This window comes from Sceloporus occidentalis, unplaced genomic scaffold (genome assembly GCF_023333645.1).
Source record: "Sceloporus occidentalis isolate IW3139 unplaced genomic scaffold, rSceOcc1.0.p SCAF_63, whole genome shotgun sequence".
NCBI classification, from domain to species: domain Eukaryota; kingdom Metazoa; phylum Chordata; class Lepidosauria; order Squamata; family Phrynosomatidae; genus Sceloporus; species Sceloporus occidentalis.
In genome coordinates this window covers 5,376,734-5,498,629 of record NW_028317043.1, presented here as the reverse complement: position 1 = coordinate 5,498,629, position 121,896 = coordinate 5,376,734, and the positions used below count along the sequence as shown (strand labels likewise).

Genomic DNA, 121,896 nt, shown 5'->3' with positions numbered 1-121,896 from the left:
ATTAAACTGGGTCTAGGGAGTAATCGATTTTACTGTATGTAATTATAAATGTGTGGAGAATAAAATGTAATATCCACCTCCTTCCCTTATAGCAAACATATCAGCAGTTTAGTGGCAGAAAGCAATATGTGCCTGGCTTCTCACAAACTGATTGACGTACTGTGATTATATCCCAGTGCCTTTTGTGTACCACAAAGCTTAAATATGAAATATAATATAGTAATATCAAATACATAGCTTTGGCAAACTCCAAACCATATCGTTTTTTTCTATAAGATACAGAGCGGCATTGAGGTTTTACAGACAATGGGATCAATTAACTTTTGGAAAAAATACAGTATGTCACACATACGTCAAATGGACATACTGGGGATTAAAATAAATGCTTTTACACTTTTGGAGCTTGCGCACAGTGGCTTGACACTAAAGGACCTAATTAACCAAAAAAGTAATTGGGGGCACCATTGGATGCCAGCACACTAGCCAGTTAAGCCCTGGCTCTTAATACTTCAAATGGCCACTGCGTATGCATAGTGCTTTATAATCTACAGTGTTTTAAAGGAAAGGTATATAATGAGTACCATAGTCATACAGACATTATAAAGCAATAGGAAAGAGGCTCTGTAAGCGTATAGTCTCTGAATCAAGTTAATCAAGTAAATAAGCCAGTCACTACTGTTTGAAAAGAAAGAAAAACATAATCACACCGACTCTTATGTAGAATCACCCAAGTTTGTACAACTGAGTCACTGTTATCATATCCGGGACTTGACATGGTGAACACCTACTCCCTGCCTATCATCACTAAAGACTTTCTGGGGCTTGTCCCACCTCACATGCAGCTAGCCCTGTCCCATGCATGGCTAGGCCCACCTAGACACCCCCCCCCCAGAAAAGGGTAAGCTCCAGGTAGCCTAGTCTGGGAAGTTTGAGTGGTTCTATAGGATATTTTTAGTAGCATCTGCCCCAGGCTCCACAAGGTGAGTGGCTCACTTGACCTGCCAAGACGCATTGTCCCTGGACCTCCTTCTTCTTCCTGAAGCAGATGTGATATCAACATGGGGTCTTTTCCCAGACACTGAGAATATGTCTATGACAAGTTGCCTACTGTGTAAATGTTTGAGAGATAGATTGCTGGACTCAAAACTAAAAGAGTTTGGGGGATTCTTTCCTACTTAATAGAACAGTGATTGTAGACCCTACAGCTATCTTTTTGTGCAACTTTCAACTATTCTGTTCTGGCCTATGTCTAGACTAGACATTTTCGCATCATCTGTTCTCCAGCTACCTTTCCATAACTTTGATAAATACTCATCTCTCGAAAATAAAAAATGCCTATTATCATCTCACATAATATGACAAGTTACCATTTTTTTGTACTATCTCACCGGCCAATTCTAGCCTTTAGCTATAGATTGTATCCAACAAAAATATCATTAGTGATGGATGGAATACAGGAAAAGCGTTCAATTCAGACAGCTTGGTTTTGCCCCGAGCAACTTTCAAGTTCTCTGATCTGTGACCTAGTTATATAAGGAGGTAAAAGGTAATTTAGAATTGTTCAGTGTGATCACCACTTGTGGAATGTCTGCCTTTCCATTAAACCTCTTGCTCTTGTTATGATTTCTGGAATGGAGCAATTTCTGTGGGTAGCCAACACATTTCAGTCTGACCTCTAGCATTCAGAAAAATGTCTTTTGTGTTTTAGAAAAAACAGAAGCAGAAGCACAAAAACACTTTTAAATAATGAATATATATATATATGTATATGCACATTTGTATGGATGTATATGTAATATGTATATTTATAATTCATTATTTATATACAAAACAAAAGGTCGTATGGTTTGAGTCATATAAAACAAGACGGTAATGTTAAATTAGTAAAGCAGTCATGGACTGTTTTAAATGAAGCTGGAGAAAATGCCATGAGTCGGGTAACCTTGCCTCCTGCCATCTTACTTCTTGCTCTAAGGATAGAGGAAAGAACTGAACACTGAAAATGAATACGGTATATACAGGGGAAGTATAGTGCCTATACCTGCTGCTTATTAAAAACAGACATATGGGTCATCATTTTCCCCCCCTAAAAGTCTATTGAGTTCTTTTGATGAAAGATGATGTGTCCTGCAGCTTTAGAAGTAGAAGTAGGAAGAAAAAAAGCAAGTAAACTTAGGACAAGTAAGTGTTATCATGCAGGCTTTTCTTAACACAAGTCAGCAGGCACAGCTCTAAATCATACCTAATCTATATTCATACCTGAGAACGTCCTAAGGTAGGTTCCACAGGGATGCGCCAATAGAGCAGGGCCAGCCCCAGACATGACTTGTTGGGAGGAAACTAGGTTGAGAGGATCAGAAAGTGGAATGAATCACAGTGGTGACACAGAGTGCAGAAAGTGACTTGGAGACCCTGGATAAGCAGTACTTCACCCTTAGAATTGGGTTTAACCCCTTAAGGACAATGGGCGGTCCCTAAACCCATTGAAAAGAATGCATTTGAGCTTGTCATTAAGCGGTTAAGTTCCTAGATCTGGTTATACTGTTTGTAAACATACAAACTTACTATTCTTAAATATGAACTTAGCAAAGCAAAGGATGGGTTCCCTTTAATTCTAACGATTAATCTGTACAAAATACACATACAAGTGGTTTCTTGCTTCTCTTAAGAAATACGGTTAGGCGAGATACAGCTGTGTCATAGGTGATCAGTTATTTCGATGTGTACTGTAATTATAATTATGCTCAGCTGCAGTCTCCTTATGGTATTAAAAATGTCATCAGCAATGAGGCTAATTTGTGTCCGACCAAGGCTTTTACATTAACTGATTACTTACAGATGCCAAGTTGCCAAGTGAAATTTTTGCCACCTGTTTTCAATTTCAACATTGGCATTTTTACACCTCTAAAGCTTGCTGGCATGAAATACACTCAGCCATCTGGTAGTGGGATATGTGTGTCCAAGCCAAACGTTGTCAGCGAATGAACAACAACGTACACCTGAGTTTCTTACATTCAATATGCGAACATTGCATCAATAAATGCATGTTTATTAATATATTTATAATGGGTTTATTTAAACTAGTGTTGTGAAGCCAGACGAAGCACGGCATTACTTGTGCAGCTGGCTTACAAGCAGATACTAGACGTCGCATGGGTAAGAAAAGACAAACAGGTTTATTCACTAAAGGTGCACAGCACAAAAATAAAAACTTGGGGAGAGAAAATAAAGCAACAATTGAGCACATACCCAGTGAATACCATTCAAAAAACAATAAAAAAATCTAAGGCATAACTATTGGTGATGGCCATATATTGCTTAGCCCATCACTATGTCAAAATGCCCCAATTTTGGCAAGTCCTATCTGATTTTCCATGGCTAAATTGGTTACCAAAGAGCGGAATCAATGCATTTTAACCCAATTGAGGCTCTCAAGCTATTTAAAGGCTTCTTTGGACACCATTAATGAGGCACCCATGTGGCAGGATGGGTTACTCAACCCTAAGGTTTGGTCAGAACCTGCAAAAATGCATACACAGAATTCTGGGTTGCTGCTAGAATAATAATTCACTTAAAAAATAAAATGATAGGAAAAATATTTAAACAGGGGTCCCCAACTATTGATTATGGGGATGACAGTCGCTCCCCTCTTTGGGTCAAACGCAGAGGGTTCCCAGGTATAGCAATAGCACGCTTTCTGATGCTTGCATTGTTTTATGCATAAGATTTTACCACTAGAGAATGTTTACACCAGGAACCCTCCTCTATAAAGCTATGGCCACAAATATCTAAGGGTAAGGTTAGAGAAGCTGTTATATTACAAAATGAGTTCTAATTTATTGTATTTTTTCTGTTTACTAAAATATCGGTACAAAATTACCTATAAGAATTTTTAAGTTGGTAGCGGTCCTGACTATTGGGCATTTGCCTGGGACAAAGAAAACTAAAGTCACCAAGACACTTATTGCAAAATGTAAGAGAAGTAACCAATCTGTCCTTTTCTTCCATCAAGAATTTAATTTATTCATAACCAACCATCAGCAATCATAAATGACTTGACAAGATACATTTACCTTTATTTGTGTCTCTCTGTTCTACAAGCAGATAGAACCAGACATTTTGTAAGCTATTCTTTAAGTCACCAAATTGATTGATCTGTGTACTATGTACTGAAGTTTTATTTTTATTTTCTCTGCTTAATTGTAAATCCTGTTGCTTGGTACTACACATTTAAGCAGTTTTTATTCATTTAAGTATGGGAGAATGGGCTTTTTATTTGCAAGATTAGTACATTATCAAAGAATAATTGTGTCTTCCGAGTTTATGGCCGTTTATATACTTAGTCATTAACTTGTATGTTTCAGCAACATTTAATTATCAATTGGGTTAATCCAACTGTGATAATGAAGGTATTTAGAGCAAGATATTACATTTGAATGTTCTCCTTTTGATTTAGTGAATGAGGAGTTGCTATGTGTCATTAATAGTAAACTCAGACATATATAAATGATCCCCGTCTTCACGGGGTTGTAGCGTATACTTCTTGTTAATGGTGAGACATGCTTTTCTTCCAAATGAAAAAATAAACTAACGTTCACTGCTTTCTAGCTGATGCCAAGTAAGCAAAATGCGGTCAGTGTCCTGCAGCTCTGGAGCTGCAGTTTCTCTTACAGCTGATGGTTGTTCTTAACGATTATGATTATTAACATTCTTGTAATGTACTTTAATATTAATATTTTTTTGGCAGGTGTCCTTTTTTTAAGCAAGTTATATTCTTGATGTTTTTATCATAATTTACTTTTTCTACATGGCTTTACGAACACGATAATAAAGAGGCCTTATTGAAACTAATATAGTATTGTGTCAACAGAGCAAGAACAGTGCGCAACAATAAGCGTGAATACACTTATTGGATATGTATTCCTTTTGTGTTAAAATAGAATAACATATAACCTTTTATTTACCATCATGTGTAGGATAAACTGCCAGTGTAGCTGTCTTAGATCTGGTTCCTAGGGAAATGTATATTATATTAGTTTTATAGAGGTAGAAATGTTGCTTAACTATAAATATGTATTTTTTCCAAGTCTATTGTTGTGTGCAATTACCTGTGTTAAGTCAATTGGTTTAGATTATTGTAGAATATTTTCGGGAATCACTGCATATATATCATTTGTTAGTAATATTGCTACAAATAGTTTATCCTTTTCAATAAAATGAAATTCAAGCAAAGAATGACACTTGCTATTCCTGTTTTGACATATAGCAAGCTTATGCTCATTTCAGGCAATAAACCAGAGTTTATGTTATTGCTGTGATGGATAAACTGGATTTACAGCTGATTTACCGGTAAACAGAGTGATGGAAGAGTAGAAGGAACAATAGTGAGATTAGATTGCTTGTCATTGATAGTTAAAGTATGTCTGCCACTTTTTCCAAAGCCGGCATTTTTCTATTTTTTACTCTAAATAAATTTAGTCTTTCTGTATTAATATAAACTATTTATATGCATTGCAGCCTACTTTATGTTAATACCTTAGGAACTTCCCGTTTAATTAATTTGTATAATTATTTACTCCCATCAAGTTATTGCTCACCTATTATTAACTCCTTCATGAAAAGGATGTTCTATAAATGGTAGTCATCTGTGACCAAGGAGGTGTCATTCTTCCTCACGTTTGTTTGCATAAGCAGGTAGATCTCTGTGCCAATGCATGGGAAATTGGTCAATAGCAGCCCATTCTTCTGTCATTCAATAAGGGCCAGTATTGCTAGCAGAGGCATGAGGTCATATCCTGATGCTCCTCTTACAATAGCACAAGCCAAAGATACTATGAAGGTGGACAGGCCCGAACTTGTCATTGGGCCCATGGGACAAATGCCCAGTAGGCCACTGGCCAACAGCACCAACAGTGCCAATAGTGTGTGGCTTGGCTGAACGCTACATGAGCCAAAAAATGTAGCATGTGGCCACTCATATCCAGCCTTCGGCTGCACTTTCGTCATCAGGCGGCCGCTGGACTTAAAGTTCCAGGGCTTCCCAGTCATCGTCAGTCTGGCCCTGGAGATCCCCTCCATTACCTGTGTATTAACCATTAATGACATGCAGGGGAGGGCTGGCAGCCTAAGGCCTGGGGGGCAAGTGTAGTCAAGTGGCCCATCAAAGCGGCTGCGAGCGGCATTGAAAGCGGCCGTCGAGCGGCAGTCACTCCACCGGCGCCTAATGAAATTAAAGCGGCCGGCGAGCACGCACCGCGCCGCCCAATAGCCGCGCCTCGGCTCTTTATCCCGCCCCTTTTAAGACGTGGGACGAAGAGCTGAGGAATGGCCATTGAGGCTGACTGCCGCACGACGCGAGGGCGTACCTAGAGTATTTGGCACCTGTGGCAGATCCTGCATGTGGCACCCCCCCCCACACACACACTTTAAAACTGCATAGTTTCTGTGGTTAGGCAAACATTGACAGGGGTACAGCAAAATTGTTATCATTATATACTGAGGCACACATTGACGGTGGTACAGCATAACTGCTAACATTATATACTTAGGGATTACGCTGTACCACCGTCAATGTGTGCCTCTACTTTGAGCCAGACACTGACAATACTGCACTACAACCTCTATCACTATATACTAAGCCAAACATTGATGTGGTGTAGGCCTAACACTTCAGTGACTGGCTTAGTACATAGTAGGGATGCACCGAAATGAAAATTCTGGACCGCAACAGAAAATTCTGCATTCATTTGGCCAAAAACTTTTAAAATACTTTATTAAAAGTAACACACCAAAACTAGACAAAAAAAATAAATCAATAACAATATTAATATATATATATATATATATACACATATATATATATATATACATATAATTAACAGCAATCACAATCCTATCATACCCAGGTTCTAGCATGTACTGGCTGACTTAGCATGATAGGCGTGTGATTGCTGTTTGCAATCATATATATTAATACTGTTATTGAATTTTTCTGTCCAATTTTGGTATGTAATTTACTTTTAATAAAAGTGTTGTAAACACACCACAGTTGGACAAAAAAAAATTTGATAACAGCAGTCACACTCCTATCATGCCTAGACAGCCTCCCTATGCCATGCTATCCCCCCACACTTCCATGCAATCTCAAACCCTCATTCACAAACATTCATCATAAACTATAGCATAACACCCATCACTCTCACACACTTACTAATATTTTCATACCTTTCCTCTGGCACTGTCGCTTTTCCTCCTCCTCTTCATTCTTCCTCTTCTTCTTCCTCTTCTGTGTCCCGTCCTTCCGGTGCAGAGAGCGCGGAAGACGGTGGGCGTGGCTTCAGTGTTGTGCGCAGGGATTTGACATCAAGTCCCGGCGCACAGCCACAGTTGCCGCGCGCATCGTTTTTGGAGGCGGACAGTCCCGGTGGCAGCCGCTTAGTTTTTAACTTTGCGGCTGCCATGAATGTTTGTCTGCCGGCCACCTGGCCAGCCCGCCGGCCCGGATTCAGGGCGGCCTGGGGGGCAATTGCCCCCCTGCCCCCCGGCCCAGCATGCCCCTGATGACATGATACTCTAGACAGCTACCTAGCCTATCTCACAAAAACATCAAAACTGGTTATCTTTGCCATATGCCCTACCGCTGCTGCCTGGACACCTGCATTTCTGGCACAAACTACTCTATAACATCAGGCTATCCTGTCTCTATCACCAGGTTGAAAGCTGCTTGACCACCTGGTTCTCTGATTTTTTTGTTGGTCTCTTTTTAGACAAGCACTCAAAAATTGTACGTCTAGATAACATGCGAGTTACATTTTGAACACTCTTATGCTTGCACAGTTTCTATCTTTAATAAATTCAAGGTAATTTGCAAGGTCACCCCCCCCATAAACCCATCTTACATATAAATGTGGCCTTCATAAAACTGGTATAAAACGTCAGGTTTTTGTAGATGCGGTTAATAAAGTTCATTAGTTTTTTTTTTATATAGTTTCTTCTAGACTTCAGAAACTCATTAACCATTTTCATTTTTTTTGGGGAAAGAGATTAAATTAAAAAGACAGAGATGCAAGAACATTTCCCGGTTTTTGTATCATTTTTCATATGTCTAATTACCAGACTTTGTTAAAATGACTTGAACAATGTATTGCTTCTGCAATTATTACATACCAGAAGTGATGTGATTATTATTTTAGATTAACATTTATGTTATGCATTATTCATAACAACAGACCTTTCACAAGGATTTTGATTTTATTTTCTTTTAGGCTTTGCTTAACCTGTTGGTGGCAAGAATACATGATTTCTTTTGGCGTGATACACCAAAATAGAATTAATGTTTAGTTTACAGCAAACTAGGTCACAAGTTGGAAACAGTTATTGATGTAGGTGAATGTTAATGCAAACTTACTGATCAAAGGCAAATGGATTGGATTGCGTTCATGATCCACAAACTTGTTATACTTGTTATATTTGTCCATGGACCCCTCAATAGATATTGTATATTGTGGGAGGGAGACAAAAGGTCCAATAAAGTCAATAAAATCACTGATGGTAAATTAGAAACCAGTTGTATGTACTGTATCTTTCCACCTCTTACACATTTAACATGTACATTGTATACTCTTGAACTGTATTAAAAAGCAATGCATAATTTAAACAATAATTGGATAATGCCTGTATTTCAGGGAAATAATATGCCTGCTGTCCGTGTTCTGGCAGGTAGCACTATTAGTACTACTACTCATAGGTTTGGACTCTTCTAGTGATTTCTCCTTAAAAGTAGGACTCATGGATCCTCAGAAACAGGCTAGCTTCCCGTCGGAGCCAAGTGGCTGTTCAGAATATTTACACTGACACATAGAGTTGCCATATATACAGATTTAAAATAAATAATAGACTTGTGCGTTTGTTGGAGTGTTGGAGACAGTGACAGCTTAGCAGAGGCTGAGATTAATGTTCATTGCTCACCCGCCATACTGCAAGTTAATTAATAAAAATTAAATTTTATTTTAGTGCAAAAAAGTTACTGAAGGGCGGATTGGAGAAGCTGTGGTGACTACTGTAGTGTATTACAAGAATTATAGCAGACATTTTTCCCTCTTCCTGAGTAGAGTTTAGTTGATTAAGACAGTTCCTCTTTTTTGCTACCAGCCAAACCTGTTAATTTTTATTATATTGTTATAATTATTATATATTGTCATATAATCTATTATTCTTCATTAATAAATAAATATTGGTGACAAAACCAGGCATTATAATATGTATAATATAAAAAATTCGGGAAATTCAGTCCTGCTCCACGGGGCTACATATTCCCTGTGGCAAAAACAAAAGTGCACAAGTCTATAAATTAATGCCATTAAAAAGTGGCATTACTGTTTAAAATATGCCTCACATTAAGAGAGCTGAACTACAAGACACTGTTTTTCCCCACAGTCCCCGTTACATACATTGATTATGAGTTCATTTGACTAATAGTCCTGTTTTTAACATATACGTGAATGCCTTTCCTTTACTATATTCAATTATATAGTATTATTAACAATATATAATATAGTATTATTTCAACACATGCAGATCTTATCAGAATGGAATTTGACAGAAGTCCAAACAGTATATTCCTCTGATTTTCAGGTACATGAAAAATTTAATGGAAAAAACCATAAAATCAGCTTGAAAATGCTTCATTAACTGTACAGCTGAAGTATAAATAATAGAATGGTATTCATTGGAAATGATCTTAAAATCTGAGTTGAATTCAGCTGTGAAATAACATCAGTCATCAGTATAAACCGTTTGTGATAGATATTGGGCATGCATATGCCTTGTTACTCGACTATAACTCTGACCCCTCAGCGAAGAAAAATATCCAAAAAAACATTTGAAGGTGTGAGGAGACTTCACCTAATGCATTATATAACAATGAGAAGGTACATCGCGTCTGTCTATGAAATAGTAAGGAGCTTTGAAACCGTATGTGACACCTAAACATGAAATATGTAAATGACAGCAAATAAACTATTTCATCAAATATTCTGGAGAGAAAGTGAAATATATTGTAGGCCTTACGAGAATACAGAAGTAATATTTGTATTGACAATAGCATCTGTCTATGGATTTTTCTCTAATTGTTTATCTAATTCCACAGTAATTAACTGTTGAGTTTGACTAAGTTCATTTGTGCTGCGTTGTAGAATTAGTTCTTATTGAATGCAGTGGGCAAAAGCTAAGTTAGAATTGTCTCAACCTTTAGGAATGAGAGCTTCTTGTCGTGCATTTTTTGTATTCCTCCCAGCCACATTTACTTTTATTCTCATACAAAGTCGGGGGGATGTATAAAACGCATGCTGCTGTCAGATTCAGATGCATTAAGGTGCCTGCTTTTTTACACGTGGGTCTGATTTGCAGAACCGCCAAAGGAGGCTTGGCAGTGTCTTCTGTTAAAAAAAACAACTTTCAGTTTTCCAACGGATTTTGCTAATTAGGCTGCGCCAGAAAACCAACAGTTTTAGCAGATTTGCATGCTTGTTGCTAACTTGCTAAATCTGTTGGATTATTGTTACAAAGTGTCGACTTTGACAGAAATTTGGGCTTACTACACCATTATAAATCACCCATTTGTCTCCATCTGCAGCTCTTTCATAATATTTCGGGGTAGGTGTATATTGCTATAATCCCCCCCAAAATGTCTTTCCATTCATCTTGGTAATGTTTCTTTACACAAATGGCATAACTGAGAACTGAATAAGTTTGACCCGCAGTCTCCAGCTGAAGTCCATTTTCTCTTGGTCTTGGGGTCATTTTCTTCTTTCTCCGAGCCATGCCCACTCCCCACCCACTTTCTTCTGCTTCCTGCCCTGACTATAGCTAGCCCCACCCCTATGTATGACTAGCCATACCCCTAAATTAAGCCACTCCCCCAGAAGAGGAACAGCTGCAAATGTGCTACCATGGGAATTCCCCGGGTATGGTGAGTGGATATTAAGTCATTGCAGAACTACTAATTATTCCTTAATACAATTTGGATGTTATTTTCCATTTATTTAAGAATGCATTTGCCCATCCATCTCTTATTATGACCATTAGTTGTTGATTTAAAAAATGTGTCATTTATAGTTGATTAAATACCTAATGTTGTTATAATACTTAACAAACGCCTGAATGAGGTTTAAAATATTTATACGGTTTCTCTTGACTTGGGCACTATATATTAACATACCGCAAAACATAAATAAATAAAAACACAGGAGACTAGAGGTCATTGGAAAAGTGAAGGCCACAGCGCTTTATTGCTGTGACAAGTGCAAGAAAATACATTCAAAATAAGAGATAGGTTATGCATCAATAACATGTAAATAACCAATAACATTTTGTAGGGATATCCCGCCAAATTCCAAACGGAGACCGTTGGGTCGGAACACCCTACCCCTCAAATTCCCCCAGGGACTGAACCCGTGGAGAAATTAAATAAAACATGAATGTTGGTATAACAACCATTTGTAAAATTCAGCATACCTATCTCAGGAATTCTGCCATACAAAGAACAGACAGATAAACAGGCAAAAATTATTTTAGGCAGGGAGGGCGGGAAAATCTCAGGTTTATCTCTCAGGATAAAAGTTTTCCTGAGAAGTGGCGGGAAAAAACGGTCCCTAAATAGCCACACAAAACCCCACCCATAAGAATGTGGGACCCCATAGGATGTCCCCTAGATGACCCCAGACTGGCCAGCAAGCTCATAGTTAATATAGGCCCAGTCATGCAGCCCTTCCTCTTAGTATCCAGGGCTTGTCTATTTCCTAATCTCTGTAAGACATCAGTGCTGTTATCACATACACAATCGTACACTTACTTAGTATATTTATTCTCATTCCACTCACAGTATTGCCTTTTTTTTAATTGTTCCTTTAGTAAATTCAAGCTTGACAAGTTTATAGTTTTCTCTGTCTGTCTCATACCAAACTGTTTGTTCTAGCAGATAAACCATGTTTTGTACGCATTCATGATTATATATATTGGTTATCTCGTAGCAGCACATCTTGCTTTCCCCTCACACATAACAAGCATCAACACATTTGCACTGTGAACATGAATATGTCCATAGTGTATGTTCCTTTTTATATATCAAACTGCTTTGTTTTGTTTGGAGATCTCTTTGTTACTTAACTAACCTTGGGGCAACTCATGCCAAATGGGCAACTCATGGAGATGATATGAGGCGACTCATCCCATTGGATATGAGCGTCTTGAGTATTTATATTGAGGAGAAGAAGACAAGAGCAGATTCTCTTTTCCCTTGAATGTGCACAAGGGATAGAAGACTGGACACAAACCCACAACTGTGGTAGGGAGCGGACAAGCAACAATGGAAGAACCCAAATATTTGTGATGTGGGTCCCTCGGTGAACAGCAGTTTTCATCTAGAAGAGTCATTTTAGCAAACATAAAATATATGTGCATGCATGAATAAAATATAAAGTCTGTATATGCATGACCGTTCAATCAAAACAGAATTGTAACATAATGATGCTACTTTACTGCATATCAATAGAATTTAGATATTGTGATTATCATATTTTTTAGCCTATTTCAGAAAAAAGTAAACTGTTTAAAGATATATTTATTACATACATAAAGTTCTAAATATTTAAAATTCTAATACGATTTACTAGTGAATAGTACATATTGCCTAGTCTTTTTCTATATGTCATGGATGGAAACTGAAAATAAAAAATGTGACAAGATGCTGATGCTTTTAAAAAATGCATGCAAGATGCTGATCAAATGGAGTGTTCAATTAATTTATGTTGTAGAGCATCATAAAATAAACTACCTGTGTTTTGATGAATGAAAGCACAGAGTATTTAAAGGTTCACTGAGCACTGAGTTCAACTTAAATGAGTTGTCTGAAATGGAACAACTCTTGTATTTACATTGATAAGTGACAAGTGATACAACATTTCAAGTTGACTTGGCACCCAACTTCCAACAAGGTTAATCTAGGTCTAGTTGGTAGATGACATGGAAGTTGACGAATGGCTCTAACTTTACCTGTACCTCTTAGGTAGTAAAACAGACAAACTTGTTGACAAATTCAACCACTGTCTGGAATGACCAAATTGTATAACAACTTGACAGATGTGACTGCTGCTTTGCATAACCAACTTGACAACCATCTCAGTTGCTCCATAACCAGCTCAACACAACTTGATATAAATTGATAGGAGACTGGCATCATGACAGCATTAGACTGAACCGTAAGATACGATATCATGAATAGACAAATTGCTGTTCAAGTTGGCTTAGTCAAGAGCTTTCAAATGCTTTTCAGTTATATGAGACATCTTAACTCTATAGCTTGACGGTTGGAATCTTGGTAAATAGACCTGTCTTTATCTCTATGTATAGCTATAAGTCATTATTTCTTCTTTTGTACCTGAGAGTCTCTTTTACTCTGTGTGCAGCTTTCAACAGGCTCTCCATCTTACACTGAAAAAAGAAAGTGTGAAAAAAGAAAGTATATATATATCCTTTTAAAACTATAATACTTAAATGTTGTAGCGTTTCAACATTACAATGTTTTTATGTCTATGAATATGAATGATAAGTTTATTTTTCTGTTTTATGCCATAGATGTCTACTATTCAGCAAACAAAATAATGCCCAGATTGGATGAAGACGTGTCTGTGGACTTGAATATGTTTAGCCACAGGTGGAAGCGGCATTCTGTGGACACAAATAGAGCAAATATTGACCATGATTTCCCTGAAGTTGCTGGTCTGTTGGAAATGTTCCTCGACAATGGAAGTGACAATGGCACAGATGTTGAGGTAGTATTGCTTGTTACATTAAAACTTATCTTGTGTGTATGTTGATATATTAATGATTATTGCCACTAAAGTTGGATTGTATAAATTACTGTAGATTATTATTATTATTAGAAGTAGGAATAGGCAAACACAGCACTGATTTTAGCACCAGTAAGTTCTGCTTATGGTGACAGTGTCTAATGGCTTCAGTTACTCAGCTGCTTTACTAGGGGCAAATTGCCGTACTGGATGATCAAGCTCCCTGCTGTGTTGTAGCTTTCCCTGGCTGGTGGAATGCCAGGATAACATCATACAGTCTGCCGATGCCGTGAGAAGTCAGATGGACCGTGTAAAATATACACAAGAAAAGACCAGGACAATGTACTGGTTACTAACTGCAATATAATCTTCTGCACCTCCAAGAAACCCCCTTGGGTTAAATAAAAAACCAGGAGAGGCAAGAAGTAAATTGAGCATATTCATGAGATTGACACATTTAAATTACCTGATGCTTTTTTATATAAAAAAATATACATATTGCAAACATCTTCCTGGTAAAGAACCTTCTGTGCTAAAAGTTATCAAGACTATGTGAGATATCAGGAGGGTAGTTTACAGCAAAGCAAAATAATTGTATTTGTAATATGTCCTGTGTTTGGTTTATTCTCCGTGTTTGTAATAATAGAAGTAATTAAAGCGTGTCTCATAGAATATTAATTGTTTAGTAAAGTACTAAGAATTTGTTGTGCATTATTTTAGGGAACATCATGAAAATATCAGAAAAAAGATCCATGCTGCATATTTTAAGATGGCTCTGTGGAACCAGCACGTTCTTGTTCCTTTTCATGCGTTTGATAGAACTAGCTCGGAAGGGCATGCATTTCAATAAGGTGTTGCTGTGTAGCACTTTTTGCCAGTTGTTTTTGCGGAGAATACTCCTTGGTGTACAGTTAAATAATGTTCAAGATATTTATCATGTACTAGGAACAGTTACATGTTGTACATGTGTCTTTCGATAATGAAAAAAATGTAATGTGTGACAATATAGCTATAATATAATAGCTGATAAAGTATAGTTGGGTAAAGCAGCATGGGCTGTAATCCAAGACTTGGTTTAAATTAGCTCATCCAGACGGCTGGCTCAAACCTCGTGCCTGTATAGACATATGTGTCTTCCCTATGCAGTAGATGAGTTCCAGTAGTAGAAGTGGGTTGATGTAGTGGGGCATCAGCCTAGACGGGGCTAAAACTTGGCTCTGCTAGTGCTTTGCTTAATACCAAGACTCAACACAATGGTAACTGTAAAACATTTCTCTAAACATGTAACTACATTTGGTTCCTCCTAGTGGGTCATAAGGAATCTGCATTGTACGAGTTCACTTTTTTCTTTCAGTTTGCCTCTGATATCACAGACCAGTACATAGCCGGTCGTTATATTCAAGAAAACTGATAGCAAAATAATTTACCAGTAGGTGCCATTACTTATGGTAGATAAATATGATGCCTTCTTTCAATGAGTTATATCACATGCAACCAGTAACCATAATTTGTAATTTGGAAATGTGATTACGGCAGGACAAGCACCCAACCTCCTCACAGGTTGTGATTTAGTGCCTTCACCACCAGAGGGAGATGTGCCGCAGCCTCTCAGGATTGTGTTACCTGTCAGTGACTACCTTCCTGAGGAGCACACCTGCAGCACATGACTGCAGACCATCTACACCTGCTACTTGATGGATGGGCTATTTAAACCTGCTTTACGCTAAGAATTATCCGCATTGATCCGCAATTAATTGTGTATTACTGATATTTCCTAGCTTTGCATCCTTGATCCTCCAGGAGCAGGCAGTGGAATAAAACTCAACTTTGTATCCCCAAAAGTATTTTTTTTGCTAGTATGCATGTATACAAAATGCAGTTTTGTACAACTTTGTCAAGTTTTCACATATACCATTTCATGAAAAAGCAGCTACTGAGAAGCTAAAATCAGAATGGCTTTAATCATAAGCTGAACACAAAACTGTCTTTGCTTTAAAGCAAGATTACAATAAAACTAAAGACCTTTGGTGTAATCAAAAAAAGATTTTGACGGCTAAAAATGGCTTTTTACATGAGCCAGTTATTCTTTTTTTTTTACAATGTCCCTTTAAGAATATATTTTAACATCATTGCTATTCAAAAATCAGATACTCTGCTCTTGTTAGCTTGACATGACATTGTAAAAGTAAGGTAATTAAAAGATGCAAACAAACATTCTTTTGATTCAGCGTCACTAATTAAGGTTAGAATGATGGTAATGCTTCGTCTTAAGATTTGCAATTACATAAACTTTTAAGATCCCCGAGTTTCCAGCCAACATGATAATTACTTCTTTATCACGTTCCGCATTGCTCCATCAAAGAGTGCAAACATTTAAATGAAAAGAATAAATTGATTTTGCTAAGATTACAATATCAGCAAAGTGAATGCTCTCGGTACATTTGCCCTGGAAAATTCACCTTCCCAAAAAGGCAGGTTTGTCACTTCAATGCTAGTGCTTCCCGAGAGAAGCTATTGCAGTCCAGATGCCATTAATGTTTTCTGTTTCATGTGGCTTGACATATTTAAGCGTTCTAAAACAAAATTATGACAATTCTGCTGATAAATGTTTTCAGAGGTAATTGAAAATGCTATGTAGAGTTTTATGTTTAACTTAAATGTCTTTTATACCAGGTATAACTTCAGTAAGTGCCATTTTCCATTCTGCAGAGATATGGTTCCCATTACATTTATGACACTTTGCAATTATGATGCCATTTAAAAAAAAGACAACTGGAAAATGTGAAGCAGCAGGACTAGAGGTAGACAATCAGACCGTGCAGCCATTAAAACATGGCGATTTGGTCTGTAATTTCCACCATCGTGTAGGAGACAAGAACTGTGAATACCGGTTTGATTAGAATCATGATTTAAAAAGCCATTAGACAATATATCTCATTAGTAAGATGCGCTCACTTTGTGCCATGGTCGTTGCTGCCTCAAACCTTTTGTGTATATTAGAAAGAACAACAAAATGAAACTGTGTAGTGTTCACAAAAAAAATTAAGCTGCACAAGAAGAAATATGATTCTCAAAGGGTATAATGACAAAATAAAAGGATAAAAGGAGAAAGGAATGATGGGTAATTTAGAATATAAAAAAAAAAAGTAATGCCCACAGTAAACATGTTGGGGCCATGCATAGCTATGATGTCCTCCCAAAATGTCGTATTGTAAAAGTTTTTTAAGTGAAATAGGACAGCAGGCAGTGGAATGTGTTGGCCGATGCAGCCTAGGTTTAGGGTATCAGGTCTGGGAGGGCATTAGCCTGCAGTAGGGCTATGAGAGCACAGCAGGCCATCTGCAGTTGGTCCCCTTTGACTTGTATTTCTCTGTCACTTGCTGCCTTGTGGCACTGTATTTTATGACATCTTGAATATGATGTCATACTCCTGCACAAGGGACAATGTAGCTTTCTTGATTAGCTTTTTAAGGTAACGCCATTTTCTCTTGGGACATACTAACCACTCTTCTATGAAATGCATTTTTGGGAGGACGAGGGTTGTCTGAGCATGGACTTCACTGGAGCCAGCTTTGAAGCCAATTTAACAGTGCTCAGTTTTTGTTTTCTTTTGGCAACCCTATCTGGGATCAGCATAGGAAGTCTGATGTTGAGGGTGCTTATTTTCTTTTCCTGAGAGAGTATTCTGTGGAGTGTTGCCCTGGGTAAATGTATAACTTAATTGTAACATGAGTCTTTGACTCTCACATAATTAAAGATGTAAACAAAAAAAACATTGAACAATGCCTATCTAAGACAATTCCCTCCTTACAGCTACCTGCCACCAACTCCACGTGTCCCAATAATAAACGTTTTTCCCACAAATAAAAAAAATGGCTGTGTGACTTTGGGACGATGCTATCTTGGCATGTTGGATGTAATGTGTCTTCATGCTGTCTGAGTTACAATAATCCTGAAGGACAAATAACTTCTCTGCAGCCATGGCATGGATAAAGATGCTGGTCATGCTGTTGATGGGGTCAGCAGATTTAGTTCCACATTGTAACATTCTTCCCAATATCTGTAGCAACTCACAATTCCAGTCCTCATGTTGAGCAGCTTCCATGGGATTTTAATCATGATCAGACTATTGTGGGTGGGCACCGATGCTCTTGTTTTCCAAATGAAATCTTCACATAAATATACTTCCATCTATGTACTATCTGAAGTGGTGTAAGGTACAATATTGCCCTGGCTTGTAAAGGGTTAAGGAAACCGATGTGTGCTTTGCTTTTTTCCACCAATTCTAGATACCATCAGACCCTGCTTGTTATCTCTCAGGCATGAAGAGCAGTAGCATTGGCAATTCAGCTGAGAAACCAGACAAGCGGGATAAAGAAAATGGCTTTTTATAGAATACATTTGAGGAGAAAATATAATGCTGCGGTATTGAAGATGAAAAAGTTCTAGGTATTATCTGAATAATGGCGGTCTTAATGAAAAATGTGAGAAATAAATTCAGTTTCCACTTTGCAAGTAAAATTTTTATTATTCAGTTTTTCATGGAGAAGTTATAGATGTCTAGCAGCTGATTATAGTACAAGCATCATTTAAAAAATATATTTTGATCAATTGTTGAATACACATATTATTACTTATTTTATAATACACAGATAAACAGTATAAGCCTTTTTGTCATTATGTGTGATGTTGTGACATATTGGCTATTTATTTAATACAATACAGTATTTAGAATACACAATTGTTTTCTGAATAAGTTCTTGGCTGCATTTTCTCACAAATTTTGTAAATTATACGGGTTGTAAAACATTGTGATACAAGGAGATCCCAGAGAGACCTGGAAGGTATACTTTTGCTTAGGCCAAACAAGTATGTTTTATGCATTGGATGTGGGATTGTAAAGGTAATAACAGATTATATATATATTGTGATATATGTCACAATCACCTGATGCATTTCGCGGACCGGCTTCTTCAGAGGTGAAGAGATTAGACTGTACAAGCACTAGCCTGGCTAGGAGTGGTAAAAAAAAGGGTTAGCGAGACGATGGTTGTTTATTTCAAGTATTGAATTCTCTGAGGAAAGCGGCTCTTTAAAAATTCTGTGGGATGTTTCACTCCAACTGCTTTTTCTGTTTAGGAGGATCGCTGACCCGAAGGAAGAATTGCTTTCTAATATAATGCAGTGTCTGGTTGTATCACTTGTTCGTGTTCTACACAGAAGGAACTTGACACAAACTCTTTGCAGCTAACTAACAAAAGTGCTATGTATTGTTTTAATTATATTCTATATTAAACCTGCATTTTATATTAATCCAGTACTTTAATCAGTGCTATCACCAGTTTGCTTTTACGGTATCTTGGTATGGATAAAATCTGAATGGGAAGTTGATGGAGTTTTGGTAGGGAGTGGGTATGGTCAACACTACTACTGCCACCTGGAGATTGAATGTTGGCCCAGAGAGCTCTCAATTCCAGACCCTATGGGAGAATGTTTAAAACTTTGGATGATCAATGTTTAGGACAGTGGTTTAATGGCTCCACAAACTCACTGTACTTACATTCTCAATCATACAAACATGCGTGCAGTATCTGCGATCACACACTCCCTTACTCATACATACACATACTTGTCTTTGTTATTTACATATTCTGCACTAGGTGTGAAGCCTTTGAGGAGCTCTCCTTCAGTGGGAATTCTGTCCTTTATCTTCTTTGGTTCTGTAGCCAGAAAGAGCTCTCTAGGCTAGACGCATGCACACACGTTTCACATAGGCTGCATATCGCAACATATGTGACAAGATCCTAGTGGATAATTTCACGACTCTGCATAGTTTGGCCAGGTTTGTACCTGCACATGACCAGCTGGTGGATTCAGAAACACTAAGGTGAAAGATTACATTGATGGTTCCATAGAAAATGAGGCCATGGGTGTTCACTTGGTATTGCCTCACTTATATTATATATATATATATATATATATATATATATATATAAAAAGATGATCATTGTTGACCTTATTTGCATTCACCTACCCAGAATTCCTTGTGGTTGTGGCAGCACCATGGGATTTCTGGGGGAAAAAACAGACTTGGCTTGTCTGGTAGATGTGGATTTAAGAGTGATAAATAAGGCTTCTACTACCCCTTATAAAGAATCATAGGTATTAAATAAATATGAACAAATAATTGTACTTAAATTATGGCCTATGGATCATTATTTTTCTAGAGACATCCAATATATATGTTTGAAACGCCACCATGGACTGCACTCATGATTATATAAAAACACTTGTTTGTAGAGTAGTTCTGTATACTTATAACCACTGCTGAAGAAAATTAAAAAAAAAGAAAAAATGTGTGCAGTATGAGTAAGTTGATAAAGTAATGCTATTTTTATTTTTAATTATGTTTGATCAAACAAATGAACTATATGATTTTGCTTTTTGCTAAGTACAATTATGTGTTCATATTTATTTAATACTTATGATTCTTTTAAAGGTTTTATAGGAATAATAAGTCTGACCGTTTATATTATGTAATTGTTTTCTGTGTATTTTCTGCTTTTTAGGGTTATTCAGGACAGTTTTGATGATGACTTTCATCATTGTTATATATTGCTTATGTTGCTCCACATATATTGCCATTGTAAAGTTTCAGTATTTCTTCTTATAGTTGTCATTAAACCAGAAAGGAGCCGTAAGTTATTACGCCAACCTAGATGTCTTTAAACCATTCTTTGCTAGAGGGGCAATGCTGTTGTCTATCATCTTTTTGTCTGTAGCAACAGTATCAAGATACGGGATGTATTTTTTATTTTCTATTTAGGAATTTAAAATCTCCACAGTAAAAACAATGATTTTGAAGAGCCAGAGATACTGCTTTAGTTAAATAATGCTGCTTTTAAACAAATAATCACTCAGATGACATTAAAATAAAGCATAAAAAGGTAAAATAATTCACCTACATTATTACATTTAGTTTTTATATGATATTCCGTTTACAAGTAAATAATATACCCTATCTAAGGTGGTTATTCGTTAAAGAGAGAGTTTGCAGGAGAGTTAAAGTCATTATCTATGGCAACCCTGGCAAGTTTCTCCGCCGAGAAGAGTTTAGCTGACCCTGCATAATGCATAGTTCAATAATTGAGTTGACTTTTATTTATTTAACCATGCATTATACAGGATTCTAAGGCCACTGAGGTTGACCATCATGCATAGAGAAGTCACATTTTCCAAGCGCTGCTTGTTTAAACAACATAATATAAAGTACTTTTCCCATTTTAGCATCTTTCCAAAATACTGGGTTGAATGTTTATTTTGCTTAACACTGCAACACTAAACTTTTCGGTTTCATCTGCTGCATTGTGAGACTTTATGTGATATTTAGATTCCAACGTCCCGCTCATAATCCACACTGTGTTGATTACTATACAGTCGAGCCTAGGTTTTAGAGGCAGAATTTCTGCAGTTCTTAATTGGTACTTCAAGTTAACTATCTTCCAAAAAAGGTTCCCACTGCAATAACAAAATATCACACGCTATTGCCAGCCTATATCCAGTATAAGGCATCATATTATGTGTGAAAGCTATTTGTAGAACTCATTAAGCAATACACATTCATATAGTTATGCATCCAGAGCATTTTCCTTTCTCTTTATTTGCTGCTCACCATATATCACATGACTGTGACATAAATCAAGGCTGCTTATCCGTCAAGCCTTGCCAACTACACCTAAATCAGTTTGTTGAAAAATTTACCATGGGTGTCATGGCTGGCTTTCTTGCTCCCTCCATGTGTACAAGCAGGCGTTTCATTGGTCTCCACAGTGCTCCAGCATAGAGGTGACATCATCCTATGATGTCAGATGCCACTTTCCTCAATTTGTACTACATTACATGCAATTTCATGATTGCAGCGTACCAAGTTGCAGGTGGCAAACGAAGATGCAGGAGAGTGCCAAAGGATCATGGGTAGGTGAGTATGCCTAGTAAAGCTCTAGGTAAGTTAAATCAAATGTTTTAAATTAATTACATTAAAAGTATGTTTTATTTAAAAAAAAACTTTGGACAGGCTGGTTGGATTTCCCCTTTAAGTACAAATATTCTTAAAATTACATAGTAACATAGTGATTTAGAGTGAAATACGTGACTCCATAAAAATAAAGAGAAGACATTTTCTGGCATTCCAGAAATGTATGGATATTCTACAGAATTCGTTTTATAATAAGTAAACAATGCTTCATTCTAAATATCATAGTAGTGGCTACATTACTATAAGACAGACTGGCAGTTGTGCTAATAGCAAGAAAAGAGAAAACACCAAACTTCAGTCATTTTATGTGGATTTTGTTTTGACTCAAACAAAACCATTTTATAAAATGTTTTCACTTTATTAAAATCTCTCAGGAGAGATTTGTGTTTTATTGTAGAGAAATAGTGGCCGAAATCAATAAAAACATCAAGTTTAATAGAATGATTTTATCAAATCTGTGACAACAGATCATTTTTTTTTTGTTTCCTCAGCAGATGTGGGATTGAAAAAAATTCAGCACGTTAAGAGGCATAACATGAATGTTAAGAAAATGATATTGCAGTCAAATCATATACATCATATAAAAGCATTAAAGGGATACTCGAGCCATCATATGCACTTCAATGCATATAATAGCTGAATTTTCATTGTGCTCCCTATGTGAATACACAGGGTATCTGCAAAACCCCCCATAAGCATTTGCCCCTATGCACGCACTCCTGCTATTTTCTGCACAGAAGATATATTCAATGGGACACTCTGGATATTCATCTCTTGCCATGGGATATAAAGACTGCCTCTCAGCTCCAGTGATGGCTCGGATAAGGTTGCGAGGAGTGTCTTTAAGCAGGTGATCAGTGGTGAGAATCACTTGACCAGGGTGGAGGCAGAGATCTGTAGCTCTGTAGCTCCAGCTTCTCCCTAAGATAAGTGCTTATTTTTTAAAATCATAAAGTATATTCATAAATTCATATGGTACTCATGCTCATACTTTATAGCACATTCTTGTTGGGGATGATGTTAGGGACATTACACAAAATAGATCTGAAAAGACTAGTGGTCTCCAGGGGACTCCTTATTACTGATCACAGATATACTGATTCTATTAGAATGTCTTTTACAGTCTTGATGAAAAAGTATCTGTTCAGAATAACATCCATTGTTAAAAGACAAGGCCTTCACCAGGAGACTTAAAAAAAATCATAGTCCCCAATGATATTATGTAGAAGGGAAATAATCTCTTGTGTTGACTTTGGTTCCGTGGATCTTGGTCTGTAGGTAATTATAATTAAATACAGTAAAACAGGGATCTCTCATATAAACAGTTTGTTTGCGTTAATGTAAAATCTCTAACTATATTTTTCTTTTTTTTTTTAATTACCTTTTGTACCTGGCAATAAGAGATGGTGGTAGACAAACAGAACAGCCTCCCATTAGAAGTGGTAGAAGCTAATAGAATGAGGGGATTTAAACAATGAGGGGATTTAGGCATAAAACTATCCTGAATCTAAGACAAGACCAAGACTGATTACAGTCTTTACATCAAGAAAAATGGGCAGACTAGACGGGCCGAATGGTTCATATCTACCGTCAAATTCTATGTTTCTAATTTGTTCCATAAAAAGATTGAAGTCAACACCCTCATGGAATTCTGAAACATACAAACTGTCTATATTGTTATAACAAGGTTATTTGTGTGCTATTGAAGATTGATTCACAAAACGGCGAGGGATTTATTTTGTCTTTTATATAACCCCAGAGAACTTCATATTTTCTTACATTATCTTGTGCTCATTGTACTGTGAAAATACGTTTAGAGGTACAGTAAGTCTGAGATGTGAAGAACTGATAGTCTTATCAAAAGGCTAATGCAAATATTTAAATACACCTTTAAATATCAAAAAAGCATGATATTTTTTGTGTGTTTAGCAGACAATGGAATAGACAAAGTTCACACAAGTGAAGGTGAGAACTGAAATAATATAAAATAATAAAAGTTTGCACAAATTCCGATTACATATTTGCAAAAGTCCTAAAATATACTATGCCATGTTAATTTATTACCTCCCCTTGTTAAGTTATGTCACTTCTAAGGCATTGTACACATTTTGGTATTTGTTTGTTTTTCTTTTTTGGTGTTTGTATATTATTACTGTTGTTGTTTCTTTTTTATTTCATTGTATTACTGATCACTTTTATTAACAAAAGCATCATATAACATTTGAGAGTATATTCTCTCTCTTCCTTGTCATTTTTGTCTCTACCTGTTTTATATTATTTGAGTGCTAAAATTGCATTGGCATAACTCTTTTTGAAGCTGGAATTTCTTTTAATGTATCAAAAGATTTGATGTGAAAAAATGTACAAATTTACCAGAAAAAGATATATCTAGAAACTAATACCCAGGGTTCACATAGCTTGAGCTTATTGGTACATAAGTATTGCTGGGTTCTTTCAAGAATGTTCATAGTAATAAACGTAATACAATTACTATTTTTCATCTGGATTTTTATTGGATTTGATGTTGAACCATATTGTGTTTGTATCTAATTTTAGCTGGTAACGGGCCATTTCATTCCATTTCTAGGAACTTTTTAAAATGAGTAAGCTGTACTTCATTGGGCTAATGCACTATTTATGGTGCTGTTACATTTATATTTTAATATGGCCAACAGCACTTTATTCTCTACCGGATAAGTGCTAGCAGGGTACCATCCAGCCTCCTGCACTTTAGGGATTCGCACAAACATAACTATAGGCTTTGTGAATTCACAATTATATCCTTTATACCTCTTTGGAGGTATAAACATTCTTGATGAGACTGTAGATGGAAGATAAGATCTTTATGCTTTAGATAAAATAAATCTGTATCAGGTTACTGTTTATTACCTGTCACTTTATATCTGTAGAAAATGAATGAATGATTGACCAAACCATACTATACAAAGCCTTATTTGCTTCAACAATTAATGCCCAATTAAGTTGCAGTACTTTTCTGTGATTATGCATCTTTTTGTATAGTACATATATGTTTATTGTGCATGTACATTTTAATGAATATTCTTCATTTGATATGCCAGTAAAAATGTCCGCTGATGTCATGGGACATGCTGCTGTTTAAGGGGGAAATTGGCAGGGAGTGGGGTGTATCATAATGGCTCTCGCGTGACCCGTTTCCCGGTGGTGACCTGGAGACCAGGAAAATTGGAGCTTCTCCTGGTGAAACCTGGAGAGTTCCCAGGTATGCACACAAAGTTACTTATGTACTGCTGTATGGGCTTCTTTGTTGTGCACATGCCTGTTTATTAATACAAAACATAGCATAGCACAGGATGGGATTCCAAATACTATATTGTTCTACCCTCAAACAGCTGTTTATATAATATCGATGAAATATATCTGACCCATCACTCAATGCCAAACAAAATAATATCTAGGTAACCAGGAATGGTCAAAGTTATTCATTTGTTGCACTAGCATTGACAGTGAGAAGAAAATCTTCCAGGCAGTACATTTTAGGAATACATTTTAAATGTTATGTTGTGTTCCAACAGACGTGTAGGTTGTCACATGCTGTTCAACAATATTTCATTTTGTGTGGATACATCAAAGTGGTGTCAGCAACGGTTTTTTGTTGCAAAAACAGCTGCGTCCGTGGAAAGGTCAGAACTGATACTGAAGTCTTATTAATGTAATATGAGTTGTGAAGACTTACAACCGTCTACCAGCTGTGTTAATATTCATAATGTTAATTGCTAAAAAGAAGATCTGATACGAGTGTAGCAGGGAGGTAAAAACAAACTCTCCAAAGACTATGCTTATGCTAAATTTTATTATAATTTGAATTCTAAAATAATCTGCCTTTGTTTGCCAGCTGCAAGTAATATCCTTAATTATACTATTCAGAACCATGGACAACAACCTATACAAACAGTTTCAACATCATAGATACTATTTTTAGTTGGACTGGACAGGATGATGATGAGGTTTGATGACCTAAGAACAGCCTTTGGCTGGGTAAGCGCTGCTGCACATTATGTTTTTATGCTCCCGAAGCTGTTTATGGTTTTACATATCAGGTAAATTAGGTAAATACAACCTTAGATGAACAACACATGACATATTACACCGTGTCATGATTTATTCAACAAAATTAAGCCAAAGTGGAGAAGCCAAGTATGAAAAACTAAGTACAACTTATGATTCAATAGCTTGTAGAACCAGCTTTAGGAACAAAAACTTGAAGTAATTGTTTTCTGTATGATGTAATCAGTCTCTATAACATCGTGGAGCAATTTCGGCCCACTCTTCTTTACAAGGTTTCATCAGTATTCAGTAAATTTGCAATTTGTACAAATCCGAATGCACAAGTCTAACGCCTATACTTTGTTGAAATCACATCAGCATTTAACAGGTCCCAGATTTGAATTTAAAACTGTGGTTTCTTCTTTAGAGAAATTAAAATGTGTATAAGGGTATTATATAAGGTATAAAAAATATAGAATTAAATAATTCTGTTTAAACCAGGTACCGTAAAATATCAAAATGTTGATTTTTTTTCCTTTGTGACCTGTTAGCACATTTTGCCAAAAAACTGAAGATTTATAATTAAGGCTGATAAGAAATATAGGCTTCTTTGTGCAAAGTTGGATTGGTTCAATGTTAGTTTAAAAAAAAACAAAAAACTTGGGCTATCAAATGCTGAAATGCAACAAAGCACCATTGCCTTTGACCTATCTTCAACTGAAATATTCTTCTTTCTGCAGTTAGTATGTTAATTGTAAGATTTTACAGGAAAATATTTCCATAATGGCATAGATTGTTTTTGGGATGATATATTCTTTGAAAATATGAATAGTTACATAAAATAGGTGTAGTCCAGTAAATTACTCCAGACCTGACTTTTATGCAAGGCCAGATTTCCCCATGAGGCAAAATGTATCCGAAATTCACATTCTCATTCACTCTCATTCCCTACCAGTTGGTCGACCACTTCCACTTCTGCTTCCACTTCCGCAGCTTCTTTTACTTCATCATCTTTTATCTTCTAACTTCTATCTTACTTCCCTATCTCCACAAACATAACCTGGCATGAACCTCCTCCAAAATGACTGAGCTTCCAGAGACATCCTCTTTCCTGATCCTCCAACTGGGCCAGGGGACATCACCAAAAGCACCAACCATTTTGGCTGAAGTTCATTTTAGGGCAAAACAGCTGTGCTGTCGGTGACCTCCTCACACAACTGGAGGATCGGCCAAAATGACAGTGCTTCTGGTGAAGTCCTCTCCCCGGATCCTCCAATCAGGGCAGATTATGTCACCGAAACCACCACGATTTTGGCAGAAGTTCACCTTAGGGCGCCTCCATTTTGGTGCACCAGGTTATGTCTAATGCATCAATCAGGTGAGAGGATGTCGCCGAAAGCACAGCCATTTTGCCCTAAGATGAACTTTTGCCAAAATTGCAGCTCATTTGGTGACGTCCTCCCCCCCAATTGAAGGATCGGGCGAGTTGACATCACCAGTAGTGCCATGGTTTTCGTTTGGAGTAACTTTGTTTCTTACACTAGTTGTGATTAAGTTCCTGGCAGTCTTGAGCAAAGTTATTGATGTGCATCTATCTTAGCAGGATGAATCAATTTGCACTTGCCTTTGCAACTGGTCTTCATTGCAATTTTAATGTTAAAGTAACACAATCTCTTGGCCTAACCACTTACTATAATATAAACGATGCATATTTCGCTTCCGCTTCCAATGTCCTAATTGACATAAGCACTAGAAATTGGATTTCTAGCATATTGTGTGGGCTAGGAAATGCCAGGGTGCACTTCAGAATATTGAACGCCTTCTGGGCAAATCTCCAGCTCTTTGTAAATCTTGATCTTATGCGTAACTTTGCATTGTGCAAAAAAACTCTTTATTTTGAAGGAACCATAATTATATTTTAGTGGCCTAGAATTATTTAACTAAACAAAAGTCACATCCCGACCAAAACCAGATACAACATTATAAAATGTTTCATAGATCATGTAATAACCTACTAGAATTTTTATTTCCTTATGGCTTTAAGCTTGGCTTTATTTTCACTACACATAATTATATGTTAAAATTATAAAACAGAGTTTATTGTACTAGCATTTGAGTCATTAGTGGCTTCCTCATTTTATATATGCTATAAACAAATTAAAATAAACAATTGTAATAACTATTTACTTTAAAACAAATAAAATAAAATAACTAAACATTACTAGGTGTAATGAGAATTATGTATAAAAAGTGACGACTTAAAGAGGAGTTACTGATGAAATGTTTGCGCTGAGTGGACAATACCAACGCCAGCTATGGGCATAAGATTTTTCAAACTTTTCTCTGAATCACTGTTTATTTATAACCCTAAATGAGTCACACGCATAACCTTCTATAGGATGCAGTGTCACATTTCAGGAAAAATAATGAAAGCTATAGCATTTATTTCATATTCCTTAGGCTTTAGTATCTCAGTTTGAGGATGTAAATTAATGAGTCTTTGGCCAAAATGTGCTTGACCATTACTTTAGTGTAAATCCTTGCTCAATTAAGGCATTTTTCTCTGTTATCTTAAATGAAGTCTGCAATGACCTCAGTGAGTAGCCTTCATGGTCATTACTTGAGAACTAATGCTGGATTTGAGTTTCGATCAAACTTTACTTGGGATTTGTTCAGAATACTAATATATGTTTTTGCTATTCAAAATATGGTATTTCAAATCAATTCCTTGATAAGATGGCATAATCTGAACTTTTTAAACATTAAATTTACAGTAAGTAAGTATTACATAGTTACATAGGCTGATAAAAGACATGCGTCCATCAAGTTCAGCCTTTCCCATGTCTGTTTATTTCTTGCTGTTGATCCAAAAGAAGGCAAAAAAACCCAGTTGTGGCTCTTTCCAATTTTGCAAAAACTAGGGGAGAAAAATTCCTTCTTGACCCCAGAATGTTTACTTTTATATCATAATTACTGTCCAAGAATGATCACCCTATCTTTTTTCTGTCATTATTCGATCAATAGCTTGGGTAGTATTATCTTCTTATCTCTGTATGAGAATTAGATAATAAACTCAAACAACAACTTTTTTAACTTTCAAAGAAATGAATTAAAATAAATAATTGTGATATGCTTTATTTCAAGAAATAATGGAACTGTACAATCTATTTTGATTTCAAAATAGATGCTGGTACCCAGAAGAGATGTTGGAAAGATAGTACTACCTAGGCCTATATCATGCAATTATTTCTTTTTTTTTTCATTTTGTTAGAGCGTTCATCATTGATGTTCATATATAGAAAAATGCATTTTTACAAAATATGCTATACTTAATACATTGCTTCAATATCTAAATCCCTATGTCCAAAGTAAAAGGTGTTCGCTCTGATGTTCCACGGAGTCTTGATTTTAATAAATGGCTACATGTTTCTGTTGCAGGAGGATACTGATCATAAGTATTACACTTCTAGAACATTTGGTCCATTGGATTCTGCCAGCAGGGATTTATGGGTAGACATCGATCAAATGGAAAAAGAAAAAGTAAAGATTCATGGAATTCTGTCAAATACACATCGTCAAGCAGCAGTAAGTAGTTTTAAATATTGTCTATGTAACAACAGAAAACAGTTTGGAAAGAAATATATTAATGACTTATGTATATAGTTGGACAGTTACATTAACTGCTGCGATACTTGAGTGCTTAATGCAAGAATTGTCTGAAATTAACCAATTTTAAAATCCTTACAAAGCAAATGAATAGTTAAGGACAGGGCTGGACTAGGGATAACAAGCCATCCCTGGGACTTTAAGGCTCGTGGCTGCTTAGTGATGTAAGTCTAGCCGGTGGCCACATCTGCTGCACTCGTTTTGATGATGGAGCAGCAGATAGGGTGCCTATGGAGCGATGTCGGGTAGCGGCCCACCGGGCATTTGTCCACTGTCCCAAATTATCAGTCCGGACCTAGTTAAATGGAAAAAACTGCAAACTTATTTTATGTATAATAACAAATCCAATTGTTGTATCTGTGCCACAATAGCAGCTATACTATTTATTTTGTTATACAGTACCATTTATTGAATGGTGGCAACAGATTTTCTTGAGAGAGAAGGAGGTTTCTATATCTGTCAAGTAAACATAAATTCATTAAATTCCATTATTCCATTTGAATCCATGATTTGCAAAAATTATCTGTGATGGTAATAATGCCACAGCAATCAGTGAGTAGGTCTGACAAACAAGATCATTATATTGGTTGCTAATGTGATAAGATAATAATTTTCAAAATTGCTTTTTATAAATAACACCTTATTTTGTTTCTTCAAAAATACCTATTAAAATGATGGATATTTTATCAAGAGATGTCCTGTTAATAGAATGCAATACAATTTAAAGAATTTTGTTGACTTTCATTAGTGGAAACTTGGCATGAACTTGATTAACTACCACTAGCATCCACCAGTAGCGTATCTTTGGGAATTCTGAGTTGTGCCACTATAGAAAGGAGTGAGAGATGTCTTCATAATGCATATTTTCATGGCACATTTCAGAATTCCTCAATATTTTGTCATATACCTGTTCCCTGTAATAATCAGACCAGGTATTACATATGGAAATAATAATAGATTATTGTCTAATTTACTCATTCAGTTTAGTATCTCTCACTATCACTAGTTTTTTGATATTCTGCACTGATGGAGGATCTTCCTATGCCTTTTGCAGAGGACCTGAGAAAATGTGTGCAGGTTTTTGAAATATTTCTAAGAAGTAAGCCCCCCCACAACGATCCTGAGGAAGTTACCTTTATGTTGTGTATTTGTTGGGATTCTTGTTGCCTTGATGTGGTGCCTTTGCCGTGACCCTTGTGCCAATACCTTCTGTGACTGCAGAGGAGCTAAAATTGAACTGCGACTGAAGTGTAAGCCTAAATAAATATTAAAAATATCGGAAACTGTTGTAGCACATGAAATGCGCTAGAAAAGAAAGTTCAAACAAAATCCTGAGACATGACATCTTTAAGAGCCTTTTTGATAATTTATTGTGCTCCCGTTCGGCCTTTTAAAATGTTCAGGCATATTAACTTTTAAACTACATGACCACAGATCTATATATCCAATGATTTAAGTATTTTTACATTGAAAAATCAAAGTGGAATGAAGGAATGTAACATTTGTACCCCAGAGGCTTCCCAAGCTGTAAGTTTTGGTTTTTTTTAAACAAAAAAAATCACAGCAATATTACTAAGCTACAGAAGGGCAGCATGTACAAGACATTTCATGGAACTCACAATACACTGTCCTCTAGAAAAAGTCCAGTGACCTGCCAAGTTAAAGGAGAAGTCCTATTGAAAACAATATATTTCATCTTGATTATAAAATACAGTGCCGTATAAAGTAATGTAGGTTAGCGTTGACAAAAACTTGGTTTTATCTAATTTTGTTCCAGCCAGAGGGCTGCCATATTTACTGTTTAATCTCCTGCCGCCACTAATTAACCCTTTCCTTAACAAAGCTTTTTCGTATGATACGTACCATATTTTTTTTTTGCCATATGTTGCTTTAATCTAGATTCCCCTTTTCCGTGTTTGACGTACCCACACAAATTATACATCCTTTTTTCAGAAAAAAATAGGGCTTTTGTTTGAAACCATAAAAACATGCAAAATATAACAATAGTGAGTGCCAATATGTAAAAACCTATAATAAAATAATAATAATTTTTGCAATTTTGCATAGAATTTCTTCTATACAGTAGGTGCCACTGACGAACAATGACCCAAGTTATGTTTGGCAACATCCCCTGATTACAGACATACCTCACATACATATTTCTTTACGTACTAGAGGCCCACATCCATCCCTTACCTACTAGCCTATAGGGTAGTATTTTTAATAAATCTGGCTTAAGGGGTTTGGTGGTAGTGAACGTAGTGAACCTTTTGTGGATGTACTTGTATGTCAAAAGGGTAACAAAGGGTATAGGGACTGGGGCTTTATAGGCTGGTTGTAAATGGAATGGCTACGAACTAATCTGGGCTGTGAAGCTGCAACATGATTTAAAATTGTGCTGTGAGATAAACAGAGTATTTGTCCAACCAGATAGTTAGCAAAACCTATTGTTTAGTCAGTGCTAGTGGGAGCTAGGATTTTGTTCTGGTTTATAGTTTTGTTTGCATGAAACAAGCCCCATTAAATGCACGAACATGACGCGCGCCGATTAGTGTGGCAATTGCCGCACGTCGCGGGGCCCGATCGGCTTGCTGCTCAGTGAGGGAGCAGCAGACCACAAGGCTCCTGCCTCATGTTTTAATAGGTCATATTTTGTTGTTATGGTACGTACGTTAATAATTCTGGGGCAAGCTCGTTCCCCATGTCATTACAAACGTACAGGTACCAAAGCCCTACCCACCTGATAGGTGACCTATTCTTATTTCTCAGGATTATTTCTTAATTCCCCCCGGCCATGTTTGATGTCACTCAAGGGCACACTGTCAGCACTCAGAACATCTTCATGTCATGATTCTACTATGTAAACTTAACCATATTTCTGTAATCATAACTTTGAAGGTGCTAGGTGCTGCATTCCCTGTGTGACCCCAGTGCCTGGACAGGACATTTGCTATCCTTTGAAGATGCCCTGCTTGGGTGCTCTTTGTGTTATAATAACTTTATGGTTTGGTCTGGCCAGGTTTCCAGTCAACATTTGTGGCAGGGCATGCCCTAAGAAAAAGCTAGATTTTCTTTTCATCATGCAAGATGCCTTGTTAACCCATAACCATAGGACTTTTGCATGACAAAATCCCCCACTCCCTTTCTTTAAAAATAAAAATAAATGCTACTGCTATGCCTCCCGGAGCCAATAATTGCAAATAAGAAAAGAAGAAGCAATGTACCGAAAACAAAGGAGTTACCCATCAAACCCCCCTGACTGCATTTAGCCAAGGGCTCCAAATCATGTCAAAAGAAAATGGGGCGCTTAATAAATCACTTGTTGTGATTCTCGTGTTTCAGATTCGCAGTCAGAAAGCTTTATAAAAACAGGAAACAGATAGCAAGATAACCTGCAAGGTTTATTTATTAATGTATTGCCAAGGCTGATAGATATGGAAATTCTCTGCATATAGTGGGCTGGATTCATTGCTGGAGATAAATCAATCCCAAGTAATTCAAAAACAATCCTTGTATAGATTGATGTGAAAAAAATAGATAAAAAACAGTGATACATTTTATCTCATTTAATGTATCTGTTTTTTATTTCATTTTCTAACATTTTTTTTTATATCTGTACCCAGCTGTCATACCAGGGAACTTTCTGGATATGCTCCCCCGGCTCGCTTTACTGCTCCTTTAATGAACTAGGAGAGTTGAAGCTGAGCAAGAAGAGGCATGGTTAGCTGTATTAAGGGGCAAAACAGGTGGGGAGTGAGTGAAGACTCTCACTAGGGCTAAACACTATCCCTGCCAGAAAGGTGCACCCAAGGGCTAGTCATCAGCAGTTAGCCTGGGGCTTCAGAGGCAAATAATCATACTCCAGCTTTTGACTTCTTCAGTAGGTTGATAATTTATTTGGCATTTTATTTAAAATAATTTTGTCTTTTGGACTTGGTGTAAAGATTGTGTATTTTCCTTAGATCTTTTCCTTCTTAAGCACCCATCATTGATTACATTTTTGAATGAATTTGAGCTAATTAGCTGATTTAGATTTTCAGTTATCAATTCACACACCTTTCAACATTTTAATTTATTTTTTTTGACTGAGTTTAGTTTTGTTGCTTTAAAAGCCGCATCATGCCCTCGTAAATGACTACTAATTTTGCCGATTTCCCAAAACTATTCTACATACGTTAAGATGTCTCCCAAAAGCAGACAATCTGAAATGCAAATCCGTGAGATAATCCAGTTGGGAGATTAGGCTGTCTGGTGCTCTGCTGCTTCATGGGCTGGAAACGATGATGGCCAGTGCTCAGCCAAAATACATCGCTCATAACTAATATTATCTATAGTGGTTCCCTTCACTAAAATTCTTACCCTTCCCCTCATACCACCCTTCCAAAGGGTACCTGAGGTAATGACCAGCCATAAGCAACTTAAGAGTCGATGACAGATATCACTATACACTTACCAACCAAGAGATAGGAAGTAGTTGAGACTAAGGTGAAACCATGAAACTAATATATTTTATGTTTAATTTTGTGGCCATAATTATAAAAGCATATACTGAATGGCATCATTATAAACATACAGATGATTGATTTGCAGTTGGCATAAGCTATCAGGTCAATGAAATGAAATAAACACTGTTGATAAACAGGGAAATGTTATTCTGTTAAGTTACATCTATGGTAAAAAAAAAAAAAAAAAAAAAAAAAAGCACTTTACCTCTGTTAACAAATCTGACATTTATTAAAATTTTTAGCCTTCATTTAATGGTGATTCTAGAAAGGCAACATTTCTAAAAATGAAAATGGCAAAAAGCACTGAATATAGTTTTCTCAGTCGTAAAGGTTAAACTATTTTGATTTTGATGGGAAAAAAAATACATTAAACTCATACTAAACATTTCTCATGAGAGAATTTCTCTTTCAATTATATTGGCTAAATTGTTTCCAAGGTAACAGATTCAAACGGAATCCTGTTAAGAGCAAAACTGAAGTGGTGTTTGTTGAAAATCTTGAAGTATAAGGAATAAATCACATTTTGACTTTTTTGTAATTTTCTATTTAAAAAAAAACACAAAAACTGACTTACGCATTGTTCCTTTGCAGAGAGTGAACCTGTCTTTTGATTTTCCATTCTATGGACATTTCCTGCGTGAAATTACTGTGGCAACCGGAGGTAAGTACTTCTCGACCCGTGCACCTTTCAAAAATCGTATATGCTTTAGCTTCCGGTGTTATAGAAAATAATATGTGTATAGTTTAAGGCGGAAAAAAGTAGTTTGTATTGAGAAATATATTTTTGAAGAAAAACGTTACAAGTGAAAGCCCTGGAAGGATAATTCTTACGCTTCGTAATAGTAAAAAGATTGGAGGCTTTTAGGCGGAAAATTCATTTTTCATGGTTTTCAACCAATGATTATATTTCTCCTCTCACTGCCTTCAGACCATGGGAGGCTATTGTATAAACAGTGTGTGACAAAATATGAATGAATAAAGCATTTTTTTACATAATATTTTTTAGATTAAATATAAAAATTAAGATTGTGTTTCAAATATTAATTTTTCAGCGTTGAGCTCAATTATTTATGAACGGTCTATACAAATTACCGGTTCCTCCTAAACCGCAGATTGTGTGGGTACAATCCAGTAAAAACAGTGATCTTAAGAGATACGTCCCCGAGAAGAAAAGAGAGACAGACTTAAAAACAAGTTGCTGTTATGTGTGTGCACTTTTATTGCGTAGTTATAAGTCAAGTCGTGGTTATTAGGAGTCAACTGCCCAGTTGGTTGTAGTTGTGATAGCAAAGTATGGTTTGTTATATGTTTGTCTACGGCATTACTGATATTGGGCACCAGTGGAGACTGTATGGCCTGATGGTAGACTAATTCTCCTCATCCTTGTACACTTCTGACGTAGGACCATGAAATGTTTTCTTTATTTACTTTCTAAGGCTTGGGGGGCACCAACAGTTTTTATGCCTAGAAGTTCTTAGGATAAAAGTCTTGTCCTACAATTTGGCAAAATGTGAATTTAGAGATTTCACAAATTACAATTTGAAAATTTTGTGGTTATATCCGTAAGTGTCCTGGAAAATATATAGTTCGGAGAATTCTTGACCATGGAAGGTGGGACAATACTCTGATATAATGCTGTAAGAGTGAGTGCCTAATCTTATGGTGGTGATCATCCCCATTAATTTCAGGTCCCCACCCCTTTATAGTCTCTTGTGGGCCACAACCCCCATTCTCACCTTCTATAAGGAGGAAGAAAGGGAAACAAGGTGGGTAGACTTCCAATGAGAGAGGATATGGTGTATATTGGCAAGCTACAAAAATATAGCTCTTTTTATGTTATTTGTTTGTTTTTTTTGTGAAAAAGTCTGTTTGTCTACAATTACAAGGTTGAGGTAAAGAGGATAATAATGACAATATTAGTTGATTAGATAGAAGAAAAGGTTCCAGATCAGAACCCAACTCCCAAAAAACAGTACAGTGGCCAGAGATACTTCAGTTATGCCTGTGAGGGTATATTTTTTTTCTGAGAAGCTATACACTGATGTATGATACAGTCTGTCTAGTGCATCACAGTTTTGCAGCTGTCCATTATGAATCCACCCTGACCCAATTAAACCTGTTGGTTGCGTTTTGGATTTAAATCAAAACCCTATGGCTCAGTGAATATGTCTGTAAGAAATGTCAAGGATGAAATGCATCTGATCTTTCAAGTCTCTCTGTTACGTTACCTGAAATGTTAAGTTATTCGGATTTGCGTGTCAGTTTCTATCTCTATTTCTATGTTTCTTTGAGCATGGTGATTAGAGAGCCCTTGCTTGTTTCTTGTACACAGATTGCAGTCATTCACTTTGTAGAGCTCCTTTGAAATAAATTTGTAGAGACAGCTGATTAGCAGTTGTCGCGAATTTAAATTATTGGCTTAATAAATCACTTGCAAAGAAAATATCCATAAAAATTGTATTCTTACTTAATCCCATATATTATATACTGTGACAGTAAATACAAGGAACAATAACTATTGAGGAATAACCTCTCTAAGCATTCTAAAATGAAAATAAGAAATCGCTTGTAATGCATACCCTTCTTTGCCGTTTGTATAGCAACAATAGCAGTTCTGCACAGCTGCAATCAAATTTAATGATCAAATCCTCGGAAACATATACGTTTTGGAAATGTTTACATTATGTGTAAGACTCAGCCTCCTCTGAAGCAATATGTCACATACAATACAAACGTTTTAAGAATCATATGGATAGAATTAGAAAGTGAGGATAAATACCAAAAGTACACCTAAACCTCAACATATCATTAAAAGGTATTACAAAATGAACTCGTTTTAGTTTGATTGGTAAACTATTGCAATGACATCTTGTAATGGAACAGCATTTTCATAATTATTTGTATCCATTAAAGGGATAACTGTAAAGCCCATGGGAATATATGACTTAAGAGATAACATTTAAATGCTAAATGCAAATTTCTTATCTGAGTATACTGCACAAGAGGTAACCGGCAGATGGACCGGCCACACAACTCTATACTAATGCAAATAGTGTTCAAATAAAGTATATTATTACACCTATGTGCAGACTGACAGAACAAAGGCAGATGTATGGTGGGAGACACCTGGTTGCAGAAAGGAAACAAGGAACGATCATCACATGAGAGGAGGGAATAGGTAGTTGTGTATTTGGAGATGGGTGAGGAGATGTGTGTAGGGAAATTACTTATGAAGTGGTTGATTATGCTTTTCCATTCCCTAATGTGATATTCTCAGACTTCTGCACCCTGACATATTGTGAAAATTCTTCGACAAGCTGTTGCCTTTAGCTGTTATACGAGACTCGCAAATTCCATATTGCAGCATCCATCAAGCAAAAACTTTAAATAGTTACTTCAAATACTTTTTTTGGTATGTGTTTGTGCAAGGCACTGGTCTAACACTTCCAGATATTCTGTCATTAATCTTTTCCAGTGCTGCTTGTATGCTGAACATCTGGTAGTCTGGAGTATCTGACTTGATTGATTTTAAGTTAGAGCTGCTCTAGACAAGAAATCAACAATCCACATCTATGATCATTTCTTGTGTGCCACATTAAGATTACATTTCTACAGCCTTAGCATCATCCACTATAGTCACTCGAGAGCTCCAATGTTTTTTTTCCCATTTTTCTAAAAATACTTTCCAATTTATGGTAAAATACAATATAAATAATGTTTTACCTTGTATGTATTTCAGAAGTTTCTCACCTTCTTGGTAGAAGATCCTCTATAGTGGGCAATGGTTAGTGCGAGAGCTTAGGTGCTTTTTTTAAGTCCAAGAGTATATGCAACTTGCCTGATTTCCTTACTTCCACCATGCTGCTAATCCATTACGTTTATTAGGGCACTGAGGCTTTCTTTAGCACTCCTATTTTCTAGCTTTTATAGGAGCATGTTCTTTGTGTGGCTAATGTTGGACCAATGTATGACCAAGTTGTATTCACCTAGTAAAAACAATCGTTGAAATAGGTCACTAAACCTAACGATTATCCTGTCATATGTTAGTTGTATCAATTGAGTAAAAATATAATGAAATATTTTGTAGATCAGAATACCTATTCGCAGTAAACAACCCCTTTTTCCACGTTTCTGCTAAGAGAAGTAGCTTGTGAGTTACTTGCACAATTTGAAAATGTATCCTATGTGTTTTCTCCTTCTATGTGCATTTTTATTGTGTTGCCCAACTGTGGCAGCATATATGAGTCATTCTACCATTTTAACTTGACATTACTTTTCTGCAGTGATGGGATTACATCTTAAGATATTTTGAAATAGACTTTGGATGTCATGAGGCTACATGTAGCAAGACAGTCTAACTAGCAAATAGTTTTTCCCACTTTTGTCCCATTGTCTATTTATGTTCAGTGTTAGAGGCATGCAACATTATGACAGATCCAACTTCATGGATAATAATGAGTTCAGATTCATCTTAATGGATTTATGAATAATTGTGTTTATACATGTATATCAGAGCCGTAACCACGGTTCTTTGCTCCTGGGACAGGGTCAGAGATACCACCCCGATTCAACATCAAATCTGCTTGAGGAAGAGGATGCAAGAGCAATGGGGTTCTAGTGCGCCGCGTACCTTTTGGCACCGCGGGCAGCTGCCCCTTATACAAATGAAAGTTACTGTCCTGATGGGTATATTTACAGACGCTTATACATGTTTATCTCACAATCCTTAGAAGTAAAAGACAACTCAAAGCCTAAGAGGTGAATTGGCTCATGGTGATTACCCGGGCTTCATGTACAAACATAATATAAATAAAAGTGCATTCACATGAGATGCCAATGTAAATTCACAGCTCCATAAATCTCAAAAGAACATGATATAAGTACGTTAGTGTATATCTGCAAACTACATGGATCCACAGACTTGACCCTTTCTTTATCCTGCATATTATTACCTGTATGTGTTGTAAGCTGTGTACTCTCATCAGTGAATCACTGCAAAAAAAACAACTTTATTTCTTATTATAAAATAATGGATCAGCTAGAACACATAAGGAAAAAGACTAACTCATAGACTATTCTTAAGTCTCAAAACATGGAAGGAAAAACAAAATGGTGCAGTATGTAACATAGAGAAACAAAAATCCAACTTAATTAAAAATCTACATTTTTTAATGTGATGTGTATTTTTGCAATGTACTCAAGCCTGGTTCAGAGACTCCATTAACAAGTTTTATGTGACCTACTTTTAAATTAGAGCTGTTTATCACTGTCATGAGATTGAAGCATGATTAAGAATGTTGTTTTCTTTTGATGGTTTCTAGCTTCATCATGTACTAATTACATTGTTTTCAAACAACCAGCTTCAAAAGTTAACAACACTTTATTTATTTGGGAAATAGGACAATATACAAATAATTCTATACAATCCTATCCTATACTATATAAGTAATTTTATACAGAATACAACTGCCAGTACCAGTTCCTCAGTCTGTACCGTATTTGCTCGAATATAAGACAAGGTCTGGAATATGGCGGTAAGTCTGGGGATGCTTTGGTAAGTCTGGGGGGGGGGGCAGAGTGGTATATCAAGGGGCAGAGTGGCATATAGGGGGTAAAAGGCACATCTGGGGGAAAAGTGGCAAGCCTGGGGGCAGATGTGCATAACTGGGGAGCAGGTTGGCAATTAAAAGGAAACAAAAACAAGAAAAGCATTTCTCTCAATCATAGTTTTATTAAATAGTTTACATGTGAATTAATATTTACTAATAAATCTTTTTTTCGTATAGGGTAGTCTTATATTCAGGCTTTCTTTTTTTCAAAATTAATATCCAAATTTGGGGGGTAAGTAAAATTACGGTAAGTAAATTACAAGAAGGAAGAATAGAGGTGACGATATAAAATATTATAGCAATTTATATGGAAGAGAAACTTTTTAGAGAGACTAAACGAGAATGAGAGTGTGAATGAGAGTGAAAGTGAGCACGGGGCAAAGAATTTCGTTCCCGAATGAAAAAAGCTCCCCCTCCCCTGATTTTTGTCCAAACCAAATGTGTAGGGAGCATAATTTGCTGCCTAAAAATTATTGGGACCAAAAACGAACCTAAAAATTCTTCAGAATCTTTTTTGGCCCATTTGCACATGTCTAGTAGGTGTTTTAAATAAATACTTTGATCCTACTTGTTGTAACTGTTGCTACAGTTTCAATTACAGGTCGGTCTCAAATGTGCAGCTTCTTTACACAAATATTAGAGCCTAAAGAAAATTCACTTTGACTAACAATCTATTTCTATACTGAAAGTTATAGTTAAGAACAAATGTAAAAGGAAATCCCCTATTAGAGATGCTTAAGTTCTCTTGTTCTGTTATATTCAGATTGATTTTAAGTAATGCTTCAAACTTTACTGTTTCTTTCAGCCTAATTGCATTACATTTTTAATAATTTCCGGCTGTTCAAATTGGCTTATAGCACAGTGGTTCTCCAATTTAATGCATTTGGAGGCCACTCTTAAAAAGCATTGTACACTAAGGCAGGCCTGCCTACTCTGTGCCACATGCTGTCATCAAAAATACATCGTTAGAGAAAGCATACATTTCATACAATGCACAACTTTTCTGTTCAGACACTGTTTCTCCCTGCTGACACTTTGTTTTATATACATACACGTTTTTAAGATAATTGTCCCTTTTTCACATTCCTGATATCATCGTGAGGTCTTGGAGGTCTTGGAGACAACCTGGGGTGTTCAGACCACAATTTCAATACCACAATTTCAATACCACTGTGAAGGGTAATAAGTAGAAATGTGATGTCATTTTTTATTTCTTCAAGATCCCTGTCCAGTAAAAACAGCATGAGAAGGTAAATGACGCATACCAAGTACTGCCCGCCCTTTATGTTACATTGCTTGAAGGATCTTTGCCAAAGCCAATCACAAGCACATCTGATTTAAGAAATAGGTGGGCTAAGCAAAGCAGAATTTAGCAGCAATGTCTTTTAAAACAGACATTTGCTCATTTAGTACATGCATGAAAGGAACGTAATCATTTAAGTAAAATGTTTGGAAAAGATGTGCAAGTGGGACAGCACCTTTAAAACAACCAAATGTGCAGACTAACTCTTTTACTTTGGATATGGAATATGGATTGCATGACGATGTGTAACATGTATCAAAGCTTGCCATCTTTAGAATCTTTACCTTTCTGCATTACATTGCATCCATCATCTTCACACACTGTTTGCTTGTCTAACCTATTATTGCATGTCTTCAATAAAACGGAATGATTTTTTTTTTTTTAATCTTACACATTTTCCTTGCGTTGAATGACAGTTGCAGTGTTTCATCATATATATCATTCTTAATGGGACACCTTTTGTTCATCATTAAAAAAAATCAAAGAAACAAACCTTTCACTATATTTTATTTTCATTCTTGCGCTTAGTTTTATTTGGAACAATATTTTGCAGCACATATTGTGTTGCTTAAGGCTTTTAACATATTTTTGGAGAGTTAACTTACATGCCTATTTATTCTGAGTATTACTGGATAATGGCACATATGTATATCCTTGTACAAATATCTACAGCGCCTTCACATCGTCTGTAGATGAGTGTTTAACGGTGGTTTTCCATCACCTTTACCCACCATAAATTATGTAATGGTAAATCCTGCAAGTTCAGCCTTTCCAAGACATCCACGTATGATGACAGAGTGTATCACAGCCATGAAAGTCATAATAATTTGTATGTATATAGACTTCATCAAATGTTCTTATACATTAGGTTGAGATAAAAATGCTGCTTTATTCTGCCTCAAAATTCCTTATTCTTACTAAATTTCATAAACTTACATAAGCAACATTAAGACTTGAGCCTTGGCTGTGCCTTTGTCCACAGGCCTAAAACAAGTTTCTCTTCAGAATATGATACAAGGGAAAAAAAACACTTTAGTTGATGCTAATGTCATCAAAGGAGAGGAATTTAAACATTTAATGCAGAATGGAAACATTATGTGAAGTATAGGAAATGTTTGGGAACCTCACTTTTTTTATAATAACATTAAATATTTCTATTAATGAAATGGGGTTGTCTTTAATTATATTCCTGTAATAAAAACAAAAAAAAACATTTACACAATTTCTGGACATTATTTATAACATATATAGAACAGTAACTGTAAATATTTATGCAGAAAATAATCAACCATTCTAAGAAATGTAATAATAATTATTATTATTTTGGAACTTAAAAAAAAATCATGATGCTGAATGTGTCCCATAATTATGGAATATGCAATACATCAACTTTCAATTTTGTGGTTTAGTTGACTATAAACTGTTATTAATAATGCTTAAATATGCTGAAGTTCTGAATTCCACAGCCAGGAAATCATTCCAGTCAGCTTACTGGCACTATTACTTGTCAAAACATGAATTATTATTTGGATTTGACTGTATATTGCCTTGATCATTGTATATGAAATAAAGCTGAACTCAGATAAAATAAGTGTATCAAATATATGTTAAGCAAAGTGAGTCTTCTAATGTGTCTCTTTTACACAGGGACAAGGTCAAACTAATTTAAAAACAGGTAAGCATTATAAATACCTACAAACATTTAAGGAGATTAGCAATCCCCTCTTGTATTTAAATTCTGTGTGCAAACAAAATGCAAAATGTACACTATTTAACATTTTAAGCCATAGCATTCCGATATCCCAAATACGTGTACAGTGTAAATAGGCTTTCAGTGGATGCCAGTGGTTTATTTAAAAGAGAAGTTTAAGTACAATATGATTTCTCGATAACAGTTGGCATATTGCTCAGTGTAATATCCTAAAACTGACAACCCCCAAAGACTGAGTCACTTCGGCAAACATCTCTGCTTTCCATAAAGGTATGAACTACAATAAGGTTTTTAGGTTTATTAAATGGGTCATTTTGGTTTATGAATCATAAGTGTACCTGAGATGAATTGTATTGGATGTGTGCATAGATAGGAACTCTCTGGGTTTGACCCAGAGTCTCAAGGTAAAGTGCTGCTTCTTCGGGTCTCCTCGTCAGTAGAGCGGCATTTGGCTACACTCACTCCCTGGATCCATTCTCACCCCCTGTCCATTTAAAGCTGTCTGGGGATTAGCCCTGCATCCATCTACAGCTACTGCCACCCCTCTCTTCTTTCCTGGTTGGGTTATTTTTTTGCTCAGATTATGAACTTTCAATACAGATAAAATTGTTTTATTAAACAGATTTGTGTGTTAAATGTGCTTGGGATGGGATGTTTTGAGCCAGTTGGTCTTGTTTGCTCTGTGGCAGAACCAGTGGGCAGACCCCCATCTTGGACTTATGTGTGCCATCTCTCTGTTCTCTTATAGGGGAGATATGAAACAGGCAGAATATATATAATAGTTTCCAGTACTTTTATATACTTTATATGAAATTCAAACCCAATATTTTATATGTATTGCAAATGAAATATGAATTGCCCGATCATCCAATAATACAGCAAAGAAAAGAAGAAAAAAAAATAAAACCCAATAGCACATTGGCCTTTTGTACAGAAAATATTGATATTAAGTTAAACAATGTTAAGAATAATTTTATTACATTAATTGTGGAGCAACAATCCCTTTTATACTGGTGTCTGGCTTACAGCAGGTATGATTCTTTTAAGTGATTTTTGGAAATATATTTTTCTCTTTTCTCCAGAGAATTCTCAGACTTTTACTATTTTTCTTCCTACTTACAGGCAGACTTATGTTAGAACAGGGCATTAATATATTCTGTTTCATCAGCTACTCAGCTGCTCCAGAAAAGGAAGTTTGCCTGTTTTCGCAAAGTCCAACTACAGAGCAGACTACCTTGACATTTTTACATTTATAAGTAAAACATCCCAGATAAATGTTCGCAGAACTCTGTTATTCAGGATCCAGAGAAGCAGGCCAGTCAGAGAGCATGCGGTTGCAGTCATGGTTAGGCCTCTTTAAAAACCCGTTTGTGACAAAGCCCCTACATGTACGGGCTCACAATGCATTGTTTTTAATGGGTTTAAGGACAATCCATTGTCCTTAAGGGGTTCATAAATAGTAAACAGGGGGAGACTATTGGATCTCAGTTAAATGAAACAAAGTACCAATGATCTGAGCAAAAAAGCCAGAAATTGGTCAAAAAAACTGTCTTTCGTTAATATTATTTCCAGAATTATTTATGTTACCAGTCTTTCAGGTATTGATTGGATTAGCATATGTGTGAAGTAGATGTTAAATGTTTCTTCTACTTATCCTTCCATATGCAGACGCGTATTTGTCTTAAATAGTAACATTCAAAGGTTAGATATAAATAAACGTGTATAAAAAGAGGAGAGTCGAGACACTAGTAGAAGTTTTGTTAATAAGATATTATGTACAGAGGGTCTTAACATGGACCTCTTAACTCCTGTGGATCAGTGAATCCCCAATATATATTCGGCATTCAGTGGGACCCTTCAATGCTGGTACTGATGACATCTGCTGTTTGACTTATTATTTATCGGCCATGTGCAAGATGTTTTTATCATACCGCTCCACTGCGTATTCAGCCCTGGCCTTGGATGGTATGTCCTGGGGGTATGGAAGGCTCTGTGCTAGATTGCCATATTGAGAAATCAGGCTTTGTGGTGTACCACTCCTCTAGGGGTTTGACCTCCCTTGTAATCTAACCATTTACGCTGTGGATATTTTAATACAAAAACCTTGGGTATAATTCAAAATGTACATCAAACACCATAAATATGGAAAGAGGTGTTTCTGTTGACTACAATCTAATGGGCACTAATATTTTGTAAAATTTCTTCTGCTAAACGTCCAACAGTAAGATCCTGAGATCATGTAAAGCATTTACTAAACCCAATGAGAATAGACACTGGAAACACGAAGGTCAAGTTCTGTTGTTAAAAGAGACCATGAGACCTTGGAAGACATCCTGAAACTTCCAATGCAGAATTTTACTCCAAAACACTATAGGCTGCATTCATGTGTTTTGTTAATAATCTGGATTATAGGGAAATCACAATCCAATGCGGATTAACTATGGGGTTTCTTTACAATAAAACATGAATTTAAAGAACAATACCCTTTCTGAACAGTTCTAGCTACACTGAATGAAAATGTAACATACGCTTATCATGGAATCTACAAGTCTTTGCAAAACTAGAAATGTATACCTGCTTAGGAGATAATGTTTATCAGTACTGAAAAAAGAATTGCACTTTTTTTTCAAACATTGTATCATATCTTTTCATCCTAATTAATGTCAAGTCTTTTTCATCGCTATTTCATATGCTATTGAGGATATTTTTGCTTTAGAAACATATAAATTAAATTGCAGAACATTCGCAGGAGCAGCGGAACTGAAAAAGTTGTAGTTTCAATTTAATTTAATACACCATCTCTGACTTTCATTAACTTGTTGATAAAGTTGAAAAAAACATACTTTTCCATGGCATATCTTCAGAGACTTTAAGTATTAGAACTTGTACTTAAATATTTTATGATATCAAACATACCGAGGAAACCACACTTTTAAAAAGTCATTAAGATAAGACGCATTACTTTGTAATAAAAAGATTGCCAGAGTCTAATGGCCTTTTTTTGCTAGATTACGAAAAATACTTTTTCTCCAGTAAAATTGATATTAGTGGAGTTGAAAGAAAAAATGTGTTGGAGATCCAGATCTATCCCCACTGTTATTCAAATACATAATTTTTTAAAGATGTCTTGGTTATAGGATACTAAAAAACGCTTCATAACCTGTATGAATAGTGTCACTTGCTTTAAATTACTGCAGTGGGGTGCACGACCCAGTTGGGGGGTCTTCTGATCTTTGCTGACCAGCCAAGGGGAAATTAAAAAAAACCAATGAAAATCTATGCTGTTGCCATATAGATATCCATTGCTGTTCCAACATGGCCTCCTAATTGTGATAGGATTGCAAGATGGTTATTTGGATAAGGCAAGCGGGTTACACACCTCCCAATCTACTTGTTGGACTGAGCACACTTACTTCCACTGTCAGCCCTGTCACAGAGGGAATGATACTGGCAAACATGACATATCGTGTCTTTTCATATACACCCTGTCTACATAATGTGTAATTGTGGTAGATGAAGAACTTCTGTCGGTTAAGACAAGCCAAAGCCTGTGGCACGTTAGGCTGGCTCAACAGGTTGAACTGATAGGCCAATGGTTAAAAAAGTGCTAGCTTCTTGTGATTAGACGTTAAACCAGTTCTGTCACTTTTCCGAATCCTATATTTTACAGTTTAGTACACTAAATTAATTTGTGTAACAGTGTTTAAAATAATCTATTAGAACATACCATGGGAGAACTATTTGGCCACGGTGGGCATCCATGTAACCCCCATGACACTCCATCCTGTAACACTGGAAATTAAAATTTCAAGCAACAAGTATTACATAAGACAATATTGTTAATTTTCACATGATTCTTATTCATTATTTATACATAACCACGTAGTTAACGTGTAAGCTCTACCTGAGCTCTAACGAATTTCACATAAGTAAACGTATCATCTAATATTAAAACACCATGACATTAAAACACGATTAGCCAACAAATCCTGTTAAAGGTGTACTGCTGCAACACTTTGTTGAAGGTAATGGCATCCCCCTCTAGCACAAGAACCTGCTTTTTGCCGGTTCACAATGCCCAGAGAATGTGCTGCACATGTGCCTGAAGGCTTTTGCACCATGTGCAAGGCCATACCTAAGACAGCCTGCTCATACAGCCTCTCCCAGGTTATCAACCAGCTCATAGATCCTTCCACATAGCCAGGTATCCTCCTGAACCTCTGCCACAGAACTCAGGTTGTCCACCAGGTAAGAAAATTGCTACACCACCAAGGCCATTTATAATTTAAAAGAGGAGAGACACACCACCAACACATGTAAATACCTTGGCCTCTTGACATTTTCCTGATCCCTGCTAACCTGCCCTGGCTTCACCCCAAAATCAGAATTTACCCCTTAAAGCCAAAAAGATCTGCTCCATCATTTCCTACTTCTGCCACCCTTCCTGGGATTCCACCCCCTCCAGGGTTTATTCTTTACACAAATACACAGTGATGTAACTTTTACAGTTTTGTTTTATATTGTTTTCTTAAATGTCAGATGTTTTCTGAACACAATTTAACAAGTGGTTGCTCTTCATTTAAATGAATGCACTGACATGGAATTAAGAAAAGAGTGTGGAATTGGATTAATATGAAAGCATTTGTCTAGAATGCCATTAAACATGGATTGGTTGCATGGCAGGCTATATGCAAGATTGAGCAGAGTAGAAAGAAAATAATAAGAAAATTGAATTTAACATTTTATGAGAAAAAATCAATTAAATAGATTTTTAATAACTTTGTATTGTATAAGATGGGTGCATAGACCTTGGAAATTTAAGAATAAATGTGATATTATAGTACATCCCTGATGGAGGGAGAAAATTGTCAATCTTTGGCAAAAGTGTTTTCAAAGTTGTGGTTGTAATAGGTGTTAGCAGCAAGGGTAGGTAAGATTTAATGCAAAATTAGAATTGATTTAAAATATAAATAATACAGTAAATATAAAATACAAATATAATTACAAATTCTTCAACTCAAATATATATATATAAGAGGGTAGTAGAAGCATTATTAAACACTCATCTACAAACACCAGACGGCTTGTTTTTTCCCCTCAGGAATCACATGGTGCTGGTAGTTGAATAATCATACAATATCTAAGAGGGTAGTAAAGTTACAGTGTTGTATATTTATGTTCCATGCTGACAGCTGAGAATGTAAAAAAAAAAAAAAATAATAAACACCTGACATGGCTAATGTTTGATCTAAAAAATATTCTAGAAGAAAAGTGATGTATGTGGCTTAGTTGTTGAAAAAAAAGCATAAGTAGTTAATACCACATTTTTTCTCATCAATCTAGGAAAGTATAGCTGACGCAATTGTATTTTAAACAAATATTTAAAGAATAATTGTTTTTCACTAATTACAATCACTTTAAAAGTATTTTTTTTAAAAATACATGGGAAAATACAGGTGAAGTGCTTTCTTTCTTTCTTTCTTTCTTTCTTTCTTTTTGTAGTGATATCTGTGGCTGATATTATGTCTGAGTGTAATTTGGCTGGCTAAGAGTGCTGTATGTAGTAAAGTGTGATGTGTGTGGCTGGAAGTGGCATGTATGGCAGAGAGAGAGGTGTGTGAGAGTAAATGTGATTTGGGACACTTATCGCTGTATTTCTCTTCAGCTTTGCCCTAGGCCTAACCCAGTTGGATTGTCTATGGGTTTCTACAATTGATCCCAACTGTTCTTACACACACCTATCTAACTTACCATGTATTTCTCCCAGTTACACTGCGGGTTAATTTGAACTGTCCCTGTCAGAGCAATGAGGGGAGGGGGACAGACTCTTTCCAGATGATCCTAGTACTTTTACCACTAGTGGCTGGGCTCAGCACGCAACCCAACAAAAACTCTATTTAGACAGTCTAGGGTTCTAGGGACAAGCTTGCAGGGCCCCATTAAACCAATTTCTTTAACATGTAATTACTTACACTAATGCTTTTCAACATAATAAACTGTCAAATGAATGACTTGGGAAACTGACAGGTCCTCCCCACACGAATACCTATAATATTACAATTCTGTTCCCAGAGATGCCAAACAATTGAAGTTATGTTAAGCTGTGTTTTGAAAGCTTCTGGTTGATTTGAATATGGATGAGCATGTAGTAGAAGCCAATGTTTTTTTAATTCTGGTTTCTTGTCATGTAAAGGCATGTAAATGCAGCTAGGCACCCTATTAGGGCAATGGTCATATCTGCTAAGAAAAGATATAAAACACACCCATCACTATAAAATTAAATTGCACTTTTATAAAGTCATTATGCACTTTTTAAATGAATGAGCAGTTTAGATCGAAAAGGCAGGATATTAAATGGCATTGCTATGTGAGGTAGACCATTTCAATGCATATTAGCTCCATAATGTTCTGCGTTTTTTTTTCTGTTTTATTAGCAGTAGTGGATTGCGGTAAACCATTTCCAGGAATTTCTCTGCAATAATGGTATTGCAATGTCAACATATAATTGGACAGTTACACAGAGAAATCCTATAAAAAGGACCCCATCCCCCAATAAATAAACAAGTCTAAATGTAACCCTTTTGCAACCGTAGGATGTATTATTACATCCTATAGGACATGGTCTAGATCACGTATAGGATTATCGTTGATATGGTTTTTGAATTGGAAAATATGTTTCTGTGCCAGTATATTAGAGATCAGGTTTTCATAAGACAACCCGGGGTCCAGAAAGCCCCAGGCGAGACTATGGAGCAGGAGGGGCGCATGACTGAGGGGACGGCAGGCAGCCCTCTCCCCCTCCTTTTTTCCTGTTTGCAGAGAAATCTGCGGAGTCATGTTTAGGGGCTGTCAGTCAAGGGATGATTGACAACCAAGAGCTAGTGGTGATATGAGTGTGTCATCATGGTGGGCTTTGGGGTGGGTGTCACTATATATATGTGAGCCCACTCCGCTTAGGTCATTAACTGAATTCACCTGGGAAAGCTTTCCCTCCCACCCGCCCCCTTTTTTTGACAAGGGCTGCCGTGCATGGGACGCTGGTGGTCTCTACAGTGTTACGGTTTTACACCTGTGCCAGCTGGGTCAGTGTAGTTTACCGAGGGCGCCGCATTGACGCTACCTCAGTCTTGTCTATCAGCAACAGCTGGCATCTCTGGTTCTAGGCTTACAGGTTAAGTGTAACAGCGCAAGCACTGGTTCCACTTAAATAATTGAGAATAAGACAAACCTGCAATAGTCAATTGATGTAAAAAAATTCCCAAACCCTTCTGGAACCTCTGATGATCCCCCTCACCCCTGTAGGCTGATAGCAGGTACTGAGATCAGTAAGGCAAGGCAACAGAGCCTTATTTGCTCTGTGATCAGTTGCAGTGGGGATTTAGTGAAAAAGGGAATAAACAAAGTGTATCCGTCTTTAAAAAACAACTTTGAAAAGTATTAAAGGAAATATATATGTAATTAAAAATTCATAGACCCAGTGATGCAGTCGTCATTAGAGGGATTGTCTGCTTCTTTAGAAACGCCAAAAGGATCTGCGGTAAAAGAAAAAAAATCTCTAAATAGTAAAATAGAATATAAATAAAATAATAATTTGACAGACTGCACATTAAAATGGGTATCAAAAGAAAAACCTTTGTTTTTAGAAAAAAACAAAGAAATGGTAAAAAATGGCAAAAAAGCTCTGGTCACTAGACCAGTTATTTTAACATTATCTTAGAGATTTTTACACTTTTTAATATAATTTTAAATTGTGTTACCTGGTCCCTGTATAGCATTCTAGCTCAGCAGTCGAAAACATTCTCAAGCATGCACATGACCTCCTGTTCCTGATTCAAATATCCTTTTAAAAAATAAAGTCCATGTTTATGCTTTATGGTGACATCAGGACAAAAAGATTCACTGGTATATAATTAGTACAACACATTTTGACTATGAAAATTAAACTACTTTATGTGACAGGTTACTTAAACCAATATACTCAAGATGTCAAAACCTCAAGAATGTAAACTTGAAAAGCAACATTTTTGTTGTTTCTTTGTTTTTTTTATTTTAGATGCAACCTTACCTTTAAATGTATCCAAAGAAAAACTAACATATCTTTCAAATTCATCCCATTAAAAACACAAAGGTGCAAAATCTCTTGTAGCTGAAAATTGTATTTCCATAAGATTAATAATAGTCCATGCATTTTTAATACATATATATCACAAAATTACAAAGAAAACCCTGCTGTACCTTGACCTGTGCTAATTTCTTAATGAGGATGTTTAAATTCCTCTTAATCAGCATTTTCCTGTTACTAAGTCAAGCTTGAAATAAATCCACCTATTATATTGACATGACATTGAACAAAGAGTGACAAAACACAAGGAGCTATCCAAGATATGAAAATTAACTTTAAAAGTAGATAGACCATTAATTAAACAAATAGCAATATGTGACTCAGATTAGTGGAATGTGGGAAAAAGATAAAGTGTGGTTTTCCAACATCATGGATGACATTTCTAGGTCCTCAATGTAGTTTGTCCTGCGGTACACTGTCTAACAAAAGGGCTTGAGCAAGGTTCTTGCCAAAAGTGTATTGTGATCGTTGTCCTGAGCCACTTGAGCCTTCTCAACACTCTCCATTTCTATTTAAGTCTGATCAACACTCTCCTATACTCATGCCAAGATTCCAGGTCAAACCTGGTAAGTTTCCAGCTATGCTAAATAAGTCTAGTGCCTCAGTTTTAAGTCATAAACACGCCTGAGAACTCTTCTGGCCTGACCTGAGTCTCCGGGTGAAAAGGTGCACCCCTGGGTAACAAGGTCACTACCTGCCCTTTTCTGGTGTTTAGAGGGGGCTATCAATCCATGCCCACTTCCACCTTCTCCCTGCCGATTTAAGACTGTCTGGGACTAGCCCTGCCCCGTGCATTGATAGCCCAGCCTCAATACATACATAGCCCATCCCATGACAAAGATGGAGAGCTTTGGATTGCCTTCCTTGGGAAGTTCCTATAAGATGCATGGACCTAACAAATCCTTTTTATTTTTTAACAAGCTGTTCATAGGGTGTTTCAGTTGTGCCACCAAATGTAAATCTAGGCACCCTGTTTTTTCAGTAGAAAGTTCTTTCAGTTGTCACCTAAACCCTGCAGATCTCCACAGTTCATCCAATAACTAGGTTTAGTATACACATCCTTAGCATTATATATATATATATTGTATATATATAGTATATATAATTGCTGAAGCACTAGCTTCTGCTGATTGAAGCAGTGCTGCTTGTCGACTTTATGTTTTTACGAAACGGTTGTTTATTGATATTATGTTTATTGAACAATAAATATTAAATAAAAAAAATTGCTTCTGCCGATGATCAATGCATTTTAGGTTAAAGTGAAGAAAAAGCAAATTTATATAAGAACACTATATGAAGACATTCTCATAATACACAAATCATTAATTTATACACAACGCTAACATAACTCTGCAATATGTTACAACATATGATTCTGAGTAATTTTATGGATTTTTGAACAGATGGGTGTTCTAATTCCTTCCTATAAAGTATTCTTATGTTAGTAGAAAATTGCAGATCAGCTATTTGAAAAGTTGAAATATACATAAAGAAAATAAAGTGAATGCTAGCCCTGTAAATTCCCTGTAGTTGCACTGCTTATAAACAAATTTGTTAAAACATTTTATTATATTCTTTAGGTTTTATTTATACTGGAGAAGTTATACATCGGATGCTAACAGCCACACAATATATTGCTCCCTTGATGGCCAATTTTGATCCAAGTGTGTCCAGAAATTCAACTGTCAGATACTTTGACAATGGTATGGCAAACTTATTTTTTCTATTCTATGTTTTGATTAGCTTTTCTTATAAGTCTATGGATATTATGTTTAGGAAAGATGGTGTGAGGACATTTGCACAAGGTCATATTTCACTTAACATTTTGGGTCTAATTTTCTAAATGTAAGCGTTGGATCCCAAGGCTCTGTTCAGTCTTCGGGCAGGGAAGAAGTGTTTGGTCAAAATGACTACCTGTCCAGATTGCACCTACTCCTGCCTACGCTCCATCCATTCTCAGTCCCTTCAAAGTCTGGTTAATAGGAGGCTCATACTTGGGCAGACAGGGAGTTTGGGGCAGCCAACCCTGGGAAATTCACATGTATGCTTATTTTTCTGGAAGAAAACACATATTAGCTTGCGTTGGACTAGATTTAGATCCAAGAACAAATACTACTGAAAACCTATACCCTCAAAAGATCCAAAGATCCCAGGGGATAGAAGAAATATGAGCATAGTTGTATATGGTCCAGAATAGGATAAAATTCACAAGTCTAAACAGGGCAATACACATTCTCTATTCAAGAATTTTGAATGACATCTCAACAAAAGTTTAGCAAGTTTTAATCCACCTACCTTGAATATAACCTGGTATTTTAGGTGCCAGTGTACCTTTGTCAATTAAAACCCATTTTCATTATTTATCCAACACGTACCCTAAGATATACTCTAGTACACACAACACATGTTGGTAGCTACTACCACAAAAGCCAGCCTACTATAGTTACATGGTGGAAATATCCATGCCTCTGAACATTTAATAGACCATGGCAAGTAATTGGGATGCCATGATGAACAACATCCACCTGCCAGGACTCCATTAATAACATGTTGTGTTGAATATGCCTTCCTACCAAATACCATTGATATGATATTAAGTATGAAGTGCATATATCCCCATGGAGCATGATTTAAGGCACCCACAGGGGAAGCTCGCCATGGGCCACTTTATGTTTAAAGATGGCCTTGACCACATAACAGTTGACAGAGCATTACAATTTACAGGGGGTAATTTTTTTCTAGGAGAGAAACTGAAACTCACACAACTGGTTTGTACAAATGTCATTTAACAAAAAAATAATGGTTTATTTAAAAAATAACAAATAAGCAATACTTATAATTGAAAGCTAAATATGCCATAACATGGTTATTAATGGGAAATCAGGCTTTGCTTCTGGGGTTTTACACAAGACACATTTCTAGAAATCTGAAAACAAGCAGAACAATGCATGTTATATTAGCAATGAGACAAAAAAATTGTCTGAATCGTTTTCAGTCCATTTGCACAAGTCCAATATCAATAGCTTTCTTAATGAATTCTATAGAGACAAACCCAGCTTTTCATGTGCTAATGATGCACCCCTTGTGCATAGCATGGCTCCAACCACAGGGACTTGCCTATAGTTTAAGGGAAATCCATATAGACATTCACAATTAACAAAAAATAATAATACTCTAGTATCTTAAGCAAATAAACTTAAGAAAATCTATCATTTTATTATTTCATCTAAAAGTTTAATCACATAATGGCAACAGCAGCTGTTTTATGTCATATGACAATTAATTATTCCCTTAAAATGTTCCTAATATTACCTTTAGTTTTATGATGTTAAATTCAACAGAGCAGCATATTTTAACACTAAGGGCATATCTGCCGAATTCTGAAGAAAAGTTCTGCATTGTTAAAGGGTCTGTCTTTTTTTTAGAAATCTGTAAAGTGAACTGTTTTATAGCTTATTTATAAAATCAATATCAGTGATTTCTGATTGATTTTTTATTTATCTTGACTCTTGCAGGTACTGCACTTGTTGTTCAATGGGATCATGTTCACCTCCAAGAAAACCACAGTCTTGGAAGTTTCACTTTTCAGGCCACACTTATCAATGATGGACGTATAGTATTTGGGTATAAAGATGTAAGTAGGCTTAAAATCCTTCTCAATAATGTGTACTGCAATGCACTCTGGCTTATGCCAATTAGGCAAAACCTGGTGGCCCATTAACACCATGGAGGACGGTGCCGAGCCTGTACAGTCCACCATAGGATTTAATAAAAGGTGCTATGCATCTTCACCACAGTGAGAGTGCAGCTGTGGTGCTGCCATGGGTAAATACACCATTGCATGTACAGTATAACTTCTAACAAATTAGTTTGTATGTGTGCCATGTTTCTACAGGTTCTTTTACAACATAATTTAAGTTTTAACCATTTATCTACATAAAGCATGGTGATCAGCTTTGTTCAGCTGCATAATTTGGAACTACAGATGTTACTAACAAGTTTCTACTGGATCCAGGGATGAGCCTGTGGATAGTGGCGCCCAGTGCTATTTCTTAGGTGCTTCCCTTAACTAAAATGTTCTAACACCTACTCACTCTAACACCATACCCTTACATACACGCATATTCTTTCCCTTGGTCCTTCTCTCAATCTTCCAGGTGGCACTAATCCTAGGTTCACCCCTGACACTCACACCATAAACTGACACACACTCACAGTAACAACATAGGCTAACACACATGCAACCACCATATTCTAACATACATTTATACACTCTAACACCATACAGTAACAAACATGTACATGCTAGCACCAAATGTTCTTGCACACACACACCATACACTAATGCACACACTTTAACACTATATGCTAATATACACACTCTCTCAAAGGCCATACAATAACATATACAACACCATACTTTCTCACACATTAACACCTCACATATCCACACACTATCCAACAACAAATGCATACTATATACAAACACATACACTCACTGTGCCAGTATATACACACACCTATACAGTTCTGTGGAAATGTTTTAAGCAGGTGTAAAAAGATGTTGTAACTTTAGAATGCTTTAAAAAAATAGACATGTTAATAGTTTATTTTGATCATTTAACAAAATGTGAACAGAAGAAATATCTAAATCAAATCAATATTTGGTGTGAGGATCAGTCAAGCTCACTAACAAGGTGATGTTACTGAAAACAGTTAAATGTCAAAAGTCATACACAATGGGAAGACTAATCACAGCAACAAGACACAAGGTAGTTATACTGCATCAGCAGGGTCTCTCCCAGGCAGAACTTTCAAGGCAGAATGGCTTTCCAAATGGTCTGTTCATGCTCTTAAAAATACACAAAAAAATGGGCAAAGTTGAGGACCGTAGACGCAGTGGTCAGCCAAAGAAACTCAGTGCAGCAGATGGAAGACATGCTTACTTCCCTTCAAAATCAGAAGATGTCCTGCAGTTCCATCAACTCAGATTTAGCAGCACACATTGGGACACTAGCACACCTATCTACTGTCTGGAAACAAAATGGAAAGAAGTGGTCTTCATGGAAGACTTGTGGCCAAAAAAGCCATACCTCCGATGTGGAAACAAGACCAAGCCACTCAACTACTCACAAAAACACGGGAACTGGGGTGCAGAAAAATGGCAGCAGGTGCTCTGGACTGATGAGTAAAAATTTGAAATATTTGGATGTAGCAGAAGGCAGTTTGTTCACCGAACGGCTGCAGAGCAGTACAAGAATAAGTGTGCAGACAACAGGGAAGCATTGTGGAGATTCCTAGCAAGGTTGGGGCTTTGATCACAGTTAATGGTCTGCTTAATGCTCAATGCTGAGAAATACTAGCAAATACTTATCCATCATGCAATTACATCAGGGCGGCATCTGACTGGCACCAAATTTTTTGCAGCAGGACAACGACCTTTTTGCACTGCTTTGATTTTCTTCAAAATAGGCATTTACTTTAATAAGTCCAAAGAGAGAGATTTTGCAATTCCAATTCTCTATGTGTTCATTTAAGGATAAAATAACTCAAACAGCAAATCCTGATACCTTAATTCCATCACACCTGAATTAATACTGTGTGCTGTAACCTGATCAGTTTGTTTAGTCTTTTAAGGAGAACATGGATATAATATTATGATAATCTTCTTCTTCATTACATACTATATCATACAACTGATATATATGTTTTTCTATATACTGTATATTTTCTATATATTTATCTATGTATCTACAGTATATATATATATATATATATATATATATATATATATATATATATATATATATATATATATATGAGTGGTGATCTGGCTATTGTACCTCTTCCTGAGTTTTGTCTAAAGGCTTGTACAGCGGGCAATTACTTTCAAGGGATCCATGTATAAAGTGGATATAGAGGCAAAGGTGACAATTGTTAACCTTATTTGCATGCGCCTACCCAGAATCCCTTGTGGTTGTCGAAGCATCATGAGATTTCTGAGGAAAAAACAAGCCTTCTGGCTTGTCTGGTGTCTGTAGATGAGTGTTTAATAATGCTTCTACTACCCCTTATATATATATATATATATATATATATATATATATATATATAGGCAAAAATGCCATTCAATAGATAGTCCATGTGGTGTTCAGTAAATAAACGGCTCAAGGGGTATGGTCACTCCTTCTGATACCTTATTATTTAGTGCTATGTATATATAGTGCACAGTAGTAGCGGTCACCTTATGAGTACATATCAGTACAGTAATTAATGTAATTAATTTAATTGTATTTTGAAGCTATGTGTTGAATGTAGTTGCTATGCCAGCTTATAGTCGCTTTATCCCCCCCCACGTAATGGCCATTTAGGTGTGCAGCAGTGAAAGGGTGTTGTATTATCACATGATTCTTAAGTGATTAAAAATTGTTGGCCTTGTTATTAGTGTTATTAATTAATCCATAGGAGGAGCTGTCAGACTTATACACTAGTGGTTTAACTTTGCCCCACTTGCTTATGCACCCACACGGTAATGATCGATTGTAATAATTCAGGGGTTAGTAGCGTTTGCTATTTTGACTAAGGTTCCACTCAGTTTTGAGTTCATATATCATTAGTGGAATTTTCATGTCACATCTGCGTGATCATGCATCGGGGCCATACACTACACCAAGAAGTGGCTTTACTATTTATACTCTGGTGAAAGAAATAGAGAGTTCTGAAAATGCTATTTTGTATCTTTTTTTGGTTATTTGTGTTTTGTATAAAATTAGATGTTAATTGTTTCATCATCATAATGAACCAAGGTTACCAACATGCTCTTGTTCTTAATGAGACTAACTAAAAACACTTAATGCTTAAATAATTGAAAGTAAACTGTAGGAGGTTATGCCAGCAATTTATCGTTTTACATGCTGAAAAAAGTGATATTGTGGAGTGTCCACTTTGGATAAAAGAACTGAAAAATACATCTTAAATATAACATTCAATTTTTCTTAAAAACCCTTCTGGGTTTTGATAGAAGTCATTCCACTAAAATATTTGTTCAGAACTGAAAGGCTTCGGATTTAATACATACTGAGCTTTTATCACTGTAAATATAGGTCTTGGTAATGGACTGATTATCTCATACTTTTATCTGCTATACAAGGAAATTCTCCTTCATTTTTTATACTTGATTTTAAACTAATAGTAGGAAATCTCTTTTTAATGTATTTATTTCTGAAAGAAAATTTGAGTCCAGTGCAAAAAAAAAAAAGAAGCATACAAAAAAGTAAGAATTACTGACATTTTTTGGGAAAACATAAAGAGGAGCAGTAAGTGGATATTATACAATGGGAAGTAGGAAGAGAGAACTACAGATGGAAAAAATCAGTATAAAAACTAAATGTAGGGGTTTAGCAAAATAGAGGTGAAAATGCAAGAACTAAAGGAGAACAAGGAAAGTGAGTCAGACAGGGCCAGGGGAAAGCAAGAGTCAGGGAAAGCCTATTTATGTATCTGCAAAACAAAGCCAGAATTAAAAAAAAACCACATAAATATTGGTTATTCTGTCACACTATATTGGCATATATTGCTTTTCCCTTCCACTACGTCAAAGTACCCAAAGTTTGGTGGGTCCTATTTATTTGTCATGGCTATATTGCTTATTGGCAAGGTATATTGCTTTGTTTCATGTATTTCCTAGAATGCAAAAGAAAACAGCATCAATTAATCTGTTTCGATTAACTAGCATAAGCATAAAATTAAGCTCTATACAGTAATCATTATTTTAAGTATCCTTTACATTTTAGTGTGGACATTACTTTGGCCTTTTCACACGATTAAATTCAGTCTGGTGGATCACAAAACAGGGGGCTCTGCTTTTAGGGAAGACTAAATTTTAAGGTTTTTCCAGTTGGAAAAATGAGCATTCTAGAAGGGCCGAGTGGTTATCTGTCATGAAATTCCATGTTTCTATTACAGAGTGAGGCAGCAATTTAACTGTGAAAGTGAGATTAAAACATTACTGGACATTTGTATATTAATACAGCAATGGGGATCACAAAGATAGGATTAGAATATTTACACAGGTGTAGGAATTAGAATTAGGGATAGCCTTGAGTTTGACATTTGCTCTTTGATGGTCGTGGATGTGGTATAGGCATGTCCTCAAGTTATGATCATGTCCTCAACTTCCTGCAATTTTTTTTCAAGCAAAAAATTTTAAATAAATATTATTGGGACATTTCCCAAATCTGTAATCCTGCAAAAAATGAAAATAAAATCAAATTTTGTTCTGTACATTATTTGCAGTACCTGAAAAGAAATGCCCTTGTGTGAGTAGCAGTTAATTATAATACGCGGGCATTGTAAAGGGCAGGCTGTTATTATAGGGAAAAATGTTTTCACTTTTTACAATCATACTTTGGAATCCACGTCTAATGCATAATGCATTTTCTTTATGTATACAGGATTATTCCCTATTTTGTCAAAAGAACAATTTGGCATAACAGCAACCTGCATAAAATCCTCTAATTAATAAGGATCACTTATTTTTAAATTACAACAGATGTTCTTTTATCTAAACATTTGCCTAACTAACCAGATTTAATTTGTATTTCTGGTCTTTTGTGGACAGATGGAGGTTTCATACTTATCATCTCTGCATTGTTCTTAGAACAATAGGAAACCATCCGGACCATGGTTGGCATTCTGTTCTTCCTTACCTGGCAATGCTCATGTCTGTTTCTCTCTTATGGTTTAGATTCCGTTCTGTGGTATGAATTAGATGTTTGAAATCCCTAAAGCTCTGGAAGACCAACCATTGTTGTTCATACTCATATCTGGCTTTGCCTTTGAGTTTTTGAGTGGCTGGATTATTGATTCAGTTATATAAAACATTGACACGTCCAAAAATGTGGATGTGTTTGCTTATGGAAGGATAAAGCATCGGTGTCATCTGTCATCATCAAATACAGTTCGCTTATCGCCTCTTCAAATTGTTCTCAAACGCCTTTCACTGAGGTTGAAAAGCCACTGGCTACTGTTTGAGGTAATATTGTCTCCAAGTTAAAGACCTATGAAGCTATAAACATACTTAGTAAACAAAAAACTATGGGCAGGCATTTGAGGATCATGCAAAATAATTTTGGAACTGAGGCAAAGTTTTTAAAATACTAATGAATTACTTTGTAATGTCCCACGTGCAACTACACACTAACAGACCTTTCCCTCTCCTTTGTAATTCCATTGTTATTCATCTGCTACCCCACTTTCCTTGTCCATGTACTGGCTCCCCATACCCTCCGGAATTAAATATAAGTTCCTGACTCTTACTTACAGAGACCTTAACAACATTGTGCCCTCCTAAATTTCTGTCGTATCACCAACTACTTTCCTAATCGCCCTCTGCCTAACACTTTCATTGTTGCTTCCTACTTGCATATCAAGATATTACGTATTCAGACTTTTAAATCCCACCAGAAATCTCACCTGTATGGGGTAGCATATAATTTTGCAGAGGGAAAAACATTATGGAAGCATTCTCTGCTTATGTTATGTATCTGCCTTGGCTGCATGGAATCATGGTGAGTTTAGCCGTTGGGAAAAGTTGATGAATAGACTAAGATAAAATGACATAGTAACAGTTTTACATTCTGCATTTATGTCATGGATGTAAAAGAAATTTAAAACTAACTTTAACAGATAATATATTAAAGTGTTGATCGGTTCATCGAGTATACAGCTGCAATCATTCAGATAAAAATGTAACGCAATACATAAAGTCTGAGGGCTTTGTTTGAGCAAATGATGTAGAGTGTTCCACAAACCATCAGTGGTCTGAAACCTATACAAGGATTCTTTTTCTTAACAAGTGTCACAACATCTCAACAACTGAGTGTGCTTTAATGATGGCCTAATTAATATGAAAACGTCTTGATGTAATTTCATTTACATCATTAGATAGATGGGAATTATTTTAATGAGTCGGACCTAAATTAGTTATTTTACAGCCTGTGTCAAAATTATGTGGGATAAAAAAAAACTTGCTTGGCAAAGACAGCATTGATATAGCTCCAACATTTGTTTAAAGGAAGTTCTAGTGCCTTCTTTGCAATTATATTGTTGCTCTCAATTAGCATGTGTCCAGCAAGATCTGCTGACCATTTTAGTTTCCAAGATGAAATCAGGAACCCTAGCAAATAAATTAACCTCTAAGCGTAGAGGGTAATTAGAATTGAAACAAGATTGTGCAGATTGAAATAGGACAGTCTGTCAGGTTGGTTAAAATAACAAGTGAGGTTAGCCTTAAAACACATAAAAAGAATGACAACAGTTTTGGTGAGAAATGTTCATATTTGTCTTAACGAGAAATATGCTAAAGGATAAGTTTACATATTGATTTTTTTTTCTTAATTAAATCTGATGTAAAATCTTGGAGACAAACAATAAAAAAAATGATCATGAGTATGGAGTATTAATTGAGACGCCGTCTGTCTGTGTAATCTACATACACTTAAACACAGCCTTGTGTTTAAGCAAAAGCAGCATATTTATGCAAAGCGCCTAATAATTTGGGCAGTTAAAATATACATAATTCACATATTTCAGTATGTTTGTGTGGGAGAATTTGTTTTATTTCGCACAGTATAGATTTTTGGTTGAGTAACATTTTATTTGAAATCATAATACCTGGGAACTCTCCGGGTCGCAGGAGCGGGGTCTTGGCATGCCCTGCTCCCCACCCATTTTTTTCCTTCAAATGGGGGTTTCAGCGGGAACTCCCCCAATGTCAGCAGGACCGCCAACTGATGATGGCAGGACCGACCACAAACGTCAGCTGGACCGCCCACCAACATCAGCGGGACCGCCCGCTGACATCAGTGTGCAGTCCTGGCCCCGTCCTTATGACCATATGGACATAAAGGACATAATAAAGGTTGAAAAAATACTGAAAAAATAAAGTCTGTGACATAACCCCTGTTCATCAACTTTTAAGTTATGTGTACCCACAAATATTCTTTCTAGCCAATCAATCTAGTTTATTTGTAAAATGTTTCACCACCCCACTACAGATGCTGTATTCCATAAATCCATAAACAGCTGGACGCTAACAAATGAAAGTCTATATGAACGGACTCCATTACTGTAAAGTGCAGAAAAGTATCACATGACTGACAACAATGGCAGCCTCCACATCTGCAGAGAGTTTATTGGAACAAAAAGAGCCCAAACCAGGGTTTTGTCAGTTCTAACCTACATTACTTTGTAGATCACTGGATTTTATAAACAATGGTACTTTCCCTTTAAAGCTGTGTATACCATATTGTATTTCCATGTGTTTTGATTGTGGAACCACTGACAATATCATTATGGTTGAGACGATTTACTTTCTATTCTATTTAATTCCCTCGATTTAGCTGGCAGAGCCATTTGTAACCCAGTGGAACAATCTCTCTTGCAGATTCCAGTACCAGTGATGCAGATTAGCTCAACAAATCACCCGGTGAAAGTGGGGCTGTCAGATGCATTCGTGGTAGTGCACAAGATTCAGCAGATACCAAGTATGTATTTCTTGTAGCAGAGTTCTACATCTCGCAAATGTATATATTTTTTACACCAACAAAACCCAAAATCAGTGATTTGGTATAGTTATATTCAGAAAACAGTTAATTCAGTTAAGGTCTGTATTATATTGAAAGGATGTCATGAGTAGGAGGGCAGGAAATGTAACACTTTTGTAAAAAATTGGAGTATTGTAAATAAGGCGTTACATAAAACGGTTGTAACAGTAGTCTTGTATAGTTTACTATCTTTCTATCAATCTACTTGTATAGGTTATCGATCAAAACTACAACTACCTGTTAAATTATACTATTAATATTTTTTTGCAGATAATTAAAAAAATGCCTTATGGACTTAGATTTAAAATGTTTTCTAAAAAATGATGATCATCAAGGATGGATTGGGATGTAATTTACAGCACTGGCAATTCCAAGACTGTCCCAAACTAGCCAAAGCTTTTCTGTATTAAATTAACCTTTTTGTATTTTGTTACATGCCTAGGGTATGTAGAGGTGATAGCCATTAGTGCAAACAAAATATTTGCTGCAATATTCCATAATGCAAGGGACAGATTTAATCGTCATAGGTGGCTGTTCCTAACTATGACAGTTTTGGCATAAACTTTGGTGGAATCAGGAATTCTTATTTAACAAGACCACACATTTGTTCTGGTTAACTGGTATTGGTGTCTGATATTAGTGATGACCCTTTCACCAACATTCCCTTTACAGACCATATTTAATAATGTTATTGTTGGCATGTAGAAATAAAATATACTTATGGCAATATAGACATATTTAACAAAACAAAACACAAGGTATTCCACATTTTGATTCCTTACACATGGTTACTGTACGTAGACTCATTTGTAAATCTAGAAACTATACTGGGTTTTCATGTATTTATTTTTTTGATACACGGAAGCATCTGTATTGCTACATGTACTGTTTTTACGGTTAAACTATATCTTTGATTCCAAATGATAATGTTTATTAAAATGTTTACAGCATTCCCTTTTTATTATTAAATGAGACCTTCTTGCTTTAAACCTAGTATATTTTTTATGAAGGTAAAAAACAGTCATTCAGATTACACATAGGATATATATTATCTTGAACCTGAAGAAGGTTTGTTACATAAAACAGCCCATTAACTTCTCCTGTCAAGGGCGAGTGACTTTTCTATACCCTTAACTAACAATGCATACATAAGATAAGGTGTATATACATATATAAAGCTTAGCTAATGCTTCCATGATTCTCACAAGAGAACATAAAGGGAAATCTGAAGAAAAACCTAAAGAGACATAAGGTTTAAGGACACTTAAAAACACATATATAACTGTGCAAATATATTTCAAGCAAAATGACAGATACCGGTAAGTCTCCAGAAATGAGTGTCTTCTTTGGCAATGGAAATGGCGGATATATGGGATGAGTCCAAAGTTATATAGATTGTTTTACTGTTACAGTGACCTCAAGCCTAATTCTTTCTCTGAAACTGCCATTGAAGGTCCTGATTGGTACTATAATTTCAGTTAAAACAGAAAAGGCTCATTCCTGCCACATAGAACAGGAAATTGAACATAACCAGAGTATTTCAGAAACACATATTATGGTGTATCTTGTAATTTGCTTCTAGTCAATATAGTCACAGAAGGAGCTGAAGCGGGTTAGGCATATAATGTGATTTTGGAGCAAAGCTTGATAAATGGTGTTATCACCATAACAACAGAATAATGTAATAGCCAGAATCCTTTCTTAGGTTACCATGGTAATAAGACCACTTTTTAATCTTTGAAACAGAGTCAATTGTTTTTCATAATCCCTTACAGAACCATAAAAGCTTTCAGGATATCACATCCAAGATTCTTTTACTTGTTCTTAGCCAAAAAGTACCGAATAATCTCAAGTATGATGAACACTCATACAAGATTATCCGGAAAACATTACATATAGGTACTGTTACTTTAGAAGTGTGCATAATATCTATCCTTAAACACCTCAAAAATAGTATACCTGACATACATCTATACTTGCATGTTACTAACTCTACATACTGCATATTACCAAAACTTTTCTTCATATCTACAACTCAGTACTTCAATAAATAAGTTAAGAAAATGTGTTGCTGGAGGGACTCCTTTTCCAAAATCTCATATATAACTTTTTTCATTGTCAAGTCAATAATATTTATACAAAGCGTATTTTCACTTTCTTGTGGATAGAAGAAGACGGAAAGCTATTTGAGTGCAGACTTATTCTAGAGAGATATTATATAACAGCCAGATCATGATTGATGGTTATTAAAATTATATTACATTAAAGAAATTACTTCGCTGAAGTTTACTACACTCTACACTCTTATTTTGTTTTTCTTAGATGTTCGCAGAAGAACAATCTTTGAATATCACAGAGTGGAGCTTGAAATGTCTCGGATTACTAACTACTCTGCTGTTGAGATGCTTCCGCTTCCAAGTGAGTGAAACGTTACATAGTACATGCTAATCAGTCAGGGGGGGACTGGCATCTTCTTGTTTGGGGGGGCATGTAAAGCCAAATGGCCCCATCAGCCCCTTAACCCTCCTTGGTAACTAACCTGCACGCTACCACACAAGTTCTGATTATTATTTGAGAACATTCATTGAGTATCTGGGAGTACCTCTTGATGGCCGAATAAGAAGACGCTTCTCTGCCTATTTAAGAGGGGAACCATCATATGATCATTCTATACTCTTCACATTGTTAGAGCCTATTCACATTGTTTGTCTATTGTGAACCTGCTGCACTTATTACCCACAGAAGTGGCTGTATATCACACTCATGCTAAAATCCACTCCATTAATGAATGACTTTGACAAGGGCCAAATAGTGTTAAATAGACAACTGGGTCAGAGCATCTCCAAAACTGCAGCTCGTGTGGGGTGTACCTATCAAAATTGGTCCAAGAAAGGAAAAGTGGTGACCTGGCAATAGGGTCATGAGTGGCCAAGGCTCATGTATTCATGCTATCATACACTCCTTCTACCACATACACACTCTCATGCTTACATACCCTCTCTTTACCACATACACTTACACAGTCATGCACACACTTACATATACACTCTTTGATATATACATACATATATACTCACTCCTTTACCTACTGGCGTGTGTAAATATCTGTGGTAGTGTCAAAAAGTTTAATAACAAGTGTGGATAAGCACAGTATCTGTATGAAAAATAATACTTTCACCATTGCGAGACAGCAGCCACGCCTCATCACGTCACTAATTCATACTTAAAAATACCATGTACTTGATTCAGTTAGCTTCAGAAATTAATCTATTCATGTGATTTATTAATTTGCACTTAAAGATTGCATTTATATTGTATTGTATAAGAAGAATTTATTCTAAATTTATTCTAAATTTTTTACGTCAAAGCTGATAAAATGCTTAATCACACTTAAGTTAGATCAAGTGTGAAATTTTACCATTATTATTAAAGAAAATGCAATAAAATATCATAAAAACCTTTTTTTGTGCCATGGCTGTGGTGCAGTGGGCAGAAGCAGTTGTGGATGGCACAGATGCAGTTTCAATGCACGATGTTGGATTCTCACGTCATACACTAAAACAAAGTATAAAAAGGCAGCTGATTCCATTGAACATAGGGGGTAGTCCAAACATTTTTAACCTATTTAATTGAAGTTTCTGTAGAGTGATGTTCATGTTCCAGTGATGGTGATTACCAAATACAGGCTGCAGCAACTAAACATCATATGTGTGTACTGGTCTTTTTTGTTATTTCTGGTCTTTCTAATGATTGCTTTAAACAGCAGTCAATACATGAAAAAGGATCCTGATTCTACAAATTAATGTACATTTTTATATTGAATTAATAAAATGTATTATTTTCTTCTCAGCTTGTCTCCAGTTTAACAGTTGTGGTTCATGTGTCAAATCTCAGATTGGCTTTGACTGCAGTTGGTGCAATCATCTTCAAAGGTATAGTAAATGTGGCTTTCTTATGTATAAGTTGATACCTTCTATTAGCAGGAAAAATGCCTGGCTCCTGCTATCATGCAATGGGTCTATTTACTATGAAGTTAAATGTCCAGATGAGTTAGGGTTTACCTTGACTGATCAGACTTTGATGAAGTTGAATGATCCTATAAACTAACACTTGTAAAATGACTCACATATTCACTAATATACAAGGTGTTTTCAAGTTTTGCAAGCTGCAGACGAAGGCATGCAAGTGAAATGAAAACTCGCATGTCATCTTTTAAAACTCATCTAAAAAAATACTAACAACAAAATCACCCTTAAGTTAATTTATATAATGAAAGAAAAACATAAAACATTATTGGGATTTGAATAAAGCTGTATCATAAGAAATAAATCAGTAAACAGTTTTCTATAATTGAAAACTGGGTGGTTCATTTGGTTCTTTTTTGCTGTCCCAATCTGATTCTATGATAATATGTGTTTTTATGTTAATATGTTAATAATTTTTTGGGGGGGACTGACTCGGTTTATTCAGCCAGTGATAATCATAAATGGTCTTCACTGTATTGTTTAACACCACTGAAAATTACATATTTGCATAAACATGTATTGCATAATGTAGGTGAAACACAGAGGAGAAACCGTTTTTTGTTCTTTCACCTCTATAACCGTTGTGGACAAAGCAGTACCTGGCTTTTATAGCTAATGACCAAAAATATGAGATACCCGGGCACTTTTTATCAGCAGCTATATATACTAATGTTGCTGCTATTAATGTTTGGGTGTCAGACCACAAATGTTTTTCCCAAATTATTCCTTAAAGCAGTTTATCATTTTACAGAGAGAATGATTCAAATTCACTGAATAAGGGAATAATTAAGCTTTAAAATATAACCAATCACCAGTACCAATTACACTGGTGGAACAAAAAGTATTTGGTGTCTGCAATACACCAATTTAAATTTAAGTTTAAATGCAGTTTTGCGTCCTTAGAGCAAGTTTTACAAAAACAAGGTAAACTACTAAAACACAGTGTTTCCATAGCAAAATCACATCCAATTTTAAGTCTCATAAAGTATATAACCTGCTGCTCAAGTGTTTTCATGAGATGCCTCACAGGGCCCACAAGCAGATGATAGGGAGAGAGAGGGAGATAGGAGAAATGAAAGAATACAGAAGGAGATGTGTACATGAGCTGACACTCCCCCTACTTTTTCACACTATACTTGGTGTGAGAGAGACTCAGAGGGACTCAAAAGTCTGACCCCATGGTTTTGGGGAAGATGAGGATGTTATGGATGAGAAGAATTACTCAGGTGACTAAAGTGTAGAGAAGATGCCCATGGTGGAGAACAACCTGAAGTGTGAGCATATCTGCTTCACTTTTCAAGGGAGTAAAATGAAAGTGTTCAGCTGCACATAACAGACAGGCATGGCAAGAGGTGAAGGACATTGTGAATACGGTCACTCCTGTCAAAAGTACAGGTGAAGAAAAAGATGGTGAAGCTGGCAAGGCATTAGAGAGGCGTAGGTAGAAGATGGCATGGTGTGTAAACTGAGTTAATTTTTCTAGAAAATTTGACTACAGTGTTTTATTTGAACATATTGAATCACCAAAGTGCAGATGTTTCTATTAACATAAAGTGTCAACCTGTTTATTGGTCGTTGTTTAGCTCCAATGCTTGAGGGTTTAATTTTAGACAGGTCAGTGAATTATAAACCATGTGTTAATCATCGCCATTAAAAACAAGCCTGGCAGGCACAGCATGGGAGAGGCAACGAGAACCAGGTAAAACATGGCAACAACCATGATAATTACTACGTTATAAATCAATTAATCAATACTAGACTATAAATCAATATACTAGAGCATAAATCAAACTGTGTTTCTAGCTATCCGGAGAGAGCCTGATATTCCTTGATCATAATGTAGTGTTAACTATTAAGTGGAGTCATCATCGTATCCACTGATTTGAGAAGAAAAAAATAATCTTTATTGAATAGCAGTTTTAAGGTAAATATATTATGATGTGTTGCAATAATTGTATTGATACATTGTAAGTCTGCATCTAACATCTCCATTATATCTTAGAGACATCAAACTATCATTGATCGATTTCATTTTACTGTAGTAAGTTACAACATGCATTTTAGGAGAACTTTGAAGTATTTGGGGCTCTCATCACTTTTTTTTAGATTTTAGCATTCCAAAAAGTATTCAGTTCTTTTCTTTTGAGTGAACCTAATTTTGTACACATACGATAAAGTTTAGCCAATAAATTCCTGCTGAGAATGGTGGCCAAAAGCTATTATTTTTTATCTGTACGCATTATAATGCAAAATCCAACTTTATTCCTACTCTTATCGGTTTTCTTCAAATATAATTAAAATAGGTATATTATAAAAGATGGGGTATGAAACATATCAGTGATGACAGAAGATAACTTAAATCTTATCTAGGTTTATCGAGCAGAAAATTACTCCACACCCAACACCACCAAATCCATTCCAAGTGCTCTTTTAATGTAACAAGATAATTTGTGTGCACAAACTGCATAATACTCTGTGGGAATTTGCATTTAATAATGGAAGTTTTTATATGCAAGGCAACCTTCATGGAGAGTGGCAAAAAAGTTATAGCAAAAGTTAAATGAACAGAGTTCTGACTCAAACATTATATTTCAGTAAAGACATTAATGAAAGTGGCTTTTTAAAAGTAGGACATTGTGATCTTCCAAAATGTCCTGTCAGCTTTAATAATAACAATAATAATGGATCTTATTTGATTTAACCAGCGTGTGCTGTATGATACATTTCATTAAGGTAGTTTAGTATTTTTACAGGGTCACGTATGCTACAAATGAGGACATATTAATGAAGGACACACCATTCAATAGGCTCATGACTCGGTAAGCTTATGGTGGGCAAAAAATAATGTAAATAGTAAATTACCCCAGTCCTGCTCTAAATACTCTGCATACTCTGCAATTTGAAAACTGAAATAACTATATGTAGATGGTATGATATGGCCCATGCAGTTCAAACTAGCCTCAAAGTTATTTATAAAGTAACAAGTATGGACAAACAGGGAATCACATGTAACAATGACCTTGTGCTGGACATGCACTTGCTGTAGGGTGACCAAAATGTTCCCCCTACAATGATGTCAGTAGCCGCCTGTGCTCAGCAATAGATGACCTCCGTACTTATAGCACGTTACTTTGCACACAAAATAATTGCTCCAGTGTCCTGAGAAGGATTCTAGGATGCAAGGTAACATGTCAAAGAGTGCCAGATGATCATGGGTAGGTGAGTAATCCTGTTAAACTTTCAGGACTTAACATACAAATGTATTACTTGCATAAAGAATGCTTTATTAGGGGCAGAGTGTTTGGAGTTCCCCTTTAAACATGGATAGGATAGACATGACACCCATGAACATAAGACAAGGCAAAAGAAGAATATAAAATCTGAGGTCTTAGAGCAGGTAGAAAAATGGACAATAAATGATGAAATGGTTCTTATTGGTAGGCTAGTGATTTCTCTCATTTTCTTAAGTTTAGTACCCGGCAAGGCCCCTACTTGATAAAGGACCCCAGAAAGTATCCTAGATTACTTTGCACATTATTACCCTATGGCATCTCACACATTAGAATGTATTGTAATAAACAATGTAGCAGTGAGGATGCAAATGCCCTTACAAACTGTATTGTTTTAACCTCTTTTGGAAGTTGGAAATGTTAAGGGCCCTTAATCCAACACATCAAGAATTCATAAATATTTGAGAGGGTAATTTTTCCCATTAGCATTTGCATTTTAAATGGAAGTACATAAGTTTTAAAGATGATCAATGATTAGCAGTGATCAGAGGTCATATCTTTGAATAAACATTACCATTAAGTCAAATAGGATTTTGACTTTAAAAAAAAAAAAATCTGCAAATTGTGCTACTTTTTTAACATAAATATCTCTGCATGGGTTATCAGATTATTCTTTGCAAGATAAAGGCCTTTTTGAACAGATGCTATTTTATTAACATAATGATTACCATTATACATATGCATGTACAAAAACAAATCTAACCGGAAATAAGGGAATAAAGTGGACCAGTAGAATAATAGGTTATTTTGTATTAAGCATTAAAGATTGTATGGTAGGGAGAGACCTAGATTTTTTGTGTGGAGATAAGTAGGAGATAAACTGCAGATTAGAGGAGGTGCATAGCAGCTAATGCCAGAGTTAGATGGGCTTTTGCTTTCCCAGAATGCTCTCAAATGGGCAATTTGGAGAATAATACCTTGCTGGAGCTTTGAAAAATAATAGGAATAACAGAAACCCAACAGCCTTCATCTAACTCACTACAGATACATTGCCTCCTCTCCTTACCTCTGGTGTTCAGTGGAAAGTGTTTCTTCTTCTTGTGTGCATTGGAAAATAAGAATTCAGAACGTTACTTCTGAACATTTTACCCAGCACCTTCTATTTTTCTCTGAAATATCCAGTTTTTCTTAACATTTGTATGTTTTCTTGGTAATTTGAAAAAGTCCCCTGGGATCACATCATCAATTGGGTTCAAAGCATAGATTTTTCGCTGGCAAATTAAAGCGGCTTATTCTTTCCTGCGTCAATAACATGACCAACAGAATACTAACAACTTAAATGTTTATTACAAAAACTATGTATATTATGACGATAATGTTCATTAATGGCAGGGCCAGACCGGGAATGATGAGGCAGACTTGCGCTTTAAGGCCAGTGGCTGCCTAGTGACATAAGTGTGGTTGGTATCTGGATATGCACTGCCACACATTACGTTTTTGAGCTCACATAGCATGCGGCAGATGGGATGAGTATGGGGCGCCGTCGGCCACCAGCCCACCAGCCATTAGTCTGTTGTGCCAGATGACCACTCCAAGCCTGGATCAGTGCCCTTTAAAATCCTTTAATTTCCTCCATGACAAGCTGCTGCTGACATGGTAAGATTATGGGTGCAACTAAAATAAATATTAATGCAATCAAATGATAATGTAATGCATTTTGTTATCTTGAAAAGTCTTCAAGCTAAATATAAAATCACAGTGAAAAGAAACTGCACTGGCATCAAAAAACTTTGAAATATTAAAAGAAGATCAGATTTACCAAAGATAATGGTTAACTGAAGTTAAATAGACTGCATAATTTCAAGACTATCTAGGTTTCTTCTTGAGGTCTTTTCATATACTAAGCCTTAAGAAGAGAACCACATAGTCTTGAAAGCTCCTATGATACTTCAGTTAGCCGATGAAGGTATCATCTTTACCAAATATGTTCTTTTTGCGTCTACTGCAAACACGCTAGAACTATGTACCTTTATCAACATGTTAAAAAAGGTCTGGAATTACAATTAATATTAATAAAAATGAGCTAAAAACTATAATCTGATAATCACCTAATACACAAAATAATTTTGTTAGCTGGTCTTTGAATAAAGTAAATATAAAAAAGCAGGGAAATATTTCAAGCTTCATTTTTATTTCTTAAATATATAAATATTGTATCACATCCAGTATGTATGGTCTGAAATAGTAGATTGCCTGTGTACCAGAATATTTTTCTTCTTTATCTTAAAAGCTCAGTTTTGCAACATAAGATATTTATTTAGTTTCTTGCAATCATTCAGAGTTGCTATATAAAATGAAATGGATACAGTATCTTATTTCTTATTTCCCATACCAAATACAAAAAATATATCTACCCTGTTATAATCAACCCTTGCAGATTGAGTCATCAATCTCTGATGTCATTCTAACTGCATTTTCCTGAAGTGTAAAGGTGAGCACTGCAGTGGTTTCATCATTTCTCAATATACCGAGGCATACTTTTAGCAATTATTATGCTTAAATAAATCTTTAGTGTTTATAAGTCTTAAAAAAGTATTGTCATTTTTCTGGGTATTTTAGAGTATCTGTTTTTCCCATATTTCTAATATTTTGTCTGTTTCCACATTGAGATAATAACTATGTTATTGTAAAAGAATATTTTTTTTTTCAAAAGCTAAAGAATGCATTAGTCTTAAAAGTATTATAAGTGAAAAGCAATTTCGGTCACACCACATAAAAAGAACTGATTACATTAGAAAAAAAAACCCATAAAAAACTGCTTTTTGGTTTAAAACAAAGGAATTACAGTGGAAATTACAGTGGAAGTGCGATATTATCTCAATCACATGCATTGTATCTTAACATTAATGTTTTCCTAGCATAAATACTTTTGGCTGCTCCTTCACTGACCTCAATTGGAGCGCTACTGAGCATATGCAAGAAGCGTACACGTTTCCTAATGTTTCCTTGTATTAGTAGAGGTAGCCAGAGTGGGACGTAAATGAGGTGGAAGTCTAATGAAGTAACCCAATAATTAAGCAATGCCCGAATTTTCATGCAAATAAAATGCATTGGAGAAAATCAAATCCAACGTCCTTGAAAAATGTTAGGATTAGGGTTTTTTTAAGTAATGCATATGGAATGTATATAATATTAATGTGTCTGTCTTTTGAATGAGTGTATAATAGACTGCATACATACTTAACTAGCTTACTTGGTTGTGCAGAGGACATCTAGGGGATGAAGTAGACTCAATTTTTTCAAGAGTTGGCCACAAATATCACAAGGTACTATTGAAGGTGCAGAATATATGCTTAGGAATTGTTTCCTGATATATTCATACCTATTGTACTCTGATGATAATATCTGTAAACGATTGTACTTATTATCAGACCCAGACTGGCCATATGGCAAATCAGGTTACTTACCTTTACTGCCACTTGCAAGTCAGAGGATATATATTTCGCTTGGGCTAAACTATGATTAACACAGCATAAGCGGACTTGGTTACTCATAGATGTTTAATTACAGGAACAAATTGATGTAGCATCTGTGTCATGAAAACCTACTAGCAGATTTCAATTTCATAATGAATGTTAAGGTCACATAGAAGCTGAATAATTGCAGATATAGTGGATCATAATAACATTAGCAATGTTTAGAAAAACAAGGCCAGATAAAGTGTTGGTTTAACAATCCATTTTATAGCACTGTTAGAAGGAAGCAACGTAATGAGCTAGACAAACAAGAACTGGAGAAATCGAGTCACTGTTGGATGTGCTTGAGAAGATCTTGTGGATTGACAATCCTTTTGCTTATGCTGTAGAGTGGAAAAAAATAGTACAATATTTACGAAAATTGTTCAGTACAAAAACTGTCCTCAATGACATCAAATTGTTAGATGTCCTGTTTTGTATTGAAAGAACGCATATACTAATTAATTAACTGCCATACTTGTGATAAATTAATCATTCACTGAGTGGCTTGAAGTGTTCTCATTTCCACGCCAAAAACACTCATTTAGTTGCATTGGATTTTTTTTTACATGCAGTTTTTGGTCCAGGTGAAGCCTTTTTGTCTGTGAAATATATTTTTATGATCTGATTCTTACAAAACATACAACCTTACAATAAATGTATAAGGTTGAAGTCATAAATTTGGGAGTTTGTAAACAATTGCTATAGGGTATGCAGATGTACCTGATTTTAAGGGAAATTCCTCTGAAACTTCTAGTTCCGTTTCTTCTATTTCCAACCGAAATGTTATTAAGCTTTGAAGTAAAATAAACTTAAATGCATTAAAACATATTTAAAATGTTATTTAATATCTTTACAACTCTGCATATGACCCTAAAGTAACATACAGTATCAGTGATGGTGAATTTGGTAAAGATAACATCCCATGTTATAGTGGCATTGAGTGATGAGACATCACAGTGCCTCTGGTAATCAGATTAATATAATGTCCTGATGAGGCAAGAAAAATTAGTTGCAACTAGAAATATGCATAAAAAATACCACGGGTTTCTCTTAAAATGCTTACATTGAGATTAACATTATTTATGTTCATTAGTCCAGCGATACAGGTGGTTGAATTTGTGAGTTATTATTAAGCAACTGACTTATTTATGGTAAAATATATAGTATCTACGCGTGCAAATGGCCCAAAACGAATTGGATGCATTTTTTTATTTTTTTTGGCCCATTCATTTTCAAATGAAAATTGGAAGGCTTTTTAAATTCAGAAACAAAATTTGTTCTCGGATGCCCACATTCACACTCATCACTCTTTTACATTATCATACTCTCATTCACTCTCTCTCGCGTTATCTGAATGTCTCCCGACTTGCTCTGGTGACCGCTTCCTCTTCTGTCTCTCGCAGCTCCACCTTTTCAGTAGCGTCACTTTTGTGTTTTTTTCTCTTCTTTTTCCATCTTCATTCTGTATATTTGCAGACAGGAACTCCCGGTGAACTTCTGCAAAATGGCAGCACTTCTGGTGAAATCGTCCAATCAGGCAAAGATGTAACTGGAAGCTCCGCCATCTTTGCGGAAGTTCACTGAAGTTATCTTCTGGCAAATAGCTTCTGGGCACACGCCTTCCTCTGATTTTCCAATCATGGGAGATGATGTGATATTATCTTTGGGAAAATGATGGACATCTGGAAGCTCCATTAGTTTTGCACAAGTTCACCAGAGATCATGTAAGTGGAGATATTGACAAAGAAAGACGACAGAAGAAAAAAAAAGATGAGAGGACGCTAGAGAGGGTAACAGTGGGAATGGTCGGTGGAGAAGGTATGGAGACATTTAGAGTGCATGAGAGAGTAAATAAGAATGAGCAAGAATGTGAATGACAGTATGAGAGAGTGAGAGTGAATGAGCCACAAAATTGAATGAAAATTCAGAGTTTTGTTTTCAGTCGTTTTGTTAAACGTTAACATTGTTAAAATTGCAATTTGCTTAAATCTAAATGCACAAGTCTAGTATCTATTTATATACATATTATATAGATACTATGTATAATATTTATTACAAAACAATTTCCCAATACCTGAATTGCTATTTCAATATATTTTTATGGATAAGTTTTTTTTTAATTCTGTTTAGAACCTATTTCCATTTATAATACAAAACCTAACACTCCTCACTAATTTCATGACAAAACTTTTTAAAATCTATCACCACCTAACATTATTTACTTACATGGATGCCCTTTGCATCACTAAGCGAGTTCTTTAAATTTGTCAGCATAATGCATAAATTAAGCAAACATTGAAATCTGTCCTGAAATCATAATTGTAAACATGTGGGAAATGGCATTTAGTTTAATTAAACTGAATTTTAATCATGACCACATACAGTAGTTCTGCAAGAACAGCACAGAGCCTTTCACAGCTATAGGATGCAGGAGAGATTGAAATTTTAACCGAGGGAACTGTGGACAGTCCCAAGGATATACATAATTCACTCCCTCGTATACACATGCATTCATACATATAAACAACCACATCACATGAAGATATGCTACGGGTGCTGACAACATCACGAATTCTAGCTTCTGATAACCATATATTTTTAAACAGGAACAGTCATTAAATTCACAGAAAAAAAATCTTTAAATTAAATTTGCATTTGAAAAATCCATCTTATGCCTTAGTGCTTGAATGAAAAAAGGCTAATTTAAAATAATTCTTTTTCGATAGCTTACATATTTATAGTATTATTTTTATTTCATGATTTACCCACATTTGTACTAATTTGTTCAGGTATAATAAATGTAAGAAATGCACACGTTTTTTAGTTCCTGCTAACTTAAGTTGATTTTACCCAGTCCTAAAGTTTTTATTAACCGCAGTGCCACTTGGTCGCTGATAGTGGGATGCGCACAGAATGTTCAACCCACACTATACCTTTAAATCAATTCCAACCTGAATATATCAAATATTAAGAGTATTTTTGTGACTTACATAATAACCTTCATAGAATAAATGTTTTATCTGCTATTGTAGTAACTGTATGTGAGGTGACCCTAGATAGGGGACACCTGCACAGACTGAGTTTTCAGGCCATATTGTAGTTGTTTAAACATGATGCACCGTAATTGATATAAAAGAGATAATAACTGATTGTATATCTATAAAGAATAGACATATGAAAAGGTACAGATTTCGGGTCTTCTGTGCACGTAGGTGCGCACAGGTGTGAACTATGTTTTTTAATATTGAAGTAAAATAAAAGCTGGAAGTTTTTTCATTCAAGTGCTGGATCGACCCCTTCTTTTTCCATATGAAAAGGTAAACCACGAACATTGAGGTTTTGTTCTTCGACAATGAAGAGGCAACACAAAGACAAAAATGGACTGAACAAGCAGAGGTATGGGCCACTGCTGTCTCCTGATTGTATCATCTGCTGGCAGGAAGAAGGCTGCCTGTTCCAGGGATACTCCAGCCATCATATTCACCTGATGGATGCATACGATGGCTTTAAATTTTTGGGGTGTCCCCTTGCCTAATGCATGGTGGGACACTGCAGAATCCCATCATATGCATTATTCCCTTTCCCCATCCCCAGCTCCATTGCTGGCTAAGGGAATGTTAAAACCCCTGTGCAAATGCATGGTTAGCATTTCCATTGATTTCAGTAGGAATGCTTCCATGCAGACCACAGAGAAGGAAGGCAACTGCAGCAGGGCTGCAGCTTCTGTGTCAGTTAAGTATTTGTTTTGTTTTGTAAGAACGGGCACATCAGGGACATAATCTGCCCTTTGAATTTATTTTAACTAAAGCAAAGCTCAGTGCCAGCTCTGTCACATGAGGAGCCAGTTATGTCTACTCCAGCCTTCTTCCAGCAAAACAAGGTTATCTATAAACTATATTAGGTGTTTTTTTCTAAAAAAATATTCGGATCAGTAGGATAACCTTTAAATTATTCCATAATACTTAAAGATCCTTGTGATATAGTTGTACATCATAAATGCATAAAGTCTCCTTTACACATTTTAAGAATATTATTAATGCTTAAACATTTAACAGATACTGTCAACTTTAGTGTAGTATACACGTCAGTCAAAATAATGGATCATGCTTTTCTGCCAATGCCTCGTGTAAAGATCAGTAATGTTGAACATATGAAATGTCACCTCTAAAAGAAAAAGCATCCGAAAGTCATGCTGGCTACTGGCTCACAGATTAATACACCACTAAAGACATTAAGGAAATTTGTTAAGACTAAAAGGCATTTTAATGGCAATGATATGATATTGTTTTAGTTCTTAAAGAGTATCTGCCAATGTTGCCAAACACTTTCGGCATGGTATAGAGTAGAAGGGTTAAGTATATCATTTTTTTAAAGAACTGAAGCCCCTAAGCACCCCAAGACAGGGCAAGATCCATCCACTATTCAAAGGGTCCAAACCATGAAAATATGTTTTCTTACTTCTTAAAGACGTTCATTGAAGAAAAACGCCTGTGTACGTTGCATCCTCTGCTGATTATAATCTTATTCTGAATACAAATTAATTTGTGTATATTAATGAGTGTGTCAGGGTATATAATACAGGTTGAGTCCCATGACTCAAGTTATGTTTATTTATGAGTAGTTTTAATAAATATATTAAGTTCTGATAAATACAATGAATCAGATAGTTCCCCTTTAGTTTTCATAAAATCCACGATGCAAGGAACTGAAGTTAACAAAGAACTTATGTTAACAATAAAACACAATGTTATTTTCTGTGCCTTTTTTTTTACCATTTTCTTTTATGTAACCTTTTATTCATCACAACATAATGATCTTGTTCTTGCTTGCACATTTGGACATGTGCCACTGCTTCCCTTTGGATAGATGATCTCACTCCAGTTCATTTGTCAGGTATTCTTTAATCTTTATTTAACATGGTCATTATCTTGTCAAGCTTGGTCTGACTTTTCTCTATTCTGGGGTTACCTATTGAATTTTTCTGACTGTGCCAACCCATAATTCTACATTCTCTGTGACACTATTCTTTATCGTATATTAATGAAATCTTTATTTTAAACTTCCACTCGGGTCAAAGATCTATTTTATGAACTAGTGGAAAACTGTAGAAGGCAAAAAACCAAAGTTCCTTTCCTCACTAGGATGGCACTGACACTTAGCTCCAGAGGTGCAGCACATTGTTCTTTCTACTGTCCAGTTTTCATGCCAGTATTTGCTGCTTGAAGGCACTGGACAGAGAGCTTCTCCATTGCAATCAACAAGCGTGGTTTCTACTTTTTGCTATGGAGGTCTCATTAGACCACCTGGAACTCTTGCACGAGGCAGCACCAGAGCTGGCTGATGTTTCGTAAAGCCAGCATGTATCACAGGAGAGGTGTTCAGCCTAAGACATCTCCTGCAAGCCAAGGAGCTGCTGGGGCAGAGAAGGAGAGCACATTTATAGTGGCGAAGAGGGAAACAAAGTTAATTTAAAGAAGAAATTCAGTTATCATATTCATTAAAGTGTATTAGAGTGGCCTTTTAAGTGAAATAGTTATATCCAGAGGTTTGTTGGAGACTTTTTTAATGTGCATGGTATGCACATCTCTATCCACGTATGTTTGCCTATGTGGAAAATAAATCTTAGAAAAATATGGAAACTATTGTTTACCACCTTGAAATCATGATAATTTACTATAATTTTACAATCTTACTCCACAAGAACCCTTTTGCATCCAAATGTTCTGTTCTGTTGTTTCTAAGAATGGGTCCTGCAAGTTCATCTTGATTTTACACAGCAAATAATGATTTTGTCAGATTTTTATAAATTGTTGTGACTATATTTTATTCATAGAGTACCAGTAGGGGAAATGGAAAATTAACAATAACACTGAAATTGGTAATATAAAAAATTATTGTGATCTAACTGTCTATTAGGTTATTTGCCAACTTCCAGTAAGCTCCAGCACTGGATCAGCAAATGCTGCAAGCAGGGGTCTGAACCATGTGTGCATGGATTGCAAGCATTCCCACTGGTTTTAATAAGAACACTTTTCTGACACTGATTGGCAGCGTTAAGCGGCCAATCAGTGGCAACAAATGTCAGACCACAGAGGAGAAGGACAGCTTCTGTAGCAAAGATCCAACTTCTGTGTCTTTTTTTTGCTTTTTCATTTTGATAGAATGCGTGTTAAAGTATTCACATAGTACTTTACATCTACATCTTGAATCAGAATATAATTATAAGTCAGCATTTTTCAAACCAACCTACTAGCATTCTATCCGTAAAACATATAGATATAGGAGTGGCAATAGATATGTTTTATTTTGGACTTTGCTTAACGATACCACACAAAAGGTTACTGTACAAATTGACAGAAATAGGCTTAGAATAAAATGCATGTACTTGGATTGGAAATTGGCTAAAAAATTGAATGCAAAGAGTGGTTGTAAATGGATAATGTGTTTATTAATGAACGCCCATATAGCATTGAGAGACCTGTCTCAGTAGTTGCTGATGACATAAAATTAGGTTTGGTGTAATACACTCTTAACCTTGATGTTGTGGAGAAACATGGAAGGCAACAGAGGGCTGTCTCTAGAGTAGTCTAGCAGCAAGTAATCAACAATAATTATACAATGTGTAAAACGAAAACATTTATTCATTTTGTATTGAGAGTTGCAAATAGTTGAAAGAGGCATTTCAGATATTTCTGCTGCCTTCTAAATGACTGAAATGTATATTGTCCTCTGCTGCCTTTGTCATTCTGGAAAGTAAACTTCTATTCCACAGATGAGACTGGCTTATCCAATCCTAACAAAATTTCACTGACAGTTATTGATTTCATTAGAGGTAATGGCTCCCTTTGGGAATCTGCAATAACTTTAAACAAATTCCAAATCAGTCTCCCAATGTCATAAATGCAATTATCTTAGACAGGAACATTTGCACAATTTTAGTTAAGCAATACTAATGCTGTCATTGTTGGTTATTAAAAGAAGAGTCAAGTCCTTTTTTTATGTCGGGGGTCTATAAAGTAAACATTGTGAGCATGCTGCTTCTCTGGGTCTCTGGGTCACTAAGGGGAGACTCAGGGTTGATGACTCCCCACCCACTCCTTCATTAAAAATAGCGTTTGACCGCCCTTCAACATCAGTGGAACAGCCCACTAACGTCAGCAGGACCTCCACCCCATCACACAAGGGTTCCTGGTAGCAAGAGCCGCAAAGCTTCCAGGTATACCTGTTAGCTTGTGGTCAATAAAAATCCTATTTTTTAAGTTTTTTCATATATATATATACATATGTGTGTGTTAATGGTCTAGGAAAAACTTGGCCTATGATGTCACTGGTTGCATGAATAAATTAGGCACAGGTATACTTTGGTTGTAGTTCATTCCTTCTGAGCACATTTTTCCAATGCAAACATATCTAAGCACACACTATGTTAAGTCAGATTTATACTTTATAAATAATAATTTAGACATGAAGACCACTGATATCCACACTCATTTTAAAAAGCACATCTCTTTTCTTTTAATTATGGTTTTCATTGTAGTTTGAAATTTTATTTCAATATCTGATTTAAAAAAAATCTAATTAAAAAAGTATTTCTCTTTAGCTGTGGTACTCAAAGCATACCTCCCAAGAGTACCTATTTAAAAGGGATAAATCCCTCTTTTGGACCCAAATCCCCTTGCCTCCTTTTCCCCTGATATCTCTTTTGTGCTACCTTAGAAGGTTTATCGACTATGTGTGCATGTAACCATAAAGAAAAAAATAAATAAAATAAAAATATGCCTTGAGATATATAAAACTCTACCAGTAGGTCCCAAAATCACATGGACTCATAGAAACATTTTAAATGTTGGGAGCAATGCTCAAACGGTTAAGGGAAAATAATTCCTGTTTCAATATATCTTTTGGGCAACATGCTTTACTTTACAATTTAAGATATGCTGATGTTGCCATCATTAGTCTGAAAGGCATTTCAACACTCCCTGCTGCTAATGTAAACATTCTTTCCAAATGGAACGTTAATGCACACAAGGAGTGATTTGTCCTGCATTGTAAGCCACAATAAGACTTTGACACGTGGGTGTGGAAATTCATAAAAATATCTTAGCCGGTTTGCTGATTTCAGCTTCTAGTAAGCCAGAACGAATAAAGTAGGATTCTAGGAAGATCTAAAAAAAAACAAGCGTAACCAGCATCCTTCTCAGGCCTGTACTGGGGTTAAGATTTAGTCCTTATTGAATTGCAGGCATCAGTGATGAAATTTAGACAAAACACTTACTATGTTCCCTTTTTTTGTTAATTAAATATACTCTAAAGTGACATTGGGAGTCCATTAATTTGCCCACACAAATTCTATATTGGGTTTTTTCCATAGATTGCAAGCATTCCCACAAATAAAAAAATAATAAATACAATATATAATAAATATAAACTAATAATAAATACAAATATTGTTTTATTAAAGCACCCTACCTTTACCTTAAATTCCCTACTCAGCTGCATAGTTATCCGCACCGATGGCCATACCTCTGGACTGTTGGACTGTTGTTAGCTATGAGTGAAAAGTAATATCATATGCGTTTTCTTCTTCCTTTTGTTTATTGAGGACTGTTATTTTGAACAATGTATCCAAATGATTAAAAATATACCTTAAACTTTGGTAATTGATGTGCTTTAAGTTCAATTGAAAGTTTATTGTTTTTCTTTGTCTTCTTAGAAACCAAATATGTACACTTGCCTTGATTTCTCCTCGATCTTAAAGAAAAAGCAGGCCTTTTGACCTAATACAAACCTTTGGTGATTGCTTTACAGGAAACTATTACCGCTAGCTGGTACATTTTGCCTGATGCTACTATCCTTTTTGATTGCCTATCCCGAAACATGCATTTTCTCTCCAGTGACATCCATTCTTATTTGAATTCCCTAGGAATTCAAAGATGCTTTTTCTCTTTAAAAAAAAAAAAAAAAAAAAAAAAAGGCATGGTTTGCCTCCATGTTGATATATATTTGGAAGGACACTTTTTTTTTTGTTATTTTTTATAAAACCTTACAAATGAGCAAACCAATTAAAGCAAGACTTGGTTTTGTAGGATCTCAAACAGTACTAGTTGTTTCAGGATTTAAAAGAATCTGTTCAATCGAGAGATGCTGTGCATACGAGATCCAAGTAAAAAAAATATTTTGAATAAAACATAAAATATATTCTACTGATTTTGCTTTGTGGAAAAGCTGACTTAACACACAAACCTTCAAAACAGTCAAGAAGATAGATTTGTTATAGAATATTATATTTTTACCTATATATATTTGTCTGGATTAGTAGAAGCAATATTAAACACTCATCTACAAACACCAGACAAGCCAGAAGGCTTGTTTTTCCCTCAGAAATCTCATGGTACTGCCACAACCACAAGGGATTCTGGGTAGGCAGATGCAAATAAGGTTAACAATTATCACCTTTTGCCTCTATATCCACTTTATACATGGATCCCTTGAGAGTAATTGCTAGCTGTACAGGACAGCCTTTAGACAAAACTCGGGTAAGAGATGCAATAGCCCGAGGGGCGTGCTCCTTTGGTGCAGCATTCCCTGCATTAACCCCTTAAGGACAATAAGCGGTCCCTAAACCCATTGAAAACAATGCATTTTGACCCGTTCATGTACAGGCTTTGTCTTTAAGGGGTTAAGGCAGCGGAAGCCTGAGAAACTATTCTGGATCTCCCCAGAGGGAGAATTCAGACAAAATTCCTTCCCTCCCCCATGGGAGGGCCAGATCTTCGAATCAAACCCCGAAGGGTAAGACCCTTTTGAACTTCAGGTCAATCCCCAAGAGGAAAGACCCCTTTATGGATAGAGGGAAGGGCCCATAAGACTCCCTACACTTCCACCAACAAGCTCAAGCTATCACGGGGAATTATAGGCCTGTTAGTTTAACTTCTGTTGTGTGTAAACTGTTTGAGGGTTTCCTAAGAGATGCTATTTTGGAGTATCTCAATGAAAATAAGTGTATGACTCCATATCAGCATGGGTTTACAAGGGATCGGTCCTGTCAAACTAACCTGATCAGCTTTTATGAGGAGGTGAGCTCAAGACTGGATCAGGGTGAATCGCTGGATGTCGTATATCTTGATTTTTCCAAAGCATTTGATACGGTGCCACATAAAAGGCTCGTACATAAAATGAGAATGCTTGGGCTGGGGGAGAATGTGTGTATGTGGGTAAGTAACTGGCTCAGTGATAGGAAACAGAGGGTGGTTATTAATGGTACATACTCTGAGTGGGTGATTGTTGCTAGTGGGGTACCACAGGGGTCAGTTTTGGGTCCTATTCTTTTTAATATATTTATTAATGACCTTGTAGAGGGATTGCATAGTAAAGTATCAATCTTTGCAGACGATACTAAGCTCTGTAACGTGGTTAACACAATAGAGGACAGCGCACGATTACAAATGGATCTGCATAGGTTGGAGGCTTGGGCTGGGATGTGGCAGATGAGGTTCAACACAGATAAATGTAAGGTTATGCACATGGGGAAGAAAAATCCAGGCTGGGAATATGTATTAAATGGGAAAACACTGGGGACGACTGACATGGAAAAGGACTTAGGAGTTTTAGTTAACAGTAAATTTACCTGTAGCGACCAGTGTCAGGCAGCTGCTGCTAAGGCAAATAAAATCATGGGGTGCATCAAAAGGGGCATAGATGCCCACGACAAGGAAATAATTCTACCCCTGTACAAGTCACTAGTCAGACCACACATGGAATACTGTGTACAGTACTGGGCACCAGTGTACAAGAAAGATATAGTGGAGCTGGAGAGGGTTCAAAGACGGGCAACCAGAGTAATAAGGGGAATGGGAGGACTACAGTACCCAGAAAGATTATCAGAATTGGGGTTATTTAGTTTGGAAAAAAGACGGCTTAGGGGGGACTTAATAACTATGTATAAATATATAAGGGGACAGTACAGAGATCACTCCCAGGACCTATTTATACCCAGGACTGTATCTATAACAAGGGGACATCCTCTACGGCTGGAGGAAAGAAGGTTTCTACACCAGCACAGACGGGGGTTCTTTACAGTAAGAGCGGTGAGATTATGGAACTCTCTGCCAGAGGAAGTGGTGATGGTAAACTCAATAAAAGAGTTCAAAAGGAGCCTGGACGTGTTTCTTGAAAGCAATAATATTACAAGTTATGGATATTAGATTAATAGGGACAGAACGTTGATCCAGGGATTTATTCTGATTGCCATATTTGGAGTCGGGAAGGAATTTTCCCCCTGGTATGGGGCAATTGGCATCTGCTTCATAAGGGTTTTTTGCCTTCCTCTGGATCAACACAGTAGGGACACAATATGTATATAGGTTGAACTTGATGGACTTTGGTCTTTTTTCAACCTTATGAACTATGTTACTATGTTACTATGTTACTGCAGTGTCCAAAAAACAAAGTGCCAGATCATAATTCAAATTCAAAGGGGCGGCCTCGCCGTGGTTCAATAAACATGAATTCAATCCAATTTACAGGCACTCATGAAAACCATTGTGAATAATAAATAAATACCCGGCCTTTCATAACCACTCATTGACAGCTGTTCCATCCTTAATGGGACTCGTCAGCATGAGGTTGCAATGATGGCTTCATACTTGAGGCTTGGGGTAACCAAGAAATACCATTACATAAGTTATGGTGGGTAAAGGTGATGGAACCCCTTCCACTAAAATTAAGGGGGTAGTAGAAGCATTATTAAACACTCATCTACAGACACAAGATGGCTTGTTTTTTCCTCAGAAACCTCATGGTACTGCCACAACCACAAGGGATTCTGGGTAGGCACATACAAAGAAGGTCAACAATTATCACTCTATATCCATTTTATATGCAGATCCCTTGGGAGTAATTGCCCACTGTACAGGACAGCCTTTAGACAAAACTCGGGTAAGAGGTGCAATAGCCAGATCACGACTCATGGAAAGTTTTTTTTTTTTTGCCAGGGCCCAGCAGTCTCCTTGAGCTTCTGTGGAGGACCGCCCAGATCCTGCCAGAAAACCAGGGCCCAGCAGTTTCCCCTTGAACTTCTGTGGGGGATCATCCAGAAGGCCAGAGCCCAGCAGTCCCCTTTGAACTGCTGTGGGGGACCGCCCAGATCCTGCCAGAAGGCTAGGGCCCAGCGGTCCCCCTTGAACTGTGCAGACTGGTATCAGCATTATTAAACAATCATCTACAGACACCAGACAAGCCAGACTTATGTAATGGGATTTCTTGGCTACCCCAAGCCTCAAGTAATAACCTATTATCACAACCTCATGCTGATGAGTTCCATTAAGGAAGAAACAGTTGTCCATGAGTAGTGATCTGGCTATTGCACCTCTTACCCGAGTTTTGTCTAAAGGCTGTCCTGTACAGCGGGCAATTACTTTCAAGGGATCCATGTATAAAGTGGATATAGAGGCAAAAGGTGATAATTGTTGACCTTATTTGCATGTACCTACCCAGAATCCCTTGTGGTTGTGACAATACCATGAGATTTTTGAGGGAAAAACAAGCTTTCTGGCTTGTCTGGTGTTTGTAGATGAGAGTTTAATAATGCTTCTACTACCCCCTTAATTTTAGTGGAAGGGTTTTCCCATCAGCTTTACCCACCATAACTTATGTCATGGTCTGTCTGGACTGTAACCTAAATCTTCTGCTTCTTGTTTCTGGAGCCTGGAATGAGCTGATTGCTACCAGCAGGGCCTTCTAAGGGATTGCTGTGTTTAGAGCCTCAATCATGCTTTATGGCTGGGCACTAGTGGTAAAGCTGGACCTAGTAACCTTCAGCCAGGCTGCATTTTTCCGGCTGGGGTGATGAAAGGTTAGCAGAGCTTAAAGGGACCCATTGCACACAGCTTTTTTACTTAGATGAGTAGTAAAGAAAGCTGGGTCCCTGAGCATTCTTGGTGAAAAATAAGATGTGTAAAAAGAGATGCAAAAAAAAAAGTTGTCCTGATTAGTTAAAAGTTAAACAACATTAATGTCCTTTTCATGAGCACCTTTCCTTGCATCCAGGTGTTTGTGGGGTTTAGGACAGTCTAAATCATACCCATAAATGTGTGCGTAATGAAAATTTGCAATACACTAATCAAACAGCAGAGAGGTAAAATAAATCAAAAGGTTCCAAAGTCAACTATTTATCCAGTGACATATCCAGGCCTAGGCTGACTAAACCTATGGTGGCAGGTGTAGGGTGCAACAGTCTCCTGTGCTACAAAACCAGGGCCATATCCTCCTCATGGGTGATCAACCCCCATGAATGTCCCGCTGCACAATGGGCTGGTTACAGGCGATATCTTAGATCTCCCCAGCCGGCCTACTTAGACTATGGAGGCTGTGTTGCCGCCCTTTAAGACATGACATGCCGATATATGATGTCATTATTATGAAGTCATTATGCATGTAATGCATTCAGGGTGCGACTGCAGAGGGGACACCTGGGTAAATACACCACTGCCCTTATCAATGTATCAACTATCTAGATAACCATGTTTGTCGGTGGGGGAAGGATTTTTTGTTTTTGCTGAACATACAAGATGATGGAAACCTTATTTTTTTTCTGTATTATAGTAAAGGTGCCGTTCCACTTAGTTAATACTGCACTCTCAAGCATGTTAAGCAAATAAGCCTTAGCAGATTTGTCATTATTATCTTTGCTAATATTAGTCATTAATTCTTCTGAAGTTTTAATCACATAAAAACTATGCAGAAATCTTAAGAAAGCTTTGGCGGTTTCTGCCAAGAATTATAAATGAGGCAGAATCTTACATAACTAAATAATTGTTTCTAGGAAGAGCTTTTGCAGTCAACAGGTGTGATGTTTTTAATTCTGCATTAAATTACAAAAGTCTTAAATTAAGCAGCGTAGGTGGAACAGCACGTCTAATGCTAGGCGTTTCCACAATTCAATGTTAATAAAACTGAAATGTCAATTTTGGGCTAAATAAGTAAAATAAAATCCATTTGTCAAGGGTGCAAATGTTGCCTAGTTGTATTGTTTTCTTTTTTGAGCAGATGTGTCCATCCCTGCCTGAGTTGGTTATTTCACACCCAATGATCAGTGAATTTTTAAATACAAATATCACCAGAAACCTTTGTTTGGAATATATCTAGTCCATGGCAAATTTCTTGTATATACCCTGTTAGTTTAAATTTATTTGAATAATATTCCTTGGAAAGTTTCTTTGGTTATATTTTTTCATTTGTAAGGAAATTTATTCTATAACCCTAACAAATGATACACTGGTTCTTTGGAAGAATAATATGCAGCTTTGGACGATTCTTGAAATTAAATATTGCTTGTCTTATTTCATACAGTAACAGTATATTATTTAAGTGCATACAATCGAGACATTTCCAGCTCCTGAAATCCATACAAAGAAATGATTTATTGCTAAAAGATAACATTTCCCTGAAACAAATGATATTCTGAGTTTAGCCAACAGCCAAACAAGAATATCAGCGTAATTAGCATGAAAAGCACAACAGTATCTGTCCATGGTCCTGATGGGTTATGAAAAGCAGAACAGTTGTACAACAGTCTGGTCAAATGAACTTGACCCACATTTTACAAATTCCGCTAAAATTAATCTTGTGCATTAATCAAAGTGACAGAATGACTTCAGTGATTAGAGCCAAATACAAAAGAAAGTTTGCACATCTGTAATATTATTTGCGGTCAGATAAATATAATCTAAGAGGTTTACAGTTTCTGTGATGCCTTGGATTTTTCTGTGTCTTCCGATAGCTTTCTCCACTGCCGAATAACAACACTTCTCTTTGTTAAATCCATTTTCTAGTTAAATGTTTATATAATCAAAAGTGTATTATAATATAATTATATATACTATAATATAATTATTATCTTCTTGTTAGTTCAGTTGCCAAATTACCATAATTGGTGTTCTTGTTGGCTCTTGTACTTAAGGGGTCTTTAGAAGGGAACTCTTCAGCTGCTGTTGAGCTACAACTCCCATGAGGCTTACTGGGAATAATGTTCTAGTTCTAGTTCAGCCGTATCTGGAGAGCAGCCTGCTGACATGTTAAATGATATATCATGAAATGATGAGTTTACAAATATCTACTGTGTAGCTCATTGCCCATGCCTTATGGGAAAAACAATTTGTAGATGGTTGGAATCAGTCATTTTGCCATTTCTCTTTCTTCAAGATGTTCCAGTGGATTTGACCGTCATCGACAAGACTGGGTAGAGAACGGATGCCCTGAGGAGGTACAAAAAAGAACAGTTCATTTAACTAGGTTACAAGTGGGCAAGATAATGATGCATTATGATAATTTGCATATTGTAAATTAAAAAAATTACAATGTCTTGAAATAATTTCCTTAGCATCTTTACAGAGTTAGTACAGTAGGATTTGTTTAAGCAAATAATTTTAAGGGTAATTATAGTTTATCATAGTTTTAATAAGGATTCACTTGCATAAACAGGCATTGGTACTACTGAAAAGCAAATTAATAATTTGTTGAATCTTGATAACAGGTTCAAAGAGAACCTATTTTTTTATGTAATCAGTATTCCAGATGAGTATTTTTGCTTTTTTATTCTTCAGATGAAAAAGCATTCACATCATGACCCAGTGCTCTGCATAGAAAGCTGGCAGTGAACACTTCAAATCGTACACAAATAGTGTAATCATAATGAGTCCAGTCTAGAAAAGATAATGTACCATTTTAACCTTGAATGACTGAGCTGAAAGATGATGTATGATGATGCAATGTATGTGCCTGGAAACATTCATTGCTGATAATAACGTTAATTATTATTAATATTCATTTTCTAACATCATTACTCATTACACCATTACCCAGCAGACCTGTTTATTCACTAAACCACGAGTTAAGGCGAGCTGAAACATTTTAACTCATAACTTTCATAACTATGCGTTAAATGAAAGGTATTTCTCATGTAAGAAGAGTTAACCCTTTATGATGCACAGAGAAACATGCCATACACCTCTTAAAGGTATCTTAAAGGTTTTACTTGTAAGCTGACAGTGAATATGATTTTGTACAGTGGAGACGTGTTGAAATATAAATTGGAACAAATCTCCTAAAGAGAGGTCATAATTGGAATTGTCAAATTGTTTAAAACAACTCCCTTCTCTATGGACACATGCAAGCATGTCTGATTAAATGCACATATTGTTCATCAAGCCAAGTTTGACGTCTGGCCTGGCCATACTCTGCTCATACGGCACTGCAACCTATTCATCTGAGTAGAGTATATGGTAAGCTTGTGAAATCTCATCAAATATTTTTAGCTAGTTATGTTATGACTTTCTAGGTGTTTATTGAGGCGTGGTTCTATTTCTTTTGTTTTCCACTCGCCCTATCATTTTATGAGCACAGAAAAGCCTCCCAGTACAATGATTTGTTCCTTGAGAGACAGAAAAAGGTTCATAGGCCAGTGCTTAGAATACAAAGATAAAGATACATGATAACTACTAGTATGTTGTAGTTCTGAGTACTGTGAACATGTTGAACATAAAAATAAGGGTTTTTTTTATTAGTATGTAAAATATAGATAGTGAATTAAATTAAGTTTTCTCATTTGCTTTAATAGTCCAAAGATAAAGTTTGTGGAGATCTTGTACAGACAACTGAAGTTCCACATCATACTACTGCTGGGATCCATGCAACAACTTGGAGAGATTTAACTACTACATCAAGAATGTTTACATCACATCTCCCAAGCAGCCTCCCTACAGAAGGTAATTCATATAACACCCTACAGGGCATTTTCCTTACCATGTATGCTGAAACATGAGTGGGACATGGCAGCAAACGACCAATGTACTGAATAAATAAAAAAAATATATATATAAAATAAATTCATTTTCTTTTGTCCACTTACTCTCCTACATGGGAGTGGGGGCTGTCTAGGGCAGCCAGCAAATGGTGGCTTGGTGTGGAGCAGAGAGATACCCCTGCAAAACATCAATGTAAATCGTTTCATAATTGTTTCATAATTAGAAAGATATTTTGAATTACTTGGTACCATAGAAAATGCTTATATAAATGGATAGAAATCTGAGTTAGATCTATATCCCAGGTGGCTGTAAGCACAAAATAGTACTAAAGTTACCCATACGCTACGAAATCAAAATAAATAAAACTGAAAGACATTGTAGGAGCAAGATTTTTTTGTTTTTTTATATACGAAAAGAGCTATCATAGACAGGGCTGCAATTTAGCTATGTCTAACTACCTCCCAAAGTGCACCTTAGAAAGTTGTACACTGAGGGAGAATCGCATAATGTAGCAGAAATCCAGGCTGGAATTCCTGCAATGCCTCGCTTAATAGGACTAGGTAGACAGAAACAGTCCTAATCAAAAGGGAGATAAAAGACAGAGGATGGAATATTAAAGTATTATGCTCAGGTTGAACTTGCAGTGAAACTAACACAGTAATTGAGTTCAGTATCCCCTGAGCTTTACAGAGAACCATCCAGATGAACACATTTGTGAGGTTTTAGAATGGCCATAAACACCACGCTCACTCACAGAGTAGCCACTAACATAGGCACAAGCATTCTTATAAACTTTTCTAGTGTATCATTTAATTTCACCATTAACAGAACTGCAAATCGACAGCAGTACAATAGTTAAATTCTCTATTCTTTACAAATAATGATTTTACTTATGTAACATTTGAACTAATGAACAACATGTCGAAGAATAGATAAAATCTGTGGTGTTGTTGAGCTAGAGTTTATCACATACATATGTAGCATGAAGTATATGAGCTCATTTTGTTATGCATCTATTACTTTTTACATTGTGTATAACCTTTACATGCGGGTTTTTTTAATTCAAGTTCTGTAGTTTGAATAATGCTTCAAAAAACGTTCTGCGCTTCGAAAGGTTTCTGGTCATGGGCAATCTTGAAGACACATGCTTTTGTTAAAACAAAGTTTAATTGCAAAAACATGGCGAGAATCCTGCATTTTGAAGTTTATATTTTTAGAATACTAAAATTAAGTAATTTAAAAATAAAATCACACTTACCTAAATACCTCTTTTCTTAAGTTATAGCAGGTTTTAATGCTAACCTATATTTTATTGTATTTCTGTACACATTTTAAACATGTTCTATAGATAATTCATATGCCTTTATGTGTCAGAAAATGGACCCACTTTATGAAGTGTTTATCATAATTTGAAGCTTTACAATGTTCTTTCGGTATCACAATTGTCTTTTTTATGCTTTTTTTCCTTATGCTTGACTTTATTTTGTAGATGACACAAAGATAGCGCTTCATCTGAAAGACAATGGAGGTAAGGTTCTGGATGCGATAGTCAACTATTCAGTCCCCATAACATTGTCTATATATATATGATATATATTTACTAAAGCAGGTTTCCATTATGTGTGAAGATATTTCTTTTTTTTTTTTTGTAAATTGATTTTTATTTGATTTTGTCAAGAAAACAGGAAAGTGCTGAAAACGTTAAGTTAAAACTCATACTGCAACTAGAAGAAATAAAAAGGGGGGGACCCTCTATTTTCACAGAAGCTGATTACTCCAGCCAGGATTACTATGTGTCAAATTGAAAAATATAAAAAAAGCATATGACTCCACGCCAACAACAAATGAAATGCTGGGCTTCTAGAGGCTTATGCAAAAAAGTGCATTTATTTTCAGCATTTACAGGTGCCCTTGTCCCGGTGGAAAGAAATGCCTTACATGTTTCACACCCTCAGACACTTTATCAAAGGCCACTTTTTGCAGAGTGGCATAGACCCTGCCCCAAAACTGTGAAATCATGCAGTCGCAGTCCCACCGTACGTGAAGGAAAGTCCCTATGGCCCTCTTACATCTCTAGCATTTGTCATCAACTAGAAGCCCCCTCATGCTCAGCTGAATTGGTGTTCTATACCTCATTGCCAGCACTTTTTACGTATTTTTCTGCACTTTGCACTCTACCGAACAAGTACTTGCAGATTTCTGCCATTGTTAGTTATTCATCGGTTAACCTAGAGCTGTTTCCCAGTTGCCCATACATTTTAGGGGAACGAGCTTATGCTCTTCCAATAGCAGCTTGTATAGCAAAGAGATTGTGCAAGGAAGGGGACCCATTCACGTCAAAGGAGCACATTCAAGTTAATGTTTAGTGAATAGACCTGTATGTCTTATTTACCATCAGCTTCTCTCTGACAGTTCCTTTTGATTTCCCTTCCATGTACTTTTTTCTATTCATACCTACTCCCTGTCTATTTCTGGTTTATTCCCTATTGTATTCTTCACTTTGGCCCCTAACAAACATTCCTGTTTTTCTATCTTAGTCTTATTCTCTCTGTTTTCCCTACATTTTATTCCTGTATATGCATATATATATTTAAGCTTTTGAACTATAATATTTGGAGCTAAATAAAAATGCAGCTTGTCTCAAGAATAATTATCTAATTTTAACAAGACTTTTTTCATAAGGATGTCACAAAGGAGTTTGTAGGTATTTTTTTTTAATTAAAATGAATTAATTTTAAAAGGTGTCTGATAACTTTACTCATCTTGAATCCATTTATGTCACATAAATCCAGTTTTTTATGTGTGTGGCTCCAGCTTGTTAGATATAAATGGGGCAAGAAGTATAAAAAAAATCAGATAGAAGCAAAAATGATGAAGGGCAGTTTTAAATAAAATAAATTGGCTGGTGGGGTTTTAGTAAGAGTAATAAAAAAAAACGATGTTCACTATGGGTACAAAAGAAAAAATTCTGGGGACAAGCCACAATCAAGGGGTTATTCCCTGCAAATAGGGACATCTGGTCATCCTACCAACAATTTCAGCAAAACTTTTGTTACTGTCCTGGTAGTGCAGAGTCTCACCAGGTTGATGCTACTTTTTCGTGACAGGTGTGTGTCTGACAAAGCTGTCATGACCTTTATGTCCAATCTCAGCATGCGTAGGACATCAGTGAAAGCTCGTAAATTCACTCTTTCCTAACAAGGGCTCTCACAATGCTCAGTGCCAGCCCAGATATTTATAGTACTATGTTTTTATAAAATTGCCAGCAGATACTGCACCACATCTTCAGTTGCAGATGTTCTGTTGTGATCATGTTCTCTAATTCTCAAGTAACTGGATTGTAGCTAATTTTGCTGCAAGGCATGTAGCTCTACATACAAACATAAATAAACAACATCTAAGCGAGCAGAGCCCTCTTTACCGAATGTATCAGTTTGTCTTAGACCCCTTGAATATATGCATTGTGTGAAGCATTATAAATAAAATATAATAATAATATGTTCTGGATGAATGCATTTATCATTATTCAACTGTATCAAGTCTTTACTTAATTATAGATTCACGCCCTAAGGGGAGATTACTTTTCTAATACAAAATAAAGACTTTAAAGACGCATAAAAGGGATTCACTTTGTGTTTCTTATTTGTGTTCTGAAATGTACCTCCAAATCAGAGAACTTTTTTCTTGAAAAATCTTAAATAATTCATAAGTGTTTGCCCCGGCATATATTTTAATAAGATAAAATTCCTTATTGCCAGGGGCATTACTTCAATGTAATCAGTAAACCTTGCAGACATCTTTAGTTTCATAGTTCCAAGTCTGATGAATGCTGAGCTTGTATCCCTCCAAGGCAGGATTTTGTAAAAACTGTAATCAGCAGGAGCGATTTCACTGGAGAAAAAGATGTACTTAATCAATGCAATCGGATAGTCAGATAAGTCCTTTCAGATTATTTGGTTAAGTGCAGACATTGTATATTTTGCGAGCTATACATTATTAATATCATCCATGAACAAAACTATTTTTATGCAAAATAAATATCTTTATGAAGCCATGAACAAATACTATAAAAAAACCTTTCAATAATACTTTTTTCTGCTATTTTGGTGGACTTTAAGAAAAGATGTGTATTGAACAAACAGTATATTCTTTTTTCATTTTAAAAACTCTATTATATTATAGTATTAAAAAAATAAAATCTACAAGACATTAACAGCCTAACATTAATGACACCAACACTATGATACGGATTGAAGACACAGATGTCATATTAAAACCATTATACTGTATTAGACATGTCATTGGTGAGATGCAGAAAACTGAATTATCAGTTTCTGTAATATAGGGTATGTTGATCGGAGGATAAAATACATTTTCTCTCACACTCCCGCAATCATCAACCTTCTGGGGACCATGCCTGGCCACACTGCTCACAATGATGTATTAACTACGCCAACGCTGACATCCTTATTACATAATGTCAGTGGGGTCGTTTAGGGCTTTAAAATGCTCCATTTTCAGTACTGAAACAATAACAGTTAATGTAATGTATAAAGGGGGAGTAGAAGTGTCTGTCTCATCTACAGACACCAGACAAGCCAGAAGGCTTGGTTTTCCCTCAGAAATCTCATGGTGGATCCCTTGACAGTAATTGCCCGCTGTACAAGACAGCAAAGTCCAGAGCAAACTCATTACAAAGTGGATATAGAGGCAAAAGGTGATTATTGTTGACCTTATTTGCGTGCGCCTACCCAGAATCCCTTGTGGTTGTGGCAGCACCATGAGATTTCTGAGGGAAAAACAGGCCTTCTGGATTGTCTGGTATCTGTAGGTGAGTGTTTAGTAATGCTTCTACTACCCCCTTAATTTTAAGTGGAAGGGTTTTCCATCACCTTTACCCACCATAACTTATGTAATGTAATTTATTACAAAACTGAAAGATACCAGAGCTGTGGTTCTTCATAGAGCGCTTACTGAACCTTAATAGAATACCAATTCTCTATTATCTCTGCAATTTGTATCTCTGGGAGAACTTCCACATAGTCCTAAAAAACACATCAATGTGACTTGAAACAGTTTTTAATCTTTAGAAGCATTATGTGTACATACTCTTATTGTTTTGAGTTTAATTGTTGATTTATTATATTTTTCAATATGTAAATTACATAGCTTCGTTCTTTTATCAAATGCATTATTTTATATATTACATTTGTTTAGGGAAATTTGTAAATGTATTATTTTGCCATCCTTCCTTTAAAATCATTATTGATACAGTACAAAGTAACACTTGGTATTCTAAGGAAATACAAGATAAAGATGGGTTTTGAATATTTTTACTTCTCATTGTTTTGTGCCTCTTGATTTCCATGCAGTTCTATTGCAAAGTAAAGAGACAATATCAAGCAGTAATGACAAACCTATCTGCATCTCAATTACCTAAATCCTATATAGTCTTTGCTGCAATTGAAAGCTGACAGCACTGATATTGTGGTTTTCGTTACCAAGTAATTCATCACGCCCTAGTAATTTCTTCAGCTAAATCGAATATATCCCTTTCCTCTTACTTTACTCTTACCTATTGCTGCTAGATTGGTTATCTCTATATCCTGTGTGTCCTATTAAGATATAACCTACTGATGGTCTTGTCTATGTGTCATTAACGTTGATGTGCTTCATAAAGACTAGGCAACTAATTAAGACCTTACACATAAAAAGACAGGTCCAGGCAAGTGATTGTAACATAAAAACTTAATTAGTGGCACATTAAGAAAATTGGAAGTAATATACTTAAGGGGGAAGTACGGAACATCTCTGAATGCAACACAATAATATTTGGAGACCTGTTACAGGAAGCAGAGATGATTTTTTAAGATAGATCAATAAAAGTCCAGAGCAAACTCATTAGAAAATTGTTAAAAATACTCTATAACACATGAATACTTAATAGAATCAACCAAAATACCACCATGATTATATATAACAGGTTGATTCTACACTCTGCAAATTTAAAGTTGTAGTATATGTCCTCACATAACATACACGGCGTCCATGCACACATCATTCAGCGGCTGCTGGCCTTAAATGGTTACCTTTCTTCCCTTGTCTGGGCTTTTGTGTGTGCATCTTGCTGTGTTAGAGTGGGTGTTATAGTATTTGGTAATAGCATGAGTGTGCGTGTTAGTGTCTGATGTTAGTGTGTGTGAGTGTATGGTGTTAACAGATGTGTGAGCATATGGTGTTCACGTGTGTGGTTTTAGTGTATGGTGTTAGAATGTCTGTAGGCATGTTAGTCTGTTTTGAGCATATGGTGTTAAGTAATGTGTGTTGGTCAATGTATTAGTTACTCGTTGGGCACCATAGAAATACTGAACTAGGCACCATTAACCCTAGGCACACTTCTGCTAACAATGACAAATAACTCAAGCCACTATCCAATTACAGTGATGTAGAGTGGAGACCCAGGATAAGTCCTAAAGTTTCAGCTCTATGTCTTTATCAAAGTAAATATCCATGTAGTTGCGAGGGGGAAAAACTGATAATTTAAAGGAGGCATTATCCTATCATATGCATTCAAGCACGAATGGTGACTTTTTCTCATAATTCAGAAAACGTTGGAGATGGACTTTTCTTACCTCTCCTTTGCCCTCAGAAATATTTTGAATTGAGTTGAGGTATTTTCTGTTAAAAATATCAAATAAATCCTGATCTTCAGTTTGTTTTTTTTATGTTGACTTTGAATACCGTGAAGCAATGTTTTAAAATTTGAAGTGACCGGATTATATTATTGCAATTCTTTTGTTGTCTGACTCGCTTTTGCCATAAATACATACAGTGTACTCTTATTTTTCATTCCCTATGCAACATCAAGACTGTAATCTTGTAATATTGTTGGTTATTCATATCTGTGTGAGATACAAAGATAACAACTTATAAGTAAGATACAACATCAAATAAGGTCAGCTAAACAGTGACAAATAATAATACTAATATAATAATAATAACCAAAAACATGTATCAGTATTTAGAAAAAAGGGGTTTTGAGTAAACAAAACTGTTTACAGTAGCTCATATGATGTCATTTGTTCTTAGTGAATTCGAGAAAAGCGCTACTAAAATGATCAATGATTTCCAGGATAAGGAAAGACTAAAGGATCTCAATATGTATCTGTAGGGTAGAAGAGAGAGGGGGTGATTTTACAAATTATTTCAAATTCTAAAGAAAAGAAGTTTAGAAAAGAGTCCATATTATACAAACTAGAAGGTCAGAAATGTTGATGTAATGTAAGGAACTTTACCAGTAGCTAGATAAATGGAATAGCCTGCCAGCAAAAGTGGTAGAAGCTAAAATAGTGAGGGAATTTAAAAGCTATCCTGGAACTAAGATGAGAAGAAGGACTGATTACAGTCTATGTTTTCACATCAGGCTCAGTGGACAGACTAGATGGTCTTATTTGTCGTCAAATTCTTTATTTCTATATTTTAGAAAGATTCTTTAAAATAATATTCTAAATTTGGGATCTTTATTGGTAGCTTCTTTTTTAATTATTATTAATTCTTATTTGTAGCAACATCTGCAGTTTAGTAATTAGAATACGTTCTTCTACAAATAAGCCTCAAGAAACTCTTTCCCTCATACTAAGAAACTGTCGCTTGATATATGTGGCATGGCTTATTTTCAGAGTTGACAGGCTTGTTTATTGTCTCCGTAAAAACAGATTGAAATCAATTTCTCTTGAGAAGAGTAACCTTGAGGTGAAAGAATAGAGTCCTGATTATGGAAATCTCAAGTTACTTGCTATAGCTTTCATTACTTTTGTTGGCATTTATAAATCATTTTCTTATGTATGAATATTTACCTCCCCCGGGTTAGCCCCCCCATATTAAATTTTTTTACAAAAGATCATGGCATTTGTTAGATCATTGTTAGATCAGGTTTGATCAACTGTTTTTTTCGTTAGATCTACTCTAAAATAGGCAATATTAACAATCTTTTTCAGGGGGGGCTAACCCGTAGCCAGCCCCCCCTCAACAAAAATTTAAACAAAATGTTACTGATTATGATAGCTCTACGTTAGATCAGGTTTGATCAGACAACATTTTTGTTAGATCTAGTCTAATTACTGAGATATTGCATATTTAATGAGGGGGGGCTGGCCCCCCCTCAACTGAAATTTGGATTTTTTTTAATGGATCTTGGTAGATATTCGTTAGATCAGGTTAGATCAACTGTTTTTTTCGTTAGATCTACCACGCAGGAGGCGGTATTCACAATCCTATTTTGTGTGCGGGGGATGGGTACACATACGGTCTGGCCCCCCCTCAACTGAAATTTTGATTTTTTTTTAATGGATCTTGGTAGATATTCGTTAGATCAGGTTAGATCAACAGTTTTTTTCGTTAGATCTATCACACAGGAGGCGATATTCACAATCCTATTTTGTGTGCGGGGGATGGGTATACATACGGTCTGGCCCCCCCTCAACTGAAATTTGGATTTTTTTTAATGGATCTTGGTAGATATTCGTTAGATCAGGTTAGATCAACAGTTTTTTTCGTTAGATCTACCACGCAGGAGGCGGTATTCACAATCCTATTTTGTGTGCGGGGGATGGGTACACATACGGTCTGGCCCCCCCTCAACTGAAATTTGGATTTTTTTTAATGGATCTTGGTAGATATTCGTTAGATCAGGTTGGATCAACTGTTTTTTTCGTTAGATCTATCACACAGGAGGCGATATTCACAATCCTATTTTGTGTGCGGGGGATGGGTATACATAGGGGCTGGCCCCCCTCAACTGAAATTTGGATTTTTTTTAATGGATCTTGGTAGATATTCGTTAGATCAGGTTAGATCAACAGTTTTTTTCGTTAGATCTATCACACAGGAGGCGATATTCACAATCCTATTTTGTGTGTGGGGGATGGGTATACATAGGGGCTGGCCCCCCCTCAACTGAAATTTGGATTTTTTTTAATGGATCTTGGTAGATATTCGTTAGATCAGGTTAGATCAACAGTTTTTTTCGTTAGATCTACCACGCAGGAGGCGGTATTCACAATCCTATTTTGTGTGCGGGGGATGGGTACACATACGGTCTGGCCCCCCCTCAACTGAAATTTGGATTTTTTTTAATGGATCTTGGTAGATATTCGTTAGATCAGGTTAGATCAACAGTTTTTTTCGTTAGATCTATCACACAGGAGGCGATATTCACAATCCTATTTTGTGTGCGGGTAATGGGTATACATAGGGGCTGGCCCCCCCTCAACTGAAATTTGGATTTTTTTTAATGGATTTTGGTAGATATTCGTTAGATCCGGTTAGATCAACTGTTTTTTTCGTTAGATCTACCACGCAGGAGGCGGTATTCACAATCCTATTTTATGTGCGGGGGGATGGGTATACATACGGGCTGGCCCCCCCTCAACTGAAATTTGGAAAAACAATTATGGATTTTGGTAGATATTCGTTAGATCTGGTTAGATCAACAGTTTGTTTCGGTTGGAGGGACAACCCATATGTATTCCCATCCCCCCGCACACTATATAGGATTGTCAATACCCCCTCTTGTGTGATAGATCTAACAAAAAAAAACAGTTGATCTAACCGGATCTAATGAATATCTACCAAAATACATGAAAAAAATTCCAAATTTCAGTTGAGGGGGGGCCAGACCGTATGTGTACCCATCCCCCGCACACAAAATAGGATTGTGAATACCGCCTCCTGCGTGGTAGATCTAACGAAAAAAACTGTTGATCTAACCTGATCTAACGAATATCTACCAAGATCCATTAAAAAAAATCCAAATTTCAGTTGAGGGGGGGCCAGACCGTATGTGTACCCATCCCCCGCACACAAAATAGGATTGTGAATACCGCCTCCTGCGTGGTAGATCTAACGAAAAAAACTGTTGATCTAACCTGATCTAACGAATATCTACCAAGATCCATTAAAAAAAATCCAAATTTCAGTTGAGGGGGGGCCAGCCCCTATGTATACCCATTACCCGCACACAAAATAGGATTGTGAATATCGCCTCCTGTGTGATAGATCTAACGAAAAAAACTGTTGATCTAACCTGATCTAACGAATATCTACCAAGATCCATTAAAAAAAATCCAAATTTCAGTTGAGGGGGGGCCAGCCCCTATGTATACCCATCCCCCGCACACAAAATAGGATTGTGAATATCGCCTCCTGTGTGATAGATCTAACGAAAAAAACAGTTGATCTAACCTGATCTAACGAATATCTACCAAGATCCATTAAAAAAAATCCAAATTTCAGTTGAGGGGGGGCCAGACCGTATGTGTACCCATCCCCCGCACACAAAATAAGATTGTGAATACCGCCTCCTGCGTGGTAGATCTAACGAAAAAAACTGTTGATCTAACCTGATCTAACGAATATCTACCAAGATCCATTAAAAAAAATCAAAATTTCAGTTGAGGGGGGGCCAGCCCCCCCTCATTAAATATGCAATATCTCAGTAATTAGACTAGATCTAACAAAAATTTTGTCTGATCAAACCTGATCTAACGTAGAGCTATCATAATCAGTAACATTTTGTTGAAATTTTTGTTGAGGGGGGGCTGGCTACGGGTTAGCCCCCCCTGAAAAAGATTGTTAATATTGCCTATTTTAGAGTAGATCTAACGAAAAAAACAGTTGATCAAACCTGATCTAACAATGATCTAACAAATGCCATGATCTTTTGTAAAAAAATTTAATATGGGGGGGCTAACCCGGGGGAGGTGAATATTTTTGCTTTCATTAACCTACCTTCGTCAGCTATGCATGTTACATCATTTCTACTACATTTTCTATTGCAGCCTAGAACATGCATTGCGTGTCATAAAGGGGCAATTTGCTGTCCCTGACAGCCCTACAACAGAAGAATGCATATTAAAGTAGTCTATGAGTACTTTAATATGTATTCTTCAAAATATGAAACAAAAACACATATCTGAGGTAGATGCTGCAGCAACAAAGCTGCAGCTGTCTTCCTCCTCAGTGCTCTGATGATTATGGCTTCAAGCATCCAATCAGTGGCAGGAAAGCCCTCCCACTGAAACCCATGGGAGCTTTTTCTGTGGATGCGCACATGGGTCTGACCCCCGTCCTCAGCATATATCATGTTCAAGAAGATGTGCAAGAAGATGTGTTCAAACTAACACATCTCCTATACAGAACACAGATAGGGAGCGAGTAAGGGGGCAAATGCATATAAGGGATTCTGCAGACCCCCCCCCCATGCATTTGCAAAAGGGACACAACAGAAATTTAAAGGGACTTCTAAACTACAGTATCATATGCATTAAAGTGCATGCGGTGGCTGGAATGTCCCTTTAATTCACAGAATGCAGGCCAAGTTATACACATAAACATCAACTAATACCAAATCAGTACATTTTTAATATGTTAAAAATATTATTACGTTAATACAGAGCATAGATAACTAATGCAAGTTGAACAGACACTGTGTATGTTATCCTAAGAAAATAATATTATTATTATAATATTATATTATTGTAATGAAGCCCATGATAGTCTTTTAGTGTTTCAATAAAGGATCATGAAAACATGTTATTTTTTAGTATTTTATTACAGTAATGAGCCCATGTTGTAACAATTGAATTTTTTTTTAGTTTTTTTAATCTAACATCACCAAAATCTTTTAAAGTGGAATGTTATAGCATCAGCATTATTTGAAGTTAAATATCATTAAAATCCACTGTTACAAGGATAAGGTCATAAAAGTGTCTATAGCAAGCTATATATACAACTTTTTATTGATATACAATTGGGTAAAGATAAATGTTTAACACTTAAGTGACTACGTGGCAATTAAGTGGTTAAATGGAATGCAATGTAGGTCAGCATATAAACTATGTATAAACTTACAATATGGTAATTGAAAGTCACGTTAATATTTAATAAAACTGTCACTTTTTCTTAGCGTCCACAGATGACAGTGCAGCGGAGAAGAAGAATGGACCGTTACACACTGGATTAATTATAGGAATACTGATATTGGTACTACTTGTTATTATTGGCATTTTAATAACCGTCTACATGTACCATCATCCAACATCATCTGCAAGTCTGTTTTTTATTGAGGTAAGCAAATGTTGTAGCTGCACCCAAGACATATGTTATTTTCTAGTGATGTAGGGCTGAAAAGTAATCACTGCATATTAACCCCTTAAGGACAACAGGTTGTCCTTAAACCCATTATGGACAATGTATTGTGAGCCCGTACATGTACTTGTCATGAAGGGGTTAATAGGGGTGTTCTAGTGTCCTGTACACCCTCCACCAATGAAGAATACATATGAAAGTACTTTGCAGGTACTTTAATAAACATTTGTTACTTGTGGGGGGAAAATATAAAGTACTTATCTTTAGGATAAGCTGCAGCTGATCGCCCTCAGTGGTTCCAATCAGTGTCAGGTAAGGGCTTCCATGGAAATAAATGGAAGCTTTGTCTGTGCACTAGCAAGGGGGGTCTCATTAGACCCTCTAGAGCTCTTTTGTACTCCGCACTGTAGCTGACTGGTGGTGAGTATAGCCTGTGTGCACTTTGGCAAGCAAGGAAACATATACATTGCTTTCAAAAGTGTCTTTACTGTTTACTGCTTCTAACAGCTATTGTAGGAATTAAATGGGAACAAAGTATTTTATATGAATAAAGTATTAACTGTTAAGGGTGTAATTTTTGTTTGCTGTAATGATGCAAGAAATGAGGCTTCCATATTCTCTGGTATAAGTATCACATAGACTATGTGTGCCAAGTGTCTTTATAAAATACTTTGCCCTTGAATTTATATTATCACCTGAGTATACATACTGTATAATAATATGTTCTTGAACATCAGAAAAGCTGTATTAATATGTCTCCTGGAACAAAAGTGTGTAATAAAATGAATTACAATGAATTGTAATTTTAAAAGTCGACGACGCACAATTTAGGTCAAGCCAATTTACCACGTCTCTTAAAGATAAAAAAAAAAGTGTTTAGCAAATAAAATATTTATAAAGATTTCATAAAGAAAAAGACATTATTCTACTGTTATTACAGAGTCCTGGAAAAAATTGTACCAGTCTATGTTAACAATAAATCATAAGCAAAGTAATTTTTGCTGCTTAAGAAATCTGTTTTCAACATTTAAATGCTTGACAAGACTACTAAAAATCAATAATATGTGTAAATTTGTATTGTAAAATAGGAACTGACCCAATTTTAGTATTATGTACTATAAGAACCTTTAAAGGACATTCTAGCCGTCATATGTGCTTCATCGCTACTTGATCCCTTAAAATGTTTATGTTGTCCCGTTTCAAATGCATGGGGGATTGTGCAGAATATGCCCTGATATATGCATTTGCCCCTTTCCCCATCCCCCAGCTCCAAACAATCCCTCAAGGGTGCAAATTCTGTGTCATTGCGGGAAACTCTTTACCTAATGGTACATGAGCTCTGGTTACTTTCAGGTTCCTCATCAGCACAAGGTTTTCCTCACCTTTTCCATTTATTACTTGCCATCACACAATTTAATATAATTTACTATTCTAGGTCATAGGAGATTGTCTACTCTCTGTATTCTAAAACAGAATACCATTATTATTAACCCCTTAATGACAAATCCCGTACATGTACAGGCTCAAACTGCATTGTTTTCAATGGGTTTAGGGGCCGCCCATTGTCCTTTAGGGGTTAATAATGTAGCCCCATTGTATTCTGCAGCCTATACAGTGGCTCAATATATAACTAGTAGTAAACCAGGTAACAATTTGGCTTTACAGGAATGAAAGATTAGGTGAGACCAGCTGAAACGAGTTTACAATCCTGAATAATACAGTGAGATCAAATATATTTTCTACAATAATGCTATTTGGTAAATTGTATGCTTAATATTGCTACATAAAATTCCTAGCCATGAATCCACCTCAAAATGATGTAAAAACTAACATGAAATACTAATTTCTATTTACTTTAACTTAATTCATTTACTTTAACTCCAGGCACGCTATTTAAATATATGATGCATATTAAATAATAATGTTAATGTTTTTACTTATTTGTGCTGTAACTATAGAATAGCATGAGCAATATCCCATACAGCACAACTTACTAAACTGTTGCAGAGAAGAGGAAGAGTAGGTATTGGAATATTGACTGATTAATAATAACAGTCATTCTATGCAACTGTTGAGTTGTTCCAATTATGACAAAAATAGAACACAGATTCTGAAATTCATTCTCATATGCAGTACATTTCAGTGTGAAGTCTTGTATCAGTTCCCAGGAAAGACACAATTCAGATACAATTTATTTTTCATTATAATGATGGTACAATACTTCTTTTTTGCATCTTTCTTTATGTTCTCTAACTCTCTCTCTTTCACTTTCTTCTCCTTTCTCCACCTTTCAGTATGTCAGTCCGTCAATGTGCCTAAAAGATATTATAACTAATATATCATTATAATATCAATAATAATGATGATATGTTTAAATTGATTAAATTGAGGAAATATTTAAAGGCAGGCCGGACAGGTTTGCCACTACCTATAACTTCCAAAGGGTTAATATGAAACGTTTGCAGGAAAGGGAAGGTTTTATGAATTATTACTAGAATACAAATGGAAGAAATTGTTAGTTTCACCTTTATTTGTCCCTTTCACATTAACAGAGTTGTTCAAACCTGAGCAGACTCATAAAGAACATAGTGAGGACAATCCTGACATCTTCACTGTAAGAAACCATCTAGATTATGATCACCAATAGCATGTTAATCATTTCTGGCTGCAGAATGCATTGGCATTTAAATTGAACATTAATTCATCTTTATGAAATGTATACAATTAAGCAGAAAGTTCGATGAAAGTCTCTGCAAAATAAGAGAATATTCTTTCCAGACACCCAACGCTGTTATTTCCTATTCTGCAACACATAAAACAGCAAGATGACAGAAGTAAATCTAGTTCTGACTCAGTCGCACAGTTCCTGATTTAAGCACAAGAGTAACTGAACTTTATAACTTATTTATGTAACTAAGTTATTTAGAATAATAAAAATGTATTTTATATAAACAAACACATTTACAAAGATATGCTTAAAGGGACAGTTTAATGTCCCAGTGACGTATTCCAAAGAATGACGAATGTTAAAGTACTTTACTATTTCAATAATGTATAATAAAGTATTTACCTTATGTGGAAGCTGCAGCTCCCCCCATACTCCGTGATTTGCCGATTCCTGCCACTGATTGGCTGCTTTAAGGATATAAAAAAAAAACAGCAGGCAAGTGCTGTCATTAGAACCCCGTCCATGACATTTGACGAGCCAGAGCTGGAGTTGACTGGCAGTATATAAGAATATCATGTGCCAAGAGATGTGTTTGGCCTAACATGTCTTCTACACATGTCATGGAGAAGGCATGTTAGGCCAAACACATCTCTTGGGACAAAGGGGGCAAATGCATATTAAGAGATTCTGCAGAATCATCCGTATAGTAACAAGGGGAAAACCATGTAGATTTACAAGGAACCTTGCAGCGTTATATGCATTAAATTGCATATAGTGGCTGGAATGTCTCTAAAAATGATGATACTTTTAACATACTGTTATTACTCGCAGGGTTGGAGTTGAACAACTTCCTTTTGTTTATACCTTTACCTGCGTATTCAGTCTTCGGAACTTTCTTTATTAGATTTCTAAAATAAACCATATAAATGAAATCTAATACAAAAACGTGTTATCAGGATCCATTAGTTTCAGCTATGTGTCCTGGGTTGAAGCCTAGAGATGTAGCCGAACAGATTTACCTTCCTATTCCCTATGACACATCTTGATCAATGAAGCAGCATCTATTGACTTGCTGGAGAGTTTAATTTACTTAACACAGAAAGGCCAGTTGACTTAATGCAGAAAGGATAGATAGCTCAATTTTTATTTTTAATTAAAAGGAAATAAAAAAACATACCCTATATGTTTTTGTGTAGCTTTTAAACCATTTGTTAGTAATTAATACCATACACCTCCACATGCAAAAATTTAGTAGTTATTGAGTATTGATGTGTTCTGAAAAGTGCTATATAATTACTTAGTTGGGTGTTTTCCAGAAGAAAGCAGTGTGTCCAAATAATGGCACCAGTGCCTGTAGTTTGTGGAAGTCTAGGATACTTCCTTAGCTGAGTTTACATATCTATATATCTGAATTACAGTATTTTTTTAGGAACGTTTAATATATATTTAAAAACAAATAATGAGAGCAAATCAAATGTATGCTAAGAAACACCAAATAAGGTCATCTTTGCTTTGAATAATTATATGTTTCCTTTTTTTACAATAGCGTCGCCCGAGCAGGTGGCCAGCAATGAAATTTAGAAGAGGATCTGGACATCCCGCTTATGCTGAAGTTGAACCCGTTGGAGAAAAGGAAGGCTTCATAGTCTCAGAGCAGTGCTAAATATGTAGGACAAGATACTAGTACTGGTTTCTGGTGGAAGACATTTACATTTTGCATATATTTTACAAAAAAAAAGCTGTGAGCCACCAACTGACAAACCTGCAGACGTTTCCCAACCATCTTTGATAAAGAAGAGATCATCTTTTTCTGATAATCCAATGCTCTTGGTATAATTCTAATTTGGAATATTGCAGTATATCCTGGGCACCTCTGGTGGACAACAGTAGTAAATTAACTAAAATTCTTCTACTGGCTTGAGGAGAGACTTGAATACTGATCAACATACAGTATATAGCTTTAGCACGCCACCATTTTGTTTTTGTGTTATTTTTTGGGTGCTTTCCTTACTACACACGAACAAATACAAGTACAGGATAGCAAACCAATTAACCAAATAGACTGAATTAAACTTTGCGAGTGAAGAATAAGTGGATTCTCCTTGTATAGAACAAAAGATGTTCCAAAACATTTTACAGAGTAGCCATCAAATTGTTGTTGTTGTCTGAGGAAGGGTTGCTTCTCTCATCGATTATTAAATAATGTGCTTTATATAAAAATCCAGCCAAAAACGAAATTCTAAAAATATCTGTAATATTTATTTTGCTCTTGTTCGTGTCCAACAAGAAGAATCTAATATGTGACAACAGCTGTCACCTTCTTAGGTACCTTTAAAAAGATCTCTGTGTGTGGATCTGGAGACCGTGCCTTCTCAGGAACCTAGAAATCTAAAAATGTAATGTCTCAGATGGCTCTATATATTAATAAAAGAAAATTCAAAAGTTGTACAAATCTGTATTATATGTTACAACATATAGTATTACAGTAATGGTCAATGTGATTTTTGTGCACACGACATATAGTGTGTATGCCTCAGATAAAATAATATGCATTTTTCATGATTTTGAAAACTTTTTTTGTTTATTTACCACTTCAGTGCAATGGCTCCTGAGAAGCTGCTGTCTGCAGCCTTGGTGGTATCTATCATATCTGCCATAGACAAAGTACTGCTATCATTCCGCCTGAAAATTAAAAAGAAACTCAGTTTTTAAGGAAAATGATAAACATGTTTTCTCTTAATTTTTTTATGATGAAGCAGTAACTGCCGATAATCTATTCTTTACAATAGTCATTTTTTTTAACAATATGTCCTGCTTTTCATTAAAAAATACTTAATTCACTAATAATGCATTTCAAGTCATTCCAGCATTTAGGAAGAAGAGTGCCATGATTATGATTATATGTCAATTTCTTCAGATAACTCAAACACTTTATCACATATTTAGAGATAGAAAAATACATTTACATATAAAGAAAATAAATTGACCCTCCAATATTTTCAGAAGAAACACATTCTGTATTTAAATCTAAATATGAATGCCTTAGTTTAGATTTTTTTACTCCTGTAACTATTTTTAGAATAGAAGGCATACATATTATAGTTTGACCTGCTCCATTCAATTTTTTTACTGGCCCAAGAATAACACAATGCACAATATAAATGTTCAAGTATAAATAGTTTTACCTGTTGCTTTATAATTTGTAACTGTTGATAGAATATACCATTTGTTTCCAAATTTTCAAAGGATATTACTCTCTTTCTTCACAACATCAAACCAAACAACATTTTTAACTCTGTCTTTTTACATTTTGTTGTATATGATTATTTGATCTTCTGCAGCTTTATTGATTTATTTCTGGGTTTGCTTTGAGTTTTACGAGTCCAGGGCAGCCTTTCAACAGAGTGGTGTTTTGTTTTGCCCTCTCAAGCCCCATCTCCTTAACCTCCTGACTTCTATAAAAAGCAGGCCTCCAGATGATCATAACTGGGAAGCTCCCAGATATGTTAAGGGGTTGAGCTAGCTATACCAGAACATGGTTTTTTCTAGGCTCATACCCAAATCTGAAGCATAAACCATCAATCACTTTATGAAATTACCTTAGGGGCATAGATCTATCCTAAACCCTCACATCCCATGCTTAGATGGATGGAGTTAAGTTAAAAACATTAATATACCCTATGAGACATGGTTCCCATCTTGAGCCTCTCCCACTCCCTCCAACCATGCTGCTGTGGAATGGAGGGGTTAAATCACCTTTTGAAAATCACTGTCCACCCTCATTCAAAGTGTGAAACTTGTTGGGAAAAAAATAACATTTACATTTTAGTGGCCATCCATCAAGCAAAGCTCTTGAGCTCTTATCTTCATGCCATGGAAAGCCGCTCCCAAAAAAACAGAAATATTAGCTTAAAATAAAAAAACACAGAAAAAATCATTTCTGTGCAATAATGACAGTGGATTCTAAAATGAAGGCTGGTTGCGTGGAAGAATGCATTGCATCCTCAATTGTCTTGAATGAAAGTCTATTACTCATGGGTTAACGAATGTGCAACTTGTATAAACTCAACTCTCCTGCCGTCAAGTGTATGTAAACTTTCCAAAGTTCAAATGTAAATCGTCAATAATGACTCAATACATTCCACAAACAGTAAGCTCCCAAAGTGCACTGTTATAGTCTGGATTATTCATCTGATACATGCATAGGCTCTGCTTCCTATGTCTTAGTATTCGTCAAGGTTCATGACTTCCCAGTCTTAGGACTTCAGCGCCATTATCTACATCTAAGGAAGTTTGGTCAATGTGCTTCCAGTTGTGAAGCCACATATACTACAATAGGGGCAAAGCTCTTGTGTTAGCAAGCAATATATTTGGGACGTTTTAAATTATTTGCTGATCTTAAATTCTTGTTTAAGATAAATTCATTGTACTATCTGAAAAATGGGAAAAAAAGATATATATATATATTTTTTTACCTGGTTGGTTAAAAGATCACATGATTGGCAGTTTATAAAGAAATCTATGTAACTGTGTCTTTTGACCTATTCATTGAAATCTAAATCTTGTTCTGTATGCAATGACCTGGCATTTTCCATCTCCTCATTTCTCCTCCATAGTTTTTCATATTTGCTATGCTACGGCAAATAAAAATATAATTTAAAAAAATAAATTCAGTGCTTAAAGTGGATGTACATTACAACAACTAACATAATTAACATAAATCACAACAGACTCTAAAGCTCTTTGATTGTAGTCATTATGCTGTATTTTACTATTATAGTTTTAGATCTATCATATATGTTAATGTACAAAAATTCATGCACACACAATGACGGCATATCCATTTGGATTTTTAGCACTAACATGCATACCTGAGAACTTCTTAGCTCCGGCTAACCGGAGCCTTCCCTTATGGGACGAGGCAAGCACTGCCCACTGATGTCAGTGGGAGGTCCTGTAATGTTGGTGGGCGGTCCTGTGACATTGGTGGCCGATCCCACTGATGTCGGTGGGCATTCCCAGAGTTTGGGGAAAAGAGACTCTAACAAGATTTTTTCCTTAAAAATACCAAATTGGTACTTTACACTTTCATAGCGAGTACCTCTTAACTATTTTATTTGTATTTAATTCCCTGCACACCTGACTTTGTGATGAGTAAAACAATACTCTATGAGATATGAAACATGATATGAAATATGCAAAAATGCATATTGTGTATTATGCATTTAGAAATGCGTGGCAGATGTTCTACATCCTGAGGCCTCAACAAATATTAAGTAACCCATATATCATCAACGTCTTCTGAAAAGACAGTTCTAATATATAGGCTAGGCTTATTAAAAAAATACAAAGCATGGACAGAAAAAGCCACACCAGTTAGGGGTATGCTAGGAAACATCTCTTTTTGTTATTATTTTACATTATCAGTTTTGTAAAATTCTAAATAAATAGAAAAGGTTATAGACATATCAAGCTAGTCAGAATTATATAATTATCTTTGAAAATAGCAATTGATCCAGTTGTGAAAATATTGTAGTCACTACTGATGATGCCTATGGGTTTCCAACTCTGACATACCCTCTAGTGTTAAAATATAGAGAAAACGCTTTCAGACTTATTTGTTAAACTGGACCAGTCTCTTATACAGTTTTATCTCTAAATATGTTTCCTATTGTGGTTTTTGTATTGGAAGTATTATGGTTCCAAAGTTAGGGACAATAAACCACCTAAGGCTGAGTTTAGTGGCATTTGATGAAAAACATGCACTGCTAGCAACTTCAGTTCCTTTTAACCCAATAGTGAGGTGTCTGGAAAGTAGAACTATCAAACACACAGCTGTAGGGCATTCATAGAAAGCAATTAAACCCGGTCATGGTGTAAATGTCTCAGTACTCTAGACTTCTCAGTATCTATACGAGAAAATATATGCAAATGCACGAATGCACAAAATAATTCTGGTAATAACCTAGAACACAAAACAAGTCTCCACCTGCCCCCCGACCTTTTCCCACCCATCCCCCAAACCTGTATAAATTATATTGCTTTCTTGAGCTCACCTCCTGTCTCATTCCTCTTTCTGTGGTTGCTAGTACTTATAAGCTTTCCAGAAATAACAAAAAAAATCTAAAAATCGAAGAAGAGACCTAGATGGTCTCAAAAGCTTGCAATCCTTTCTATGTCAGTTAGCCAATAAAGGTATCATATTTACCAAATTAGCTTTCTCTCTTTCAATGGCTTACATGGTGCAAATCTATATATTTGGTGAACATCAGAGCCAAATGTAAATCATACCATTAAATGGACATTTTCCAGGCTTAGCTTGTGCACACATTATGTCAGAACACATTTTGAAAAAGAATGGCTACAACTCATTCTCATGTGATATGAGATAGGTGATGTAGTGACATCAAATCAAGTGAAAGATTTCATTACCAAAAACATTCCCACTGAGCCGAGGGAATATCACTTTTTCAGATTCAGCATTTTCTCAGCCATCCAGTTTATATTTTTATTTAAATCACCACCTTCAGCCGCATTGCACATTTTTAATATAAATGATAATTTCGGATGATATTAGGATGGACTTGTTACCTTTATCGAGGAGCTCTGGTCAATACACTTAACTGTGCATTATTAAATTTGTCCCTTTTGCTTATACTCTCATGTGCTTTACAAAAGTAACAGTTATTAACATTACTTTAGAAACGGTCAAAGGATTATTCCAGCACTTTTTAATACTGATTATTAGAAATGTATCTGAGATGTGAATGTAGGATTTACAGCTTACAATTATCAATTAGTAGCGTGCAAACCACGTAACAAAAGAAAGTTCAGAGCTCAAGGTCCTAACGGCAGATTTTGCATTAGCAAATAACCATAAAAAATACATTATGGCTGTCTGTTTTCAGTTATCAATTAGAAGCAATTGTAGAAGGTGCTAGGTCCATTCCATCCATACTGAATACTTCGGAGCTCCTTTTTCTTGCAGGTAGCTCTTATACCAGGAGATGTATTTATTAAACTGGAGGAAAGCTGGAAACCAGGAATGGAAGTCTTTATAGTGTAACCAGGCCCGGACTGGCCATCGGGCACACTGGGCATTTGCCCGGTGGGCCCGGCCGCGGCAGGGCCGGATTGACTTAGGGGCTAATGGAGCTGCAGCTCCAGGCTCCTACCTTAAAATAGGCCCAGTCAGGACCGGACTGACTGGGCCTATGCGGCCTCTACGGCCTCATTAACGCAGGGCATAAGGGGCACCTGCCCCTTAAGCCCGCTGCAACTGCGGCCGGGAAGCCCCCACCAGGGCCAGCCTTACGGGTGTGCGGCCGCACAGGGTTTAAATTAAAACATCGGGGTTTTTTTTTACTTTATTTAACATCCTCCATGTTAAATAAAGTTTTTGTTAACTTAAGCCCTGTGCGGCCGCAGACCCCTAAGGCCGGCCCTGGTGGGGGCTTCCCGGACCCGGTCTCAGTTGTGGCGAGGTTAAGGGGCCCTGCGTTAATGTGGCCGTAGAAGCCGCATAGGCCCAGTCCTGACTGGGCCTATTTTAAGGTAGGGGCCTGGAGCTGCAGCTCCATCAGCCCCTAAGTCAATCCGGCCCTGCCGCGGGCCCTGTGGCAGTTGCTGCTTGCTCCAGCAACAAGGTAAGTAGGGTGAGGGAGGGGGGTGCAGTGAGAAGGGGCAGAGGAGGGTGAGAAATGAGGAGAGGGGTACATATTGAGAAGGGGGGAAGGGGGTACATAGTGAAAAGGGGGAACATAGAAGGGGCAGATAAGATGGGGAGAAGGGGTAGTGTGAATGCGTATGAGAATGAATGAATAAATGTGTGGATGAATTGTGTGAATGCCTATGACAATTAATGAATTCATGTGTGGATGAATTGCTTGAATGATTTGTGAGACTGCATTAATGAATGTGTTAATGATTTGTGTGAATGAGTGAGTAAATGCAAAGATGGTACATGAAGGGTGGGCTTTAACAATAAATAAATAAATAAATAAAAATGGGCTGCTCTGGCTTAAATGCCCGGGCCTAATTTTCGTCCCAGTCCAGGCCTGAGTGTAACTGTAGTTCACTGTTCCAAGTATGCGTGTGTATGCATATATACCTTTTCTAATGTATTATAAAATAAACTCTATAATAATGTGTAGTTGTAATGAAACAATTTATTGGTGTTTTCTAGCCGCTAATGTTTCCTGCCTAGAAATATATATTTAGTCCAAATTTAGGCAAGAGCAGCCCAATGGCACCCAGGCCCCCTATCATTCTACATCAGCACCAATGTTCTCTCTAAGCTGTGCACGTGTGGTCGGTTGGGTAGATCATGGATCTCCCTTTAAGCACCCCAAAATAAAGTAAGCACTATGTCTCATACAGACCCCTTTTTCACAGCTCTCTCTCAATGATGCCGGAATATGATGCTGATCATCGGGATATGACTTTATTCCGGGCATTTAGTAACATAGTAACATAGTAACATAGTTCATAAGGTTGAAAAAAGACCAAAGTCCATCAAGTTCAACCTATATACATATTGTGTCCCTACTGTGTTGATCCAGAGGAAGGCAAAAAAACCCTTATGAAGCAGATGCCAATTGCCCCATACCAGGGGGAAAATTCCTTCCCGACTCCAAATATGGCAATCAGAATAAATCCCTGGATCAACGTTCTGTCCCTATTAATCTAATATCCATAACTTGTAATATTATTGCTTTCAAGAAACACGTCCAGGCTCCTTTTGAACTCTTTTATTGAGTTTACCATAACCACTTCCTCTGGCAGAGAGTTCCATAATCTCACCGCTCTTACTGTAAAGAACCCCCGTCTGTGCTGGTGTAGAAACCTTCTTTCCTCCAACCGTAGAGGATGTCCCCTTGTTATAGATACAGTCCTGGGTGTAAATAGGTCCTGGGAATGATCTCTGTACTGTCCCCTTATATATTTATACATAGTTATTAAATCCCCCCTAAGCCGTCTTTTTCCAAACTAAATAACCCTAATTCTGATAATCTTTCTGGGTACTGTAGTCCTCCCATTCCCCTTATTACTCTGGTTGCCCGTCTTTGAACCCTCTCCAGCTCCACTATATCTTTCTTTGTACATTGGTGCCCAGTACTGTACACAGTATTCCATGTGTGGTCTGACTAGTGACTTGTACAGTGGTAGAATTATTTCCTTGTCGTGGGCATCTATGCCCCTTTTGATGCACCCCATGATTTTATTTGCCTTAGCAGCAGCTGCCTGACACTGGTCTCTACAGGTAAATTTACTGTTAACTAAAACTCCTAAGTCCTTTTCCATGTCAGTCGTCCCCAGTGTTTTCCCATTTAATACATATTCCCAGCCTGGATTTTTCTTCCCCATGTGCATAACCTTACATTTATCTGTGTTGAACCTCATCTGCCACATCCCAGCCCAAGCCTCCAACCTATGCAGATCCATTTGTAATCGTGCGCTGTCCTCTATTGTGTTAACCACGTTACAGAGCTTAGTATCGTCTGCAAAGATTGATACTTTACTATACAATCCCTCTACAAGGTCATTAATAAATATATTAAAAAGAATAGGACCCAAAACTGACCCCTGTGGTACCCCACTAGCAACAGTAACCCACTCAGAGTATGTACCATTAATAACCACCCTCTGTTTCCTATCACTGAGCCAGTTACTTACCCACATACACACATTCTCCCCCAGCCCAAGCATTCTCATTTTATGTACCAGCCTTTTATGTGGCACCATATCAAATGCTTTGGAAAAATCAAGATATACGACATCCAGCGATTCACCCCGATCCAGTCTTGAGCTCACCTCCTCATAAAAGGTGATCAGGTTAGTTTGACAGGACCGATGCTGATATGGAGTCATACACTTATTTTCATTGAGATACTCCAAAATAGCATCTCTTAGGAAACCCTCAAACAGTTTACACACAACAGAAGTTAAACTAACAGGCCTATAATTCCCCGGGTCACTTTTTGTCCCCTTTTTGAATATTGGCACAACATTTGCTATGCGCCAGTCCTGGGGAACAGACCCTGTCACTATAGAGTCCTTGAATATTAGAAATAGGGGTCTGTCTATTACATTACTTAACTCCCTTAGAACGCGGGGGTGAATGCCATCTGGACCTGGTGATTTGTCTATTTTGATTTTTTTTAGGCGGCACTGCACTTCTTCCTGGGTAAGACAGGCGACATGTACTGGGGCAGTTATCTCATCCTGCTGTATATTACCTGGCATTTCATTTTCCTCTGTGAATAGTATTGAAGCCACTCGCACTGCGAGGGAGCAGTGAAACTGAGAACAGACCTCACGCCCTCCACACAGGACTTCAGAAAGGTAAGAGATGGGGAGAGCTACAAAAATGTTAAGTGGTTTTCTGGACAGAAATTATCAATACAGCAAGGAGGAAAGAAGAGAGAGGGGGATGCAGTAGAAACATTTAAATACTTAAAGGGATTTAAACAAAGTACAGGAGGCGCAATGTTAGAACAAGAGGTCATGTTAGAGCCAGAGGATAGGATTCTATTTGACTCAGAGGGTAGTAGATAAGTGGAACAGTCTCCCAGCAGACATGGTGGAGGCTAATACAGTGAGGGAATTTAAACAGACATGTGATAGACATAAAGCTTCCCTCACTATAGCACCTGACCAAAGACTGAAAGGGGTTTAAACTCAGGAAAAATGGGCATACTATATGGGGTGAATCGTTCTGCTGTCAATTCTATCTTTCTATGCCAATCCTGTGTAAATAGGAGGAGAGACAGAGTAAAGAAAAACAGATAATAAGAAAGGGGGACCAAAGAAAAGAGGGAGACATAAAAGGGAAATGGGGCAGTAGGTGAAAAGGGTGAGGTAAAGAGAAAGATGAGGAGAGATAAAGAGAAAGGGAGACAGAAAGAGGAGGAGCAATTAAGAGAAAGGGTTGGGAGATAAAAGAGAACAGATAGATAAAAAGAAAAGGGAGCAATGAAGAGAAATGGGAGAAATAGAAATGAGAGATAAAGAGAAAAAGGAGGAAAGATAAAGAGAAGGGGAAAGAAGGGGAGAGATTAAGAGAAATTGCCTTGCACAATTTATATATTATTATTATTCCATGAAAGTCCAACATTCATGATCATTATTATCTACTTCTAAAAACATTAAACCCACCCTACTATATTTATTTATTTAAAAAAAAAAAAAGCCCTGTAGGGTGGCTGGCATTTCCTCTTTTGCTGGCATCGACAGTCTATCCTTTCCATGCAAACGGCACGAATGGTGGGAGTGCTCGAAATGGAGTTTATGCGTGCTCTCATAGTGTGTGTGTGTGTGTGCACACGTGGTGGGCCAGAACATCTTAAAGTTCATTGGCTATGGCAGAGATATACCAAGGGTACGTGCTAAATGCTGCTCATATCTAATAAAATCACTGCTAACACTTCAGAGAGAGTGCCTTCATCCAATAACCCCTATTACAAACATGTCTGCCTCTTTAAGACATGGGATAAAATCTTTAAATGATTGGCTGCAATAATGCGTGTACAATGTTATGAATAAAGATAAAGGCAAGTTGTTCAAAAGATAATTCAGCAGAAATTGCAGAAATAGTTTAAAAGCAAAATGTTTATTTAATTTCTTTGTGTAAGTGGAAAATTAATCCAATGTTCCCAAGAAGTAGAAAAATATTTGTAGAATATATTTAGAAACAAGATTATTTAACTCACATTGCATAATGCATTATTTTTCTAAGTAAAAGGACATAGGGAGAATAATTTTATAACGTTAAGGTCACATCCATTATTTACAATTTGCAAAAGTTATAGAATTTTTGCTATTCTAAAAATAATTTACAAATCTCTCTGCATCTTAAAAATGCAGAAAATGCAGTTAAAAATCTACTTTCATAAAAGCATTTTTAAATGTCAACTTAGTATATTTAATGGAGATCCATATCCCAGAAATGTTCGATTCACTTCTTTCACATATCTCACTTTGCCAACAACCAAATTTAGCGCCACGAATAATCCAAATGTGTGCACTTAACTTTTAAGTCCAAGGGCTAAACATGAAGACTGGATGCTGCATTGTCCATAGTTTAGGCATACCTTCCAACTATCCTTATGCGGAAAACAAGTCTGTGACACTCTTTCTCCCTTAACCCGTCTTTTTCACAGATTCAGAATGTTTTGAGGTTCCAAAAGCTTTTACTGACGATGGCTGGATCTACTTTTTGTCGTTTGTGTGCTAGAAAGATGTGGAATTCACTTATTTATCTAGAAGGTGCTAGATAAGTGGGACAGTTTCCCAGCAGAAATGGTAGAGGCTAACACAGCATAACAGAAGCATATAGCTATCCTGGATCTAAGATGAGACAAAGGACTGAATCTTACATTAAGAAAAAATGGGGCGGAATAGTTATTATCTGCCATCAAGGTGTATCGAATATGCATCATTGTCTGCCTAATAATTGAATTTGAGATATATGTAATGAAAAATAAGCCTCAATTATATTCTTTGTTTATGTTGTGGTAAAACTCATGAGTATGTTTAGTGTTTCATTTTCCATAAAATTTGATGAATAAATAAAAATGTCATATGTTAGGGGTTGGGTATAAACAGTGATCTTGGCGCCACGCTTGGAATATTCCCGGTGGCTTGGACATTCTACTATTTTAAGATGTATGAGAAAAGAAGAAACATTTACTTTATAATTCAATAATGCTCAGAAATGCTTTACCAGAGATAAGATGAATATATCACAGAGCATGCAAATTTCAGCAAAAGTTAGAAAAAAAAGTGTGTCAAAAAGGTCAAGTGGCCCATTACCAACTAGCAGCTTAATAAATCAAGCCGTTGGTGTGCCACGTACACGTTTTACATCTATCTCTTTCCCAAATGTTTGCGCTAATGCATTAAATCTTATTATATTTCTATGTTTCTTTTATAAATTCACAAATACTAATACCTCCCAGCACCGATACTGTCCAAAGGGGGGCTTTTGTTTTAGTGGCCTGGCTATGATCAATTAGCAAGCCCTCGTTACCTAATGTATTGGTTGGTCTGAGCCTATTCTAGTTTTGTCACACTCTTTGAACTGTAAATAAATAATAATAAAAAGAATAATAGCGATTTATGTTTTTGAGTGTTAGAGGGATGCACACATTGTAATTTCTGAACATACTTTCTGTTGCTTACATGCAAGTTGATTGTTGTGCTTGGTGAGTTTATTTAGCGGCATCCTTTAATGCTCTAGCGCAATTTGCATTCATTTTAGGTGGGCGTCCCATGCATTATACGTGCATGTGGGGCATGTGCGCCAGCAGCGGGCAGAGGACTGCCGTCCGGGAGGCAGGTACCACGCAGTAACAACCGCAATACAAATATTTTGCTTGCTTCATTTTCTGAGCAGATGGTGCGAAGATTACTTGATTCGTTTTTATCACGATCTGTAAATTGTTTTATCTATAAATAAGCAATTTGTAGTTTACCAATAAAAAATACACTTTCCAAACAAGCTTGATTGTACATAAAGATTTTTATGGCAAGGATCCACTTAATTAAAAAATTCAATCAGGACTAATTTTCTTTGATTTTCTTCATATGTTATGTTTTTTTTAGCTAAATACCTTATACAGCAACGAGAAGGTTTAGGATATCTGTCCTTGACAACAGCTACAGATCAGAATCAGATCAAAAGATATTTTTATATCAAAATAAAAAATATTTTTCACACAATTGGACTTCATAAAGTGTCTATATATCAGTATATTGTGGCGTATAATTCTTACAAATCAATTGCTACACTGTATGATACAGGCTATTACTTTCAGTGGCTCTTAGATTAATATGATTAATATGGTGGCAGTGACATAGACTTCCAAATTGTTGCCGTTTCGTCCATTTGTCCGTATAACGAATGAACAAATTCAACATTGGACAAACGAAAATCTTTGTCCATTAGTTCGTTGCTGCGGCCGCCATTTTAACTACTCTAAGAGGAGGAGAATCTCGCCATTTTAATTCAACTTTTTTATTTCTTGTCTACGTGGCAACCTGGACGGATGAATGGGATTTCTGAAAACAAAAATGTTGGATGAATTTTGTTAAGTTGTTCTTATTCTATAAACTCTGTTGGCTATATGTAGAATAACTCTGGAATGATAAAGCTTCATGTAGTGACCCAAAATCTTTAAATCAGACCAGCCAAGAGGTTAATTCCATCCTTGCCAGGCCTCCCAGGGCCACATAGACAAAAAAATCAAAAAGTGACATACAGTACCTTATGTCTTTGTGTCCAAGTCCACGTTGACATCAGTGTATTTTATTTTGCTTGCTATAATCCAATATGTTACACTCCCTTTGGAGGGCTGCAAAAAAAATGAATCTTGCATGATCCATCCTTTGAATCACGTTTGAAAATTTTAAAACTGCGTAAATATTACAAAGATTGCCAGAGAAAATGTATGATGCATCACACCAAGTAAAAACTACACTAGTGTTCTAAAGCAGAACGCCTCAGGAGAAAAGCAGGCAAATGTAACCAATCCGGGCATATATAATTCAACAATGGAGTGTGGGGACTTGACTAGATATACCTTTATTGTCGGATGTGCATTTATGTCACTAGAGAACTGACCACCAACAGGAACCAAATATGAATAAGGTTTGTAAGAGTTAAGACTTTTGTGTAAATCTTGCGATTTCTGAACATTTTTCTTTGTTCTGCAAAATATATTTCAAATGTACTTCTTTGCAAATATTCCTAAGACTACAGGATCAACCTCATCAGAAAAGGAACTGACACCCTGTCAAAGGCCGCAAGTACATTTTCTAGACTGAGAAGGTTGCCTCCAGACAGGAGGTGACAAAATGATCCTTTAGTGCCCTTCCTGGAATTTGCCGAGGCACTCTCTCTAGCAACATGACAAAAAAAGAAAGAGAAAATAAAAACTTCTACAATACAAATCACACCCCAGGACTGTGCCTTATTGCACTCTCAATACCTCCAGTGACCCTCCTGAATAATGCAGCTCTTGTAATTAGTGGTGTATTTTGGCTGACTCCCTCCTCTGACTTACCTCCGAGGCTGTCATCCTTTATGCTAAGCCAGCTGCATTTTAAAGATGCCCCATGATGTATGTAATCTAGTTACAATGGAGATCCCAACTGAACCACACAGACCAATTAAGTGATCCTCCCCAGGTTATGCAGCAGAGGCTAGGCCAGAAATGCTTATAATACAGAACACTGTCACCAGGATCCCCATCAGAACTCTGACAGGGAATAGTCCTCCTATATCGGAAGGGAGAACGTTCTCAATGAGCTGACCCTGAAACTAGAACCCTTTAATAGCCCATCACGCAGATTCTATATATCGACTCACCAAATTACTTTAATATCTTTCCTTAAGGATACACTTAATTAAGTAGGATGCATTTAAACTGAGACATCAACAAGGTAGCAAAAGCACTGGTCTTATATGTTATCAAATCACTGTACAGTATGAATGTGCCAGCTACAGACTGTGTGATCCCAAGCTTTTGCCCCCTCACCACGAGGTTGGAGCAAAAACCATAAAACTCAGTATCAGACCCTGATATTTCCCAAGTATGGTACTTATTTGTCACTCATCAGGGAACAGACTGCAACAGGGCATCTATTTTCCTCCTGCATTTAGAGGGATATTGGCCGTACTACACTGACCAGGCCTATGAGAGGCTAAACGTACATCTGTGGTTCCTGTAGTCTTTGTGCAGGGGAGGCTTCCAATGCATTTCGAGTCTCGATGGCCCTGATGGGTGGGACAGTCTGATTTGGTAATGGAGAGGTCTCCCCTGTGATGGTTCAAGTAAGCAAAACAACTGTGATGCCCCATCCAAGTAGATATCTTCCTATAGAGCCGGCTATTTCAGTACTGTCCGTTCTTGGTCTGAGATGAGGCTCCTATGTTTTTCTCATTTCTTTTCCTCCTGCCTTGAAAGAAATCCACTTCTGGACAAACTACACCCAAAAAACCTCCCCCTACAAAAACCTAGACTGGATTAACAGTAGAGTGATTACTGGAAGGTCTTACAGATCTACATTAAAAAAAATTCTGCACTCATTTAAGCAATCTGTGTTTAATCGGTAAGCCGTGATAATTCTGTAAGGATGATATGGTACAGAAACATCAAAATTCTTGTACAACATGATTAATTCTGAAGTGTCATTTGGCATGAAACACGAGTTTAGGTAATTGAACTAAAATGGAATAACTACTACAGATCTGATTCACTGATTTATTTACCGATCCATATTCACAGTGTCCTTAGGTTCAGCTGTTTGTGACGTTCACATTAAACTTCCTTAATTGATTTTGATCCTACAATGTTTCAAACCGTTGTACTTTCAAATAAATTCATGCTGCTCTGATTCGCTTCCCCAATGAGAATGCCCAAGCCTTTGTTCTCGATGTTTTACTGCACGGTACTGTAGTTTAGACTTCCCAATTCCCAGACCTTCTCTTGAACCTAGTGATCAAGGAAAATGTCAATTACAGAAAAAAACCGACGTTACAAGCAGAACATTTAGAATAGAGTTTTTGAAAGCATTAAAATGCATAATGCTGTAAGCCCGTAGTTAAAAGTGCCTGTTTTCACTTTTTTTTATTGATTGTCCAAATGGGTACAAAAAAGGAATGTACAATCTGCGAAAATGCCAATATAGCAATTCTATATAAACTATAAAAGTAAATAATGCCAAATTTTAATTTTTTTTATTTCTTTAAGGGGGAAAAAAATATCCTTGTACTCCTTGTGCATAAAATCAAGGCAGTGGTTACAGCCCATGGGCTGCTATTGGGACAAAATTCCAATGTGCTTTTTCCTCCCCTGGTGTCTGAGTTCTGATGAGTTCAGAATGCTTGCTGGGAATTAGTGTATCACAGTGTTATAAATCCCTAAAAGTGACACTGTTTAGATAGATCAGTAAGGCAAAAACAGAGATGATTATAAATTCCCTTTAATTGTATCAAAACCTAATGTTTTCTAAAACTATGGGAGTTGGGCATCAAAGCGTATTCTTGGTCTAGGTTAACATCTGTTCTAGGAC

General features: G+C 36.3%; 1 protein-coding gene across 1 annotated transcript; it reads left to right on the top strand.

Annotated features, from left to right (window-relative positions):
* Positions 1-2,117: 2,117 nt before the first annotated feature.
* On the top strand, positions 2,118-106,483 carry LOC149287227 (plexin domain-containing protein 2-like). The gene is made up of 14 exons (XM_089493200.1): positions 2,118-2,181; positions 13,633-13,829; positions 29,347-29,493; positions 34,671-34,740; positions 52,405-52,527; positions 54,340-54,458; positions 62,271-62,370; positions 64,753-64,848; positions 66,281-66,362; positions 88,405-88,465; positions 89,819-89,966; positions 91,495-91,533; positions 101,971-102,131; positions 106,367-106,483. The coding sequence occupies exons 1-14, from the start codon at positions 2,118-2,120 to the stop codon at positions 106,481-106,483; spliced, it is 1,524 nt and encodes a 507-aa protein (XP_089349326.1).
* Positions 106,484-121,896: the final 15,413 nt, after the last annotated feature.

Coding starts and splice junctions, on each gene's coding strand:
- LOC149287227 (XM_089493200.1), top strand. CDS start 2,118: ATGATGTGTCCTGCAGCTTTAGAAGTAGAAGTAGGAAGAAAAAAAGCA. Junction 34,741..52,404: donor AATTACTGTGGCAACCGGAG/GTAAGTACTTCT, acceptor TATATTCTTTAG/GTTTTATTTATACTGGAGAA. Junction 62,371..64,752: donor CAAGATTCAGCAGATACCAA/GTATGTATTTCT, acceptor TGTTTTTCTTAG/ATGTTCGCAGAAGAACAATC.